Here is a 144,179-nt window from a genome sequence, read left to right on the forward strand (position 1 = left end):
TACCTCATCCCAGTCTCCTTGTCTGAGTTTGCTCTTGGGTTCACCTGTTCCGCTCCACGTGACACCTGGATACATGGAAAATTAGGTGAATACGGAGGGTATGGGGTAACAAAAGATGAACAGTAGTGGGGCTAATAACTCTAGAGATGGGGAACGGGCCGATGAACCGGGGAAAACTTTTTACGGGACTCCACCCAGAGGGGCAGGTCCTGGGTGGAGAGCCATACCCTCTGCCCAAGCCAGTAGGGCGGAGCAGGGGTCCGGTGGCGATCCGCTTGTCGCCTATACCTGGGAGTGGTCTTCAACAGAGCAGTCCGGGCCCTTTTCCAGGTATGGCGACAGCGGCGTATTAACATCTGGGCAGAGGGATTGCTGACCTCCTCCTCTTGCTCGGGGAAGAGCGGAGGCTGGTATCCCAGGGCACACTCGAAGTGCGCAAGACCCGTGGCAGAGCAAGGAAGGGTGTTGCGAGCATACTCAACCCATACCAGTTGCTGATTCCAGGTGGTAGGGTTGGCGGAGACTAGTCAGCAAAGGGTTGTCTCCAAGTCCTGGTTGACTCTCTCCGACTGGCCGTTGGACTGGGGGTGGAATCAGGAGGACAGACTAGCCGACGACCCAATGAGCATGCAGCATGCCTTCCAGAACTGGGACGAGAACTGAGGACCCCGGTCAGAGACCATGTCCACCAGGAGTCCGTGGATCCGGAAGACGTGCTGCACCATAAGCTGGGCAGTCTCCTTGGTCGAGGGTAGTTTGCGGAGAGGAATGGAGTGGGTGGCTTTGGAAAATCGGTCAACCACAGTCAGGATGGCAGTGTTGTCCTCAGATGGGGGAAGACCTGTGACGAAATCGAGGGATATATGGGACCAGGGACGATGAGGGACAGGCAATGGTTGGAGAAGACCAGCCGGAGCTTGCCAAGGAGTCTTGTTCTGGGCGCAGGCTGTGCAGGCAGCGACAAAAGTGGCGACATCCGGAACCATGGTAGGCCACCAGAAGCGTTGTCGCATGAAGGCCAAGGTGCGACGAGAGCCTGGGTGACAGGCTAGCCTGGAGGAATGGGCCCAGTCTAGGACTGCGGAGCGGACAGTGTCAGTGGTTATCTGCCCCCCCCCCCCCCCCCCCCCCGGGGTTCAGCTGGGACCGCTGCACCTCCTGGACCGGTTTCCCTATACCCCAGCTGAGTGCCGTCGCCAGCTGGGGTATAGGGAATAGATTATTTCAGACAGATGTCCAAATACAAACTCTTGCAGGTATAATAAATACATAGAAAGAACTAAGAATAACTCCAAGAAATTATTCTGTAATGAACTGAACTAGGCTATGTCTTCATAGTAATTTGGCCATTCAGGCAGAGCTCTGAGGCTGTCAATGTCTTTGAGTACCCTGAGGAAAGTCCTGCTCTCTTGCTGTGCCTCTCACGTTCTGTAAGGCTTTTATGCCCTGTGGCAGCTCACAAGACAATGTGTGTTTTTGATACAGTATCAGTCAAAAGTTTGGTCACACCTAGTCATACAAAGGTTTTTATTTTTTATTTTATTATTTTATACATTGTAGAATAAAATTGAAGACATCACTGTGAAGCATGGAAGAGGAGGGGTGATGGTGTGGAATTCAAGGCACTCTTAACCAGCATGGCTACCACAGCATTCTGCAGTGATACGCCATCCCATCTGGTTTGCGCTTAGTGGGACTATCATTTATTTTTCCACAGGAAAATGACCCAACACACCTCCAGGCTGTGTAAGGGCTATTTGACCAAGAAGGAGAGTGATGGAGTGCTGCATAAGATGACCTGGACTCCACAATCACTCAACCTCAACCCAATTGAGATGGTTTTGGATGAGTTGGATCACAGAGTGAAGGAAAAGCAGCCAACAAGTCCTCAGCATATGTGGTAAAAGACTGTTGGAAAAACATTCCAGGTGAAGCTGGTCGAGAGAATGCCAAGAGTGTGCAAAGCTGTCATCAAGGCAAGGGGTGGCTACTTTGAAGAGTCTCAAATATAAAATATATTTTGATTTGTTGAACACTTTTTTGGTTACTACATGAATCCATCTGTGTTATTTCGTAGTTTTGATGTCTTCACTATTGTTCTACAATGTAGAAAAGAGTAAAAATAAAGCAAAACTCTTGAATGAGTAGGTGTGTCCAAACTTTTGACTGGTACTGTATATATCAACTGCAGGCTGTTATTAATAGTGGAGGCTGGTGACTTGAACATTACCAATTTATTTACCCTGACCAGATGGACAGGGTGCATAGTCTGTATGCAGCTGCTATTATTAGCAGTCTACAGTTGATCAGACTGAAAGATCATCTCATTTTTATCCATACAGCATGTCAGAGCTCTAATGTTTGGGTGTAGCCTAGGCTGCTGCAACATTTATGTAATGAGTTTTTGCTTGTGTCTGTGATTATGCGTTTTCACCTTTACTAAATAAATACCGGAGGAAAGTGGAAAGCCTACTTGAGAGCGCGCAAAAAAATATGCTGCATCAACCTCTCTTTTTATCTCACTTTTAATGGATGATGCGATGGAAGCGACCAAATCCTTCTGATTGATTTCAACAGTGAAGGCTCCTCAGAAGAGGAAGGGGAGGACCATCCTACTCAGCGAATTTCAGAAACATTAAAATGTTAGCCTTTTAGATAAAACTATTCTAAATATGTTTACATGTCACCAAATACCTGATTATAACACACTTTTTTGCAATGAAGGTCTACAGTTGTCTCAACAACACACTCTAGGCTATCACCATGGTGTAGCTGGAGGACAGCTATATCCCGTCCTCCTCTGGCTACATTGACTTCAATACAAAACATAAGAGGCTCATAAGCCTTAACCCCTTTCATAGACCTACATGTTAATTATGACCACTTTCGGAGGACGTCCTCCAGCCAGTCAAAGCTTTTGCAATATGAACTGGAATGTTGTCCATCCAATCATAGGTTTATGATCAGAGAACGAACATAGTGTGGTGTATTGGGGTTGTGCCCCAGAGCATTATGGGGGTTCTATGCGTTGAGAAGCTTGGTGAGTTGGTGACATATTGGATTGAGATTGAGAGTGAAGAGTGATATTTGAGCATTTTTAAGATATCATTCAATTGAAATTAGCAGCGAGTGCTAACGTTAGCTACAAGAGTGCCATTTTCTCAGACAGAATGGCTAGCTAATGCTAACAACAATGTAGTGGATTTTTTGTTAAAGAACCCCTTTCATTGTCAACATCAGATTCAAGCTTCTTAGAAAAAGCTGCATTGATCATGTAATAGACAAATGTCTTCATAACACAACGAGAAGGTAACTTAGAAGAAACAGGGTTACAACCAGCTTATCGGCAAGAGTTGGCTTTCACTTTGAGGCACGGTGAGAGGGAAAGTTCAGCTAACAAGGGCAACTACAAAGAGCTTGCAGAGGTAATTGCACATTAAGATGCTTTACTTGCTAAGCATATGAAAGTTTCTACTGTCTTCTCTGGGATGTCGAAATCACTTCAGAATGATTTGATCACTTTCATTTCATCATCCATTAAAAGTTAAATTGAAAAGAGAGGTTGATGCAGCGGATCTTTTCGATCACACACTCAAGTGGGCTTTCAACTTTCCTCCGGTATTTATTTAGTAAAGGTGATAATACATAATCACTCCAGACAGACACAAGCAAAAACTCATTACATAAATGTTGCAGCAGCCTAGGCTACAACCAAACATTAGAGATCTGACATGCTTTATGGGATGAAAATTAGATGATTTTTCAGTTTGATCAACTGTAGGTTATTGCTTATTTTTGGTATTTTTTTATTTAACCTGGCAAGTTTTTTTATTTAACCTAGGAACAGTGGGTTAACTGCCTTGTTCAGGGATAGAATTATTATTTTTTTACCTTGTCAGCTCAGGGATTTGATCTAGCAACCTTTCGGTTACTTGCCCAACACTCTAACCACTAGGGTACCTGCCGCCTATGAGCCCTGTCCATCTGGTCAGGGTAAACATACTGGTAGTGTTATGTATTTATAGTATTTGTTTGTCAGGAGAAAATGTGCATGTGATCAAATTTGATGTAATTTCAAACTTGGGCTGGCTAGGCAGCCTATACCTTTTCATTTCAAAATGATTAACTGGTATTAATCAATCAACATAATAGTGATGACATAGACTGTGAGTTACTTTTTTATTAGGCCTACAGTTGCATAGGCCTGCATGATGAAAACATGCATAAAGCAAGCTCAGCCGTGTGAGTTCTATTGTCTATCAGTTGTTGTCTGGGTAGAGGAAACCCCCGTTAGTCTAATCTAAATTTAATTAATATGAACAAGTATGAGGTTGCTGTAGTTTGACAGGGTTTTCATCCTTCCCAGGGTCAGGAGTTTTTTCCAGGAGTTTTTTAAAACCATGTGACCTGATTGGAAAAAATGACCTCACCTCTCTGCGACATATAGTGCTACCAGTCTGCTCAAAGTTGTTAGTTATCGTCAGGTATGTGGATGATCAGGGCTTTATTCAGGAACGTTTCTTGGGCTACTTTGATGTGTCAAGTAAGCGAGATGCGCAGTCTGTCTTTGACTTTGTGAATTCTGATATGTCTGAGTTTAACTTCATGGAGAAACTTGTTGCCCATACCTTTGATGGCGCTCCTGTAATGGAAAATATCTGTTATTTGTATTTACAGCTAAGTCCCCTCCTGTTCCTTGATTAAGAGGTGATGACCACTCCACTCCACTACCATTGTCAGCTCTCTCCTGACATGAACTGAAGCCACGTCTCATGTGCCCGCTCATCCACTGGCACATTGAATGCTTCCTCTCCAAGCACTGTGAGTAAACCTGTCAATGTTCTCTCATTACTGTATGTAGAGTCAATCAAACACACAAACAAAACCACATTATTACAGATCAATGATTTTACTCCTTGCTTGGACTAAATAATTCTTAGCTCTTTTGTCTAACCCTGTAGTGTATCGTGTTATTGTTTTTTGTCTTCCCAGTCAAATCCTGTCCTTCCCTCAGTGGAAGAGTTGACCTCTTCAACACCACCCATCCATGATGAGCCTGTCCTGCAGTGAAGCCTATAAACACCTCAACCCCTGTCCTGCACTGAAGTCAAGCCTCTGAACTCCTCAACTCATGCCTCATACCCTCATTCAATCACTGCTGTGATCACTTCACAACACTGTGTAAGTAGCCCCCTCAATCCCATTCACCATAATATTGCACTATGAATGTCTTTATTAAATGCTTTAGGTTAAAATAATTTGTCTTTAATGATTTTTTAAACATGCTTTGTCATTTCCGTGTGGTCCGCACCTATACCATGGGTCTCCCATCCTCATACATTTTTCAAGTCACCAGTCCCCACTTGATTTTGCCATCCCAGAGAAGACAGTAGAAACTTCCATATGCTTAGCAAGTAAAGCACTGTAACGTGGAATTACCACTGCAAGCTCCTTGCAGTTGCCCTTGTTAGCTGAACTTTGCCTCTCATCATGCCTATAAGTAAAAGCCAACTCTTGCTGATAAGCTGTTTGTGACTGTAATGTCTGCTTCCAACTCACACTCTCAAACACGTAGATCCCGTGAATGCAGCTCACTTTCCAGCCCACTTTCCAGCTCACACTCTCAAACACATAGATCCCCTGAACGCAGCTCACTCTCCAGATCCCAATCACCTGAATTCTGATCACCTGTATGTCATTATCACACACTAAGTAGTTCAGTCCTTTGCACCCCATCATTGTGAGGTATTGTTTGTTTTGTGACACAATTCTATTCGGAGCTCTGTTTTTCCCCATAATTTACTCCTCCCGTGTATGATAGTTTTTGCCTGCCTCAGTAACGACGCCTTTTGCCTATTCCCTGCCTGTACTTTAGCCTATCGGATTTCCTATTGCCAGGATCTCCCGGACAACGTTACTAGTCGTTTCCCTGCCTGTACTGTTGCCTTTTTGGACCCCGTGTATGACCTTCTGCCTGCCCCTGGACCCAGCTACCTGCCTCCTCCTGTGGTCCTTTACAAATAAACACCTGCTGCGCCCTGCGCTTGAAACCAGCTCTCTGTCTCCCATCGTGTTCATTACAGTGACCCTGTTTCTTCTTAGTTACCTTCTCGTTGTGTTACACAGTTTGAATGTGCAGATGTTAGTCTATTACATGATCAATGCGTCTTTTCCCAAGAAGCTTGACTCCGATATGGGCAATGACAGGGGTTCTTCAACAAAAAATCCACTACATTGTTGTTAGCAGCCCTAGCTAAAGGCTAGAGCTGCCGCTTTCAAAGAGCGGGACTCTAACCCGGAAGCTTATAAGAAATCCCGCTATGCCCTCCGACATACCATCAAACAGGCAAAGCATCAATACAGGACTACGATCAAATCATACTACACCAGCTCTGACGCTCGTCGGATGTGGCGCTTGCAAACCATTACAGACTACAAAGCGAAGCACAGCCGAGAGCTGCCCAGTAACAAGAGCCTACCAGACGAGCTTCTATGCTCACTTCAAGGCAAATAACACTGAAACATGCATGAGAGCAACAGCTTTGTGATCACGTTCTCCGCAGCCAATGTGGGTAAGACCTTTAAACAGGTCAACATTCACAAGTCCGCAGGGCTAGACGGATTACCAGTACGTGTACTGAGAGCATGCGCTGATCAACTGGCAAGTGTATTTACTGACATTTTCAACCTCTCCCTGTCCGAGTCTGTAATACCAACATGTTTCAAGCAGACCACCATAGTGTCTGTGCCCAAGAACACTAAGGTAACCTGCCTAAATGACTACCGACCCGTAGCACTCACGTCTGTAACCATGAACTGCTTCGAAAGGCTGGTCATGGCTCACATCAACACCATTATCCCAGAAACCCTAGACCCACTCCAATTTGCATACCGCCCCAACAAATCCACAGATGATGCAATCTCTATTGCACTCCCCACTGCCCGTTCCCACCTGGACAAAAGGAACACCTATGTGAGAATGCTATTCATTGACTACAGCTCAGCGTTCAACACCATAGTGCCCACAAAGCTCATCACTAAGCTAAGGAACCTGGGACTAAACACCTCCCTCTGCAACTGGATCCTTGATTTCCTGACGGGCCGTCCCCAGGTGGTAAGGGTAGGTAACAACACATCTGTCATGCTGATCCTCAACACAGGGGCCCCTCAGGGGTGTGTGCTCAGTCCCCTCCTGTACTCCCTGTTCATTCATGACTACACGGCCAAGTACGACTCCAACACCATCAATAAGTTTGCCGATGACACAACAGTGGTAGGCCTGATCATCAACAACGACGAGACCGCCTATAGGGAGGAGGTCAGAGACCTGGCCGTGTGGTGCCAGGACAACAACCTCTCCCTCAACATGATCAAGACAAAGGAAATGATTGTGGACTACAGGAAAAGGAGGACCCAACAGGCCCCCATTAACATCAACAGGGCTGTAGTGGAGTGGGTCAAGAGCTTCACGTTCCTTGGTGTCCACATCACCAACGAACTATCATGGTCCAATCACACCAAGATAGTTGTGAAGAGGGCACGACAACACATTTTCCCCTCAGGAGAATGAAAAGGTTTGGCATTGGTCCTCAGATCCTCAAAAAGTTATACAGCTTCACCATCGAGAGCATCCTGACCGGTTCCATCACCGCCTAGTATGGTAACTGCTCGGCATCTGACCGTAAGGCGCTACAGAGAGTAGTGCGTATGGCCCAGTACATCACTGGGGCCAAGCTTCCTGCCATCCAGGACCTATATACTAGGCGGTGTCAGAGGAAAGTCAAAAAAGTTGTCAAAGACTCCTGTCACCCAAGTCATAGACTGTTTTCTCTGCTACCGCACTGCACGCGGTACCAGAGTGCCAAGTCTAGGACCAAAAGGCTCCTTAACAGCTTCTACCACCAGCCATAAGTCTGTTGAAAAATGTATCAAATGGCCACCAGACTTTTTACATTGACACCCCCCCCCCCCAATTTGTTTTTACACTGCTGCTACTGTTACTGTCTGTTTACTATCTATGCATAGTCACTTCACCCTTACCTACATGTACAAATTACCTAGACTAACCTGTACCCCGCACATTGACTCGGTACCGATACTCCCTGTATATAGCCTCATTATTGTTATTGTTATTTTATTGTGTTACTTTTATAATTCTTTACTTCAGTTAATTTGGTAAATATTTTCTTAACTCTTTCTTGAGCTGCACTGTTGGCTAAGGGCTTGTAAGTAAGAATTTCACGGTAAGGTTGTATTCGGCGCATATGACAAATAAAGTTTGATTTGATTTTGAATGTCCACCAGAGCTGTTGCCAGAGAATTGAATGTTAATTTCTCTACCATAAGCCGCCTCCAAAGTCCTTTTAGAGAATTTGGCAGTACGTCCAAGCGGCCTCACAACTGCAGACCGTGTATGGTGTCGTGTGGGCGAGCGGTTTGCTGATGTCAAAGTTGTGAACAGAGTAACCCATGGTGGTGGTGGGGTTATGGTATATACAAACGTATGTGGACACCCCTTCAAATTTGTTGATTAGTCTTTTTCAGCCACACCCGTTGCTGACAGATGTATAAAATTGATCACACAACCACGCAATCTCCATAGACAAACAGTGGCAGTAGAATGGAAGAACTTACTGAAGAACTCAGTGACTTTCAATGTGGCACCGTCATAGGGTGCCACCTTTCCAACAAGTTAGTTCGTCAAATTTATGCCCTTCTAGAGCTGCCCCCGGTCAACTGTATGTGCTGTTACTGGGAAGTGGAAAAGTCTTGGGGCAACAATGGCTCAGTCACGAAGTGGTAGGCCACACAAGCTCACAGAACGGGACTGCCAAGTTCTGAAGCGTGCAGCGCATAAAAATCGTCTGTCCTCAGTTGCAAGACTCACTACCGAGTTCCAAACTGCCTCTGGAAGCAACATCAGTACAATAACTGTTCATCGGGAGCTTCATGAAATGAGTTTCCATCAACCTACGCTTGGCATTGCGCATTGTGATCTTAGGCGTGTGTGTGGTGTAGTTTTTCAGGGTCAACAGTTACCTGTGTGTATCAAGAATGTCCCAAAGGACATCCAACCAACTTGAAGCATTGGAGTCAACATGGGCCAGTATCCCAGTGGAACGCTTTCGACACCTTGCAGAATCCATGCTCTGACAAATTGAGGCTGTTCTGAGGGCAAAAGTTTGGAGAGGGAGGGGAGGTGCAACTCAATATTAGGATGGTGTTCTTAATGTTTTGTAGAGAGTGTATAAATATACACTACTGGTCAAAAGTTTTACAACACCTACTCATTCAAGGGTTTTTCTTTATTTTTACTGTTTTCTACATTGTAGAATAATAGTGAAGACATCAAAACACGTATGGAATCATGTAGTAACCAAAAAAATGTCAAACAAATCAAAATATATATTTTATTTGCGATTCTTCAAATAGCCACAATTTTCCTTGATGACAGCTTTGCACACTCTTGGCATTCTCTCAACCAGCTTCATGAGGTAGTCACCTGGAATGCATTTCAATTAACAGGTGTGCCTTCTTAAAAGGTAATTTGTGGAATTTCTTTCCTGGTTAATGTGTTTGAGCCAATCAGTTGTGTTGTGACATGGTAAGGAGGGTATACAGAAGAAAGCCCTATTTGGTAAAAGACCAAGTCCATATTATGGCAAGAACAGCTCAAATAAGCAAAGAGAAATGACAGTCCATCACCACTTTAAGACAAGAAGGTCAGTCAATACGGAACACTTCAAGAACTTTGAAAGTTTCTTCAAGTGCAGTCGCAAAAACCATCAAGCGCAATGATGAAACTGGCTCTCATGAGGACCGCCACAGGAAAGGAAGACCCAGAGTTACCTCTGCTGCAGAGGATAAGTTCATTAGACTTATCAGCCTCAGAAATTGTAGCCCAAATAAATGTTTCACGGAGTAAAAGACACTTCTCAACATCAACTGTTCAGAGGAGACTGTGTGAATCAAGCCTTCATGGTCAAATTGCTGCAAAGAAACCACCACTAAAAGACACCAATAACAAGAAGAAACAAAAGCAATGGACATTAGACCGGTGGAAATTTTTCCTTTGGTCTGGAGTCCAAATTGGAGATTTTTGGTTCCAACCTGTATTTGTGAGATGCGGTGTGGGTGAACAGATGATCTCCACATGTGTATTTCCCACCGTAAAGCATGTAGGAGTAGGTGTTATGGTGTGGGGGTGCTTTGCTGGTGACACTGTCTGTGATTTATTTAGAATTCAAGGCACACTTAACCAGCATGGCTACCATAGCCATCTGCAGCAATACACCATCCCATCTGGTTTGAGCTTAGTGGGACTATGATTTTTTTTCTCGAAAGGACAATGACCCAACACACCTCCAGGCTGTGTAAGGGCTATTTTACCAAGAAGGAGAGTGATGGAGTGCTGCATCAGATGACCTGGCCTCCACAATCCCCCGACCTCAACCCCAATTGAGATGATTTGGGATGAGTCGGGCCGCAGAGTGATGGAAAGCATTCCATATGTGTTGTTTCATAGTTTTGATGTCTTCACTATTATTCTACAATGTAGAAAATAGTAAAAATAAAGCAAAACTCTTGAATGAGTAGGTGTGTCCAAACTTTTGACTGGTACTGTATATATCAACTGCAGGCTGCTATTAATAGTGGAGGCTGGTGACTTGAACATTATGGGACTCCCAATCACGGCCGGAACAGCCTAGATTCGAACCAGGGACTGTAGTGACGCCTCTTGTACTGAGATGCAGTGACGTAGACCGCTGTGTCCATTTGTGTGTTAACTATTTAACTGTACTACAATGCTTAAAATGCCACAAAAATTGTAAATATCGGTTATCGATATCGGTATCAGGTTTTTTGGCAAAGAAAATATTGGATATTGGTATTGGCCAAAAATGTAATATCGGTGCATTACTAATATATATGCTTAGCTGTGAGTTGGACACAATTATAGTAAATTGTATAAACATTGAAGGAGTGTGATGTTATGAGCTCATCATCAACAAGTATATTTTATTATTACATTTGTTAAATTGCTAGTTAATTGTTAATTGCTTACACTCATGCATAAACTGAAACATGACCTTACAAAGCAGTAACATTTCACTACAAATATTATACAACAAACTAATATGTTTAGAATTCAATTAGAGTCAAAGTTATCTTGTTGACACAGCTCAGTGTAATAGTAATCAACAGTGGCTAAACTACTCTCAGGTTAAAATCTTATTGCTGAGTCCAACTTCAGGAAGTCCAGTAATATGATTGTATTTTGATTCCAGGAGGATTTCCTTATGAGTAGCATTGTACTTAAATTAGACCATGCATAATGACTGTGTCATCAGAAGGCCACATGCAAGCCCGGTTTGAGTCAGTGCCACTCCCTAACCTGAGCAGGAGTTTGTGAGCAGACATACAGACTGTACCTAGTCCTGGACCTGCCCTCCTCTGGAGATGTCCTGGTCCCATTCAGCCATCTGGTTTCAGTTCAGCCCCATCTGGATTTGTGTCTCCAGCTCAGAAATGTAAGGAATAGGTTTTGGATCCGTGCCCACATCCGTTCACACAGAAAAGTGTTTTAAATTACTCAACTCTAAATGTCTCTAAACCCCAAAGTGATTGTATTTTTTTTAGGCAATATCAGTGATGGTAAAATACTACTTGAAAAGATTAGCTTTAAATCAGAGAAGTGACTAAGAGCCATACTATAGTCTGACTTACATTTAGCATGTGTGGAGGTGAATTCAGAGCAATATGAATCCTTTCAGACCCCTATCCTGAGAAACAAGAAACACACAGACGGTTCAAATACATCATGTCACAGCTTTCAGAGGACCATTGAATGGGAGTAGACATGAAGAATGGCAGCTGTGAGTTGGAATATTATGTCTACACTATCAATATCAGTTGATTTCATGCAGATGCAACCATTGGTATTAAGTTGATATATGATTCCAATGTACAGTTACGCTTCATAGCATACTCTCAACACTGTCATTACTTAGTCAATGTCCACGTGTCTCACGTGTAGGTGTATATGTGTGTATGTGTGTGTGTGCATTAGTGTGTGTGTGTGTGTTTGTATGTTTGTTTGGATGTGTGCGTGCATGTGAGTGTGTGTTTGTTTTTGTTTGATTGTTTGTTTGTGTATGTAAGTATGAAAGCAAGAGAGAAAGAGAGAGCCAGAGAGAGAGCGAGAGAGAGACAGAGCAAGAGATCAAGAAAGAGAGAGGTGGCCTTGTTCCCAGCTTAATTAAATATGCTGTGTTAGAGCACAGCCTGTACTGTATTACCTGAGCCTATTTTAGGATATGACCCACAATGCCTCACATTTTTATGACTTGTATGACTAAACAAGAGTAGTCCTTATTCAAGATGCCTGTGGGCTTGTGCTCATGCTGTTATTTCATGTGGTATGTGATAAGGGCTATACACTATCACAGACAGTAAGCAGCCAGTTAATCCTGAATAAACATTGCCCCTTTTTCCAATTTGCATGCTAATGCAGTTCTTGATTTCATCTGATATGGGCTGTGCAGAGTTATAACTCAAAGGTTAAGAGACAACGAGAGTGTTAAGAGTAACTCATAATTAATAAAAAGGTGGAAAGAAATCTATTTTTTAAATGATTTGATGACACACACGCACTGACTTTGATACTGAAGAGTGGTTTAATATCATACTGTATATAAAATGCAGGTAAAATCTATTCATCACATTTGAGTTATAATTCAAATACAAAGCTTTCATAGTAGCAGTGGCAATTTTGGCATGTAAATCTTGGTGGGGCAAACTCAAAAAACAGTTTTACATGCATGCCAGAAAAGCCTCTACACAACACAATGCTAAACAATACATTCATTGCACTATAACAGTGGCAAACAGTGCACACAAACTGTTAGGGCCTACATAAAGCTGTCCCAACAGCAGAATCCCAACAGCAGTCCCAACACCTTACCACTGCTTCACCTGGCTATCAGCAGAGCCTTGTCTGGCATCAAAACAGTTAATTCAGCCTCATTTACTACTTTAAAAAAAACATAGCTGATATGGCTGACTTGCTTAAACAAATGTGGTTTCTACTGACAATTGAGATGTACAAACTATGCGGATAAGAGGCAATCCGTAATTTTGATTAAGACATTAGTGAGCGAGCTAGGATGGACATAGTCAATATAACTATTTGTTCAGCTCTTTTAAAATGTACAGTGACAGAATTCCGAACATGGGCCATTCTTACAGTATTCTCCCTGTACACCAAGTCAGAACCATAGAATAAATAAAGGGGGCATATCAGCAGACGAAGAAAGCGCTTACAATATTCGATGATGACATTTCTCTAAAACAGTCAATAGGCTACATGTGCACCACCGGGTCAGAACAGTAGGCTAAGTTATGAGGGGGAAAGGGACCGAATTATTAGGGTGAGGCACATGGGCTACCAACAGCTAACTACACAACATACACTCAGTATTACTTTCTAAGCTACAGTATACATATTTCCCTGTCATATTACATAATTTATGCAGCAGCATACATGACATTTGTGACTCACAACCTGGATTTGGTGTTATGTAGCAAAATTTGAAATTGTGTAGTGACATTTGTTTCTCAACTGTGATACTGAACATATGGCCCCTCTCCATGACCCAACATATAATTATCTTTCAATTATTCGTTTGGACATCTCACAAGAGGAATTCACCAGAATCTCCTAAGTAGCTCGAAGAACCAATCATACACCTCTGTCGGGGACAGACAGGTCGAGCGGCAAATGAGGGAGCCTCTCCCCTCAAATTAAATGAGCCACCCGCCTGCCCTCTGATCATTCTCGCTTCTCTTCCTCACAGAAGAGTTATACTTAGCTCTCCTCAGCACAAGCGAAGGTTATCAGCTCCCGTCATTTTGTGTTGCGCTTCAGATACAAATTTTCTTCTTCGTTTTCTTCCTTTGTCTCCTTTGTAGATAGCATCACACGGCTAGCTGCGGAGACTTAACTAGCTTAGCTGCAAGGCTTAGCTAAACCTTGCTATCATACTGACAGATTTTTCTACCTGGAATGGTAGAATTACTAGTTTCCTCTCTTGTTTAGCTCAACCCACTACTGGCGTTGACTAGACCTGCCATCCTAGTGTCACGGCTTACCGGTCGAGAGCCACGCTTTATTATTATAATATACAGTTGAAGTCGGAAGTTTACATACACCTTAGCCAAATACATTTAAACTAAGTTTTTCACAATTCCTGACATTTAATCCTAGTAAAGATTCACTGTTTTAGGTCAGTTCGGATCACCACTTTATTTTAAGAATGTGAAATGTCAAAATAATACCAGAGAGAATGATTTATTTCAGCTTTTATTTATTTCATCACATTCCCAGTGGGTCAGAAGTTTACATACACTCAATTAGTATTTGGTAGCATTGCCTTTAAATTGATTAATTTGGGTCAAACGTTTCGGGTAACCTTCCACAAGCTTCCCACAATAAGTTGGGTGAATATTGGCCCATTCCTCCTGACAGAGCTGGTGTAACTGAGTCTGGTTTCTAAACCTTGCTCGCACACACTTTTTCAGTTCTGCCCACAAATTTTCCATAGGATTGAGGTCAGGGCTTTGTGATGGCCACTCCAATACCTGGACTTTGTTGTCCTTAAGCCATTTTGACACAACCTTGGAAGTATGCTTGGGGTCATTGTCCATTTGGAAGACCCATTTGCGTCCAAGCTTTAACTTCCTGACTGATGTCTTGAGATGTTGCTTCAATATATCCACATCATTTTCCTGCCTCATGATGCCATCTATTTTGTGAAGTGCACCAGTCCCTCCTGCCCCAAAGCACCCCCACAACATGATGCTGCCATGATGCTGCTTCACGGTTGGGATGGTGTTCTTCGGCTTGCAAACCTCCCCCTTTTTCCTCCAAACATAACAATGGTCATTATGGCCAAACAGTTCTATTTTTGTTTCATCAGACCAGAGGACATTTCTCCAAAAAGTACAATCTTTGTCCCCATGTTCAGTTGCAAACCGTAGTCTGGCTTTTTTATGGCGGTTTTGGAGCAGTGACTTCTTCCTTGCTGAGCGGCCTTTCAGGTTATGTCTGTAAACAATTGTTGGAAAAATGACTTGTGTCATGCACAAAGTAGATGTCCTAACCGACTTGCCAAAACTATAGTTTGTTTACATGAAATTTGTGGAGTGGTTGAAAAACAAGTTTTAAGGACTCCAACCTAAGTGTATGTAAACTTCTGACTTAAACAGTATATATTTTTTACCCTTATTTTTCCAGATAAGTTGACTGAGAACACATTCTCATTTACAGCAACGACCTGGGGAATAGTTACAGGGGAGAGGATGGGGGATGAATGAGCCAATTGGAAACTGGGGATGATTAGGTGGCCATGATGGTATGATGGTCCGATTGACAATTTAGACAGGACACCGGGGTTAACACTCCTACTCTTTACAGTAAGTGCCATGGGATCTTTAGTGACCACAGAGAGTCAGGACACCCATTTAGCATCCCGTCCGAAAGACGGCACCTTACACAGGGCACCTTACACAGGGCAATATCCCAATGCCCTGGGGCATTGGGATATTTTTTTTTAGACCATTGGAAAGAGTGCCTCTTACTGGCCCTCCAACACCACTTCCAGCAGCATCTGTTCTCCCATCCATGGACCGACCAGGACCAACACTTCTTAGCTTCAGAGGCAAGCCAGAAGTGGGATGCAGGGTGGTATGCTGCTGGCTAAAAGACCAACAATGCGACAGGTTCCTTTGGCTAACTTTGTGCCAACTAGCTAGGTTACTAGCCCAAGTGACGAATGCTAGCTACATTCACATTGTTAAAGGATTTGTTTCTCCGGCTAGCACTGTGCTAACTAGTTAGGCTACTAGCCCAAGTAGCCAACGCTAGTTATGTTTCACTTTGCTTTCGGATTGCTGTTTTTTGAAGCTATGGAACTTGTTAGCACGGCCCAGGGGGCACCAAGCAAGGCCCCTGTTCCAGCACAGCCAATGCCTATGCGGTGCGACCATTTCAGTCAAGGTCACGCACTCCCTGTGTTGTCAGCCTGGGTGTTGAACACAACGGAGCAGAGTTCGACGATCCCCGGTTATGCATCCATTGCAGATTTTTTGCTGCTAACACTCTCCCAATGGAGAGTGCGCAGAGCAGCCCAACATGGTTCGTCTCCCACTCTTAACTCGAGTGAGGAGACTGCCTCATGGGCCCATGTCTTGGAATGCTACCCCGAGGACCTTCAACCACTTTTCCAGGGCTTGGCTCCTGAGGAGTGGGAAGGGGACCACCTCATTGATGAGGACGATGGCGAGGGTATGACCAACCTCCTCCAGGCAGCAGAGGAGAAAAAGGACGAGGAGGCGCAAGCCGCTCTTTTCCGATAATATGTGTGAGACTTTTCACCACATTCCCCAACTGGCTAGAGTGTGAGGAATTTCAGTAAGCTCGAGAATCGTCAGAGGGCAGGTGGGTGGTGTCACACCAGCCTTCGCTTTGGCTCCCCCTCCTGTCCAGCTCAGCCTTCTAGCTGCTGCCGAACCTAGTGCTGGAAAATGCCCTTGACTCATCAACCCCGGACTTGTTTCGCCATCATTGCACACACCTGGTTCCAATTCCCAATCTATCACTGTATACAGTATATACTCCCTCTGCCATTTGTCTTTATCGGTCATTGTAAATGTTACTTGTTTTTACTGAGAGGAATCTCTCCTACTATTTCCTGATTACTTTATATTTTGCACTTTGGGTTCGCCCTGTGCCTTTTTTGTTTATGAAGATATATTTTGAGCACAAAAGCGTTTGGGTTTCGTCCCGCTTTGATCTAAAGTGCTTAAATAATTCAGTAGTTCTGAACCTGAACATGCCTCCTGCCTACTCCTCTCTACACCAGTGACAGAATGACTGACCCAACTAAACAGGAAGCACCAGGACATCCTGACCGCTCCGCTGTAGGAGCAAAACTCCACCACCGCGACTCGTGCCTGGTGCGCCTCGGGACTGCCATGGACTCGGTGCTCCGGGCCATACGCCAACTGCAGGCTACACCACCACCTTCCCAGCTCCCCGCGGTCATTCCAGCCACCCCACCACCATCTACATCACCCGGTCCGATCAGCAACGTCCACCTGCCCCTCCCGGAACGGTTTGACGGCACCTCAGCTCATTGTAAGGGGTTTCTCCTGCAGTGTGACCTCCACCTGGCCTGTCATGCCGGGATGGCCTCCAAGAGGGACAAGGTGGCCTTGGTGATCTCAGTGAAGACAGGCCGGGCTCTGGAGTGGGCTCACGCCATCTGGGAGAGGGACGGACCAGAAGTGCAGTCCTATGAGCACTTCACCCAACTCTTCCGTGCCGTCTTCGACCACCCTACAGAGGGCCGAGAGGGAGGTGAGCGGCTCACATCTGACACAGAAAAGCATGATCATTGCAATCCTCACAGGATTCTGCAGTTACACTTGAACAATATATTAAAGTTTCTGAGCTGACATTGACAACTGACATTTTCTTCTTTTCGCGACTGATGGCTGGTATTGTTCATGACATTGACATTCAAAGTCTGTCACAGTTCTTAACATGCCATTATCCTCATCAAATATCTTGAGTAAAATGTCCTAAGTAATTAGATTATTTACAAAAATATGACTAAAGAAGGCTTAAATTCCAAAAGAATCTCTAAATGAAATCACTCTCAGCTCATGACCAGTGAGGACTGCTGTTGTTTATATATTTTTTGATGCGGGCATGCTTCTCAATTGCCTAGCGGCATTTGCCACATCTCTGCATAATCCTTAATCAAGGATCTGCATAACACTCCATCAAAAAGCCTTCAACATTGGTCAAAGAATATTGACATGGTAATTGAACTTGAGCATGCCTTTTGATTGGAACACAAGCCAGATGTTGAGATGTTTACTGGGATGTTGCTCTGTGGGCACCACTGTACACAACCCTCTTCTCATTGTAGCAGGATTTTTCCATACTCTTCTGTTCATTAATCCTTCAGAAAAAAAGCTGAGTCCATGTAATGCAACAACATGGCACTGGGAGCTATTCCTTGCTGCAGATTGTAATCACGATTTTCGCATTGTTCGTTGATTGTTATGGAAGCTGACTTGAATGAAACCGATGGAACTCTGATTTTTGGTGATGCTGGCACGTGTAATGTGATGACACATTACAGCACATCGTTCGTATCAGTCAGGTCACATGCAGGTGATTCATAATGGTTTCATTTCTTGTTTCTGCTAGATTGCGTCCCTCACATCCAAATGGTTTTCAACTTCAGCTTTATTTAAGGGAAATAAAGATTGACTTGACTGAATTTGAAGAATAACCTCAACCTGTCCTTATTATGGTGAGTTTAAAGGAGATGCAACATGACTTTAATTTGATTTACTAAAGCCACAGCCTACCGGTTTCAGTGCAGACAGCCTAACCACACAACCACCGAGATGAATAATGGAGAGCGCTGGGGATTTGTAATGAAGCCATTGTACATCTAAACTCGAACACTGATCCATGTCTCACATACTGTAGCTTCAACCGCTCTGCTGTTCTGTGAGAGTGAATACAGATGGGATTGATGCCCAGCAGTGGAAAAAGGGGAATAAACGGGTTTAATGAAACCATCCTGGTGCAGTGAAAAGCCAGTCCAAGCCATCAGTGAGAATGCCCCCGGGGTAGGAAGATGGGCTTGTGTGCGTGCTGGGGGATGGACGCATGCCTGCAGCCAGGAGCACACCTCCCTCTCCCCCTCCCTCTCCACACTACACCTCCTGGGAGCAGGCAGGAAACTGATATGCCAGGTTACAGGTTAAAGCCTAAGGTAAGCACTATATCAGGGAATTTAGATGTACTTTGTTGAGAATGGTTGCTATTATAGCCCGTCTTTCACAGATGGATTTACAGTAAGTACCCTTGTACAGTCTTTGAGAGTAGCAGCAGTATTCTGTAACTGTAATCAGTTGTTACCAGCAAAAGTATTGTAATCAGATTACAGATACTTTTGAAAAACTAGATGATTACTTCTTGGATTACTTTTTAATTCAGAAAGGATGTTTGTGAAAAAAAGCCATTCAATTCAGCATTGAAAAAAAGTGTTTGATGGATCCTTTTTGTCTTCTTCTAATGCCTCTTAAGGGGAAAGTAATCCAAAAGTAACTGAAAGTAATCAGATTACTTTACTGAGTTTGGGTCATCCAAAAATTACGTTACTGATTACAATTTCGGACAGGTAACTAGTAACCCTATCTGATTACATTTAGAAAGTAACCTACTCAACCCTGTCTATAGGCTTACACAATATATTCTGTGAATGAGCTGAACCAGTTAATAAAGAATATTCAGAGCTGTAGCTATAGAAGTTATCAACTGATGTTCAGTTATCGTCCAGGCCAATGTTTAAAAGGAAATGTCAGACAGTGTATCTTAAAAGGGAATAAGTTAAACGGACAGTTCAAAATAGCTGTCTCTCAGCTGTTCAGAGTTGTGTGATGTGAGAAACGTGGAGAGCGTTTTTCACTTCAAAGCTATTACCCCCAGTCTGTCAGTCTGTGTTGGCAGTTTTAACATTACCTCTGGTAACACTAAAGTGGGTTCCGCTTTGGTGAAATTTAGGAGCAAAATCTTTCAGATGGGGTGGATGGCAAGAGAACCTTCCCTGAATGTCCAGGAAAAGGGAGGGATGGAGGAGCCCAAAACCAGCTCATAATTTACTGGAACCAGAGCTGGGTCCAGCTTTGATCAATTCAATTGGATTGTTTGACTCATCTTTACAGAATTGCAGAATTTGAATTAGACCAGGTTGCACTATCAGACCGTTGTTTGTCTATGTGAGTGTACATGTCACCTATAGGGGCTTTCCAAGCATGTTCAACCAATGGGCCATGGCCTAACTCTTGAGTACTGTGCTATCGTAACTATATTTATGAGCCCAATAAAACAAATTACCCCCTGCAGAATATACTTTAATATGCAGCAGTAGAATGCTCCATGACTCATTATCAGACGTCATTTCGGGTGATTCAACTTCCAGCAATCGATCCGGTATAGTGAAAGAGAATCTTACCAGTGATGTTAGATCATTGAAAACCCCCAGTGCAATTACAACTGACGTCTTTTGATTTTTTTTGTCTGACCTCTTTTGAAGTCTATTGAATGAGGGTCAACTTCCTTGTTCTCTGTTCTCTCCTCATAGACACTTTTTGTATTCTTTAAAAATAATGGGCTTTTAAAGACAACACAATCAATGGAAAGCATTATTCACTGTCCATATACGCACCAAGGACAACCTTCATGATGAGGTTATCTTGTCTAAAGCATCTTATTGACAATGGTACCCATTCATAACCTGCTCTTGTCATACATAAACAGACGTCTTTATCTTTGTCTGCACTCACCACAACCCCCATTACCCATTGTCAGCGTTCTGATATCTGTGGTAAAATACAGCTTTGTGTGACTTGGTTTCAACTTGAAACCTTATCCATGGTTCTCTACATAAAAAGTTTAGATGCATACATGCCCTAATTGTGAAGTGAAAATGTGGTCTTGCTCATGTTCTCAACCCATTGCACACCAAGCATTTTAAACATGCTAATTCATCCACGTATAATTACAAAATCTACCAGTTTGTCACTCCAATGGAGTTTTATGCACCTTTAGCCTAAATTAAGGAGGACATAGACTAAATCTTATTTTTTAGGTCTAGTGACTCTGAACGTTCTTGTCATCCAGATTCCCCTTCATATTCACAAAGCCCCTCAGTTATGTGGTCAGATTGTATTCTAAGCCAAAGGCTCACCAAAAGCCTTGCCAGACTTTGTGCCTGTTTCAAACCCAAAAAGAAGAGATGGTTTCTATAATGACGCCTTTTTGTTGATCTATCCAGTGTTTATACCAGACAATGTATTTGCAGTCATGGTTCCTCACTAGTGCCCCTTTACAGTCAGGGTACAATATACTAGAAATGTTCCCTTTCTCATTAATTCGTCTGTGAAAACGGTTGCCGTCCGTGCAGCTGCAGGCAGTATTGGGAGGTTTCCTTAGTGTTTATTTAGTGATGTCTACACTAGTGACAGAAAAGCCATTTACAACTTCCAATTATAGCCTGCTGCAGCTCCGGACCAGACAATCAGGGAGAATTGGCCATGCATTTTCCACAGATCCATCATGCCCTGAACAAAACGGCACGGGTCCCTCTCAGGTGGAAACACCGGCTGACTGGGGCCCCTCTCTTTTGTCTTGCTCTTTTCATACCGGATATTAGATGTGATTTAGTACACAAAGGGATGATTAGACAAATGAATTAAAAGAGGACACCAAAGGGGAGAGAACGCTTTGAGACTCACAAGCTCCGTTTAAAAAAAATAATGTTCCTTCTATCTCTCATCTCAGCTCTACAGTTACACTAGGATGAGTTTGATATGTGTTGGGGGAACTGATGGTGTTTTCCAGTGGATGACAATGATCCATCATTTCTATTCATCATCAATAGATGAGATGACAACTATTTGTTGTCATCAACGATGATGGAACAAACATGTCATTGACTTCTGACACATCATTGACTTATGGAAGTTCCTACAGGTGGAGTGATATGAGCTTTGATGTACTGTGAGGCCAGGCATGTTAGGGAACCAGCATGCCGTCTCAGTGACTGGTCACATATAGAATGTGAAACTAATGACTCAAAGACAGATCCTCTTGAACTTTGAACTTGCAATGGAAACTAATCTGCTCCAGGGGCCTTTCGGATAAAACTCCCAATCCACATCAAAATAATCTTCATTCAGTTGATGAGAAAGGTGGAGGAGTAAGTCCAACGGTATTTTGGTGTGGCTGGTGTGTGTAGGTCAAAGCCAAATAAATGAGTTCTGTCTTTACGACTCCTTTTGTAGCACTTTGGTCTTGTGGGTTTCAGTAAGTATGCAATATAAACCACATGGAACGCTCAGTGACTGAGGCTAAAAAGGAAAACAAGAGGGATCGTTATAATCCTTCATGTGAGAATTCTTGGCAGTTCCATGTCAAATTCCCAAAGCCGTTTTAGATTTCTGCCTCCCTGTGAGAAAGGCTTTTCAAAGTACTGGGGCTATAATTCATTAATTGTCAGCTGTAAAGTTCAGGTGCGCGTGGTTTTGTACTGGCCTCCTAACATCTTTGATCATGGATCTGAGAGCACTTTGACTGTTGACCGCAGCTTTAAATAGACCCATAGACACACAGAGTGAGCCCACACTTTTTCCCCTCTCCCTGTTTGATGGGAGTCGTGCTCCCACAGATTGTGCCCCTTAAGGGTGTTGGGTGTGGTGGCATGATGAGTTGACCTCCACAATGAAATGGATGATCTTCCCTGTTAAATTGACAGGGTAAAATGGATTGTTCCTAATGGGCCAGATTCAGACTTAGGAAATGTACGTATACGTGATCTTGTATATTATTTAGGGGTAGGAAAGTATTTATGAATAATAAAATAAAGAGGTTTGGAGAGCCTTTACGCACAAAATATATTGGCGAATCAAAAATACAGTGGTTTGATTCATCTTGAAACTTGCCATATTCAATCCATGAAATATTGGAAGGTGAGAAATGTACAGTGGGGGTTGAACAGTAGTCCTATAAATCTACCCTAATAATCCTCACTAATCATGTGTCACGGTTGTTGTAAGAGACGGACCAAGGCACAGCGTTTGTTGAGTTCCACATATTTATTTAAAGTGAAACTTCTTCAACCAAAACAATAAACAAGCAACACGACGTGACCACATGGTGAAAACAAGCACCAACACAAACAATATCTCACCAACACAAGTGGGAGAAATGGCTACCTAAATATGATCCCTAATTAGAGGCAACAATTACCCGCTGCCTCTAATTGGGAACCATACAAAAACACCAACATAGAAAATATAAACTAGAACACCCCCTAGTCACGCCCTGACCTACTACACCATAGAGAAACAAGGGCTCTCTATGGTCAGGGCGTGACATCATGGAACTGTGATGACAACGGTCCAGTTGTCCCGAACTGTGCCCCAGGCTCCAGGTTTAAACGGCTACGTATGGTCTGTATTCCATAATGATTCAAATATGCTGCATGTCCCAAACTATTGCACAACTTGTAATACGTTAGCCTAACATGATCCACTATTGCTAGCGATCCATTCGCACGAATGTGACAGAGGAAAGAAAGGTAATGATGAAACGGAACAATGCAAAATGTAAGGAGAACGAACACTAAAGTGACAGTTACAAATGTATGTGGGTATAACTGACGGTGGCTACTGATAGTAGCTGATATTTAACAATGTACAAATTGTAAAAAAAATACAGTGAAAAGTCTGGGCATGTAATTAAAACATTCTAGAAATCATAAATCAACTTGGTAGGTTTGGCCTATACTGTCATATGTGCATGGCTACAGAAGCCTATAGCTTGGGTCTCCAAATTTCCTCCCTGCAAGTTACAAGGCCAGCATTTCATAAACTTCACTGTGGAAAAGTTGATATGTTTATATGCTTCAGTTTAAGGCCATATGATTGGTTTCACATTTGTCTCCAGTGATCGTGAGGTAAAATAGATCTACAGTGCATACGGAAAGTATTCAGACCCCTTGACTTTTTCCACATTTTGTTACATTACAGCCTTATTCTAAAATGGATTAAATAAATAAAAAATCCTCATTAATATACACACAATACCCCATAATGACCAAGTGAAAACAGGTTTTTAGAAATGTTTGCAAATTTATAAAATAATAAAACAGAAATTCCTTATTTACATAAGTATTCAGACCCTTTGCTATGGGACTCGAAATTGAGCTACGATGCATCCTGTTTCCATTGATCATCCTTGATGTTTCCACAACTTGATTGGAGCCCACCATTCGGAAAGGCACACATCTGTCTATGTAAGGTCCCACAGTTGACAGGGCATGTCAGAGCAAAAACCAAGCCATGAGGTCGAAGGAATTGTCCATAGAGCTCCGAGACAGGGTTGTGTTGAGGCACAGATCTGGGGAAGGGTACCAAATAATGCAGCTTTGAAGGTCCCCAAGAACATAGTGGCCTCCATCATTCCTAAATGGAAAAAGTTTGGAACTACCAAGACTCTTCCTAGAGTTGGCAGCCCGGCCAAATTGAGCAATCAGGGGAGAAGGGCCTTGGTCAGGCAGGTGACCAAGAACCCGATGGTCACGCTGACAGAGCTCCAGAGTTCCTCTGTGGAGATGGGAGAACCTTACAGAAGGACAACCATCTCTGCAGCACTCCACCAATCAGGCCTTTATAGTAGAGTATCCAGACGGAAGCCACTCCTCAGTAAAATGTACATCAAGACCCGCTTGGAGTTTGCCAAAAGGCACCTAAAGACTCTCAGACCATGAGAAACAAGATTCTCTGGTCTGATGAAACCAAGATTGAAGTCTTTGGCCTGAATTCCAAGTGTCACGTTTGGAAGAAACCTGGCACCATCCCTACTTTGAGGCATACTGGTGGCAGCATCATGCTGCGGAGCGGTTTTTCAGCAGAAGGGACTGGGACACTAGTCAGGATTGAGGGAAAGATGAACAGAGAAAAGTACAGAGAAATCCTTGATGAAAACCTGCTCCAGAGCGCTCAGGGCCTCAGACTGGGGCTATGGTTCACCTTCCAACAGGACAATGACTCTAAGCACACAGCCAAGACAACGCAGGAGTGACTTTGTAACAAGTCTCTGAATGTCCTTGAGTAGCCCAACCAGAGCCTGGACTTGAACCCGATCGAACATCTCTGGAGAGACCTGAAAATAACAGTGACGCTCCCCATCCAACCTGACCGAGCTTGAGAGGATCTGCAGAGAAGAATGGGAGAAACACCCCAAATACAGGTGTGCCAAGCTTGTAGCGTCATACCCAAGAAGACTTCAGTCTGTAATCGCTGCCAAAGGTGCTTCAACAAAGTACTGAGTAAAGGGTCTGAGTACTTATGTAAACGTGACATTTCATTTTTATTTTCTTTGCAAACATTTCTAAAAACCTGTTTTTGCTTTGTCATTATGGTGTATTGTGTGTAGTTTGAGTGAAAACAATGATTTAATCAATTTTAGAATGTGAAAAGTCAAGGGGTCTGAATACTTTCCAAATGCACTGTACAACAATTTTCATTTATATTGAAAATCCCCTTATCCAAACGGCTTACTCACACTCATTTACCTAGCTCTTATCAATTTGTAAATTACAGTACTTGGAGAATGGTGTTATTTCTATACGGGGAAAAAATGAAATTACATGTTGATCCACTTGCACGTAAAGTCGGTGGAATTAAGTCAAGGTCTGAATACAGCATATCTGTAGACACACCTTCATTTATTTGATCTCCACCTCAAACAAATACCGGGTGAATACCATGCAATTCTCATGCTTAAGTTCTACGCGTAGAGAGAGAAGTGTACAGGAATTACCACCTAAGAGCATCTCTTAACCCGGTGGATTCATCAAGATTGGATGGCCAGATATCCACAACCTGCAGCATTATCTGGTACCCTGTTTCTATGTCATCCATGCCCCTAATACAACCTCACACGTCCTTTGGTTCAAAATTGACAGCAACATTCACTTGTTTGAGTTACCTTAGAGTCTGGCTCACGAAATTGGCTTCCTTCCTTCCGTCCACATAAAGTAGCCTCATAATGGAGTTAATCTCTCTGAAATCAGCTTGTGACAGTGTTTCAAGAAGCAGACATTCACGTGGCATTCCCGTCCTGGTATTTGTTAGCGAGCTTGTTTGCATTCCTGTTCTTGATACCAGATGACCCAGCAAACACTTGCATGAAAATCAGCACCAAAGTATGGCTTTCTGGACTGTAGGGAATGTATAAATAGTGTCCTCATTGGACCCCTGTGGAGGCTGGACAGAGGGGTGTTTGCAGTCTCCAGAAGTGGTGGGTTTCTTCTCACTCACCTCTAGCTATGCATGCTGCTACTTCTGTCAACTCTCATGTCACTTTGAGCCCACTTCTCATGGATTCATTCACTGTTGATATCTCCAGTCAAGAATTAGGGTTAGCGATTAGGGTTAGGGTGGGTTGAGCTGGCGTGTGGACATTAAGTTACAGTAGGGTTAGGATTATGGCTAGTTTCATGGTTGAGCCGGGGTGTGGACAAGAAGCTAGGGTTAGGGTTATCGCTATTTTCAGGGTTCAATAATCCTAGATTAGCGGTGGACCACATCGGGATTACGAAATTCAATGGAGAGCCGCATTGATTTTTTTGGGACCGATCTGTTTGTCAAAATCAATTTGCGGGCCAGAAAAAGGGCAGTTATTTGAAAATATATATGTCCATTATCATTTCTACATGCTTTCTATCTAGTTTTACTCTAACCTCCCGCAGCCGGATTGAATGGGCTCGGGGGGCTGAATCAAATTCTTTGCTCCAATGAATATTAGTCAGAGCTTGCAGATTCTATGGTGTTAAAGGTACAATGCAGCTGTTTTTTTTTTACCTCAATATCAAATCCTTTCTGGGTAACAATTAAGTAACTTACTGTGATTCTTTTAAATTAAAATGGTCAAAAATAAACAAAAATAGCTTTTTAGCAAAGAGCAATTTCTCAACTGAGTGGGGAGGGAAAACTAGCTGTTTTTGGCAGAGAGGTTTGGAACGTTGTTATTGGTCTATTAACTAATTTACCACCTGGTGATGTCACCAGGCAGGCCAAAACTCCATCCCACTTGTCACGCCCTGACCAGGTGAACTCTTCTATTTTGGTCAGGGTGTGGCATTTCTATAGTTTATTTTCTATGTTTTTGGTATAGCCTTGCTTTGGGGCGTATTTCTATGTTGGGTTCTGTCGATTCCCAATCAGAGACAGCTGTCGCTAGTTGCCTCTGATTGGGGAATCATATTTAAGTTCTTTTTCCCCCCACGATGTTTGTGGGTTGTTGTCTCTTTGATTTTGAGCAGCTAACGTATCGGTACTTTCTTTGTTTTGTACGTGTTTATTTCGGTGTAAAAGAATAAACATGTGTTCGCTCCCAGCTGCGTTTTGGTCCGCTTCCTCGTTACCAGGCGACGATCGTTACAGAACAACCCACCAAACCAGGACCAAGCAGCAGAGGAACGAAGAGGAAGGATGGACATGGGCCGAGTTAAGGAGGAGCATTTCCAGGGCGATGGAAGAGTTTAGGGAGACCGAGAGGCATCCCCAAGAATTTTTTAGGGGGGGGCACAAGGGCTGTTTGACGGGGCAGGAGCTGCCCGCCAGTCAACAGTCGTCGGAGCTGCCCGCCAGTCAACAGTCGTCGGAGCTGCCCGCCAGTCAACAGTCGTCGGAGCTGCCCGCCAGTCAACAGTCGTCGGAGCTGCCCGTCAGTCAACAGTCGTCGGAGCTGCCCGCCAGTCAACAGTCGCCGGAGTGGCCAGACTGCGCTGAACTGCCGGAGTGGCCAGACTGCGCTGAACTGCCGGAGTGGCCAGACTGCGCTGAACTGCCGGAGTGGCCAGACTGCCCAGACTGTCCCGAGCTGCCAGACGTCCCCAGTCCAGTCCGGCCCGTCCCTGCTCCCCGCACCAGGTTAGTGGTGCGTGTCCACAGTCCTGTCCGGCCCATCCCTGCTCCCCGCACCAAGCCAGTGGTGCGTGTCCCCAGTCCAGTCCGGCCCGTCCCTGCTCCCCGCACCAGGTTAGTGGTGCGTGTCCCTAGTCCTGTCCGGCCCATTCCTGCTCCCCGCACCAAGCCAGTGGTGCGTGTCCCCAGTCCAGTCCGGCCCGTCCCTGCTCCCCGCACCAGGTTAGTGGTGCGTGTCCCCAGTCCTGTCCGGCCCATCCCGGCTCCCCGCACCAAGCCAGTGGTGCGTGTCCCCAGTCTAGTCCGGCCCGTCCCTGCTCCCCGCACCAGGTTGGTGGTGCGTGTCCCCGGTCCTGTCCGGCCCGTCCCTGTTCCCCGCACCAGGCCCACGGCGCGTGTCCACAGTCCGGCACGGCCTGTGTCCGGTCCACCGGTGACCAGTCCTGTTCCGGTCGGCGGCTCCGCTCCGGAGCCTGAGCATGCCGCTCCACCGTGGTCCAGTCCGGGCCAGAGGGGTAGGGCTAGGGTGGAGGCAGGGAGAGAAACACGCCCGGGGCCAGAGCCTCCACCGAGGGTGAGGCGCCCACCCGGGTCCCCCCCTAATAGACTTTAGGTTGGTGCGCCGGGAGTACGCACCGTTGGAGGGGGGGTACTGTCACGCCCTGACCAGGTGAACTCTTCTATTTTGGTCAGGGTGTGGCATTTCTATAGTTTATTTTCTATGTTTTTGGTATAGCCTTGCTTTGGGGCGTATTTCTATGTTGGGTTCTGTCGATTCCCAAACAGAGACAGCTGTCGCTAGTTGCCTCTGATTGGGGAATCATATTTAAGTTCTTTTTCCCCCCACGATGTTTGTGGGTTGTTGTCTCTTTGATTTTGAGCAGCTAACGTATCGGTACTTTCTTTGTTTTGTAAGTGTTTATTTCAGTGTAAAAGAATAAACATGTGTTCGCTCCCAGCTGCGTTTTGGTCCGCTTCCTCGTTACCTGACGCCGAACGTTACACCACTAAAACAGGCTGAAATTTCAGGCATTTGTTTCAAACAGCGCTTACACTAAAATGGTATCATAATTTTCACAATTTCACAGTATTATTCCAAGTTCATACTCTGCAAAATACATGCTCTTTTCCAGCTATGATCCCTTTATTGATGTCACTTGTTAAATCCACTTCAAACAGTGTGGATGAAGGGGAGGAGACAGGTTAAAGAAGGATTTTTATGCCATGAGAAATGGAGACATGGATTGTGTATGTGTGCCATTTCAGAGGGTGAATGGGCAAGACAAAAGATTTATGTGCCTTTGAACGGGGTATGGTAATAGGTGCAAGGTGCACCGGTTTGAGTGTGTCAAGAACTGTAACACTGCTTGGTTTTTCATTCACGTAGTTTCCCGTGTGTATCAAGAATGGTCCACCACCCAAATGACATCCAGCCAACTTGACAACGGTGGGAAGCATTGGAGTCAACATGGGCCAGCATCCTTGAGGAACGCTTTTGACACCTTGTAGAGTCCAAGCCCAGACGAATTGAATCTGTTCAGAGGGCAAAATGGGGTGCAAACTCAATATTAAGGTGTTCCTAATGTTTTGTACACTGTGTACATATAAAACACAGGAAAATCACGTTTTTGACTGAACTGGGCCTGTAAGTAAAGCCAAGCCTATGTCAGAGAAAAGCGGAAAATAGCCTGGCGTATAGAACTAACTATGCAAAAAAGCTTGTTCTTGGTAAAAATACAAAAGAAAAGATTAAAGCCACTTAATTAGTTAGGAAATGTAATTTTACATTGAACTTAATGTCCTTTTAATTTGGGGTTTTACTTTAGATTTCTCAGTGAAATGTGAATTCTTTCAGAGGGCAGATTATATTGTGGCGCAGCGGTAGAGAATGGGAGTTTATAGCTGTATGTCTTTCATCACTAGCCCAAACAGTCAGATGAATGGTAGAGCTATTTGAGCTTGGCCTTCACTTTAGTGGTGGCCTCTGTGATGGCAGCTTTCATAAAGAAAAGGATCGAGAACATTTGGACTGGTCTGTTGATCCCATGAGAAGGCCACAGTCTTTCTGAAAGTGTGAATAACACTCTTAAACCCTGTTGTCTCTGTCAAAGTTTCATAAAATGAAGCAATGAAAAGAGTCAAGTTTGGAACAGAAAAAAATGAAAGCACCAATTAAGGATAGTTATCTTTTTTGCACTTGAAACAATGCATTCATTTACTTAATTTGTATTCATGAACTTTTTAAACATGCTTTATGAAACGTCACTTATTTTATTACATTTTTTACATAAGAAAAACTGGAATAGCTTAATTACATAATCTTTGCATTTAATACATTTAGCTACTGCATTATACTGGTTTGCTGCTGCTGGCACTAGCAGTGATAAAGGACTTGGAGGAGACACAATAGCTTGAAGGAAGCTTTAATTTAAAATGGCACAAATTTAAAACAGTGGTTTTATGTGGAAAAGGAGAGGTGTGCTTGCAGAAACAGACCCCTGCACTGGCTGGGACTTTATTTGGGCAAATATTTTCCATTAAGAAAATCACGAGCTTGTAAACACCTCTGTTCTGGAAAGCTTGTTGTGTCTGGGATGATAACCAGTCTGTTTGGAGAGAAATATCACTCATTTTATTTTAACTGCCATACTTCTCCCATTGTGTCCCCTAAGGTTCTGAATGCTTCTACCCCAAAGTCATAAGACTGCTGAACAGTTATTCAAATGGCTACCCTGATTATTTGCATTGACCTGCTTTTTTTTGCACTGACATTCTTGCACTGGCTCTTTGCACACTCACTGGACTCTACCCACACATACTACACTAACACTCCAACACACACACAAAACACACACATGCATATTAACACCACTTACACTAAGAGCAAAGGTAACTGAACTAAATGACTATCGCCCCATAGCACTCACTTCTGTCATCATGAAGTGCTTTGAGATACTTTAAGGATCATATCACCTCTACCTTACCTGACACCCTAGACCCACTTCAATTTGCTTACTGCCCCAATAGATCCACAGATGATGCAATCGCCATCGCACTGCTCACTGCCCTATCCCACCTGGACAAGAGGAATACCTATGTAAGAATGCTGTTAATTGACTCTAGATCAGCCTTCAACACCATAGTATCCTCCAAGCTCATCATTAAGCTCGGGGCCCTGGGTCTGAACCCCGCCCTGTGCAACTGGGTCCTGGACTTCCTTTCAGGGTGCCCCCAGGTGGTGAAGGTAGGATACAACACTTTCACTTCGCTGATCCTCAACGCACCCTTGTGATCCACACAAGGGTGCGTGCTCAGCCTTCTCCTATACTCATTGTTCACCCACGACTGCATGGCCACACAGGCCTCCAACTCAATCATCAAGTTTGCAGACGACACAACAGCTGTAGGCCTGATTACCAACAATGATGAGACACCTTCTCTCTGTAAGCCGAGGGCCCTGACAGAGTGGTGCCAGGAAAATAACCTCTCCCTCAACGTCAACAAAATGAACTAGCTGATCATGGACTTCAGGAAACAGTGAAGGGAACACGCCCCGGTACACATCGACGGGACCCCAGTGGAGAAAGTGAAAAGCCTCAAGTTCCTCGGCATACACATCACTGACAATCTGCAATGGTCCACCCACACAGACAGTGTGGTGAAGAAGGTGCAACAGCACCTCTTCAACCTCAGGAGGCTGAAGAAATTTGGCTTGGCCCCTAAGACCCTCACAAACTTTTACAGATGCACAATTGAGAGCATCCTGTCGTCTGTATCACCGTCTGGTACTGCACTGATCAGGGTCAGGGGCAGGCGGAGTGTTCAGGCAGGCGGGCTCAGTCAGGCCAGGCAAGGGTCAAAACATTTACATTTTATATTTAAGTCATTTAGCAGACGCTCTTATCCAGAGCGACTTACAAATTGGTGCATTCACCTTATGATATCCAGTGGAACAACCACCAGAAGGGTGAGAAAAAGAGAGAATGGGAAAAGCAGGAGCTGAGAACAAAAACGCTGGTTGACTTGACAAACAAGACGAACTGGCAACAGACAAACAGAGAACACAGGTATAAATACACAGGGGATAATTGGGAAGATGGGTGACACCTGGAGAGGGGTGGAGACAATCACAAAGACAGGTGAAACAGATCAGGGTGAGACAGTCACGGCCTGTTGACCCCGCTATCATCTAGAAGGTGAGGTCAGTACAGGTACATCAAAGCTGGGACCGAGAGACTGAAAAACAGCTTCTATCTCAATGTCATCAGACTGTTAAATAGCCATCACTAGCCGGCTTCCACCCGGTTACTCAACCATGCACCTTAGAGGCTGCTGCCCTATGTAAATAGACATGGAATCACTTGCCACTTTAATAATGGAACACTAGTCACTTTAATAATGTTTACATACTACTTTACTCATTTCATATGTGTATATACTGTATTCTATTCCACTGTATGCCACTCTATGCCACTCTGACATTGCTCGTCCTAATATTATTTATTTCTTAATTCCATTCTTTTACTTTTAGATTTGTGTGTATTATTGTGACTTGTTAGATACAATATTACTGCACTGTTGGAGCTAGGAACACAAGCATTTCGCTACACCTACAATAACATCTGATAAATCAATCAAATGTATTTATAAAGCCCTTATTACATCAGCTGATGTCACAAAGTGCTGTACAGAAACCCAGCCTAAAACCCCAAACAGCAAGCGATGCAGGTGTAGAAGCACAGTGGCTAGGAAAAACTCCCTAGAAAGTCCGAAACTTAGGAAGAAACCTAGAGAGGAACCAGGCTTTGAGGGGTGGCCAGTCCTCTTCTGGCTGTGCCGGGTGGAGATTATAACAGTACATGGCCAAGATGTTCAAACGTTCATAGATGACCAGCAGGGTCAAATAATAATAATCACAGTGGTTGTAAAGCACCTCAGGAGTAAATGTCAGTTGGCTTTTCATTCACAGTATCTCTACCGCTCTTCCATTCTCTAGAGATTTGAAAAGATTTGTCTGGGACAAGGTAGCATGTCTGGTGAACAGGTCAGGGTTCCATAGCCACAGGCAGAACAGTTGAAACTGGACCAGTTGGACTGGGGACAGCAAGGAGTCATCAGGCCAGGTAGTCCTGAGACATGGTCCTAGGGCTCAGGTCCTCCGCGAGAGAGAGAGAATTAGAGAGAACATACTTAAATTCACACAGGACTGTTATTTTTTTTAAATTTTATATTATTTTATTTCACACACTTTCACACTCTTCACACATGCTGCTGCTAGTCTGTTTATTATCTATCCTGATTGCCTAGTCACTTTTACCCATACCCTATGTACATATTACCTCAATTACCTCAACTACCTAGTACCCCTGCACATTGACAGAGTACCAGAACTCCTTGTATATAGCCTCGATATTGTTATTTTATTGTATTACTATTTCCTTTTTCCACTTATTTCCTTTTTACCTCTGCATTGTTGGGAAAGGGCTCGTAAGTGAGCATTTCACGGTAAAGTCTGCACCTGTTCGTATTCAGAGCATGTAACAAATTACATTTGATTTTGATTTGTATTTGCTCAAGAACAACTCTCAAGCACCTACCTGTAAAAACATACTACCCCTAGCCACAACCTTACCTCCAACCCCCCATTCTGTTGTATTGTTACTCCTATTGGAAAACTATACACTTGCCCTGGCTGTTCTAAGGTTGTAATTGGGGTTTGTAGTACGCTGGTGAGAACTTGGCTAGATTTGGTCTTCAGGTGCATATGGGGCCCTTGTCTGGTAAGGATGACTCGATACAATGTCACTTGTCAGCTCTGCACTTTTATAGTGGATGTTTACTAACTTTAAAGTGCCTCCTGTGAGCACCCATTCAGCTGCCATTGTGCCAATGAGTTGAGTCACACACTTTGACATACGGCTGGTTGCATTTTCCAACATTAGCTGTCCTTTAACTATTTTCTGTGTTACTTTAATTTCTTCTCCCTTTCAAACTGAATTTAAAAAGCCTTGACTGGGGGTTTTCCTTTATTTGCAGACCACTATGCTAAATGTGATGTGTTTTAATCAAAATACCTTGGGTGAAGTTGTTACATTTTAGATTTTCTTGACTCTCTGCTATAATGTTTACTGTATTTCAAAACTATGTTCTGATTTCTGTTTGGCGAGAAAGGTTGTCAAGTGTTTAGGTCTTTAATTTAAAACAAATCACAATGTGTTGTACTAACTCTGTAATACTTTCGTATTACAGAGTTTAAACAGAACATTATTTCTTCAGTTTACGGTATTCATTTCCTGTACCATGTTCCCTTTACAGGGTGTGAAAGTCTGGAATTCATTTTCTGTTCCCAATCAGAATGGTCCAATCCAAAGGTTATATAACTTCACCTTACTGGAAAGCAACGTTTTGTTATGTGTAAAATTGTTACATTTTTATCTTTCAGCGAATGTCCTTGATTGTAAATATTAAGACCATAGTAATTTCATTATCTGTCTCATAAACACATCTTAGGTTTGAGAAAGCTGGATTTTATTTTGTACGACATTACTTAGGATGAATAAGTTATTTTTCTCCTGTGAACATAAATACTTGAACTGAATAACACATTTGAATTCTTTAATAGTGGCATATTTTTTTTATTAAAAAGGTCACATTTGCCTGGTTAACCTCAGTGCCTCACCCCTGATTGTAATAAGCAATGTGTGGCAATATCAAGAGTTTTGAATGTTAGCCTTCAACTCTGAACATGAACTTTACGTGTCTGAATGCATTAGGACTGGGAGCTTACTCTGTTATGTTTTCTGTCTCATGACTATGTGTAGCCTACCAGGCCTCCTTGCTTCTCCTTTTGTGAATCATTTACAGTAGAAACTGTTTTGGGTACAGTCACTATTTAAATGGCTGTGCTAATAGCAAGAAACTACTCCTATGAACACCTGCCCTCTGGAGCACTCAGTCATCAACGCTAATCATCCACAGCTTGCACAGGAAGCTGCTGAACTTCCTGTTCACTTGATTTCATTTCCCCGCCTGTTGCTGTTGCCTCATTGTTTTCCCTTGTGTTTCTTCCTGCATAAGCTTATTTTCTGTTCACACGCATATTTATTCTGTCTTATGAGGCTGCTCAGCGCTCCTGACTGGGAATATTGATTGTGCAGCACAGTTTAAATGGCCAACCCTCTAATCTGTATTAAATTGCCTTTCCCTTTCACACTTCACTTAATGGGTTCCCATGTGTTTGGAAAGCAGCTCAATCCTCACCTGCTCATATTTGGATCCATCAGAGGCTATTAGCACCCCAAAGGCTGTCTCTGTCTCCACTCTACCCAGGACATGCAGCTGCTTTCTGCACTCCACTTGACGATAACATTAGATTTAGCCCCTGTTTACTTAGTGCTGAAAACTGGACTATTATATCTAGAACAGTCAGGGCCCCTGGTGGTTCAGGGACAGTCTATAGATAGCATAGGGGGTTTAGGATTCCCTTAAGTAGATCATGGGGCAGTGGAGTGGTGTGAACATGTGACAGTGGTGATGTTGTGGAGATGCAGTATAGGAGCCGTATGTTGCAACTGCTGGCTTATCAAGTACTGTATACAGGTAGAAGAAGTTCAATCATTGTGAAGTTTCTCTGCGTAAAGATACTCACAGTAATGAATGATGAGTTGGGTTTGTTTGGAAGGAAATTAAACTGGGAGAAAAGTAATTACACATGCACTTTGACACAATGTCTCAGTAAAAGGTTTGGAGTGAGTAACCAATGTGTCAGAGGCTCAGAGAACAATAGCCTGGCTATCATCTGGCAAGCGTTCTGTATAGGAGAGCACATGTTCTGTATGATGACAACTGTTCTTACACACATTAGAGGCTCTAGGGTTGAAACAGGAAAGGATCGTGGCTTACTGTACTTTATCTTGGCCAAACAGGGCTTCCGACAAAACTATGATGAGTAATTTGTAAATGGGAAAGATGCCAATCCTTCCCTGTGGTTCCTTTCATCACTTGTGACTCAACATCTCTCATGTTGCATTATGGTGGATGTGGTGGAAGGCTACATGGATGGGTGACTTCCTACGAGTCATGAGTGAGGATGTTTGGCAAGTGTAAGTGCGTTTAACAATACCCGCTCTCATTCAAATCTGCCAAACGAGTCATTGTTAGATTTTTGCAGCCACTCTACCACTGTGCAAAGCCTCACATAATTTACTCATTATACACTGCTCAAAAAAATAAAGGGAACACTTAAACAACACATCCTAGATCTGAATGAAAGAAATAATCTTATTAAATACTTTTTTCTTTACATAGTTGAATGTGCTGACAAGAAAATCACACAAAAATAATCAATGGAAATCCAATTTATCAACCCATGGAGGTCTGGATTTGGAGTCACACTCAAAATGAAAGTGGAAAACCACACTACAGGCTGATCCAACTTTGATGTAATGTCCTTAAAACAAGTCAAAATGAGGCTCAGTAGTGTGTGTGGCCTCCACGTGCCTGTATGACCTCCCTACAACGCCTGGGCATGCTCCTGATGAGGTGGCGGATGGTCTCCTGAGGGATCTCCTTCCGTCCTGGACTAAAGCATCCGCCAACTCCTGGACAGTGTGTTGTGCAACGTGGCGTTGGTGGATGGAGCGAGACATGATGTCCCAGATGTGCTCAATTGGATTCAGGTCTGGGGAACGGGCGGGCCAGTCCATAGCATCAATGCCTTCCTCTTGCAGGAACTGCTGACACACTCCAGCCACATGAGGTCTAGCATTGTCTTGCATTAGGAGGAACCCAGGGCCAACCGCACCAGCATATGGTCTCACAAGGGGTCTGAGGATCTTATCTCGGTACCTAATGGCAGTCAGGCTACCTCTGGCGAGCACATGGAGAGCTGTGCGGCCCCCCAAAGAAATGCCACCCCACACCATGACTGACCCACCGCCAAACCGGTCATGCTGGAGGATGTTGCAGGCAGCAGAACGTTCTCCACGGCGTCTTCAGACTCTGTCACGTCTGTCACATGTGCTCAGTGTGAACCTGCTTTCATCTGTGAAGAGCACAGGGCGCCAGTGGCGAATTTGCCAATCTTGGTGTTCTCTGGCAAATGCCAAACGTCCTGCACGGTGTTGGGCTGTAAGCACAACCTCCACCTGTGGACGTTGGGCCCTCATACCACCCTCATGGAGTCTGTTTCTGACCGTTTGAGCAGACACATGCACATTTGTGGCCTGCTGGAGGTCATTTTGCAGGGCTCTGGCAGTGCTCCTCCTGCTCCTCCTTGCACAAAGGCGGAGGTAGCGGTCCTGCTGCTGGGTTGTTGCCCTCCTACGGCCTCCTCCACGTCTCCTGACGTACTGGCCTGTCTCCTGGTAGCGCCTCCATGCTCTGGACACTACGCTGACAGACACAGCAAACCTTATTGCCACAGCTCGCATTGATGTGCCATCCTGGATGAGCTGCACTACCTGAGCCACTTGTGCGGGTTGTAGACACCGTCTCATGCTACCACTAGAGTGAAAGCACCGCCAGCATTCAAAAGTGACCAAAACATCAGCCAGGAAGCATAGGAACTGAGAAGTGGTCTGTGGTCCCCACCTGCTGAACCACTCCTTTATTGGGGGTGTCTTGCTTATTGCTTATAATTTCCACCTGTTGTCTATTCCATTTGCACAACAGCATGTGAAATTTATTGTCAATCAGTGTTGCTTCCTAAGTGGACAGTTTGATTTCACAGAAGTGTGATTGACTTAGAGTTACATTGTGTTGTTTAAGTGTTCCCTTTATTTTTTTGAGCAGTGTATATTGTTTGTAGTACTTTCCTATCTGCTTTCTCTCACACTTGGACTCAATTCGAGAATGTTGGTTCAACTCTAAGATAAATTGGATTAATCCATGAGCTAAGTATAGTAGACAACACAAACAGCAGCCTGAGATGTTTCCATTGTCTGTAGATTTTCTAATGGAGTTCAGGGGAACTTGAGCACACACAATGGTATCAATCTCTCTTTGTATTTGAAGGCCATGGAACTTCACTAAACTTCTGATATTTCTGAATGCTTCTTATATTTCTGATAGTAAAGGGTTTTTGATAGAGGGCTAGGTCAACTACAATAAGAACATGCATTTATTTAAAACAGACCTGAAGATGTCCTCAACAATGTATTCTCCTTTTTGGCAATCCTTACTTCCACTTTCTAAGTAATACCCTCCATCAAATATGACTAGACACTATTGTAACCCAAATTAACAATATTATTTGCGTTAGCCAAATAATTAAAAGCTACTTTTGGCATGTCTAGCAAGGGTAAAAATATATTTTTAGTTTCAATGAATTGAGGTAGTGTACAGTGTTTTCTCTGTGGGGCAGTTCAGATCTACCTGATTCTAAGGTTGCTATTAGCAGCACTAATAAAGGCCATATTGTGGGAAAACTGGTTGCTAATGTGACCCGGCTGTGCCTTACTGACAGACGTTTCCACCAGCGGTGAAGGACCGAGGGGCAGCTCCACTTTTCTTTCTGAAGGAAAAATGGCATCAGCTCCCACAGTGCTGTAGACTCTATACCTGCACTATTTTTAATAGCCTCACTATCTTGATGTCAAAGACAACTACATTCACTGGCTCCCAGAATGAACACGAGGCCTTGGATTTTTATTGACTCTGCAGCATGTGACTCAGCAAATATGCATTCAAATGTGCATTAGTCTTCTGGCATAATGCACAAAGTCCATGTGTTGTGTGTCCACCTCTACTTTTACAGTAGTTCTCTGCACCCATTGAGTTTTTCCATGCCGCCTTTGATGGTTCCTGTCAGTGTAGGTGTGATATTTCCAAAACATCTCAGAAGTTGCAGGTATTAGCCTAATAAGATTTCCAGGTTGAAATCTAGATTCATGTGGGTTTCAGCTGTATACTTTCATTCTTTCACTAATCCCAATGGGCACATCAAACAGAGAAGACTCTGAGGCGCTACAGTGGCCACTCTAATTCGTGCTGCATCTAGTTAGACAATTTCCACCTTAATTACATTTCAACCCTCTAATTAACATCCAGCTCTTTAGCTTAAAGCCCGAGACACAACAGGAGTGCCTACCTTGGAACATGCCGGCCTCCAACCCACTCTAATGAAACAATCTTGTCTGCCGTGAGACCGTCTACTTCAAACTGCTGCCGAGCTACTGCGTGACGGGCAATTTCTACTGGGCCTGCTTGGTGCCAGAGCAGCAGGTAAGGGGTGGGAAAAGAGCAGACTGGGCAGTGTGTGCACACAGCCGTAGCATCCTGCCCAGTAGGATAAAAAGGCCTTGCCCCTCACCCTTAAAAGCATAAAAGCAACTCTCCCTCCAACCACTTTGCTAATGATTCCTGTTTTATCCCTTTGTCCATCAAAATCTAAAGAATCTTATTTGAACCATATTTCAGCAGCACAGAATCTAGTGAGAGACATATTATTTTATTCATAATGAGAACAAAAATAGCTGTCAAATCCATTTGTGTCCCAGTGATTTTGAATGGCACCCTCTATGCTACATAGAAATGAGGCATGAGTCTCTTATCTAAGAGGGCATTTAGAATTGGGTTTGAACTGTCTGACCTTAACTGTCCTTCATTTGAAAGAAGCACAATTACAAGAAAATCACAACGCAGTATAAACAAAAGTATCAGGAAGCTAAAACCCAAGGGAATTTCAAAATCTTAGTAGTTATGTGGGGTGGAGCAGGTGAACTCAACTGCAGACTCAGACAAGGAGACCGGGATTAGTTAATCAAGGTATTTATTGAAAAGCAGGGGGAGATGGGGTGCAGGCCAGGGGGAGCTCATGCGGGTAGCAGGGAACCAGGAACTGAGGCTACGGCCAGGGCAAGGGGAGTAGGGGCAGGGTAAGCAGGTCCGGAGTAGAACTCAAGGCTGGGAAGCCGGAATGACGAGACGAGGGACTGGATACAGGGACCAGAGTCAGAGCGGACAGAACTGTGCAGAGAGAAACGCAGCATCAGGCTAGGGAAAACAGGCACCACAGGATAACAAGCTCTGAGCAGGAACAAATGGCTTGCAATGCAGACTGACTGAGCAGAGGCTACAATCTGGCAGTGTGGAAGTGGCAGGGCTGAATATTTGTAGAGGTCTTGATTATTGAACAGGTTGCAGCTGGTGGGGATCTGCTCTGACGCCAACAAACATCTCCACTCACACAATCAGATACACCCACACACAGAGGGAGAGGGAGAGAGCACTGGGGGAGTGGTGGCAGGTTAGGGAGAAGTAGAGGGCGTGGCAGGGGCAGGCGTAACACTTAGTTTCCAATACTAATATAACGCACTCCCTTTCTCTGAAAGCAATGGTTTTCATGCTGCAGTACCGGGGGACATTCATTTACTGTACTGTAATTCCAAATGAATAGTTGTGTCTTCAGTAAGCATGTTTAACACCTTGTTAAATATTCTGGAAGGTAACATATTGCTACTCTTAAATCTCTTCTATGAAAGGATAGCTGCCTAATACCACCACAAACACTTGTGTCCCATGATCCACTGCTTAGGGAGTTCATAGTGTAGCTGAGGATCTCATTAGAGCTAGCATCTCAGGAGGACAATGCACTTTAGTGTAATATCAACAAAAGAGCATCTGCCTTTCACACTGCTACATACTCGACAACCTAGTTACAGTATGTGCAGGCCATGTGCTATAAATGGATCCATTTGTCATGGTTGTTTGAAAGAGCGGACCAAGATGCAGCGTTTTCGTAGTTCCACATGTTTTATTTAAATCAGTGAAACCGAATGCAACAATTAAACACTTTAAGTAAATACAAAACAACAAACCGTGATGCTGGAGGAACATAACCCTCAAAGAACAATCACCCACAAACACCTGTGGAACAAACCTAACTTAAATAGGACCTCCAATTAGAGACAACGACAACCTGCTGCCTCTAATTGGAGGTCATGCCAAATAACACCAACATAAAAATACAAACCCTAGAACCAAAACATAGACATACAAAAACCAGACAAACACCCCCTGTCACGCCCTGACCTAATCTACCATAGAAAATAACACTCACTATGGTCAGGATGTGACAGTACCCCCCCCAAAGGTGCGGACTCTGACCGCGCCTAAAAAAAAACAATACAAAGGGAGGGTAGGGTGGGTGACAACTGTCTATGGTGGCGGCTTTGGTTCCGGGCGTGGTAACCCCACTGCCCGCTGATCCCCCCCGCTTCTGTATGACTGGGGTAACCATACCATGGGTCCTCGTCGAATGCTTCGGACCACCAACCGCCGCTGATGACTCCAGGCTGCAGATCGCCACTGATGATTCCGGGCTGCAGACCGCCGCTGATGACTCCGGGCTGCGGACTGCCGCTGATGACTCCGGGCTGCAGACCGCCGCTGATGACTCCGGGCTGCAGACCGCCGCTGATGACTCGAGGCTGCAGGCTGCCGCTGGTGGCGCCGGTCTGGGGAGCGTCGCTGGAGGCTCCGGACTGGGAGGCGTCGCTGGAGGCTCCGGACTGAGGAGCGTCGCTGGAGGATCCGGGCTGAGGAGCGTCTCTGTAGGTTCCGGACTGGGGACCTTCGCTGCAGGCTCCGTGCCATGGATCATCACTACTGGTTCCGCGCCATGGATAATCACTGGAGGCTTTGTGCCATGGATCATCACTGGAGGCTCCGGGCCATGGGTTACCACTGGAGGCTTCGTGCCATGGATCATCCCTACAAGCTCCGGGCCATGGATCATCACTAGAGGCTTCGTGCCTTGGATCATCCCTACGGGCTCCGGGCCATGGATCATCACTGGAGGCTTCGTGCCATGGATTAACACTGCAGGCTCCGGCCCATGGATCATCACTGGAGGCTTCATGCCATGGATTATCGCTGGAGACGTCGGACCATTGACCATCATTAGAGGCTTCCTTCGGGGTGCTGGAACTGGTTTCACCGGACTGGGGAGACGTACTTCGGACCGCGTGCTCACAGCAGGCACCGGCCTTACCGGGCTATGGTGGCGCACTGGAGGTCTGCTACGTGGGGCTGGCATAGGAGGCGCCAGGCTAGTCACACACACCTTCAGGCTAGTGCGGGGAGCAGGAACAGGACGTGCTGGGCTCTGGTGATGCACTGTAGGTCCGCTACGTGGGACTGGTATAGGAGGCGCCAGGCTAGTACCACATACCTTCGGGCCAGTGCGGGGAGCAGGGACAGGGCGTACTGGGCTATGGTGGCGCACTGGAGGTAGAGTGCGCGGAGCAGGCACAGGGTACACTGGGTCTTGGAGGCGCACTGGAGGTCTGTAGCGCACGGCCTGCACAACCCGCCCTGGCTGGATACTCAACTCCGCTCGATCACTGCGGGGTGCGGGCACAGTTCGCACCGGCCTTTGTATGCGCCCTGACGACACAGTGCGTGTCACCGCAAAATACGGTGTCTGCTCCATCACTTGCTCCTCATAGTAAGCCCGGGAAGTTGTCTCAGGACTCCATCCTGACCCTGCCCAACTCCCCTTGTGCCCCCCCCAATTTTTTTGGGGGGGCTGCCTCTCAGTCTTGCGTTTAGGTGCATTTAGAGCCTCCTCTCGTCGCTGCTCTGCTCTTACTGCCTCCACTTCTTCCCATGGACGGCGATTCCATCCCTTCTGGATCTCCTCCCATGTTCAGGGTCCCTTGCCGTCCAATATCTGCTCCCATGTCCATTCCTCCTGCTGCTCCTTCTTACGCTGCTTGGTCCTTCTTTGGTGGGTGATTCTGTCACGGTTGTTTGAAAGAGCGGACCAAGATGCAGCGTTTTCGTAGTTCCACATGTTTTATTTAAATCAGTGAAACCGAATGCAACAATTAACACTAAGTAAATACAAAACAACAAACCGTGATGCTGGAGGAACATAAACCTCAAAGAACAATCACCCACAAACACCTGTGGAACAAATCTAACTTAAATAGGACCTCCAATTAGAGACAACGACAACCTGCTGCCTCTAATTGGAGGTCATGCCAAATAACACCAACATAGAAATACAAACCCTAGAACCAAAACATAGACATACAAAAACCAGACAAACACCACCTGTCACACCCTGAACTAATCTACCATAGAAAATAACACTCACTATGGTCAGGACGTGACACCATTTGAAATGGCTTTACTGGAATTCCAGAACAGATTGTTCTGTCGTTACTGCTGTTTTCACTCCAGTCGTTTTGTTAATCCCACAAATCTTGACAAATCATTTTCCATTGGAGTAAATGAGATAAATTGTCGGAAACAGATTTCTCCCACATAGTGGATGAATGGAATTTGGGAGAGCTAGTTGAGTGTTGGATTTATGACAGTAAAAAAAAAGAAAAGAAAGTTGCACACAGGTCACAGTACACTGCCGTGTTACAAGAATCTGTTCAGAGTAATTACATTTTATAGATCTTCTTTGCTTGAAGACTGGGGTTGGAAAGTGAAGATTCTGGCCCCTGCTGTGTGTGTGTATACGTGTGCGTGTGTGAGAGAGTTGGAGAGCGAGAGAAACAGGGAGAGGGAGGTGCAAATACCAAGCATGTTAACTTGTCTACTCACATTAGGCCATTTTAAATTAGTGTGTAGGGTCTGGCCAGACACACTGTCTTAATATTACTGGACAATGGAGGATCATTTTAGAGAATTATTTTGGGAAAATGGTCTCATTAAAATGAGAACAATAAACATGAAAGTATGGGCTGCAGAATATCAGGCGAGAGTGGTGTGGTGTGGGATACACTGTGTGGAGGGCAAGAGTAAACTGCTGGAAGCCATAAATTAGGACACTTTATTTAGTGAGTGAGTCTCTTTAAGAAGTAAATGAGAGTTCTCTTTCTGTTCATCATAATTTATTTAATTAAATAAAACTGGTTTGTGGACATCATTGTGGGAACTCTTTCTGCTTCAGGTTTTTTGAATTAAGATCCCCATTAGCCAACAATGGCCACAGCTAGTCTTTCTCGGGTCCGGCACATAAATAAAAGATACAGTGCCTTCAGAAAGTAATCATAACCCTTGTCTTGAGTTATTCCATATTTTGTAGTGTTACAGCATGAATTCAAAAAAGAGTAAATATGTGTTTTTCTCACCCATCTACACACAATACCTCATAATGATGATGTAAAAACATATTTAAATACAGAAATATGTAATTTACATAAGTATTCACACCCCTGAGTCAATACACGTGAGAATCACCTTTGGCAGCGATAAAAGCTGTGAGTCAACTTAGTGTTTGTACATTTCTGACCCACTGGAATTGTGATACAGTGAATTCTAAGTGAAATAATCTGTCTGTAAACAATTGTTGGGAAAATTACTTGTGTCATGCATAAAGTAGATGTCCTTACCAACTTGCCAAACTATAGTTTGTTAACAAGTAATTTGTGGAGTGGTTGAAAAACGAGTTTTAATAACTCCAACCTAAGTGTATGTAAACTTCCGACTTCAACTGTATGTGTGGGGTACAGAGATGAGGTAATTAAAAAAACACACTATTATTGCACAGAAAGTGAGTCCATGCAACTTATTAGGTGAGTATTTACTCCTGAATTGAACACAACAAAGGGGTTGAATACTTATTGACTGAAGACATTTCAGCTTTTCATTGATTTGTAAAAATGTCTAAACATAATTCTACTTTGAAATTATGGGGTATTGTGTGTAGGCCAGTAACACATCTACACACTACCCCATAATGAAGAAGCAAAAACAGGTTTTAACAATTTTCTGCAAATGTATTAAAAATAAAAAACTGAAATTCCACATTTACATAAGTAATCAGAACCTTTACTCAGTACTTTGTTGAAGCACCTTTGGCAGCGATTACAGCCTTGAGTATGACGCTACAAGCTTGGCACAACTGTATTTGGGGAGTTTCTCCCATTCTTCTCTGCAGATCCTCTCAAGCTCTGTCAGGTTGAATGGGGAGCGTCGCTGCACAGCTATTTTCACGTTTCTCCAGAGATGTTCGATCGGGTTCTCCTAAAGCCACTCCTGTGTTGTCTTGGCTGTGTGCTTAGAGTCGTTGTCCTGTTGGAAGGTGAACCTTTGCCACAGTCTGAGGTCCTGAGCGCTCTGGAGCAGGCTTTCATCAAGGATCTCTCTGTACTTTGCTTCGTTTGTCTTTCCCTCAAAGCGTACCAAAAAATGTCTGGAACATTGAAGGTCCCCAAGAACACAGTGGCCTCCATCATTCTTAAATGGAAGAAGTTTGGAACCACCAAGTCTCCTCCTAGAGCTGGCCGCCAGGCCAAACTGAGCAATCGGGGGAGAAGGGCTTTGGTCAGGGAGGTGCCCAAGAACCCGATGTTCACTCTGACAGAACTTCAGAGTACCTCTGTGGAGATGGTAGAATCTTGCCGAAGGACAAACATCTTTGCAGTACTCCACTAATCAGGCCTTTATTGTAGAGAGCGCCCAGACGGGAAGCACCACAAAGAACTCTAAGACCATGAGAAACAAGATTCTCTGCTCTGATGAAACCAAGATTGAACTCTTTGGCCTGAAACAATGTAATCTATTTTAGAATAAAGCTGTAATGTAAAAAAAATGAGCAAAAAGTCAAGGGGTCTGAATACTTTCCGAATGCACTGTGTATAGATATATATAATGCATATCAGGTCCGGGTGGCAAAGCCCCAGGTCAATTTCGGACGGGTCCAACTTTTTGGACCCTGAAGACCTTTAGTCATGATAACAGATAAAAACTCCATCTGAGGTAGAAGGGTCGGCAAGACAGGGGAACAATAGGTCAAGATTTCCTAGAGTCTGCATACCATCTGTTGTATATGAAGAGACATTCCCCTCCCCTTTTGGATTTCCCTGAATCCGATGTCCTGTCTGCTCGGTGAATGGAGAATCCATCTAGCTGGATAGCCATGGGAGGTATCTTGTCCAAAAGCCATGTTTCAGAAAAATAGAGAAGATTGCAATTACAAAAGTCCAATTGATAGCAAATCCGAGATAAGAGCTCATCCATCTTATTGTCAAGTGACTGTAAATTGGCCAATAGAATGGAGGGAAGTGGGGGTTGGTTTTCCCTTCGCTGTAGTCTCAACACTCTTTTGCTTCTTTTTCACCAGTGTTTCGTATTGGGTAGCCCGAAGATTGGATCGGAGGTACATAAAGAGCCCAGGGCGGATGAGTCGAAGTTCAAGCCGAAATTGAGGTTACTGCCGATCTGATGTTCAAAAGTTTTTCTTGGTCATAAAATAGGATAGCGTATACATTTTGTGCGAAGAAAATGAAGATAAACTTGCATAAGTTGGGTTGGAGCTCTGAAGACGGCAGCCATGGAGTACGGCGCTGTCTTGGCATAACTTCAGTGCTGAAGTAGTATTTCAGTTGGATTTCTCATATTCTCTCCTGCAAGATCATTTCTGTAACAGTTTTGTAATATGCTTATAACATCACCGTGGTAAGTCACAATATATGGTTTCCAAATATAGGGACTTGTAAATTGGCTGGCATAATATTAGAGTTTGATTTTTCATTTGGTTGTGTTTGGCCTGAGTGAAGGACATGTTTTGGCAGAATAGCAACTTAGAGTTCTCTGTAAATATGTTTCCATGACCTTAGGATTTGTCCAGGGAGCCTCTGAAGGAAGAGCATATTTTTTTTACACTGGCACTACATACTTCAAATACACTTTAAAACGTTTTAGGGATAGGGGGCAGTATTCAGACGTTTGGATGACTGAGGTGCCCAAAGTAAACTGTCTGTTACTCAGGCCCAGAAGCTAGGATATGCATATAATAAGTAGTATTGGATAGAAAACACTCTAAAGTTTCTAAAACTGTTAAAATAATGTCAGTGAGTATAACAGAACTGATAGAGCAGGCAAAAACCAGAGGAGAATCCATCAGGATTTTTTTTTTGAGGTCACCACTCATTGAAATGGCTGTCTATGGGAAGGAATACCTCCCAGATTGCAGTTCCGAGGGTTTCCAGTAGATGTCAACAGTCTTTAGAAAGAGTTTCAGTCTTGTTTTTTGAAAAATTAGCTAGAATTTGTAGTTTTTCTAGTTGGCTCCCATTTTGGCTGTAGTATTGTGGCTCGCGTGGATGAGGGCGCGCACTTCGGTATTTGTCTCTGGTAATGAACATACTATTCTCCGTCTTAAATTTGATCATTTATTTACATATTAGGGTACCTGAGGATTGATTAGAAACGTTGTTTGACTTGTTTGGACGAAGTTTATTGGTAACTTTTGGGATTCCTTTCTATGCATTTTGAACGAGGGAATTACTGAATCAAGCGCACCAACTAAACTGACTTTTGTGGGATATAAAGAAGGACTTTATCGAACAAAACTACAATTATTTATGTAGCTGGGACCTTTGCGATTTCAAACAGAGGAAGATCTTCAAAGGTAAGGGATTTATTTTATCGCTATTTCTGACTTTCTGACACCTCTGCTTGTTTGGAAAATGTTTGTAAATGCTTTTGTACGCGGGGCGCTGTCCTCAGATAATTGCATGGTATGCTTTTGCCGTAAAGCCTTTTTGAAATCTGACAAAGCGGCTGGATTAACAAGAAGTTAAGCTTTCAAACGATGCAAGACACTTGTATTTTCATGAATATTTAATATTACGAATTTTGTATTTTGAATTTCACGCTCTGCAATTTCGCCAGATGTTGTCGAGGTGGGGTGCTAGCGGCACGCCTAGCCCAAAGAGGGTAATTACCTAGGTGGGTTTACAAAGCCTGGCTTGGTCTAACCAACGTACCAAGCTATTGTCACACTATACCCATTAATATGTTCTTTGAATGCGAGTGTCCTTTTAGAGTTGGAGAAAAGTGCATCAACATATTTGCTCCCCTCCTCAGGGTCTTCAGGGCTACAGTGTATCTGCAGTGCACTTCTCTAGCATCCCCTTGTCCTGTCGGAGAAGGTTTCTGACAGTTTTTTGCACAAATTCTTTGGTTGTGCAAACCCACAGTTTCATCAGCTTTCCTGGTGGCTGGTCTCAGACGATCCCACAGGTGAAGAAGCCGGATGTGGAGGTCCTGGGCTGGCGTGGTTACATGGTTGTGCGGTTGTGAGGCTGGTTGAGCATACTGCCAAATTCTCTGGAGACAGCTTATGGTAGAGAAATGTACATTCACATCTTTGGCACAGCTTTGGTGGACAATCCTGTAGTCAGCATGCCAATTGCACACTTCCTCAACATGAGACATCTGTGGCATTGTGTTGTGTGACAAATCTAAATATTTTAGAGTGGCCTTTTATTGTCCCCAGGTGATCATGCTGTTTAATCAGCTTCTTGAATTGCCACACCTGTCAGGTGGATGGATTATCTTGGCAAAGGAGAAATGCTCACTAACAGGGATGTAAATAAATTTGTGCACAGAATTTAAGAGAAATAACGTTTTTGTGCATAAGAAACATTCCTGGGGTCATTTATTTCAGCTCATGAAAAATTGGACCAGCACTTTAAATGTTGCGTTTATATTTTTGTCCAGTACTTTCTGATCAGTGATATAAGCATATGCTCTATATGCACAGGGATGTATTTTTGTTTAGTTTATTTTTTTATAGCTAAGTCTTGTATAAATGGGCCACAGCTCTAAACAGATGTCACTCAACCTGAAGCACAGCCACAACATGACTTGGTTTGGAACAGGCAGGTGTTTAAACACAGCCTAATGTTGATAGATATCTCTGGTTCTTGAGTATTTGCAAATTCATTACCCCTACAGATGATTGATATTTATCTTCGATTACATACTGTGTAATCTACCCAGTTTCTACCCTATCTCACAGTCATGCTGTCCATATCAAGCTATGCATCTTTTAGTGTCTCTGTGTGTACAATACTTGTAGGCGTGTGGGGGCGTGTGAGAGATAGAGAGAGAATGAGAGAGACAGAGAGATATTGGAGAGATGAACATTCCCTCTCAATGCTGGAGAGCCCCCGGGAGCTTCCTGTAAGTTTGTTAAAAACCCGGATGAGAAGCTTTTGATAACATAATTGTGTGGGCGCGAGCAGGGAAGGTGACATTAGGTGCAACCTTTAGTGGAAGAGGAAGTCAATCAGTGGAGCAGGAGGGAGGTGGACAGGCAGCAGTAAAACGAGTGATGGGACAGAGGAGGAAGTTCAGTGGGATTGCACATGGGAATCTCTGGCTATAGGTCAGACAGAGCACTATGCAGGTAGTCACAGGTGTTATGACTAGAGAGTCATGTGACTGTGTGTGTGGGGGGGGTAGTGTTTGTGTGTGTTATACTGTGTGTGTTGCTGGCGGGGGGGGGGGGTTGACGAGCTTCATTAGCCATGATTTTTTTTTATGACAGGAAATTAGCTTTAAAACTGCACAATTTTCTCCCAACCTCATGGTAAAATGTATGGAATGTCAGGAAATTAGCTCAGGGATTCTTGAAAGTTGTGATAATCCTTGTCCGGCAGAGAAATTTCATTTTTATAGTATAACATTTTTATTTGGTTGCATTATTTGACTTTAAGGAACATATTGGTACAAAAAAGGGCAATAATGGATATTAACTGAAAAATTCTCATATGTACTTTCTTGCAATAGCCCTCTGTGATTTTAAATAATATTTATCTCAAAACTGTGATTTCTAAAAGATGTGTCCGGAGATTTGGTCAACACCGTAAGATTTCTCTAAAATCCTAAATTAATATTAAGACAAATATTTGTGGGAAAAACAGGTGAGATTGTCCTGTCTTTAAAGATTACCTGAACTATAAAACAGCAAAAACAAATCCCATCCTCATGGCAAAATTTGTAAAATAGCATGAGATTAGCTATAAATCTGATTTTGTGCATGAGATTAGCTATAAATCTGATTTTGTGCATGAGATTAGCTATAAATCTGATTTCGCAAATAAAAACGATTTGTGAAACTGTGCTAGGCTACGTGTGTGTGTGTGTGTGTGTGTGTGTGTGTGTGTGTGTGTGTGTGTGTGTGTTCATGACTGTAAGTGTGTGTGAGAATATTGGCACTGTCTTTGTTCCACACCTGGCCAGTGAGTCACTAGTGGTGTCAGTGTGAGCCACTATGCTCGTCACTCTGGTCGTGGCTCTCTTAACCTTACAGACAAAAGGCCCTGACGTGCTCAGGCTCCTACTTAGCCTGTGAGGGGAGTCGCCTTGAATGCCATGTATTCTTCTCCCTTCCCAGGGTGGCTCATTTTATAACAACTGGAAAAAAACCTATTGGGAAACCTTTCATCAACCCCGAAGGTGAATTGTGAAAACATTTTGGTTTTCTTGCATGTAATTAAACAGATTATGAAAGTGTTCAGGTTTTGTTAAGGGAAGTGCAATATAGTGTTCACTGTCTTTAACAGCAGTTTTTACTAATTGTATATTATCGTATGGAGGAAAGACTACTGTTAAAGGGATTTGTAGCAACAATACAGCAGCCCTAGGTTGACTTCCACGGCCATAGGTAAAACGTTTAAAATGTGGTTTCACCATTTACGTTTTTTATCATCGTGATCACAAATGTTTTATAGCATGTATGACATCACAGTCAATACAATGGACTCACCTTCAATGAACAACGTATGAAAGAATAAAGGGTGTGTGTATGTTTTTGTGTGTTTGTGTCTCACGTCCCCCGAAACCAGCCACTGTTGTAAGATCCTCTGAACCCTCTCCCACATGGCAGACAGGCCCAACAGGTCCAGTCACACAATGAACACATCCTTAGTGATTGCCAGTGTTTACTGGCGGGTTGTCAGGGACTCCTCTGCTCTGAGGTAATAAGGAAGGGGATCATTTGCTTTGGCTGCAGAAGAGGGCTCTGTAATCAGATCACAGTGACATATGAGTGCAGTGTTTGTACTTTTTGCCACCCAGCACTCTCCCTCTCTTCTTATTCTCTACTCTCCTATCCCTCCCTCCTTCATCTGCCTCCCTGTCATGTTTTACACTCAGTTTCTCAGATTGTAAAAGAGGTCTGCATGAGTAAGAACAGGAACTCTTTCCTTCTGTTTTGCTTGTTTAGTGAATAGAAATGGTTCGAATACAGCCTCTAAAACCATGGCTTTTTGAGACAGATAGCTGAAATCAATTTCATCACAATGACAATCTCTTGTTTTTGTATGTCCTCCCTATTCAGTATATGGGAGAAGAGAGTGGGTAAGATAGATCGGTCAGGTTTGTGGAATTGGATTTCCATGGCAGATTGCCACACATCACCAGTCTTATCTGATGGTGCAAGTCTGTTATTGTAATGAAACGCCAATGGAGGCGAGCCAGGAAAGGTGAAGATGATACAGCACACAGGCCATTCATGGCACAATCAAGCTCTTTATTTCTCTGTGTTTTCCATGCTCTATCACTCCAGGAAGTGATAGCTAGGGCATGTAGGGGGTGTATGTGGGCAGGAGGAACGATGGTCTGTAGGAGTGAAGAAATCTCTCTGATAACTGATGGAGCTTCAATCCACTGCATTGTGCATTGTGCTCTGAAATAACTCTCTGATGGAGATAGAACACCTTTATATAGAGGACTGAAAATGGCTGTGCTAAAAAGGTCAGTGCCCTACTTGGACCTACATTGATGACTACAGACATTTTAAGAATAAGCCTGTTCCTGAACACTTGTTTCCATTCCTTGCTAATTTGAATTTAGCTAGGCATGTCTCTAATAGAATTTGATGTTATCCTTTTTTCATCCCATTATTCTAATACCTCTCTAAAATAAGATGAAAACAAAAAAAACAGTAAATGTCTTAGGAGCACACATGCCTCACCGGGACCATGTGGCAGACAATGGAAGGTGTGGACTGTCCATTTCCTCAGTTGCCTATTATGTAAAATGTAAATTGCCAGTAGTCACCCTCTCCTCTGTTGCCAATATATATCTCTCTCTCTCTCTCTCTCTCGCTCTCTCTCTCTCTCTCTCTCGCTCACTCGCTCTTCTCATGGTTCCACCTGTCACCAGAGGGCGACAGCGACTGTTGTCTTAACTATCCTGTGACGATCTGAAGGATCAGGTTACAGTGGGTTCACTCTAGAGCGTGCTCTCTCGTAGAGGGGGAGAGCGGGAAGACTGCTGTTTTATGCTGGCCATAAAATACGCTGCCTCTATGATCTGTAGTGTTCGAGATTGGAATGTAAACTGTGGAACACAGACAGACCCTTGGACATCAAAAGTTTGAATGATTAAACAATATTTCTATTTTTGAGAATGTGGGAGTGGTCCGTGGACACTTAAGGGACAGTCATGACGAAGTTGTTTCATTTGGTGACCTCATGAAAGACAGGAGACCCACATTACTGTATCTCTGTTTGTGTACACTTTTCAATGATCAGATTTACATCTAGATGTTGGATAAAATTAATGAGTAAATATGAAATTATTTGTGAAAAGATGTAATGTGATGTTAGCCTTCTAAATGAGAGTAAGGATTTTCATATAAAGTTTAACTAGTCAGTGGCCACACCCCCGTGAGCCAGACAGTACATCAGGCATCATGGAACCGCCCTTTTCTACTCCAGAGTATAAAATCACCCGTGACCAAATTTATATTTCATGCCAAAGAGACCCGTGGTAAGCCGGATGTCTCGAATGGTTAAGAAGACCAGAAAATATGGAGCTGACGCTACATGTTGAAATGGTTAAGGACTACAACTCTATAGGCCCAGGAGACCAGACAATGTGTTGTGTTGGCAACACAGCTGGAAATGGTTTAACTCTGAGCCTATCGATCACTACAGAATATGAGAAAATCCTAGACATAGAATTACTAGCCTGCAGCTGGAAATTACGTAAGTCTAGTACGAGAATACCGACAACCGTAGAAGCATCTATTCTATGCAATTGCCATCTGTACGCCTGACGTATCCATACAACAGACACTATCCAGAGCCACGGACAAAGCTACAACCACGAAAGACATTGTGACTTCTGGGGAGTTAACCAGAGACTCTCTGATGAACTGACTCTCCAGCAGACGGGCCGGCGATTCCAACAGAGAAGGCAACAACGACATACGAGCGTAAAGATATGCATTGCAATTATTTTCGAATGAGCGGCCGTTCATGTGCAAAGGATTAGCATTTCAATGAATATAATTATAAACTGTGTGTAGTGAATCCATTTTGTCTCTCCCGCTCTTTATCTGTCCCCACACCTTTCCATTGTCTACCAAGACGTCATACCGGTTTAACACACTAGGGACTTATCAATGAATTGTGTTAGTAACCAATAACTATAGTGTTTATGTATTTCTGTTTTTTGTTTAGTTAGTTAGTAAATAAATAATTAAGCCAATTTGTATATCGCTGATTCATTATGGAGGCTAGGTTTCTTGCAGATATCCAAGGGTTTGTGACATTCAGTAATGAGAACTGATGAGGTAATAATAATACATTAATACAAGACTGTACTCTATAAGATATGAAAATATCTGAAGAGTCGATTCGGGAAATAGAGACTCTAAACATTTTCCCATGGTGACCCAACTTCCTAGTTAATTAAGTTTATATGATTAGTTTAATCACATAATAATACACTGGGGCCCCACGAGGGTGCGTTCTCAGCCCTCTCCTGTACTCCCTGTTCACCCATGACTGCGTGGCCATGCACGCTTCCAACTCAATCATCAAGTTTGCAGATGACACTGCAGTGGTAGGCCTGATTACCAACAACGACGAGACGGCCTACAGGGAGGAGGTGAGGGCCCTCGGACTGTGGTGTCAGGAAAATAACCTCTCACTCAACATCAACAAAACAAAGGAGATGATCGTGGACTACAGGCACCAGCAGAGGGAGCCCCCCCCATCCACGACGGGACCCCAGTGGAGAAGGTGGAAAGTTTTAAGTTCCTCGGCGTACACATCAAGGACAAACAGAAATGGTCCACCCACACAGACAGCGTGGTGAAGAAGGTGCAACAGCGCCTCTTCAACCTCAGGAGGCTGAAGAAATTTGGCTTGACATCTAAAACACTCACAAACTTTTACAGATGCACAATCGAGAGCATTCTGTCGGGCTGTATCACCGCCTGGTACGGCAATTGCACCGCCCTCAACCACAAGGCTCTCCAGAGGGTAATGCGGTCTGCACAACGCAAACTACCTGCCCTCCAGGACACCTAGAGCACCCGATGTCACGGGATGGCTAAAAAGATCATCATGGACAACAACCACCCGAGCCACTGCCTGTTCACCCCGCTATCATCCGGAAAGCGAGGTCAGTACAGGTGCATCAAAGCTGAGACCGAGAGACTGAAAAACAGCTTCTATCTCAAGGCCATCAGACTGTTAAACAGCCATCACGAACATAGAGAGGCTGCTGCCAACATACATACTCAAACTCTGGCCACTTAAATAAATTGACTTAATAAAGGTATCACTAGTCACCTTAAATAACGGCACTTTAATAATGTTTGCATATCCTACATTACTCATCTCATATGTATATACTGTATTCTATACCGTCTACTGCATCTTGCCTATGCCACACGGCGTCGCTCATCCATATATTGATATGTACATATTCTATTCATCCCTTTACATTTGTGTGTATTTGTGTGGATAAGGTAGTTGTTGTGAATTTGTTAGATTACTTGTTAGATATTACTGCATAGTCGGAACTAGAAGCACAAGCATTTCGCTACACTCGCATTAACATCTGCTAACCATGTGTATGTGACAAATAAAATTTGATTTGAATTACACATAAAATAACAGTCTTCACATTTAATGATAGTCACAGACACCATCCTAGAGACATTAACGACACTCAGGTGTTTCCAATTTACTCATTATGATTTCCCTGTTAAAAGAGGTGTGTTTCGGGCCTCCCGAGTGGTGCAGTGGTCTAAGGCACTGCATTGCAGTACTAACTGTGCCTCTAGAGATCCTGGTTCGAGTGTAGCCTCTGTCGCTGACGGCCGCGACCAGGAGACCCATGGGGCGGCACACAATTGGCCCAGCCTCGTCCGGGTTAGGGATGTCCTTGTCCCATCGCACTCTAGCGACTCCTGTTACGGGCCTGCACGCTGACACAGTCGCCAGGTGTTTGATGTCTCCTCCGACACATTTATTTGGCTGGCTTCTGGGTTAAGCGGGCATTGTGTCAAGAAGCAGTGCGGCTTGGCTAGGTTGTGTTTGATAAGACATGGAAGTTGCAGCGATGGGACAAGACTGTAACTACTAATTGGATACCACGAAATTGGGGAGAAAAAGGAGTAAAAACAAGAAGCTTGAATTGTTTACCGTGTGCGGTCGTTTCCTGAGTGAGTTTGCGAGACTTAGTGTTTGTTGTTTTTCCAAGTGTACTGTTATCCTGCAGCTAATGTATCTCAGTAAAGTATTACGTTTATCCTTAACCACTGATTCTTCATCTGGTCTTTTTTCTGCACCTGGGTCCAACCTCACCACGTCACAGCTCTCTCTCTCTCTGTCTGTGAGCCATGCTGTACGAGTCAGTGCCCAACTCTGGTGACTCTGGGCACTGCAGCTTTTTGTGGGACACCTGCTCTTTGCTGACAGTGGAGGTTGTATTGCAACGGGTTTATATTAGTCATCATGATGAACTGCAGGGATCTTCAATTACTTCTTCAGCAAAAACTCCCAAACAGGACATGTAGGACAGGTCACATAAAATAGGAATAAAATACAGAAGTAGGTTTACAACTAATTCAATAACAAACATACAACTGCAAACATACAACAGAAAAACCCCTAACTATACTGTCCGTGACATATGAAATCAGTACTCAGATTACGGTTAAGTATCACCCTGGTTGTATGTATTAACTGTCAGCTCATGATAAGCTAACTTTCAAAACTTTCCTCAGTCTGCCCTGGGGATCAGTGCGAGTTTTCTGACTATGACCAAATGCCATACAGGATTTGGGGTTGTGGTATGAGCACAGTCAGTCTGGACTAGTCATCCAATATATTTTACATTCAATTTTAGATTGAATAAAGAGATTAGTGGTTGCATTTAATGGAAACGAACACTGATGGTTTAAATTAAGGTTTGAACTGAAAGAGTGGCATCATTTATAAAGAGCATGTCAATTACACCGGGACTCGTTTAGTCAGACATCAAACCTTGTCATGCACAAACCTCTCATAATTACAAGTCATTTCATTAATTTATTAAACACACTGTAGGTATAAAAGTGTCTCTAAAATGTGTTAGATTGCAGATGTGTTTGATGAGTTGTGTATTGTGTGTTTTGAGGTTGTGCTCCATTTGTGCTCTTCTGCATGGCCCTGTTGTCCAGAGGCAGGGAGACGTCCCGTGTGCGGTCCCTCACAGTCTTTAGGAAGCTCATGATGCCCGAGCCGCCAGTGCCCGTCTCCTCCAGAGCCGTGGGCGCCCTGCTGACAGTCTCCTCCTGGGAACTGTTGCCCTGGCTTCGCAGCTGGCGGGCACGGGCAGCGGGCACGGTGATGAAGCGGCTGACCACGTTGATGTGGTAGCTGCGGAGGGCCATTAGCTTGGTCACACATAGCTGAAAAGCTGCGGTCAAAAGCTCACTGGCCTCCTGCTGGACAAAGCCTCGCAGGGAGGGCTGCAGAGATATGTCCTGGATCAGATGCTTGTGGGAAGAGGGCATGTAGTTTCTCATACGGGTCAGAAAGGCTCCTGTACAAGTAGAAAGCATATTCACCCTCAGTGGAAATAACATCTTCAGGAGACCTTTGTGTTAAAAAATGCCATGCCAATATAATGTAGACCTGCAGCCACATACAGTATGTATAACACAACTCCACCGTCATAACTCTTTATGATTTTAAGTGAACACTTCCTTATTGCCAAAGAAAACATCTGTTAAGATGTACTTATTAACACAGCCATTTGTATCTCTGCAAAACATTTATTAATTATTGTGTGGTAATATTGACTCCTCTGGACCTGTCTAATTTTCCTTTCTTACCACAATTTTCCTCATGTTTGACTCCTAGCAGCTCATCAAAGCAGTGCAGCAGACTGCTCTGGGCAGCACTCCCACCAGAATACTCCATAGGCTCTGCCTGGATGCCTTCATACACCAAACCAGCTGGCATGGAGGAGTTATCTTTCCACCTGATCCACACACATACATTATGAATACAGTCATATTTTACGTGTCATTAACTTCTGTCAGACAACTAAGACAATTCACTTCTACCAGACTCATTTTGTATCATTTAGGCCTACTAGGGGTGTTCAGTACTTACCCAGACAGATAGATCCTTATAATGCCATAGAAGACTTCTGGCTTGACATACGCTGGAACAACATAAGATACATCTATATGCTGAGAATGCAGGTGAACTGGACTGAATATCAACACAGTAAAACATCTGTTTCAGTTGTAGTACCATGCATCAATTTGAGTGCATCTGTCATGCCCTCCATCGCCTGGCTGATTTCCTCTAGTGCACTTGTCACGGTCTCAGCATCACCACACTGGACACCATTAATAACCAGAGGAATACTCTGAAACACACCCACATTAACAATGTCACTCAGAATTGGGCATCTCATTTTACAGCACTGTGTGTTTCAGAAGAGGCCTTCACCTTGATGGCTGGCACTGCAGCCAGCTCCACTAGTAGAGTGACCATGAAGAACCCCCTCACACTGTCCCCACCAGGCAGAGTGACAAGCAGCTCCAAGTTCCTGGGAGAGCGATGAAAACAACAACTATCACCATGGCCACAATGACAGCTGATAGAAGAAGTTAACATTCCTGCAAACATTTCAGGAGATTGTTAGATTGCAATAGTATGATTTCAAATGTCAGCGAGAGCCAACGAGCAAAGACTATTGGAATGTGTGGAATTTACAAATACAGCTGGTTGGAATCAATTATTCAAGGCAATACTTACTCCATGTCAAATGGTCTGGTACGGGAGATGAGGTGGTGACATGAAAAAGAAACACATTTCCCTTAAATATCACTGAGACAAAAATATAACAGTATAACAGAAGAGCAGATAATAATAATTTGAGGGGTGCTTATCTTTGTCCTATTTCACACAGGTAATGTGTTTTTTGCATATCCCACTCTCCCTGAGAAACCCACAGAGAGTCTAGGGTCTGCTATTCAACAGCGAACCTGTAGCAATTAGGGTTAAGTGCCTTGCTCAAGGGCATAGCGACAGATTTTTCACCTTCTCAGTTTGGGGATTCAAACCAGCAACCTTTCGGTTACTTGCTCTCTAACCGCGAGGCTACCTGCCGCCCCGGAGAATCTTGATTATTCAAAACTTACCCATGTGGATCCCTCTTCTTCCAGTTAGCCAGTACTGCGTCTGCATGGGTAAGGATGGGAGGAAGGCCTAGACGCTGAGACACCTTCCAGTATGGAATGGCCAGGTTGCGGGGGAGCATCTATTGGGAGATAAGAGTTCATATCAGAGGGACATGCAATTATTTTCATGATACTCTCGGTGCATTGCATGATGCCTGGGGTTGTTTACAGATAGTCAATGTACATATAGTAAGTCCCGAAAATGTTTGCATCCAGTAACTATTTGTTGATGTTCCATATCTCAAACCTGAAGGTGCCAAAGTCGCTTGATAATTTCAACTTTGATTTACAGTTGGACGACATTACAGTTTTTATCAATCGCGTTCAAGCATTCTTTGGAACAATGTTTTCGATTTTCAAAATAGAGTTGACAAGTCACAGGCCTTTTATAAAACAGTAAATGCATTTTCAAAATGTAGTTGCACTCTAAAAACATAAATACATTCCTCAAAACTATATACTGTCAAAATTGCAAATTTATACTTCTCTTGAATCCATGCAGACAAAACAGAAAGTTATCTCAAAAAAAATCCCAGTAGATCAATACATTTTCTTTGCAGTCATTAAATCATAATGATCCAAATTGGAAATATACAGTTGAAGTCGGAAGTTTACATACACTTAGGTTGGAGTCATCAAATGTCACGGTCGTGATAATGGACGGAGCAAGGCGCAGCGTGTGTTGAGTTCCACATCTTTATTTGCAGTGAAAACTAACAAAAAACAATAAACATACAACGAACGTGAACTACGTGGTGCTGAATGCACTCACACAAAACAATATCCCACAAAAGCAAAAACGATAATTGGGAACCATACACAATCCCAAACATAGAAATAAATCGACTAGAACACCCCCTAGTCACGCCCTGACCTACAACACCATAGAGAACCAAGGGCTCTCTATGGTCAGGGCATAACAGTACCCCCCCAAAGGTGCGGACTCCGGCCGCAAAACCTGAAACCAAATGGGGAGGGTGGGGGGTGACTAGTGTCGGTGGCGGCTCCGGTGCGGTTCGTAGCCCACTCCCAGACCCCGGATCCGGCTATGGCGCCGGGCTGAACGCCGTGCCTGAACTGGGAATCGGCGCAGAGGAAGGCTCCGGCCTTGGAACGGTACGGGATGCCGTGCCTGGACACCGGCGCAGAGGAGGGCTCCGGCCATGGAGCGGGACTGGACGCCGTGCCTGGACTGGGCACCGGCACAGAGGAAGGCTCCTGCCATGGAGCGGGACTGGGCACCGGTACAGAGGTAGGCTCCTGCCATGGAGCGGAACTGGACGCCATGCCTGGACTGGGCACCGGCGCAGAGGAAGGCTCCGGCCTTGGAGCGGGACTGGATGCCGTGCCTGGACTGGGCACCGGCGCAGGTTGCACCGGACTGGTGACACGCTCTTCAGGGCGAGTGCGGGGAGCAGGCACAGGACGTACCGGGCTGGGGAGGTGCACTGGAGGCCTGGTGCATGGAGCCGGCACTGGTTGCCCCGGACTGGTGACACGCTCGTCAGGGCGAGTGCGGGGAGCAGGCACAGCATAACAAGTCATTTTTCCAACAATTGTTTACAGACAGATTATTTCACTTATAATTCACTCTACCACAATTCCAGTGGCTCAGAAATTTACATACACTAAGTTGACTGTGCCTTTAAACAGCTTGGAAAATTCCAGAAAATTATGTCATGGCTTTAGAAGCTTCTGAGTCAACTGGAGGTGTACCTGTGGATGTATTTCAAGGCCTACCTTCAAACTCAGTGCCAAGACCTCAGAAAAAAAATTGTAGACCTCCACAAGTCTGGTTCATCCTTGGGAGGAATTTCCAAATGCCTGAAGGTACCACGTTAATCTGTACAAACAATAGTACGCAAGAATAAACACCATGGGACTACGCAGACGTCATACCGCTTAGGAAGGAGACACGTCTCCTAGAGATGAACCTACTTTGGTGCGAGAAGTGCAAATCAATCCCAGAACAACAGCAAAGGACCTTGTGAAGATGCTGGAGGAAACAGGTACAAAGGTATCTATATCCACAGGACAACGAGACCTATATCGACATAACCTGAAAGGCCACTCAACAAGGAAGAAGCCACTGCTCCAAAACTGCCATAAAAAAGGTCAGACTACGGTTTGCAACTGCACATGGCGACAAAGATTGTACTTTTGACAAATCTCCTCTGGTCTGATGAAACAAAAATAGAACTGTTTGGCCATAATGACCATAATTTTGTTTGGAGGAAAAAGGGGGAAGCTTGAGAGCCGAAGAACACCATCCCAACCTTGAAGCACGGGGGTGGCAGCATCATGTTGTGGGGGTGCTTTGCTGTAGGAGAGACGGATGCACTTCACAAAATAGATGGCTTCATGAGGAAGGAAAATTGTGGATATATTGAAGCAACATCAAGACATCAGTCAGGAAGTTAAAGCTTGGTCGCAAATGGGTCTTCCAAATGGACAACGACCCCAAGCATACTTCCAAAGTTGTGACAAAATGGCTTCAGAACAACTAAGTCAAGGTTTTGGAGTGGGCATCACAAAGCCCTGACCTCAATCCCACAGAACATTTGTAGGCAGAACTGAAAAAGTGTGTGCGAGCAAAGAGGCCTACAACCCTGACTCAGTTGCACCAGCTCTGTCAGGAGGAACAGGCCAAAATTCACCCAATTTATTGTGGAAGCTTGTGGAAGGCTACCCGAAATGTTTGACCCAAGTTAAACAATTTAAAGGCAATGCTACCAAATACTAATTGAGTGTATGTCAACTTCTGACCCACTGGGAATGTGATGAAAGAAATAAAAGCTGAAAGAAATAATTCTCTACTATTTTTCTGACATTTCACATTCTTAAAATAAAGTGGTGATCCTTACTGACCTAAGATATGGAATTGTTAGTAGGATTAAATGTCAGGAATTGTGAATAACTGAGTTTAAATGTATTTGGCTAAGGTGTATGTACACTTCTGACTTCAACTGTAACTATTAAAAGGTGCAGAATTATTGGTAATGACTCTCCTCTTATGCACATTTCACCAAACACTTTCATACATATTGTCACGCGGAGCAGAACAGGTGAACCCAAGAGCAGACTCAGATGAGGAGACTGGGATGAGGTAACCAAGGTATTTATTGAAACACGGGGGGAAGATTGAATGCAGGCCAGGGGAAGCTTGGACGGGTTGCTGGAAACCAGGTGCGGAGGCTGAAGCTGGAGCGAGAGGTGTGGGGACAGGGTAAGCAGGTCCGGAGGGGAATCCAAAGGAGTGTAGAGTGGGGAATCGAGGACTGAGTAGCAGGACAGATGAGAAGTCGGACTGGAGACAGGGACCAGAGTGGGCAGAACTGTAGCGGAGAGGAAAACAGCGTCAGGCAAAGGAAAACAGGCACAATCGGAACAAACAGCTAGAAACATGGACTGACTGGGCAGAGATTACGATCTGGTAGTGTGGAAGTGGCAGGACTGAGTATTTGTAGAGGTCTTGATTATGGAACAGGTTGCAGCTGGTGGGGATCTGCTCTGACTCCAGCACACCTGTCTCTGCCCACACAATCACACACACACAGAGATAGAGGGAGAGAGCACTGGGGGAGTGGTGGCAGGTCAAGGAGACACCGGATGAGCACTAGAGGGAGTGGCAGGAGCAGATGTGACACACGTTAAATCAAATAGGATTCCTGATCAAGAAGAAAATGGAAAACAAGCACGTTGTGTGCAGGATTTATTCAAATAAAATTGTATTTGTTACATGCGCCGAATACAATGTAGATCATGCAATATTTACTAACGAGCCCTTTCCCAACAATGATTTAAAATGTATGAAAAACTTGCAAAATAAAAAAAGGAAATAGTAACACAATAAAATTTAAATTATGAGAATATATAGACGGATTACCGGTACAGAGACAATGTGCAAGGGTAGAAGGTAGTTGAGGTAATATGTACATGACAAGGGTAGGTGACAACACATCTGCCACGTTGATCCTCAACACGGGGGCCCCTCAGGGGTGCGTGCTCAGTCACCTCCTGTACTACCTGTTCACTCATGACTGCAAGGCCAAGCACGACTCCAACACCATCATTAAGTTTGCCGATGACAGTGTAGGCCTGATCACCGACAATGACGAGACAGCCTATAGGGAGGAGGTCAGAGACCTGGCCGTGTGGTGCCAGGACAACAACCTTTCCCTCAACGTGATCAAGACAAAGGAGATGATTGTGGACTACAGGAAAAGAAGTACCGAGCACACCCCCATTCTCATCTACGGGGCTGTAGTGGAGCAGGTTGAGAGTCCACATCACCAACAAACTAACATGGTCCAAGCACACCAAGACAGTCGTGAAGAGGGCACAACAAAAGCTATTCCCCCTCAGGAGACTGAAAAGATTTGGTATGGGTCCTCAGATCCTCAAAAGGTTCTACAACTGCACCATCGAGAGCGTCCTGACGGGTTGCATCACTGCCTGGTATGGCAACTGCTCAGCCTCCTACCGCAAGGCACTACAGAGGGTAGTGCGTATGGCCCAGTACATCACTGGGGTCAAGCATCTTGCCAACCAGGACCTCTATACCAGGCGGTGTCATAGGAAGGCCCTAAAAATTGTCAGACTCCAGCCATCCTAGTCATAGACTCTTCTCTCTGCTACCGCACGGCGAGAGGTACCGGAGCACCAAGTCTAAGTCCAAGAGGCTTCTAAACAGCTTCTACCCCCAAGCCATAAGACTCCTGAACATCTAATCAAATGGCTACCCATACTATTTGTACTGCCCCCCCCCCTTTACGCTGCTGCTACTCTGTTATTATCTATGCATAGTCACGTTAATAACTCTACCTACATGTACATATTACCTCAATTACCTCAACTAACTGGTGTCCCGCACATTGACTCTGTACCGGTACCCCCTCCTATATAGCCTCACTATTGTTATTTTACTGCTGCTCTTTACTTATTTGTTACTTTTATTTCTTATTTTTTAGGTATTTTTCTTAAAACAGCATTGTTGGTTAAGAGCTTGTAAGTAAGCATTTCACTGTAAGGTCTACACCTGTTGTATCCAGCGCATGTGACAAATACATTTGATGTACAGTGCCTTCAGAAAGTATTCATACCCCTTGACTTATTCTACATTGTGTTACAGCTTGAATTAAAAAAATATATATCTTACCTATCTACACACAATACCCTATACTGATAGTGTTTTTAGAAACAGGTTTTTAGACATTTTTGCAAATGTATTGAAAATTAAATACAGATATGCAATTTGCATAAGTATGTAAATGCATGGCAGGGAGCTCGGTCCCAGTGATGTACTGGGCCATACGCATTACCCTCTGTAGTACTTTATAGTCAGATGCCAAGCAGTTGCCAAACCAAGCAGGGAAGCAGCCAGTCAAGATGCTCTCAATGCTGCAACTGTAGAACTTTTTGAGGATCTGAGGGCCCATGCAAAATCTTTTCAGCCTCCTGAGGGGGAAGAGACTGTGTTGGTGTGTTTGGACCATGAGAGTTCCTTAGTGTTGTGGACACCAAGGAACTTGACACTCTCGACCTGCTGTACTACAGCCCCGTCGATATGAATGGGGGTGTGCTCGGCCCTCCATTTCCTTTTGTCCACGATCATCTGCTATGTCTTGCTGACTTTGAGGGAGATATTGTTGTCCTGCCAGCACATTTCCAGGTCTCGAACCTCCTCCCTATAGGCTGTCTCTTCGTCGTCTGTGATCAGACTTACCACCGTCGTGTCGTCGGCAAACTTAATGATGGTGTTGGAGTCGTGCGCGGCCACACAGTTGTGGGTGAATAGGGAGTAGAGGAGAAGACTAAGCACGCACCCGTGAGGGGCCCCCGTGTTGAGGGTCAGCATGGCAGATATGTTCTTGCCTAACCTCACCACCTGGGGGGCGGCTCGTCAGGAAGTCAATTTGTGGGTTCGATTACAGCTCAAAATGGCCACAAACAACATGGCCAGAAACAAAGATCCACGGTAGTGTACATACCGTAGAATGATAAATCATGCAACTATTATTCTCAAGCTAACCAAAAGCATTTAGCTACCAACGCCTGTTCTCGCCATTTTCAGTTGAATTCATCTAATTTTCTTTCATGGCAACTCATAAGCAGGCCATGTCCTATTTGTTTCATAGTCAATATAATCATATTTCATGACCGTGTAATGGTTAGCTTTTTTTACAGAAGGATAAAAGAAAACAATATATCTGTCAGGGAATACCCTTCTGATATGTCAGATAAAGAGTTAGACCAGAACGTCAGGGCCATTAAAGCAAGGATGCCCCATGCAGGCTTTAGAATGGTCAAAGGAAGTCTCCAAGCAATGGGCCATCGTGTACAATGGTGAATAGTTAGGGAGTCTTTGCAGCATGTAGATGGTGCAGGTATCATTGCCTAAATGATCTAGCTTCATTGCATTGCTCGGCAAAAATACTTTCACGCTGGTATAAATGATTCGGGAGACAGATGCAGGAATGCGTAATTTTTTTTTAATAACTTCTTTCGGCTCATTGATTCCATAGACCACTTACCAAAAGGTCTTATTCTTCGTCGTTTATCAAAAAACAAGCCTGAAACCATGTCTAAAGACTGTTGACATCTAGTGGAAGCCATAGGAACTGCAATCTGGGCGCTAAACCCCTATATAGTCAATAGGCTTTCAATGGAAAACCACTCATATCAAAAAATCCCATTTCCTGGATGGATTTTCCTCTGGTTTTCACCTGCCATTTCAGTTCTGTTATACTCACAGACATTATTTTAACAGTTTTAGAAACTTGAGTGTTTTCTATCCAATGCTTCCAATTATATACATATCCTAGCTTCTGGGCCTGAGTAACAGGCAGTTTACTTTGGGCACGTCAGTCATCCGAAATTCCGAATACTGCCCCCTAGCCCAAAAAGGTTAAGGCAAAATTACGGCGTGCTGTGTAAAGGCACGGGGACGAAGACCAAACAATCACGTAACAAAAACACAGGGTTGAAACTCAAACGAAGAGCGAGGAGCACCTCGAATAAATAACACAAGCGCACAATGATACCGCACGGGACGAGACCCGTAATCATCTGCGCAATACACGTGGCACGAAAGCCAAAACACAGCAGAGGTACTCACACGATCAACGGACATTGGAACAATAATCGACAGCCCAATGGAAACCAAAGGGTACACTTATACAATTACTAATCAGTGGGAATAGGGGACAGCTGTGTAATGAAAGTTCCGGAGAGATCCATGACAGTACCCCCCCCCCCTCCTTGATGCGCTGCACCAGCAGTGCAACGACACCAGCCTTGAGGACGATCACAGAACGCAGTGCGGGTCGATAAGGACCCAATGCAGCTGCCGAAGTTGCGTCGTCATTGGACGGGCCACTTGCCGCTGCAAAAGTTGCGATGGTGTCGGACAGACCAGTAGCAGTGACGTCGGATGGACCAGTTGTGGCGGAGTCAGACGGGCGAGTTGTGGCTGCTGAAGTGGCGTCGCCGGACGGACCCATTGTGGCGACGTCGGACGGCTCAGTTGCAGCTGCCAAAGTTACGGTGGCGCCAGACGGACCAGTCGCAGCGTCGTCGGACGGGCCATTCCCGCTGTCTCCCTTAATGGTCGATTATTCTGTCACGTTGGTATGAAGGGATCGGGAGACAGGCACAGTGATGCGTAATAGTTTTAATTTCTTTACCCAAATTACCGCGTGCCGTGTAAAGGCATGGGGACGAAGACCAAACAAACATGTAACAAAAACACAGGATTGAAACCCAAACAAAAGAGTGAGGAGTACCTTGAATAATTAACACAAGTGCACAATGATACCACACGAGACAAGACCGGTAATCATTTGCGCAATATATGTGGCGCGAAGCCAAAACAACACAGCACAGCTACTCACACGACCAATGGCCATTGGAACAATAACTGACAGCTCAACGTAAACCAAAGGGTACACTTATACAAGTACTAATAGGTGGTAATAAGGGACAGGTGTGCGTAATGAAAGTTCCGGAGGGATCCGTGACAAATTCTCTGTTCCTGCTCCCTTGTCTCTCGTCCACATTGATACAAATCATAAATTGATAAGGTACTAAGATGTACACTGCTCAAAAAAATAAAGGGAACACTTAAACAACACAATGTAACTCCAAGTCAATCACACTTCTGTGAAATCAAACTGTCCACTTAGGAAGCAACACTGATTGACAATCAATTTCACATGCTGTTGTGCAAATGGAATAGACAACAGGTGGAAATTATAGGCAGTTAGCAAGACACCCCCAATAAAGGAGTGGTTCTGCAGGTGGTGACCACAGACCACTTCTCAGTTCTTATGCTTCCTGGCTGATGTTTTGGTCACTTTGAATGCTGGCGGTGCTTTCACTCTAGTGGTAGCATGAGACGGAGTCTACAACCCACACAAGTGGCTCAGGTAGTGCAGCTCATCCAGGATGGCACATCAATGCGAGCTGTGGCAAGAAGGTTTGCTGTGTCTGTCAGCGTAGTGTCCAGAGCATGGAGGCGCTACCAGGAGACAGGCCAGTACATCAGGAGACGTGGAGGAGGCCGTAGGAGGGCAACAACCCAGCAGCAGGACCGCTACCTCCGCCTTTGTGCAAGGAGGAGCAGGAGGAGCACTGCCAGAGCCCTGCAAAATGACCTCCAGCAGGCCACAAATGTGCATGTGTCTGCTCAAACGGTCAGAAACAGACTCCATGAGGGTGGTATGAGGGCCCGACGTCCATAGGTGGGGGTTGGGCTTACAGCCCAACACCGTGCAGGACGTTTGGCATTTACCATAGAACACCAAGATTGGCAAATTCGCCACTGGCGCCCTGTGATCTTCACAGATGAAAGCAGGTTCACACTGAGCACATGTGACAGACGTGACAGAGTCTGGAGATGCCGTGGAGAACGTTCTGCTGCCTGCAACATCCTCCAGCATGACCGGTTTGGTGGTGGGTCAGTCATGGTGTGGGGTGGCATTTCTTTGGAGGGCCGCACAGCCCTCCATGTGCTCGCCAGAGGTAGCCTGACTGCCATTAGGTACCGAGATGAGATCCTCAGACCCCTTGTGAGACCATATGCTGGTGCGGTTGGCCCTGGGTTCCTCCTAATGCAAGACAATGCTAGACCTCATGTGGCTGGAGTGTGTCAGCAGTTCCTGCAAGAGGAAGGCATTGATGCTATGGACTGGCCCGCCCGTTCCCCAGACCTGAATCCAATTGAGCACATCTGGGACATCATGTCTCGCTCCATCCACCAACGCCACGTTGCACAACACACTGTCCAGGAGTTGGCGGGTGCTTTAGTCCAGGACGGAAGGAGATCCCTCAGGAGACCATCCGCCACCTCATCAGGAGCATGCCCAGGCGTTGTAAGGAGGTCATACAGGCACGTGGAGGCCACACACACTACTGAGCCTCATTTTGACTTGTTTTAAGGACATTACATCAAAGTTGGATCAGCCTGTAGTGTGGTTTTCCACTTTAATGTTGAGTGTGACTCCAAATCCAGACCTCCATGGGTTGATAAATTGGATTTCCATTGATTATTTTTGTGTGATTTTGTTGTCAGCACATTCAACTATGTAAAGAAAAAAGTATTTAAGATTATTTCATTCATTCAGATCTAGAATGTGTTATTTTAGTGTTCCCTTTATTTTTTTGAGCAGTGTATAATGTCTCCATCAAATCTAAGAAGTTATTTTAACTTTTTTATTCTTACTTATTCGTAGACAAATGTTCAATGATGTATGAAATTGGAGTTGTTCTTCATCAACTGGTAATATATAAATAAAGAAGCAGGTTAATAGTTTAAACATTTCCCTTTTAATTCCAATGCTTTTTTTCAATATACAACATTGTCATCTTTGTCGGTATAGATGGATTTTCAAGGAAGGTAAGTATATTTTTTTGTATGCATATTGCATATTTCCCATCACCTAATGAACAACCACAATACCAGTCTGGTGTTAAGCTTTCTGTGCTGTATTGACTTATCCTGAAAATGACATCTGCTGCTTCAGATTGAACGGTCATATCTCAGTTATTGTTTTCATATCTACACAAAATAAGCTATTGTCTTTACTTTCAGAGTGGGAGCTGATCAACGGGTGGAAAATGTAGATATTGCCAGATGTATGTTCACTGTCCGAGGAACAGGCCATGGAAGCTTTATTGCTGGAAAAAGTGTCCATAACCAGAGGTAATTAAACTGTTCTGTGTTATTTTTCTTTCTTCATCTCTACCTGTCTTGTTGTACATGAAACCTGTCTCACATGCATTAATTAAAAAACCCTTAGGATGTCAGCTGAACATTTTCAGATTTTCACAACATAAACACTCAGCCATTTTCACTTGATTATCAAGCCCCTGTTGCTGCCAAGTCATGATTTCCCTGGGGGTTAGCCTTGCAATAACCAAGTGGTGAGACACATAACCCTCTATATTTAAGTGTTTCAGGTACACTCAGATAGGTGTCTGCATCACATACAGTCAGTAACCACTCACAGTGGCACACACAACTTGCATTTCTTTAACCTCGGACCCACCTCAGTGTTCACTATTCATGGAGCAAGAACACAGGACCACAGAGATTAGGTTCCTGCCCTCCACAAAACCTTTTCTTTCTCTCTGTTCGCGTGGAGAGATGTTATAGAGAGATGTTTGGAGTGCTGTGACATGTCAGTACTACAACTTGCTGCACAATTTGGAGGAAGCCTTGACCTGTCAAATTCTATCCACTGTGTGGGATATGTGTTCTTACCTCATCTGCAGACAGGTCTGCAGCATTTCACAGAGAGTTGGAATAATCACCCTTTAAGTACAGAGGCGAACCTGACACATCACCAGCTGTTGCCTTAGCACTACACAACTGATTCAAATGATCAAGTCATCATCAAGCTTCAAGTGGTATTTATGTAGTCAGTTGTGATCTGGTAATGTAAAAGTCTAATAATGACATTATCTATTGTTTGTCCTCATGTGTCTGTTTTTCAGCATAAAGTACTCTGTAGCCAGTTAGTGTGGACACCAGGTGAGACTACACACACAGATTCCTGTTGAACACTGTCTCTTTAACCACCTTATTTTCTCAATAACGGTCTCTCTCCTTCACTTCATCCCTCTCCCCAGTCTCCCTAAATCCTCTAGGTTATATCAGTTGTGTTGGTGAACTCCGCTCTCATCTGAACTGGCTGACACAGTGGGCACAGCATGATCATAGGTGAGAGGTCACTTGGTCGAGTCAACAAGAAGTATTATTAAAGAGATGCTTTACATTGAAATACAGATAGAGATGTAGTAGTCCCACAGTTAATGATCCAAGGTCAGTTTTGCATTTCACCTCCTAATGATTATGATGACTGACAGTGTTAGAATAAAAAAAAAAAAGCTTAATTATGATCTCTCTCTATCCATCTGTCTCTCATCTGCAAGTATGTTTTGATGTGAGAGAAGAAGCCAGTCCCGTCATCGCCAACTCACCCGCTCTTAAGATAACCTTCGGGCCGACTGGGAGCCCAAGGCTGGTTAGGAGACACATCTAGAGACACTATGTAATTGTGATGAACTGAGAGAATATTAGGGTAGCACTGTAATTCATTAATCATATGCTGTCTTCCCTGCTCCTCTGTTTTACCTCTTTTCTTTTCTGTCTTCTACACCTCTCTCCCCACCTCCTCTTTCTTCCTCTTTTTTTATAATGCACACCATGTGTGCATTGCAGTACAGATTGAACTTGTAGTTATAATATAATATTACAATTATAATATTTATAATGCATGTATTGTATTTATAACACCTGGATAATGAACTTTCAATAAAGAGTTTCACATTCTCCACTGGTTGAAATTAAGTATCTCATTGAAATATTACACCTATCCTGTGTCCTCAGATTAATGCAAATGAAGGGAGTTAGATATGCATAGGAAGTGTAGTTTGCTGTTTTTTCTGTATATATGAATTACAACTCAGCCTTTACTTAAATCATGTTTCAAGTCTATTGCATAGTTACAATGTGTAATCATTGACGTCCCAGGAGCGGTAAAAACTGTTGAAGTGTATAATTGTAATACATACTGTACACGCAGACAAAGCATCATTGAAAGAATGGAGTTTGATACACCTGGTATTGGATATGACTGAAAAAGAATGTCTCACATAGATTCATACCTGAACTGCACCTTTATTTGCCAAGGAAGAGTACATGATCAGTGAATATATTCAATGTACAGGCTACAATGTGGGGATCTCATGGTGATAATAACTACAGTACATGTAAACTCAGCAAAAAAAGAAACGTCCTCTCACTGTCAACTGCGTTTATTTTCAGCAAACTTAACATGTGTAAATATTTGTATGAACATGTCAAGATTCAACAACTGAGACATAAACTGAACAAGTCCCACAGACATGTGACTAACAGAAACAGAATAATGTGTCCCTGAACAAAGGGGGGGTCAAAAGTAACAAGCAGTATCTGGTGTGGCCACCAGCTGCATTACGTACTGCAGTGCATCTACTCCTCGTGGACTGCACCAGATTTGCCAGTTCTTGCTGTAAGATGTTACCCCACTCTTCCACCAAGGCACCTGCAAGTTCTCTGACATTTTGGGGGGGAATGGCCCTAGCCCTCACCCTCCGATCCAACAGGTCCCAGACGTGCTCAATGGGATTGAGATCCGGGCTTTTCGCTGGCCATGGCAGAACACTGACATTCCTGTCTTGCAGGAAATCACGCACAGAACGAGCAGTATGGCTGGTGGCATTGTCATGCTGGAGGGTCATGTCAGGATGAGCCTGCAGGAAGGATACCACGTGAGGGAGGAGGATGTCTTCCCTGTAACACACAGCATTGAGATTGCCTGCAATGACAACAAGCTCAGTCCGATGATGCTGTGATACACCGCCCAAGACCATAACGGACCCTCCACCTCCAAATCGATCCCACTCCAGAGTACAGGCCTTGGTGTAACACTCATTCCTTCAACGATAAACGCGAATACGACCATCACCCCTGATGCAACAAAACCGCGACTCATCAGTGAAAAGCATTTTTTGCCAGTCCTGTCTGGTCCAGTGACGGTGGGTTTGTGCCAATAGGCGACGTTGTTGCCGGTGATGTCTGGTGAGGACCTGCCTTACAACAGGCCTACAAGCCCTCAGTCCAGCCTCTCTACACCTATTGTGGAGAGTCTGAGCACTGATGGAGGGATTGTGCGTTCCTGGTGGAACTCAGGCAGTTGTTGTTGCCATCCTGTACCTGTCCTGCGCGTGTGATGTTCAGATGTACAGATCCTGTGCAGGTGTTGTTACACGTGGTCTGCCACTGCGAGGACGATCAGCTGTCCGTCCTGTCTCCCTGCAGCGCTGTCTTAGGCGTCTCACAGTACGGACATTGCAATTTATTTCCCTGGCCACATCTGCAGTCCTCATGCCTCCTTGAAGCATGCCTAAGGCACGTTCACACAGATGACCATCTTTCTGGGCATCTTTCTTTAGTGTTTTTCCAGAGTCAGTAGAAAGGCCTCTTTAGTGTCCTAAGTTTTCATAACTGTGACCTCAATTGCCTACCATCTGAAAGCTGTTAGTGTCTTAACGACCGTTCAACAGGTGCATGCATGTTCATTAATTGTTTACTGTTCATTGAAAAAGCATGGGAAACAGTGTTTAAACCCCATACAATGATTTTACGAATTATCTTTGAAAGACGGGGTCCTGAAAAAGGGACGTTTCTTTTTTTGCTGAGTTTATACACAGTTGAAGTCAGAAGTTTACATAAACTTGTTTTAATGACTCCTACCTAAGTGTTTCAACCACTCCACAAATTGCTATAGTTTTGGCAGGTCGATTAGGACATCTACATTATGCATGACACAATAAACTTTTCCAACAATTGTTTACAGACAGATTATTTCACTTATAATTCACTGTATCACAATTACAGTGGGTCAGAAATGTACATACACTATGTTGACTGTGCCTTTAAACAGCTTGGAAAACTCCAGAAAATCATGTCATGGCTTTAGTAGCTTCTGATAGGCTAATTGACATCATTTGAGTCAATTGGAGGTGTACCTGGGGATGTATTTCAAGGCCTACCTTCAAACCAATTGACTCAAATGATGTCAATTAGCCTATCAGAAGCTTCTAAAGCCATGACATTATTTTCTGAAATTTTCCAAGCTGTTTAAAGGCACAGTCAACTTAGTGTATGTAAACTTCTGACCCACTGGAATTGTGATACAGTGAAATTAACTGTCTGTAAACAATTGTTGGAAAAATTACTTGTCATGCACAAAGTAGATGTCCTAACCAACTTGCAAAAACTATAGTTTGTTAACAAGAAATATGTGGAGTGGTTGAAAAACAAGTTTTAATGACTCCAACCTAAGTGTATGTAAACTTCTGACTTCAACTCTACATAATAAGAAGGGTTGGTGAAAAACCTTGACTGTGTCATTCTCCCCCTCCTGCCACACGTAGCCCATGGTCATCACACTCAGGGCCAAATGGGCCAGACGCAGCTCTCTGTGGCTCTCCAGGAACCGGGTGTTCAGCAGGGCCATCTGAGTGAGTAAATGGAAGAATGGAGCTGACACTATATCACTTACAAATGTGAGTAATGTTGAATACTCTGCTTGACACATTACCCATTTCACTTTTTTGTATGTAAATGCTTCAGGCTATGTAATTTAATTTATTAAATGAATTATCTTTATGATCAAATTGGATTTATATTTTGTCATCTCTGCGCAGGTGAATTCAGTTAAGGTGAATTAAGTTACTTTTTTTATGTGGAACTGTCACCAAAAACTGTTGAATATATAAATCTATTTCATTTCCACTGTATAATGTGTTCCAAACCAAGTTTGTGGAATTCAACCATTCCCCTCTATTTGACCCGTTTACTGATCAGCTGAGTTTTACAGCATAGACTTACCTTGAGAATGTGGGAGCGCAGCGTGTGAGAGTAGATTAGCTCTGTAACATGCTGGGCAATGTCCATCCAGGGCTGGTAGTATGGCGGCAACTCTGTCTTTAGGGTATTGAGTCATATTGAAAGTGTCAATGTATTGTCCCTCAATGAATCATTTTGTTGGATGCTCTGTCTCGTATCAGGATAGGTTATGCAGAGTAGACCACAAGCAACTGTGGAAAGTGTCAAACAAGCTTCTGAAATTACAGTTATAAAATCTATTCCACGTATTTTATGTATTCCAAATGATGCCCTGGACATATCAGTAGTTAGAAAAGCAATCTTGCTGTTTCCTCATTGCATCAATGCTTTGCTTTATCAAGGATAAAGTTCACTAACAGGGCAAACACAAAGGATGCCAATTGAAGTTGTTGTGGAAACTAGATCCAAAGATTAAGCAGAGACTAATTTTATGGTATAAAAGTGAATATGTGAATGCATACGAGCAGCGGCAAGGTAGATCCGTCTCTGATCGCAGTCAGGGAAGGAGCTCCAAGAGTCAATGATTACATTTCCCTTATATAGTGGGAGGTGATAATACAATCATATTGCTACACAACAGTTATTTTACAGAAACAACAGTTCCAGAACACAATGGCCTTAACAGGAGTCTATGAAATGCATAACATCAAAGTCCAGCACAGAACAATAACATAACCCTTGAGAAGTGGCAACAGCTCATCACAATTCTGCCACAACAAAGTATAGCCTGTATCAACCTTGCCTGGATTGGAATGCTCTCATCTGCACTCCAAATTCAAAAACACCAAGTCTTAACCACAGCTTGATTTGGGGGTCTCAGGGAAACTAATGCCACTGTCTGAGGCCGAGAAAGTTACAACCTGCTTACAACATTTACAAATATATCAATACTACTTACTTTCCACTTACTTTGATTTAACAAACAACAACTAATGACTATAAGCAACAGTTGTAATGGGAAACAACAAATGCCAACTAATGACTGACACTAATTACAAATGCAATGGGTATCCCATAAGATAAGGAGGCTGTACCTACCAGGGGTGCAGGGAGGATGAAGCCAAACACCTCAGAGACATGGTAGGGGTCCAGAGAGAAAGGCTTCTGTGAGTCTGTGATAGTAGTGGCCATGGGGGCTGAAAGAGGATCCCTAATATGTGCAGTGATTGTCAGGCAGTTTAAATGATCTGGTAAGTATGCAAAGTGAGTCCAGCCAGACCTCAAACTGTCTGGACCCCAGCACAGAGTTCACTTGTAAATCCTGTCAACAAAGATCTGCTTACACAACTTTTCTTTTTACCTTTAGCCACACTATTGCACAATGGTCTCATCACATCATGAGTTAGTAGTTATAGGGTTGAGTTTGACTTGACCTAGTTTGACTTGCACTGTTATCAGTCTATAAACATGTTTATGCGAGAAACGTGTTACAGTAAATTAATTACACATTGTTATTTTGATAACAAAAGAGCAGCTTATATAGCAGTGAAGAAAATAGTAACGCAGCAGCCTCATCTAGTGGAATAGATAACACATTACAATGGTTAGAATCACATGATTTCAGGTGATTTAGATGACCAAATCTCTGTACTTATTCACTTAAACCTGTTGAGGATAGGGGGCAGTATTTTCACGGCCGGATGAAAAACGTACCGTAAATTCCGGACTATAAGCCGCAACTTTTTTCCCAGGCTTTGAACCTCGCGGCTTAAACAACGGCTAATATATGGATTTTTCCCGCTTTACATTTTTTTTTTCTCCAAAAAAACACATTCTGTGACGTGCTCAGTTTTTTGGCGGCATGAAGCTTTCATTAGACCAATGAAATTGCCGAACGGGTTAAGGTCAAACAACTTTTTTGTTTACTGTTTAGATTAAATCGAGCGCTCTCAAACTTCCCATCATTCTGATTACGGTAGTCATTTTGTCACCCTCATCATGGCAAAGACACGAAGAAATGCATATGATGCAGCTTTCAAGTTGAAGTCGATTGATCTGGCTGTTGGAAAAGGAAATAGAGCTGCTGCACGGGAGCTTGGTCTTAATGAGTCGATGATAAGACGTTGGAAACAGCAGCGTGAGGAATTGACTCAGTGCAAAAAGACAACTAAAGCTTACTGCAAATGTTTTATTTTTTGTTACAAGCCGTGTTTCGTTTAAAGCCTATTTATTTTTGTTACAAGCCGTATTTCGTTAAAGCCTATTTATTTTTGTTACAAGCCGTGTTTCGTTAAAGCCTGTGTAAAGTTTATTTGTTTCAATGTACCAGCAGGCACCTGCGGCTTATAGACATGTGCGGCTTATTTGTGTTCAAAATAATATTTTTTTTTATATTCAGGTGTGCTTAATAGTCCGGAAATTACGGTACCCACATTAAACTGCCTACTACTCGGGCCCAGAAACTAGAATATGCATTTTATTAGTAGATTTGGATAGGAAACAATCTGAAATTTCTAAAACTGTTTGAATGATGTCTGTGAGTATAACAGAACTCATATGGCAGGCAAAAAACTGAGAAGAATCCAACCAGGAAGTGGGAAATCTGAGAATTGTAGTTCTTCTTTTGAATCCCTATCGAAACTACAGTGTCTGTGGGGTCACATTGCACTTCATAAGGCTTCCATTGGCTGTCAACAGCCTTTAGAATTTGTTTCCCTCCTCCTGTTACTGGGCAGAGAATAGTAGCTCAGTCAATGAGTGGACTGCCTATAGACAAAGTGCTTGGTTATGCGCGAGCCCGCGAGCTCGCCGTTCCTTCTTTTTCTTCTGGAATGAATACACTATTGTCCGGTTGGAATATTATCGCATTTTTACGTTAAAAATACCCTAAAGATTGATTGTAAACAACATTTGACATGTTTCTACGAAGGGTAATGGAACATTTTGACATTTCGTGTCTCGATTTATGCTCGCGCATTATGCCTTTGGATAGTGATCTAGTGAACGCACGAACAAAACGGAGGTATTTGGACATAAATATGGAGTATTTCGAACAAAAATAACATTTCTTGTGGAAGTAGGAGTCTTTGGAGTGCATTCCACCGAAGATCAGCAAAGGTAAGGAATGATTTATAACACTAATTCAGAGTTTTGTTGATGCCAGAACTTGGCGGGTAGCTGTATAGCTTGCATTGATGGTTGAGCTATGTACTCAGAATATTGAACAATGTGCTTTCTCCGTAAAGTTATTTTGAAATCTGACACAGCGGTTGCACCAAGGAGTAGTGTATCTATAATTCTTTAAATAATTGTAATATATTTTGTCAACGTTTATGAGTATTTTTGTAAATTGATGTGCTCATTCACCGTAAGTTTTGGTGGGAAAACATTTTCTGAACATCACGCGCCAATGTAAAATGGGGTTTTTGGATATAAATATGAACTTGATCGAACAAAACATACATGTATTGTGTAACATGATGTCCTAGGAGTGTCATCTGATGAAGATCGTCAAAGGTTAGTGCTTCATTTTAGCAGTATTTTGGGTTTCTGTGACATCTCCTTGCTTGGAAAATGGCTGTGTGGTTATTGTTTGTCTATGTACTGTCCTAACAATCTAATGTTTTGCTTTCGCTGTAAAGCCTTTTAGAAATTGGACAATGTGGTTACATTAAGGAGAAGTGTATCTTTAAAATGGTGTAAAATAGTCGTATGTTTGAGAAATTGAAATTATTAGATTTTTGATGTTTTGTATTTCGCGCCCTGATGTTCCATTGGATGTTGGCTAGCGGAACGTCTGTCCTCAACAGGTTTTAAGCAATGTCAATTAACATATGCAATACCATTGTTTTAAGCAATGTTATGTTTAGGGTTATAGTAGCCAAAAACACACAGTAACACCAATGTGTTCATGAAAGTCAATAACTAATTAGTCATTCCCAAGGGGGTTTACTGTTAACAATAGCAACGCTTATTTATAGATGAGTGTGCACAGATTTGGGTGTGATGCAGCCTCTGGCACATTATTATTATTTAAAAACCTTGTGTCAATGCAACTAATGAATGTATAGAAAATACATTACTACCTGCCATTACAGAATTACACAATTTTGGATAATTGTAACGGCCGTCGTTCAAATGAGACCAAGGTGCAGCGGAGGATGTGTTCATCATGAAAAGGATTTAATGATCAACGAACACTATACAAAAGAAACCAAAAAAACGACTAGCAACAGTTCTGTCAGGAACACACTAAACAGAAAACAATCACCCACAAAAACCCAAAGGAAAACCAGGCTCCTTATGTGTGACTCCCAATCAGCAACAACGAACTACAGCTGTGCCTGATTGGGAGCCACACACAGCCCAAAACAAAGAAATACAAAAACATAGAAAAATGAACATAGAACGCCCACCCAATGTAACACCCTGGCCTAACCAAAATAAAGAACAAAAACCTCTCTCTATGGCCAGGGCGTTACAGTACACCCCCCCCCCCTCCCCCCAAGGTGCGGACTCCGGCCGCAAAACCTGACTCTGAAGGGGAGGGTCCAGGTGGGCCTTCTTACGGCGGCGGCTCAGGTGCGGGACGTGGCCTCCGCTCCACCCTTGGCATCGCCCACTTAGGTGGCGCCCCTGGCCGCGCCGGAGGACTGGTGGGCGTCCCTGGCTGCACCCGGCTGGCGGGAGTCCCTGGCTGCACCCGGCTGGCGGGCGACCCTGGTGGCTCCGGGCTGGCGGGCGGCTCCGGCGGCGCCGGGCTGGCGGGCGGCCCTGGCGGCTCCGGGCTGGCGGGCGGCTCTGGCGGCTCTGGGCTGGCGGGCGGCTCTGGCGGCTCTGGCCCAGGATTCACCAGGCTGGGGAGACATGAAGGAGGCCTGGCCCTGGGCGCAGGCACAGGACTCACCAGGCTGGGGAGACATGAAGGAGGCCTGGCCCTGGGTGCAGGCACAGGACTCACCAGGCTGGCAGGCGGCTCTGGCGGCTCCGGACTGGCGGGCGGCTCCGGACTGGCGGGCGGCTCCGGACTGGCTGGCGGCTCTGGTGGCTCCGGACTGGCGGGCGGCTCTGGCGGCTCTGGCCCTGGACTCACCAGGCTGGGGAGACCCACTGGAGGCCTGGTCCGTGGAGGAGGCACAAGACTGACCAGGATGGGGAGACCCACTGGAGGCCTGGTCCGTGGAGGAGGCACAGGCTTAACCAGGATGGGGAGACCCACTGGAGGCCTGGTCCGTGGAGGAGGCACAGGACTGACCAAGATGGGGAGACCCACTGGTGGCCTGGTCCCAGGAGGAGGCACAGGATAAACCGGGCTGTGGGGGAGCACTGGAGTTCTGGTACGTAGGCTCTTTACCCACACTATAGGCTGAATGCCCACTTTGGCCCGACACGGGCGGAGCGCAGGCATTGGGCAAATTGGACCCTCCCAGCGCCCTGGAGACACAGTGCGCAGAGCCGGTGCAGGATAACCTGGACCGAAAAGGCGCACCGGAGACCAGACGCGCTGAGCTGGCACAATCCGTCCTGGCTCGATGCCTGCACTCGCATGGCACTTCGGGGGGCTGGCCTATAGCGCACCGGGCTATGAACGCGCACTGGAGACACCGTGCGCTTAACTGCATAACACGGTGCCTGACCAGTACTGCGCTGCCTCCAGTAAGCACGGGGAGTTGGCTCAGGTCTACCGCCTGACTCTGCCAATCTCCCTGTGTGCCCCCCCCAAAACCTTTTTGGGGCTGCCTCCCGTGTAAGTCGCTCTCCCTCGGCAGGTTTTTGCAGTGGTCAAATAATTGATCCCATGTCCTGTCAATCCTTGACTCCAACACCTCCATCGACCAGGATGCAATGACCTCCCAAGCACGCTGCTTCATCCCCTCATTGTGCTGCTCCTTCCTCCGCAACTTGGTCCGTCTTTGGTGGGTGATTCTGTAACGGCCGTCGTTCAAATGAGACCAAGGTGCAGCGGAGGATGTGTTCATCATGAAAGGATTTAATGATCAACGAACACTATACAAAAGAAACCAAAAAAACGACTAGCAACAGTTCTGTCAGGAACACACTAAACAGAAAACCCACAAAAACCCAAAAGAAAACCAGGCTCCTTATGTGTGACTCCCAATCAGCAACAACGAACTACAGCTGTGCCTGATTGGGAGCCACACATGGCCCAAAACAAAGAAATACAAAAACATAGAAAAATGAACATAGAACGCCCACCCAATGTAACACCCTGGCCTAACCAAAATAAAGAACAAAAACCCCTCTCTATGGCCAGGGCGTTACAATAATCAAGTAGGCCTACTCTGGCTTTTCTTTCCACACAAGGACATTTAATTATAAAATACTGCACTGGGCAAGTTCATAGAAACTTTGAACTCTAAAGGTCAAATGATCCTCCTGTCCTCTGAACAAAGTTAAAATATACCAAAACATGTGATTTGTGTGTGTGTGTGTGTGTACAATCCAGCACAAAGTGTAGCGAAGAAGGCAGTCTCAGGACCAGCCTAACAGAAAACAAAGTTTTCAATACACTTTACATCAAGGAGGCCAGTGAGTGACTGTCTGCATTCATGTCAGTATATCAACTGACCAACAGCTGTCTACAGGTATGCTTAGGCTATGTCTACATTTCTTACTTAATTTAGAATATACCGATGAGAAAACTCTCAGATCCCAATAAGTGCATTTACACATAATACTTACATGTGAGCTGGATGTGACTCTTCTGTCTACATTGGGTCCTCTGTATTTTATTGCTATTCATATTAACTTAAATTAATATATGTGCTTTCAGTGCATCCACACTGTGCAGGTTTTTTCTTTTTTTTCAAATTTTATTCCACACTGGGTAGAAATATGTTCACAATGTGGCCCTGGCCACCTCTAGACTGCACATCACCTCACTGACTCAAACTCTCAGGTACTTTCAAAAAATCTCTTACTGTCTCTCTTGCAGTCTGTCTGCCTTTTAGAGGGATTTCCTAACCCCAGCGTACTGCTTTATACCAAAAGTGATGATAGGGCATTTGGTTGAAAAACTAATTAGAAGTTTATTGTAAATATTGTTTCTGCCATCCTTTATAATTTCAGCTGATGATCCTTGGAACACACACACCAGGCAGAGCCACAGCCAGTATGAGGGGTGGAAGTCCTGCCAGCTGCTGCCTGTATTTTTTACGAGTCACTAGAATGTGAAGCTTCACCGAAAGAATAGGCAAGCCCAGGTTGTAGAATCTTGTGTGCATGACTTTCTACAGTGACAGCGTCTTTAGCCAACCTTCATGAAACATTCTATCTCCATAGCAGAGGTCCACTTTCAATCTGTTGCATTCATTTAATATCATTTATGTAGGCAAACTTGCCTTTCAAGCCCTCAACTTGTCATTCGTTGACAAGACTAAGTCTTGTTCAATGTATGAGTTTTAGTACCTCTTAGTCTGAATTACGTGGTCATATGAGTGAAAAGTGTATTTTGTTGTATGCTTAATGTCTGGCCTAAAGACACATATTTTATATTATTTGTATTGCCTGGCAGGTTGGCATTCCTTTTATAAGAGGACAGCCAACCTGAGCCTCTCCCTGACACCTATTGCATCCTAGAATGAGTAGCCAGATCCTAGAATGAGTAACCCGACTTTCTGTAGTCTTCACCCCAACCATCTAGCCACTGACCCGGCGAGCCAGCATTGTCAGACGCAGATGAGAAGCAGATGTGATTGACGACAACATACCCTTCACCAGGAGCAACACCAGACGAACTGGGAGCTCGACTGGACCTGTTAAGTCCTCGGCATTGGTGAGTCTGTGCAAACTGTGTGTGTGGTGGTGGAGGGCTGAGATACCAGCTGTGAGAGAAGTACCAGCTATGAGAGTCTTGGGTGGTGGTAGAGTTACTGACCTGTGTTTGTGTGTGTGTGTGTGTTAATCCTGTGACTAGGGCTGTTGCTGTGACATTATTACTGCCACACTGGCAAGTCATGAGTCATGACTGCAGTAAAATTCTACGTGACCAATGAATCACAGTAATCTCATTTTATGCACTCTCAACGTATTTTAGTAGTACCCAACTCTAATTCTCATCAGGCCGCTAATGACCTGGTACTCGAGGCTCTATTGTCCCTCCATCAGGTCCTAATGGCCTGGTACTCGGGGCTCTATTGTCCCTCTAACCACTCTGATATCAATGCAAATGCATAGTTTATTACTGGCCACCCATTCCAAAACTGACTGCAACCCCTTGTTAAGGGTTTCAGTGACTTCATTTGCTGTGGTTGCGGAATCATCAGCATAAATTACCTGCCAGTGGCAGAGGGCCTAGAGAGCTGCCCTGTGGTACACCACACCCTACATGTTTGACTTTAGAGAGGCTTCCATTAAAGAAAACCCTCTCAGTTCTATTACACTGAACACAAATATATGCAACAATTTCAAAGATTTTACTGAGTTACAGTTTAAAGAAATCTGTCAATTGAAATAAATTCATTAGGCCATAATCTATGGATTTCACATGACTGTGAATACAGATATGCATTTGTTGGTCACATATACTTAAAAAAAGGTAGGGGCGTGGATCAGAAAATCAGTCCGTATCTGGTGTGACCACCATTTGCCTCATGGAGTGCGACACATCTCTTTCGCTTAGAGTTGATCAGGCTGTTGACTGTGGAATGTTGTCCCACTCCTCTTCAATGGCTGTGTGAAGTTGCTGGATATTGGCAGGAACTGGAACACAATGTCGTACACGCCGATCCAGAGCATCCCAAACATGCTCAATGGGTGACATGTCTGGTGAGTATGCAGGCCATGGAAGAACTGGGACATTTTCAGCTTTCAGGAATTGTGTACAGATCCTTGCGACATGGGGCCATGCATTATCATGTTGAAACATGATGTTATGTCGTCAGATGAATGGCACGACAATGGGCCTCAGGATCTTTTCACGGTATCTCTGTGCATTCAAATTGCCATCGATAAAATGCAATTGTGTTCATTGTCCGTAGCTTATGCCTGCCCATACCATAACCCCACTGCCATCATTGGGCACTCTGTTCACAACATTGACATCAGCAAACCGCTTGCCTGGTAGGGTTGAAACTGGGATTCATCCATGAAGAGCACACTTCTCCAGCATCAGTGGCCATTGAAGGTGAGCATTTGCCACTGAAGTTGATTACGACCCCAAACTGCAGTCAGATATTGCATAAATTCTTTGGTTGTGCAAACCCACAGTTTCATCAGCTGTCCGGTTGGCTGGTCTCAGACGATCCCGCAGGTGAAGAGGCTGAATGTGGAGGTCTGTCCTGGGCTGGTGGGGTTACATGTGGTCTGTGGTTGTGAGGCCAGTTGGAAGAACTGCCAAATTCTCAAAAATGACGGAGGCGGCTTATGGTAGAGAAATTAACATTACATTCTCTGGCAATCGCTCTGGTGGACATTCCTGCAGTTAGCATGCCAATTGCACCCTGCCTCAAAACTTGAGACATCTGTGGCATAATGTTGTGTGACAAAACTGCATATTTTAGTGCCGATTTATTGTCCCCAGCACAATGTGCACCTGTGTAATGATCATGCTGTTTAATCACATTCTTGATATGCAAGAGCTGTCAGGTGGATGGATTATCTTGGCAAAGGAGATATACTCACTAACAGGGATGTAAACAAATGTGTACATCATTTGAGAGAAATTGTAACGGTCGTCGTATGGAGTAGACCAAGGCGCAGCGGGCTGAGTGCTCTAAATAACAAAACAAGAAAACGAACGAACGACAAACAGTCTTGCAGGCTACACACAGCAATGCAAAAACAACTTCCCACAAAGGACAGGTGAAAACAGGGCTACCTAAGTATGACTCCCAATCAGCAACAACGATGTACAGCTGTTCCTGATTGAGAGCCATACCAGGCCAACACAAAGAAATACACAACATGGACAGAGCCTAGAAATACAAAACATAGAACATAAACAAACACCCCTCTACATAAACACATATCCCAACAAACCCCGAACCAGATAAAACAAACACCCCCCCTGCCACGTCCTGATCAAACTACAATAACAAATAACCCCTTTACTGGTCAGGACGTGACAGAAATATGTTTTGTCTGTGTATGGAAAATATCTGGGATCTTTTATTTCAGCTCATGAAACATGGAACCAACACTTTACATTTTGGGTTTATATTTTTGTTCAGTGTAGATAGATCTGTTTCACCTGTCTTGTGCTTGTCTCCACCCCCCACCAGGTGTCTATTATTTTTTCCCTATTATCCCCTGTGTATTTATACCTGCGTTTTCTGTTTGTCTTTTGCCAGTTCATCTTGTTTTGTCAGATCTTACCAGCGTGTTTTCCATTTCTCTTTAGTTTTCTAGTCTTCCTGGTTCTGACCTTTCTGCCTGTCCTGACACTGCCTGCCGTTCTTTCCCTGATTGACTCTACCTTGGATTACGATCCTCTGCCTGCCCCTTTGTTATAATACATATTCTAAGAATCGAACTATCCGCCTCCTGTGTTTGCATCTGGGTCATATCCCGAGTCGTAATAGTACGAACTGGCCATGACTGAACCAGGTCCATGACTGAACCAGGTCCGCAACGCTGTCCCCCTCCAAGGAGCCACATTGGAAGACACAAGGAGTTACTTCATAACCTTGTGGAGGGACTCCATACCTTGGCAGAATGCCATGACCATGCCTTCAATGCATTGTTGGAACAAATCAAACTACGCTGTAGATTTTCACAAGTTGGCCACCGAGAGTGCCTGGAACCCAGAGTCCATGTTCGACACCTTACTTCACGGATTATCGGAGGTAATTAAAGATGAACTCACAGCCCGGGAGCTGCCCATGGACCTTGACTCCCTCATAGCCTTGACCATAAGGATCGATGGGCGGTTACGGGAATGCAGCAGGGAGAGGAGGTCTGTTTCTGGCCACACGTGCTCGTCCACGGGTTCCCCCTTGCCTCTGAAGAATCCCGGAAGTCCCAGATGCTTGCATTTCTGAGAGAATCCGATGTCACCTGAGTTCACTGTCGACTAGCCTCCTCCGGAGCCCATGCAACTGGACAGGGCCAGATTGTCACCTGAGGAACGTTTACGCAGACTGAGCTCCGAAAGTTGTCTGTGTTGTGGTACTTCAGAACATTACATATCCACCTGTCCATTAAAAGACCAGGCTCATCAGTATGCTGGTGGGCCATACAGGGAGTCTCCCATCTCCCATTACTCGTACTCCTCCCCATGCTAACCTGCTGTGGGGTGACCGGACTAAATATCTCCAGGTGCTCATTGGCCAACGGGAGCTTTATGGACGGGAGCTTTATGGACTTGACCCTGGTGTCGGAGCTGGGCATCTCCACACAACCCCTCTCCATTCCCATGGACGCCAGAGCATTGGATGGACTCTCTATTGGCAGGGTCACTCCCAGTAGAGTTCCCATCAACCTGCGAGTGTCAGGTAACCACAGTGAGTCCATGCAGTTTCTGCTCATTGAGTTTCCTCATGTACACATGGTTTTGGGATTGTAATGGCTCCAGAGGCAAAACCCCCTGATCAACTGGGCTATGGGTTCTATTCTGGGTTGGAGCCTGTTCTGTCACGCGCATTGTCTCAAGGCAGCGCAGCCTGCCCATGGACGTCCTCCTGCGGGCTTGGGAAAAGCCTCAGATCTCTCAGCCATTCCCGCGGAGTACCAGGACCTTCGGGAGGTTTTCAACAAGGTCCGCGCCACATCTCTTCCTTGGGTGGCAGCGTAGCCTATTGGTTAGAGCGTTGAACTAGTAACTGAAAGGTTGCAATATCGAATCCCCGAGCTGACAAGGTACAAATCTGTTGTTCTGTCCCTGAACAAGGCGGTTAACCCACTGTTCCTAGGCTGTCATTATAAATAAGAATTTGTTCTTAACTGACTTGCTTAGTTAAATAAAGGTAAAATTAAAAATCAACTCTACAACTACGCCATTGACCTCCTCCCGGGGGACTACACCGCCTTGGGGGCGGCTTTATTCCCTGTCTGGTCTGGAGACCAAGACCATGGAAGGGTACATTGAGGACTCTCTGGCTGCAGGGTTAATTTGTCCTTCTGCCTCCCCTCCTCATGGAGTTCATCTATACCAGCTGACACAAGTAGGTATCCTATATTAGGTAGGCCAACTACTACTTGGATAGATAGGTGGAGGTTGCAAGCATAGAGGTAGATGTCTATAGTATCTAACTCTATGGTTGCAAGTCATTACTTTGCACTGATTCTCCTCATGGGCAGTACCAATATGAGTTTGACCTAAAAGTCATGTTACTGCGTGAGTTGCATTCCGATTCTTCACCCTTCTCCCAAAGTGTGCACACTTTCTTTCATGGATTTAGCAATGCTAGAAACTCCCTCCTGCTAATGCTTACACACCTATTCTATGCTTTTAAATCCACGATGAACAGTGTGCAAGTGCACACTTCAGGAGAAGGGTGGAGAAGTGGGACGTAGCTATTGTGTGCTCTCTCAACCATTTCTAAGTCTACCGCATTATTCCAATTGAAGTAATACTTTCTACAGCATGGTAGGGTTCAGACGGCCCCCTCCTGCCTTCCAGTGGTTCAGCTGACTAACGTCATTGCTGTCTGCAGGCAACCCCAGCAGCTGCTCCAGCAGACGGCCCCCTCCTGCCTTCCAGTGGTTCAGCTGACTAACGTCATTGCTGTCTGCAGGCAACCCCAGCAGCTGCTCCAGCAGACGGCCCCCTCCTGCCTTCCAGATGCTACTGACCAAGCTACCCTCCATCAGCCAGGTGAGGATGCTCTCCCATGGGAAGCTAGGGCTGAAAAATTACTTGGTGCCCTTAACCATCTTCTTCCAATGATCTGCACTTGTTAACCCCCCTTTGTGGATTGAAGGCAATGGATTGCTACCACCATGGTTGGGGGGATTTCTGCCATATTCCTTACACTACCAGTTCACTCCTTTTCAAGCCCATGAGGAGGATTATATGAATGCATACTTCGGTTTAGGGGTAGTGGGTCGGCTTGGTCCTGATTCTTTACCCTTCCTCCCAAAGTGTGCACTAGTTCAGTGGTCCTCATTCTTGGCGCTGAAGGACAGCAGTGTGTAAATTGTCATCCCTACCTGTGCTATAACAAACACCCAATTGAACTACAATAAGACCATACTTGTGTAGATTTAGTGAATTAATGGTTGGTTGTGACAACATGCATTAAACCCAAGCATACAGTTATTGTGAACAATAAAAAAACTAATCGAATTGTGACTTGTGCACTTATCGTTAGTTGTACATTGATCATCAGTGTTATGTTTCCACTCATGTTAAGCTTTTTGCATAATTTGTGCTCCTTTTTCACAGGTGGTTCTGGCTGACGACCTGTCTCCATAGCTAAGAAAAGCCGATGAGGAATATCACTTCGTCCCCAATAATACTACTAAAATGTCTAACTGTACCGATGAGAAAGAGGAGGGCAGACTTATCCATTGTCACCTAACTGTGTTCAGTCAAGTTTACAGTGCCAATTTGTTACCAGGCACTAGTCACATGTTTAACAAGGTATTCTGTGAATAGAATTACAATACAGAAATGTTCTTGTTCTTTAGTGAAATTATACCAACGTTATGTTGTAAACCATTTTCAAGGAAAACGAGTTATCAAGGAAATTGTTAACCTGTTTCTTGAACACCATTGATTCTAAGAACAATAAGTGTTACCTGTAAGACAATTTTTGTATCACAGGTCTCCAAGTGTACAGTAGGTGTATATCCTTAATAAAATAATTTGTGATAGAATTGTGCAGACTGATTGCCATGGCATGGACATGACAAATCAGTTAATAAATTCAACAGCTTTATGCTGTTGAATTTATTATGACAAATCAGTTAATAAATTAATTGTCATCAATTTATTATGACAAATCAGTTAATAATCAGAAGCTTTATGCTTCTGATTATCAAGTCGACATTAGCAACAAAAAAACTCTATACCAGGCCTGGGCAATTATTTTCCATAGAGGGCCAAATTAGAATATATTTTTGCCATTGCAAACCGGAATCATATTACAGGCTTATACATCATGTGTATGACTGTGTTGGCAGATATATATATATATATATATACAGTTGAAGTCGGAAGTTTAAATACAGTTATTAAAACTCGTTTTTCAACCACTCCACAATTTTTTTGTTAACAAACTACAGTTTTGGCAAGTCGGTTAGAACATTTACTTTGTACATGACACAAGTATTTTTTTCCAACAATTGTTTACAGACAGATTATTTCACTTATAATTCACTGTATCACAATTCCAGTGGGTCAGAAGTTTAAATACACTAAGTTGACTGTGACTTTAAACAGCTTGAAAAATTCAAGAAAATCATGCATGGCTTTAGAAGCTTCTGATCAAATCAAATCAAATCAAATGTATTTATATAGCCCTTCGTACATCAGCTGAAATCTCAAAGTGCTGTACAGAAACCCAGCCTAAAACCCCAAACAGCAAGCAATGCATGTGAAAGAAGCACGGTGGCTGGGAAAAACTCCCTAGGAAAAACTCCTGAGAAAGGCCAAAAACCTAGGAAGAAACCTAGAGAGGAACCAGGCTATGAGGGGTGGCCAGTCCTCTTCTGGCTGTGCCGGGTGGATATTATAACAGAACATGGTAAAGATGTTAAAATGTTTGTAAATGACCAGCATGGTCAAATAATAATAATCATAGTAATTGTTGAGGGTGCAACAAGCACGTCCGGTGAACAGGTCAGGGTTCCGTAGCCGCAGGCAGAACAGTTGAAACTGGAGCAGCAGCATGGCCAGGTGGACTGGGGACAGCAAGGAGTCATCATGCCAGGTAGTCCTGAGGCATGGTCCTAGGGCTCAGGTCCTCCGAGAGAAAGAAAGAAAGAGAGAAAGAGAATTAGAGAGAGCATATTTACATTCACACAGGACACCGGATAAGACAAGAATACTCCAGATGTAACAGACTAACCCTAGCCCCCCGACACATAAACTACTGCAGCATAAATACTGGAGGCTGAGACAGGAGGGATCAGAAGACACTGTGGCCCCATCCGATGATACCCCCGGACAGGGCCAAACAGGCAGGATATAACCCCACCCACTTTGCCAAAGCACAGCCCCCACACCACTAGAGGGATATCTACAACCACCAACTTACCGTCCGAAGACAAGGCCGAGTATAGCCCACAAAGATGTCCGCCACGGCACAACCCAAAGGGGGGGCGCCAACCCAGACAGGAAGACCACGTCAGTGGCTCAACCTACTCAAGTGACGCACCCCTCCCATGGACGGCATGGAAGAACACCAGTAAGTCAGTGACTCAGCCCCTGTAAAAGGGTTAGAGGCAGAGAATCCCAGTGGGAAGAGGGGAACCGACAAGGCAGAGACAGCAAGGGCGGTTCGTTGCTCCAGCCTTTCCGTTCACCTTCACACTCCTGGGCCAGACTATACTTAATCATAGGATCTACTGAAGAGATAAGTCTTCAGTAAAGACTTAAAGGTTGAGACTGAGTCTGCGTCTCTCACATGGGTAGGCAGACCATTCCATAAAAATGGAGCTCTATAGGAGAAAGCCCTACCTCCAGCCGTTTGCTTAGAAATTCTAGGGACAATTAGGAGGCCTGCGTCTTGTGACCGTAGCGTACGTGTAGGTATGTACGGCAGGACCAAATCGGAAAGATAGGTAGGAGCAAGCCCATGTAATGCTTTGTAGGTTAGCAGTAAAACCTTGAAAGGCTAATTGACATAATTTGAGTCAATTGGAGGTGTACCTATGGATGTATTTCAAGGCCTACCTTCAAACTCAGTGCCTCTTTGCTTGACATCATGGGAAAATCAAAAGAAATCAGCCAAGACCTCAGAAAAACTATTGTAGACCACCACAAGTCTGGTTCATCCTTGGGAGCAATTTCCAAATGCCTGAAGGTACCATGTTCATCTGTACAAACATAATACGCAAGTATAAACACCATTGGACCACGCAGCTGTCATACCGCTCAGGAAGGTGACGTGTTCTGTCTCCTAGAAATGAACGTACTTTGGTGCGAAAAGGGCAAATCAACCTTGTGAAGATGCTGGAGGAAACAGGTACAAAAGTATCTATATCAACAGTAAAACGGGTCCTATATCGACATAACCTGATAGGCCGCTCCTCAAGTAAGAAGCCACCGCCATGAAAAAACAGACTACGGTTTGCAACTGCACATGAGGACAAAGATTGTACTTTTTGGATGAATGTCCTCTGGTCTGATGAAACAAAAATAGAACTGTTTGGCCATAATGACCATCGTTATGTTTGGAGGAAAAAGGGGGAGGCTTGCAAGCTGAAGAACACCATCCCAACCGTGAAGCACAGGGGTGGCAACATCATGTTGTGTGGGTGCTTTGCTGCAGGAGGGACTGGTGCACTTCACAAAATAGATGGCACGATGAGGATGGAAAATTATGAAGATATATTGAAGCAACATCTCAAGACATCAGTCAGGAAGTTAAAGCTTGGTCGCAAATGGGTCTTCCAAATGGACAATGACCCAATGCATACTTCCAAAGTTGTGGCAAAATGGCTTAAGGACAACACAATCATGGTATTGGAGTGGCCATCACAAAGCCCCGACCTCAATCCTGTAGAAAATTTGTGGGCAGAACTAAAAAAGTGTGTGCGAGCAAGGAGGCCTACAAACCTGACTCAGTTACACCAGCTCTGACAGGAGGAATGGGCCAAAATCCACCCAACTTATTGTGGAAGCTTTTGGAAGGCTACCCGAAACGTTTGACCCAAGTTAAACAATTTATAGGCAATGCTACCAAATACTAATTGAGTGTATGTAAATTTCTGACCCACTGGGAATGTGATGAAAGAAATAAAAGCTGAAATAAATCATTCTCTCTACTATTATTCTGACATTTCACATTCTTAAAATAAAGTGGTGATCCTAACTGACCTAAGACAGGGGTTTTTACTAGAATTAAATGTCAGGAATTGTGAGAAACTGAGTTTAAATGCATTTGGCTAAGGTGTATGTAAACTTCCGACTTCAACTGTATATATATGCTGTAAATCACATCCAGACATCCTACTTGTTTTACTTTTTTAATTTGCACAGAAATAAACCAAATCCATGTTCTCCTTTTGGTAGGTATTTTCATTATTAAACATGCAATGAACTACACGGAGGGAAAAGTACACTGTGCATTCAACACCACGTACAGAACTCTTGTTAAAGGGTATGAACAAAAACACAAGAAAGATAGAGAGCTCAACATTACATTTAAACTACTCAATCAATGTGAGGACTGAAGTCTCTGATGGGCATTGACTAGAGCAGTGAAGTCAAGTATAGTTTCTGATGTCGCTATGCGCAGGATTGCTGAGAGGTGAGAGTCAGTAAGAGATGATCTGTGCCTTGACTTGTTATATTTCACCACTGAAAATGTCTGTTCCCCAAACAGTACAAATATCTTCTGAGCATGACTCCTAATCTTTGGAAATTTTTTTCATCGAGAGATGCATAGAACCTTGTCAGTGACATTGTTTTGAATAGTTCTCCAATCACTGCAGCAGACTGAAGATCGATAAGCTCAAGTTGCAGGTCAGTGGGAGCGTTATCCACATTGAAGGTGAAAGGAGATGAAACCAACAACATGTCATTTTCCAACACTTAGAAGTCCTCAAAACGAAGAGAAAACTCACCGTTCAAAGCACGCACCAGCGATGTCTACTTCTCCCACTGGTCGTCTGATAGGGAACAGATTAGTAGTGCCGGAAGGTGGGTGAGATTGTTGGCTTCTACTTGGTGGGTCAGGAGGAGTAATTTTCCCTTGAAGGCTTTGACAAGGCTGTACATCTGACGTGCAAAAAGGCCCATCCCTTGTAGTTTGGAATCCAGTTCAATCATAAGGACCATGATGTCCACGGTGAAGGCAAAATCAGCCAACTATTCTTTATCTTGCAGTTGAGGGAAATCCACATATTTTCCTTTCATTTGCAAAAACTCAGCAATCTCCGACTTCAGGTCCCACACCCTTTTAAGCACCTTCCCCAAATCCAGCCATCTCACGTTTGTGTGGTAGGGGAGATCTGCATGACCCGTCTCTGTCTCTTCCAACAGTGAGACAAACTGCCTGTGGTTTAAAGATTTTGCTCTTATGAAGTGTACCACTTTAGTGACTGTATCCACAACATGGCTCATTTTCAGAACACATTTACAGAGCACCTCCTGATGAATAATGCAATGCAGGAAAATCATTTTCTGATCTGGGTTCAGCTACTTGATCTTGTATCTTTTTCAAATGGCCAATGTTTTTTCCTGTTAAGTTTGGGCACCCATCAGTGGTCACACTGGATAACTTTTAAAAACTCAGACCCAGCTTTCCCACAAATGTATTAACCTCTTCCTATAAATCTTTCCCTGTGGTTGTGCTCTTCATTGACTGCACTGAAGCAAGCTCCTCTGTCATTTCAAAGTCTGGGGTTATACCTCATAAGAATATCAACAACTGCGATGTGTCACATGCATCACTGCTCTCATCCAGGGCCAAGGAGAAATAGGTGAAATCCTTTACCTTGTTGTTCCATTTTCTCTGCAATGTCCTCAACACGCCGTGTCACAGTTCGTCTTGACAGGGAAACATTTTCAAACAGCTCTTTCTTGTCAGGGCAAAGTATTGCTGCAGAGTCAACTAAACATTCTTTAATGAATTTGCCCTCAGCGAATGGCTTGCTATGATTAGCAATTTTGTGGGACAGTACATAGCTAGCTCTCGCAATTCCGTTGTTTGCTGAATGCAGTTTCTGAAAAGTCCTTGCTGCTTTTGCAACTGAGAAAGTAACTCTTTCGATGTACTTGCCCTCTGCTCAGAAGACGTATTCCTATATTTCTCTGCATGCTTTGTCTGGAAGTGTCGGGACAAGTTGTAGTCTTTTAAAACCTCTTACATCTAGATGTTCCGCTAGCGGAACGCCTCGCCAATATCCAATGATAGGGCGTGGCGCGAATTACAAACTCCTCAAAAATCCAAAAACTTCCATTTTTCAAACATATGACTATTTTACACCATTTTAAAGACAAGACTCTCCTTTATCTAACCACATTGTCCGATTTCAAAGGCTTTACAACGAAAGCAAAACATTAGATTATGACAGGAGAGTACCCAGCCAGAAATAATCACACACCCATTTTTCAAGCTAGCATATAATGTCACAAAAACCAAAACCACAGCTAAATGCAGCACTAACCTTTGATGATCTTCATCAGATGACACTCCTAGGACATTATGTTATACAATACATGCATGTTTTGTTCAATCAAGTTCATATTTATATCAAAAAACAGCTTTTTACATTAGCATGTGACGTTCAGAACTAGCATACCCACCAAAACTTCCGGTGAATTTACTAAATTACTCACAATAAACGTTCACAAAAACATAACAATTATTTTAAGAATTATAGATACAGAACTCCTTTATGCAATCGCGGTGTCCGATTTTAAAATAGCTTTTCGGTGAAAGCACATTTTGCAATATTCTGAGTAGATAGCCCGGCCATCACAGGCTAGCTATTTTGTCACCCACCAAGTTTGGCACTCACCAAACTCAGATTTACTATAAGAAAAATTGGATTACCTTTGCTGTTCTTCATCAGAATGCACTCCCAGGACTTCTACTTCAACAACAAATGTTGTTTTGGTTCCAAATAATCCATAGTTAAATCCAAATAGCTGTGTTTGTTCTTGCGTTCAAGACACTATCCGAAGGGTGACGCGCCGGCGCGTATTGTGACAAAAAATGTCAAAATATTCCATTACCGTACTTCGAAGCATGTCAAACGCTGTTTAAAATAAATTTTTATGCGTTTATTCTCGTAAAATAGCGATAATATTCCGACCGGGAGACGTTGTTTTCGTTCAAACACTGAAAATGTAAAATGGACTCTTCACGTGCACGTGCGCACCCGTGTCATTGTTCTCAGATCGACCACTTTCCAAATGCGCTACTGTTTTTCGCCCAGGGACTGCAGAGTCATCATTCCCCGTTCTGGCGCCTTCTGAGAGCCTATAGGAGCCTTAGAAAATGTCACGTTACAGCAGAGATCCTCTATTTTCCATAAAGAGGCTATAGAAGGCCAAGAAATGGTCAGAGTGCACTTCCTGTATGGAATCTTCTCAGGTTTTGGCCTGCCATATGAGTTATGTTATACTCACAGACACCATTCAAACAGTTTTAGAAACTTTAGGGTGTTTTCTATCCAAATCAAACAATTATATGCATATTCTAGTTTCTGGGCAGGAGTAATAACCAGATTAAATCGGTTATGTTTTTTATCCGGCCGTGAAAATACTGCCCCCTATCCTAAACAGGTTAAGACAGCGATGCTCTCTTTGCACACTTAGCACACAGCTTTCCCTGATACCTCAATAAAGAAATATATCGATGTCCACTCTTACTGGAACACTCTACATTCATTGTCTACTTTCCTTTTCTTTGAAAACTTAGAAAAACTATTTTTTTGTGCAATTTCTAGCTAGCTACTATTTCTAACTGTGATGTGTTTGTGTCAGCCTATCAGTCACGTGTGTGTCCTCCTGCAGTTGTTATTTATACGTGCCTTCAAAATAAATGTCCCACAAGAGGTGGGAGTTAAATCATTACACAAAGACGAGTATTCATTGGGCTTTTAATTTCAATAACAAATATGTTTTCAAAACTTTACTATCGCAAATTCTTTATGTGACCTGAGCATGATTCCGCGGGTCGTATTGAATCAGGTCGCGGGCCGCTTACGGCCCCCGGGCCGGCCTTTGCCCAGGCCTGCTCTATACAATAATGTCCATGTCTTGCAGCTTTAACAGTATTGAGTGTGGTGCCAGGACAACAACTTCTCCCTCAACGTCAGCAAGACAAAGGGGCTGATCGTGGACTACAGGAAACAGAGGGCCAAGCACCTCCCCATTCACATCAATGGGGCTGTAGTGAAGTGGGTCAAGAGCTTCAAGTTCCTCAGTGTCACTAAGGATCTATCATGGTCTACACACACCAACACAGTCATGAAGAGAACACGACAACACCTCTTCACCCTCATGATTTTGCAAAAATTTGGCATGGGCCTGTCATGTAACCCATTAAAAAGGGTGCTTAGAACCAAAAATAGATTTTCGTTTTGTATGATACCCATCAAGGACGAGACTAGAGAGGCCACCTCTGCACATGCCCCCCAGGAGGTATCCCATCCACCAGAACCAGTGAGTTCGGATCCGTCTGATTCTCTGCTCTGAGTTGGAGGGGGACCAGCTTGAGGTAGGCTATACCTTCCAAAAATGTTGAAAAGTACATATCTCCCATTTATAACACTGCACTAATCCATCAAATTTTCGGTGTGTTTGCTTGTTTACGTCTCTGTCTCCTATCCTGTCCCCTTTAACTCTGCTCCTGTTCTCCAGGAGCTAGGGGTTCTGCCCAACACCCAGATGTGGATCCACATGATGTCCTTCACTACCAACCACCCTCCAACTTTTCATTACATCATCTACAGCTACTGTTATTGTCATGTCATTATCCGCTAAGAAAGTTTTCTTGCTCTATCATACCGGGCACATTATATATGAGATCCACAGATTAAGGAAAAACACTAGCACTGCAAACACTCAGAACAAAGAGCAGCAGTGACTGGACTTTGCAGTCTCCCTCTTCAAGTCCCCCTTCTGAGACTGGCTGCCTGTTGAGAACAAGTGACAGGCAGAACCTCACATTCACCTCCTCTATATTCCAAACACCAGAATTCAGTAATTTAGTCTAGGATTGCCATGTGAGTGCACAAAAAGAATCTGTGAAAATAAATGAATGACACAATTTTACCAAAAAACTATCAAAGTTCATGTATTCAAATCTTAAATATTGCCAGGTTGGTTTTCACAGCTGTTTCACAAGGTGTTCATTATTGTAAGGTATCCTTTGATTGTATTTATTTGCTCCACGTTATTCATTGTTGTATCCTAGGACCTACAATAGATACATATATATATTCAACCACAAGGGTGTACTAATGAGATAGAAAAGAAAATAATCATAACAGGACTGCTGAAATGATATTATTTCAGTGTAGATAAGGGAAGGGCAGGTTAAAATAAAAACATGACAGCCAGACAAGCCAGTGTATGTATCAAACTTATTTGCATATGAATGGGTTGGAAATTAGCTGACTTCGTGATCTGTAAGGTAAGTAACTTTAATGTGTCAAGCAGATATTTGCCATTTCCAAAACGTAGCAATGCTTAAGACATGGATTTCATGTTGTAATGTTAACAAGGTACCCAAAAGTAGTTCAAATTAATGTTTCATTTTATTACCTAAACAAAAATTGTTAAAACAGCGAAATTGGAACGGAAACCAGCAAGGTTTGCGTAGCAATGATGAAAAGAACGTCATTTTCGCTGTTATGATCTCCAAAATTCTAATCATTAGGTCATCACATTGTTGATATAGCAACGGACGCTAAAAGTTCACCGAATTCCATTGTGACGTGGAGGGGGACAATATTTCCTCAAAACGTTCTACAGCTGCACCACTGAGAGCATCTTGACTGGCTGCATCACCACTTGGTATGGCAAATGCTTGGCATCCAACCACAAGGCGCTACATAGGGTAGTGCGTACGGCCTAGTACATCCCTGGGGCTAAGCTCCCTGCCATCCAGGACCTCTATATACCAGGCGGCGTCAGAGGAATGCCCTAAAAATGGTCAAAGACTCCAGCCACCCAAGTCATAGACTGTTCTCTCTGCTACCGCATGTTAAGCATTACCGATGCTCCAAGTTGGGAACCAACAAGACCCTAAACAGCTTCTAAACCCAAGCCATAAGACTGCTAAATAGTTAGTTAAATAGTTAACCAAATAGCTACCTGAACTATCTGCATTTACCCTTTGTGCACTAACTCTTTTGACTCATCACATACAATACGCAGTTGCTACTGTTTATTATCTATCCTGTTGCCTAGTCACTAGTTATATGTACATATTTACCTCAATTACCTTGTACCCCTGCACAATGACTCGGTACTGAAGCCAAGTTATCCTTACTCATTGTGTATATATTATTACGTGTTATTACTTTTCTAGGCAGCGAAAGCAGCGAAAGCAAAGGTCAGAGTAACATAACCAAAGCTAGAAAAAATAATTGATTAAGAGGGAAGCACTTTTGAAAAGGTTTCATTTAAAAAAAATTGTGCATTCATTTACGTTTCATACCGAGGTCAATTTTGTTTTATATTGGATATTCTGTAGATATTCTTTCGCCAATAGCTATTAAACCAAGCATGCCATAACTATGAAGATGGTGTGTTCTGAATCAGAGGTGGATGGAGGAAAATCCACACTTAAAAAAATTATATATATAGTAAGATTTTGGATTTCATTCTTCAATAGCTCTTACACAAACGTGCCATGACTATGAATATGATATATTTTGAATCGGGGAGCATGGACAAAAATCCTTTATTCTTTTTCCTTTCAATTTTCAATAGCTCTTACACAAAGCGTGCCATGACTAGTATAAATACCGCTTAAAATTGTATGATATTGCAATAATAATAATAATACAACGTTTTTGTCCATCCTCCCCTGATTCAGAATATATCGTTTTCATCTTCATGGCACGATTTGTCTAAGAGCTATTGAAGATTGAAATCCGAAATCGTATTATTTAAATCAAAAATCTAATTTTGATTTAACCTTTATTTAACTAGGCAAGTCAGTTAAGAACAAATTCTTATTTACAATGACGGTCTACCCCGGCCAAACCCGGACGATGCTGGGCCAATTGTGCGCAGCCCTATGGGACTGCAGTGACGCCTCTTGCACGAGATGCAGTGCCTCAGACCGATTTTTCTCTATCTGATTCAGAATATACCATCTTCATAGTCATGGCACGCTTGGTTCAATAGCTATTGACGAGAGAAACCCGAATATAAAACACATTTTAACTCGGTACAATACTTTTGTTTTTGCATTTCAAAATTATTTCCTTGCGATATTATTCATTTAGCTCTCAATGGTTTGGGGTTATTCATGTTTTGCTTTCAATATCATTATTTTTGTTTGCAATACTAAGAATGTTGTTAAAATGTTTGCTTAATATTAAAGGCACAAAAGTCATTCCATACAGTGAGCTCTGTGTTTGGTTGATCCCTGAGTCCAGGTTGCAGCGAGTGATCATAAAATCGAATTCAAATTCCAGGACCAGAACTGTATTGACTCACAGTGCCACACCATGGCAGTCATAGCAACTTGTGACTGGTAAGTCCAGTCATCACATTATGTTTGAAATAGTCTACAGTTTTATGAGGTAGTTATACTAGTTGATTGCTTATTTTAGACATGATCTTTGAAGTTTGGGCATAACCTTAATCATTATATGTCACATAGGCCGATAGTAGCCTAGCCTAGCCTAGTCTTTACAGTAGAATGTGAACCAAAAGTTACAGCAGCTAAATCGGCTAGCCTACGTTTGGAATGGGATTTTCTGGAGATTTGGGGTGGACCACCGTTTTGTAATGAATGGGTTTTTTGTTTGTGCGCGTGCCTCTATAAAAAGCTACGTAGGTGACTGGAGGTAGTTATTTGACGCTGCGTGGCGGAGGCTGGAGCTGCTGTTGACGGTACATACAGACTCAAAGCCCACCAGTGTCCTCGGTCACACAGTGATGATACGTTTATTATTTTTACCAAGTGGATTTTTCTAGTGTCTTGAGCATCTGGTCGCCTATATTTAATCCACTACATTTAACATTGCTGCGAAGATGAAGTTCAAACCAGGCTACGGTCAGGTGCAAGCCGCATCCCATGGAGCCCTCTTCTCGGTCTCAAACATCGGTCAATCCGATGCACCACTTCCTTATGTTGCGGTAAGGATAGGCCAATGGGTTAGTATAGGCTATAATTATCGATACTTTGGCATGCACCTCAATAACACAAAATGGCCCAATAAGGAATCACTGGGTGTTACATAACGTAATGCAGTGGATCCGAATGACCAGTGACTCGGCTTGGTGGAAAACGCTTTCGTAGCAACCTGGGTGAATGTTATTAGCTAAATCCTTCTTAAATTGAACGTATGATGAGTTCTTGGAGCGGCTATATCCTATTGTAAAGACGCTATCATATGATCTATATGGCTATGTTATCCAATGAACGAAATCCTCTGAAATAATGTGGATTTTGGGCTATGATCTTTCAAACTTAGGCTACTAGTTATGACAGTCTAGTTTGCATCTAATGCTGCTTAACTAAATGGTCATAGGCTCATTAGAATCTATACTAAATCCATAGTATAACTAAATAACTACGGCATTCTTCCTTGCAGACAAGATAGGCTAGTGCTAGACTTGCATATTTTATGCCACAGCCTGACGGACAGTTGGGTGGCCCCGGCATTAGACAACGAGAGGTCTGAACTGCAGCTAAAGTGCCTCGGTCAGGTCTTGCTGATTGATGACGGGACTATTGGTATTTGCTAAAAGTAGTCTGCTTCAGACCGTGGCTAACATGCCAAACGAGAGAGAACGTCATTGGACTAAGGAATTTATTCTGCCAAAACAGTAGCATGATCATCAGTGATCCGGTAAACTGGTAATCCACCCCTGACTTCAGTGTGCGCCGACGTCCAAGATCCCCGCCTTCTCCCATTCTGTAACTTAATATTGAAGCTATTTCATATGAATTGGCGTGCATTTTGAGAGAGCCACTGTGAGACAATCCAATAATAGCCCTATATTGGAACTCAACCCACAGAGACCAAAAATACCTACACAGCAGTATACACTCGAATTTCGTCGAAACTCAAATGTCATCAGTTTCGCGTGCTCATTGTGAAAAACAGTTGCATTGTTGCAACTCATCGTTCCGGAGGTTGACTGGGCGTGCCTTTTTATAAATGAATATCACGAGGCAGATAGGAAGGACAACTGGTACGTTTTAATAATTGGCTTTCATTCACATGTGAAATTTCCCACGGTATAGTGGCTGGCTTGTTATGCTATGCTATTTTGTTGCCTCATGGTGCAGTCTGGCTGAGTCTGGACACATTGTTTACATTTTTGCGCGTGGCTGTCAGTCTACCAGGGTTCCCCAATCGGTAGCCTGCGGACCAAATTCGGCTTTCTGACCATAAAAAACAATGTATAGCCTACTAAATATATATATTTAACAATTATTCCAACACATTAATAGATAGGCATATGTGATCGTACCCCAATGTAAATCAAAGTTAGAAAGTATTCTGTTTTTGTCAAATACTGTATGCTATCTATTTGGGATTCTTGCGGTTTATTTGCGGTGTAGTCTACAAATTCTAACGATGTTCCGGCCCCCGAACATCCGCTCAAGGGAAAATCGGCCCACGGCTGAATGTAATTTGGGACTCCTGGTAAAGCTTATTCAGTTGCCATACCCCCGTTAGAGTATAACGGGGTTACGATAGGTCTATGTTCTGTCAATCTATTGCCCATTGCATGGGTGGTAGCAGGGTATGGAAGCAAGTCTGGTTCCCTTGGAAACTGAATAACGAGATCAGCAACCACCATTTTTGAGACGTGAGGTGAGGAAAAGTAGCCTGCCTATGTTTACCAATTCTCTCAATTTTATTTAGTCAGTGAGGTGAGGAAAAGTAGCCTGCCTATGTTTACCAATTCTCTCAATTTTATTTAGTCAGCGAGGTGAGGAAAAGTAGCCTGCCTATGTTTACCAATTCTCTCTATTTTATTTAGTCAGTGAGGTGAGGAAAAGTATCCTGCCTATGTTTACCAATTCTCTCTATTTTATTTAGTCAGTGAGGTGAGGAAAAGTAGCCTGCCTATGTTTACCAATTCTCTCTATTTTATTTAGTCAGTGAGGTGAGGAAAAGTAGCCTGCCTATGTTTACCAATTCTCTCTATTTTATTTAGTCAGCGAGGTGAGGAAAAGTAGCCTGCCTATGTTTACCAATTCTCTCAATTTTATTTAGTCAACGAGGTGAGGAAAAGTAGCCTGCCTATGTTTACCAATTCTCTCTATTTTATTTAGTCAACGAGGTGAGGAAAAGTAGCCTGCCTATGTTTACCAATTCTCTCAATTTTATTTAGTCAGTGAGGTGAGGAAAAGTAGCCTGCCTATGTTTACCAATTCTCTCTATTTTATTTAGTCAGCGAGGTGAGGAAAAGTAGCCTGCCTATGTTTACCAATTCTCTCTATTTTATTTAGTCAGTGCAGCCTTATTTGTAAATGGAGGATGTCTGTCTGTCAACTTACGTTCTACACCACCATTTTATTGGATCCTACACTGACCTATGGTTAGATAGAGCTTCTTAGCAAGCCTAGAAAACTTAGACACTGCAAGGGAGGAATGCTTATATATGACTGATGGTGTAAATTAATCAAAAGACAGATGTTGGTGTGAGTATTTTTGTTTAAAAAAACACTGTTATTCTGCATTGCCAGGCCTATTGGTAAGACCATGGCTGAATTTACTGAATGACATGCTTTGGTTTCAAGCGTTTTGTACAGGACTGTGATTTCAGCTGGATCCTTACATAATGGCACTCCCTGTGGTCTGTTTTATTTGATCAAAGATGTATCTTATGGGGTAACAATGTGAATCATATACAATTTTGTTATGTTGAAAGTAGGTTATGTTGGAGGGAGATTGTGATGCTATTACACCTTGTCCAGGTAAATGTAATGTCCATGTACATGTTCCATGTATAGCGTGTTGCCTTACAGGACTGTCTTCGTCAATTGTTTGTTATTTTGTTAAGTGTTCACGTTTCCTTCTAAAATAAAAGAAGACGAGTATACACATTCCCGCTGCGTTTTGGTCCACTCCATACGACGAACGTTACAGAACTACCCACCAACAACGGACCAAGCAGCGGAGGAAGGAGCAGCAGAGGTATCTGGAGTCGTGGACATGGGAGGAAATTTTGGACGGGGCAGGACCATGGCACCAGGCTGGGGAATACCGACGCCCTAAGGCGGAGCTGGAGGCAGCCAAGGCGGAGCGGCGCCGTTACGAGGCATTATACGCGCTGATTGGCACGTGCGAGAGGCAGCCCCCCAAATTATTTTAGGGGGGGCACACGGGGAGTGTGGCTAGGGTCAGGCAATAGACCTGAGCCAAGTCCCCGTGCTTATTATGGGGAGCGTTTGGCGGGGAGAAGAGCGCTGGTCTATGCGGAAGTGCGCACGATCTCGCCCATACGCATGCACAGTCTGGTGCGAGCGATACCAGCCCCCCGTAAGTGCCGTGCTAGAGTGGGCATCCAGCCTGGGAGAAGTGCGCCGGCACAATACATCTGGCCACCAGTGCGTCTCCTGGGTTCAGGCTACCCTGCGTCTGCTCTACGCACGGCAGCCATCAGTACTCTGCACAGCCCAGTTCGCCCTGTGCCAGCACTCCGCCCGTGCAGGGCTACTGTTACAACCGAGCCAGGACGGGTTGTGCGCTCCAGACCTCCAGTGCTTATTCATGGCCCAGTGTATCCAGTTCCTGCTCCTCACACTAGCCTTGAGGAGCGTGTCCCTAGTCTGGCGCCTCCAAAGCCAGCACCAGGCCTCCAGTGCGTCAGCCCAGTCCAGTATGTCCTGCTCCTGCTCCTCGCACTAGCCCTGTGGTGCGCGTCTCTAGTCTGGTGTCTCCAAAGCCAGCCCCACGCACCAGGCCTTTAGTGCGCAGTCCCCTTCTAGAGCTTCTGGCGACAGTGTCCCGTCTAGAGCTTCAGGCGACGGCCCACAGTCCGGAACCGGCACAGCCAGAGTCGCCCTCCAGTCCGGAGCTCCCAGAGTCTCTTCCAGCCGAGGTCTCCAGCGACGCGCCTTAGCCCAGAGACTTCTGTAGGGGTATACAGGCATGAGCTTTCAAGGGGGGTGGGCAGGCTAGTTTATGGACCTAAGCCTGAGCCACCTCCGTAGTAGGAGGATTGAAGAGGGGGGGGTGTAGCACAAGAACCGTTGGTGATAGTAGCCACCCTCCCTTCCCTCCCTTTAGTTTGGGATTATTTTTGTTTTGGGGTTTATTTTTGTGTTTTATGTTTTGTGGTGCATCTGGGGTCTGCACCTTTTTTGGGGGGGGGGGGGGGGGGGTACTGTCACGTCCTGACCAGTAAAAGGGGTTGTTTGTTATTGTTGTTTGGTCAGGGCGTGGCAAGGGGTGTTTGTTTAGTGTGTTTCAGGGTTTTTTGGGCAATGTTCTATGTTAGTATATTTCTATGTTCAGGGTTTTTGGTTTGGCCTTCAATTAGAAGCAGCTGTTCTTCGTTGCTTTTAATTGGAGGCCATATTTAAGTAAGGTGTTTTTTTTGTCACTGTGGTTGTGGGTAGTTGTTCCATGTATAGCGTGTTGCTTTACAGGACTGTCTTCGTCAATTGTTTGTTATTTTGTTAAGTGTTCACGTTTCCTTCTAAAATAAAAGATGAGTATACACATTCCCGCTGCATTTTGGTCCACTCAATACGACGAACGTTACAACAAGAATTCATTGATGGGGGTCAGAGGGGTTGTGATGAAGTGTAGTGTTTTGAACAAGCTCCTCAGTACATCTGATATTTCATCTCCAGTCGATTGATTGTTTTTGCATTATCGAGAGGTTAACCTCTAAGTAAGCATTTCAATGCACTGTGTACTACATGTGTATCATGTGTATATAACTAATAAACAAACTTGAACTTCATCCTTTGGCATTTTACCTAACTCTGCTTTTCTCTGCCCTGACAGGCCCCAGTTGATGGATTCTGACATGGACTATGAGAGGCCAAACGTTGAGACTATCAAGTGTGTGGTGGTAGGGGACAACGCTGTTGGGAAGACCCGCCTTATCTGTGCCCGAGCCTGTAATGCAACACTGACTCAGTACCAATTGCTTGCTACGCATGTACCCACTGTCTGGGCCATAGACCAGTACAGAGTTTGCCAGGAAGTGAGTAGTGGAGTAACCTTTTTTGATTGTTATTTAATGAAAATCTTTATGACATGTCTATGTTTTAGATAAAAAAGACAAATAGATAAGGAACTTGCTGAGAAAAGGTGCAGCTGCATAGAGTCTGAATTTAAGTGTTTCATCCACCAGCCAACTTGACAGTGAAGGAAAATAATACTGAAATCCTCTATTTTAAGTGCTACAGTTGTGTAAAACCTTGTTGCACTTTGATTAACCTGCAACACACAATGTTTACTTTGGGCTTAGTGCATTAGACTGGTGATCAGGTGTTAGTTTCACACCCTGCTGTTGGTAATGTACATGGATGTCATGGGTGTGTCTCTCCGGTCAGGTTCTGGAGCGATCTAGGGATGTGGTGGATGAGGTCAGCGTGTCGTTGCGACTCTGGGACACGTTCGGGGACCATCACAAGGACCGACGATTTGCATATGGAAGGTGAGATCAGCTGACCTCCTTGTTCACTCATACGAATCCTGGAACTGGTGCAGTGTAAACCTAGTGGACATTTAATTTCTGTCCCTCCCGTAACCCCACTCATCACTGCAGGTCGGATGTGGTGGTTCTATGTTTCTCCATCGCCAACCCAAACTCCCTGTACCATGTGAAGACCATGTGGTACCCTGAGATCAAGCACTTCTGCCCCCGGGCTCCAGTCATCTTGGTGGGTTGCCAGCTGGACCTGCGCTATGCTGACCTGGAGGCAGTCAACAGGGCACGACGGCCACTAGCAAGGTGCCCTACAACTACTAAGTCCAGTGCTTTCAATCTCAAGTAGTGCTTTTCAACTCAAGCATCTCAATTTAAATTTGATAGCTTGTGATTTATATATTGATTGTGTCACCATTAGAAATGTAGGTTCCACATTTTACTAAGATTTGTAAACAATATACACTGTTATTTACCCTCAGGTTGATGCTGCTCTGAATCTTGTTAATGTTTGGCCTTTTTATGGTCATATTCTTTCAGACCGATTAAATCCAATGAGATTTTGCCTCCAGAGAAGGGCCATGAGGTGGCCAAAGAGCTGGGAGTGCCATACTACGAGACCAGTGTTGTGGCTCAGTTTGGAGTAAAGGACGTATTTGATAACGCCATCCGAGCCGCCCTAATCTCACGGCGCCACCTGCAGTTCTGGAAGTCTCACCTGCGCAATGTGCAGCGGCCCCTCCTCCAGGCCCCCTTCCTGCCTCCCAAACCCCCCCCTCCCATCATCACTGTACCACCTCCCCCCACCACCACCGAGGAGAATCCTGGCCGTCTTCTAGAGGACCCCCTGTGTTCCGATGTCATCCTGGTCCTACAGGAGAAGCAGAGAATCTTCGCTCACAAGATCTACTTGGCCACGTCCTCCTCCAAGTTCTATGACCTCTTCATCCTGGATGCCCGACCTGAGGAGTCTGAGCGGCCCACGCGCGCCACCGCTCTGTCTGGCCGCGAGATGCTGATGCGTGCTGCAAGCTTCGATGTGTGTGAGAGCACTGACGAGGGCGACAGGGCCAACCTGCGGGCCTGCACCAGTGATGGAACCCTGAGAGACTCTGAGGGAGGCCGGAGGGGCAGACTGCTGTCTACCTTGAGCAGAGCTTTTGTCAGCATCCAGGAGGAGCTGGTGGATGATCCAGTGACCTACAACCCCAGGCCTATGACCGTGGTGTACATGGACCAGTCCATGCAGCTGGGGCCCTTCCGTGCTGTGCTGCGATACCTGTACACAGGCCAGCTGGACGAGCATGAGAAGGAGCTGATGCACATTGCACACATTGCTGAGCTGCTGGAGGTCTTTGACCTGCGCATGATGGTGGCCAATATTCTTAACAACGAGGCCTTCATGAACCAGGAAATCACCAAAGCCTTCCATGTACGACGAACCAACAGAGTCAAAGAGTGCCTGGCCAAAGGCACCTTCTCTGGTGAGAGCACATCATGTAATTCTGAGAGCTTTTGTACACTCTGTGCTAAGTGTTTCCGCTCTGGGATACAGAGGTCTGGAGATGGGAAAGAACATGCTGTTCAAAAACAGTATCAACCTTTGACAGGACTTAATAAATAATAGAGGAAGCAGAAGAAGGTAATGGCAGTATGATTTCTCTTTGTGTTCCAGATGTAGCGTTCAAGCTGGATGATGGAACGATCATGGCCCATAAGCCCCTGCTCATCTCCAGCTGTGACTGGATGGCAGCTATGTTTGGGGGGCCCTTTGTGGAGAGCTGCACCAAAGAGGTAAGACAATCCTTTTCACCCTCTCACTGGAGCTACAGTGTGTTCCACTGTTTTCTTTTCTTAAACCTTGGTCTTGATCATGTGCACAATAACAAGACCTACTGCAAGTCCCCTAAATAACCAGATAAACAAACATCACAATAAAATTCACTAGTGACTAGGGAAGGAACCTGATGTTGATCTGTGTCTGTTGCTGTCTCAGGTGCTGTTTCCCAACACAACTCGCAGCTGTATGAGGGCTGTGCTGGAGTACCTCTACACTGGGCGTTTCTGTTCCCGCACTGACCTGGATGCCATGGAGCTCATTGTTCTCGCCAACCGTCTTTGCCTCCCACACCTGGTTGCACTTACAGGTCTCTAGTTGTTTTTGCGTACACCCTCTTAAACAAAGCCACATCTGTTGGCAAGACCTGCGCTCACATTGTAGACACACAGAGTATAACATGCACTTACTCTCTCTTCTCTTCAAATAGTGTATATTAGGCTAGTATGTGTGTTCAGAGAGCTGTCTGTTCCTAATATTTCTGTTACTTGGCATAAGTCTGTTGTGAGATAGATTTGGCAATATAATTCTGTTGATCTAGGTGATCTCCTGCGTGTTATGCCTCTGTTACAGAACTCTACACAGTGACAGTATTGATGGAGGCTGCTATGATGGGGGCTGATATTGATGGAGATGTGCTGGTGTACCTGGAGATGGCTCAGGTAAGATGGAACCCTTGTTCATATTGCAATTCTATAGGTGTATGTATACTTAATACTGTTTTTCTCCAATATCACAAGATTTTCTAATGCTAATTTGTTTAACAAGTGTTGCACTTTTAAATGTAAGCTGTTATCACGTGCGGAATAAGGTCTTCTATAGTGTCTTGTCTCTCTGGCAGTTCCACTGTGCCCAACAGCTAAGTGGCTGGTGCCTTCACCACATCTGCACCAACTATAATAGTGTGTGTCGCAAGTTTCCTCGAGACATGAAGGCCAAATCTACAAGTAACGTAAATACTAGCTAAAGATATGTGCATGAAACTACAACTTTCATTTAAATCTCCCATTGACATCAATGCAGGATGTTTTGAGAAGTTATCATTATCTTAATCATTTGTGTCTGCATATCTGTCTGCATTTAATCTTGCTAACGTTGTTGAGCCATGCCTCTTTCAGACAACCAGGACTACTTTGAGAAGCACCGCTGGCCACCAGTGTGGTTCCTGAAGGAGGACGACCACTATCAAAGAGCACGGAAGGAGCGGGACAAGGAGGACTTCCTGTACCAGAGGAGGCAGTGTAAACGCAAGTGGCTCTTCTGGAACCTTCCCTCTTCTCCCTCTGCCAACTCTTCCTCTTCTGGTTCCAATGCTGTCATCTGATTGGCTCTCAGGGTACAGACAAGGCCCACTGTGGGGATGACTTGGGAAAGTGGAGCATCAGCACTGTTGGCCAGACACTAGGCCCCCTCATTAAGGCCCTCCCGCCCTCCTTCATTTCTCTTTTTGCATCTGCAGCCAAGCTACACTCTCCCGGGTTTGCAGGGTCAGCTAAATCAAATAATGAACAAAATGAGCCTCTTTTGCTTTTTGTGTTAGCATATCCTGTCACATTGCAGTGCAGAGACCATGAAGCTAAAACCTTAAAGCTCAGTGACTTCAACCTTATGAACAAGGCAAGGTAAATGCTGGTGCAGGTGACTGCTCAATATGGTGTTGATATTCCTGCATACACCACCAGGAGGAGAACGGAGGAAGTTATGAGAGGGATTTGCATCAGGTTACAGAACTGTAATCCTAAACTCATGATAAACATTGACTGACTTGAATTGACAACCAAGTGCTTATCAGCTGCAACAGACAAATAGCAAAGACCAATGACCAGCAAACCAACACAGAAATCAAGTCTCAGTGATACAACACTTTGCCCTTAAGTGTTTGTACAATCTACCAAACCAGGATGTGTACAGTACAATTATAACCACTCCTCAACCAGAAATATCAACAAAATGCATTACGTCTACATTACGATTAATCTATTAATGTCATGTAGGGCATCGTCTTAGACCATCTTCCTATTGGAAACCACTATCTGTACAGAATTATGTTTTAAATAGTGGAGGTTTGACTCCTTTACAGTTATTACATATTTTAATGTTTGTATACAACTTGCACAGCTGACGTTGATATGAGTGTGTACACGACCACAGTGTTCTTGTGATGCAGGGGTTAAAGTGCTCTGTCACTACGACGGGTTTCCATCATATGGATGACACATGAGGTTTGATAAATGTATAGTACCAGTCAAAAGTTTGGACACCTACTCATTCCTGGGTTTTTCTTTATTTTTACTATGTTCTACATTGTAGAATAATAGTGAAGGCATCAACTATGAAATAACACATATGGAATAATGTAGTAACCAAAAAAGTGTTAAACAAATCCAAATATATTTTATATTTGTCACGTGTGCACCCTCTCCGGCCTCTAGGTCCCCAGGCTGCTCGTTATGATGCACACCTGTCACCAGCATTACGCGCATAATGACATTCACCTGGACTCCATCACGTCCTTGATTACCTACTCTATATATGTCATTCCCTTTGGTTTCTTCCTCAGTCGTTATTGTTCCTGTTTCATGTCGGTGCACTGTTCGTGTTTAGTGTTTCTTGTTTTGTTCATTTATTTATTAAATGTAGTCGCACCCTGAACTTGCTTCCTGACTCTCAGCGTACATCGTTACAGAATGACGACTCAACAAAGAGAAGCATCAGGGAGTGTTTATTTTGTTTGTTTTGGTATTGGAGGTGATGTCGGGTCCGGGTGTCCGAACCGGCGCTACATGGGAGGCCTCAGCCGGTTTGTCAGTTTCCCTTGCCTCAGCTGGCCTGACGGGTTTCCATGCCTCAGCTGGCTCGACGGGCTCCCATGCCTCAGCTGGCTCGACGGGCTCCCATGCCTCAGCTGGCTCGACAGGCTCCCATGCCTCAGCTGGCTCGACAGGCTCCCATGCCTCAGCGGGCTCGACAGGCTCCCATGCCTCAGCGGGCTCGACAGGCTCCCAGGCCTTGACCGAGGCAACCGGGGAGGTCTCAGCCGGCTCATCAGGCTCTCACACCTCAGCCGGTTTGTCAGGTTTCTACGCCTCAGCGGAGGCGACCGGTCCGCTCCAGATCCCCGGGATCGTCCCTTTGGTTGGTGTCCTGCGGCTGAAGACGAAAGCACCGGAGAGGGGGTACTGTGACGTATGCTCTCTCTCCGGCACTCTAGGTCGTCATGCTCCCGCGCCTCACCCGGATCGACAGGTTCCCGGGCCTTAGCAGAGGTGACCGATCCGCTCCTGATCCCCGGGATTGTCATCTTGGGTGGCGTCCTGCGGCTGGAGCTGCGGATCGGGGAGGGGCTACTGTACCGTGTGCTCCCTCTCCGGCCTCTAGGTCACCAGGCTGCTCGTTATGGCGCACACCTGTCACCTGCATTATGCGCATAATGACACTCACCTGGACTCCATCACCTCCTTGATTACCTGCCCTATATATATGTCACTCCCTTTGGTTACTTCCCCAGTCGTCATTGTTCCTGTTTCATGTCGGTGCGCTGTTCGTGTTTCTTGTTTTGTTCATTTATTTATTAAATTTATTCACTCCCTGAACTTTCTTCCTGACTCTCAGCGTACAACGCTACAATATTTGACATTCTTCAAAGTAGCCGCCCATTGCTTTGACAGCTTTGCACACTCTTGGAATTCTCTCAACCAGCTTCACCTCGAATGCTTTTCCAACAGTCTTGAAGGAGTTCCCACATATGCTGAGCACTTGTTGGCTGCTTTTCCTTCAGTCTGCGGTCCAACTCATCCTAAACCATCTCAATTGGACTGAGGTCGGGTGATTGTGAAGACCAGGTCATCTGATGCTGCGTTCCATCACCCTCCTGCTTGGCCAAATAGCCCTTACACAGCCTGGAGGCGTGTTGTGTCCTTGTCCTGTTGAAAAACAAATGATAGTCCCACTAAGCGCAAACCAGATGGGATTGTGTATAGCTGCAGAATGCTGTGGTAGCCATGCAAGTTAAGTGTGCCTTGAATTCTAAATAAATCACTGACAGTGTCACCAGCAAAGCACCCCCATACCACCACACCTCCTCCTCCATGCTTCATGGTGAAAACCACACATGCACAGATCATCCATTCACCTACTCTGCGTCTCACAAAGACGCGGCAGTTGGAACCAAGAATCTCAAATTTGGACTCATCACACCAAAGGACAGATTTCCACCAATCTAATGTCCGTTGCTTGTGTTTTTTGGCCCAAGCAAGTCTCTTCTTCTTGTTGGTTTCTTTGCAGCAATTCGACCATGAAGGCCTGATTCACACAGTCTCCTCTGAACAGTTGATGTTAAGATGTGTCTCTCACTTGAACTCTGAAGCATTTATTTGGGCTGTAATTTCTGAGGCTGGTAACTCGTGAACTTATCCTCTGCAGCAGAGGTAACTCTGGGTATTCCTTTCCTGTGGCGGTCCTCATGAGGGCCAGTTTCATCATAGCGCTTAATGGGGTTTTGTGACTGCACTTGAAGAAACTTTAAAAGTTATTGAATTTTTCTACATTAACTGGCCTTCATCTCTTTAAGTAATGATGGACTGTCGTTTCTCATTGCTTATTTGAGCTGTTCTTGCCATCATTTGTTAAAAGACCATCTAATGTATACTAACTCTACCTTGTCACAAAACAACTGATTGGCTAAAATGCATTAAGAAGGGAAAAAAATCCATAAATTAACTTTTAACAAGGCACACCTGTTAACTGAAATGCATTCCAGGTGACTACCTCATGAAGCTGGGTGAGAGAATGCCAAGAGTGTGCAAAGCTGTCATCAAGGCAAAGGGTGGCTCCTTTGAAGAATGTCAAATATAAAATATATTTTGATTTGTTTAGCACTTTGTTGTTTACTACATGATTCCATATGTGTTATTTCCATAGTTTGTCTAAACTATTATTCTACAACGTAAAAAATAGTAAAAATAAAGAAAAACCTGGAATGTGTAGGTGTTTCCAAACCTTTGACTGGTACTGTGTGTGTGTAAATATCTCAGCAAAAAAAAAGAAACGTCAACTGCGTTTATTTTCAGCAAACTTAATATGTGTATGAACATAAGATTCAACAACTGAGACATATAAACTGAACAAGTTCCACAGACATGTGACTAACAGAAATTGAATAATGTGTCCCTGAACAAAGGGGGGGTCAAAATCAAAAGTAACAGTCAGTTTCTCATGTGGCCACCAGCTGCATTAAGTACTCCTCCTCCTCATGGACTGCACCAGATTTGCCAGTTCTTGCTGTGAGATGTTACCCCACTCTTCCACCAAGGCACCTGCAAGTTCCCGGACATTTCTGGGGGGGGATGGCCCTAGCCCTCACCCTCCGATCCAACAGGTCCCAGACGTGCTCAATGGGATTATGATCCGGGCTCTTTGCTGGCAATGGCAGAACACTGACATTCCTGTCTTGCAGGAAATCACGCACAGAATGAGCAGTATGGCTGGTGGCACTGTCATGCTGGAGGGTCATGTCAGGATGAGCCTGCAGGAAGGGTACCACATGAGGGAGGAGGATGTCTTCCCTCTAACGCACAGCGTTGAGATTGCCTGCATTGACAACAAGCTCAGTTTGATGGATGCTGTGACACACCGCCCAACACCATGACGGACCTTCCACCTCCAAATCGATCCCGCTCCAGAGTACAGGCCTTAGTGTAACGCTCATTCCTTCAATGATAAACGTGAATCCGAATATCACCCCTGGTGAGACAAAACCGCGACTCATCAGTGAAGAGCACTTTTTGCCAGTTCTGTCTGGTCCAGCGACGGTGGGTTTGTGCCCATAGGCGACGTTGTTGCCGGTGATGTACCGATCCTGTGCAGGTGTTGTTACACGTGGTCTGCCACTGCGAGTACGATCAGCTGTCCGTCCTGTCTCCCTGTAGCGCTGTCTTAAGCGTCTCACAGTAAGGACATTGCAATTTATTTCCCTGGCCACATCTGCAGTCCTCATGCCTCCTTGCAGCATGCCTAAGGCACGTTCACGCAGATGAGCAGGGACTCTGAGGATCTTTCTTTTGGTGTTTTCAGAGTCAGTAGAAAGGCCTCTTTAGTGTCCTAAGTTTTCATAACTGTGACCTTAATTGCCTACCGTCTGTAAGCTGTTAGTGTCTTAACGACCGTTCCACAGGTGCATGTTCATTAATTCTTTATGGTTCATTGAAGAAGCATGGGAAACAGTGTTTAAACCCTGTACAATGAAGATCTGTGAAGGTATTTGGAATTTTTCCAATTATCTTTGAAAGCCAGGGTCCTGAAAAAGGGGCGTTTATTTTTTTGCTGAGTTTATGTATGTGTGTATATACAGTTGAAGTCGGAAGTTTACATACACCTTAGCCAAATACATTTAAACTCAGTTTTTCACAATTCCTGACATTTAATCCTAGTAAAAATCCCCTGTCTTAGGTCAGTTAGGATCACCACTTTATTTTAAGAATGTGAAATGTCAGAGTAATAGTAGAGAATTGATTTATTTCAGCTTTTATTTCTTTCATCACATTCCCAGTGGGTCAGAAGTTTACATACACTCAATTAGTATTTGGTAGCATTGCTTTTAAATTGTTTAACTTGGGTCAAACATTTTGGGTAGCCTTCCACAAGCTTCCCACAATAAATTGGGTGAATTTTGGCCGATTCCTCCTGGTGTAGCACAAAGCCCAGACCTCAATCCCATAGAAAATGTGTGGGTAGAACTGAAAAGTGTGTGTAAGCAAGGAGGCCTACAAACCTGACTCAGTTATACCAGCTCTGTCAGGAGGAATGGGCCAAAATTCACCAAACTTATTGTGGGAAGCTTGTGGAAGGTACCCAAAACGTTTGACCCAAGTTAAACAATTTAAAGGCAATGCTACCAAATACTAATTGAGTGTATGTAAACTTCTGACCCGCTGGGAATGTGATGAAATAAAACCTGAAATAAATATTCTCTCTACTATTATTCTGACATTCCACATTCTTAAAATAAAGTGGTGATTCTAACTGACCTAAAAAGGGAATTTTTACTGGGATTAAATGTCAGGAATTGTGAATAACCGAGTTTAAATGTATTTGGCTAAGGTGTATGTAAACTTCTGACTTCAACTGTATATATGTATAGGGCAGGGGGGAATTCATATTTTGTGTAGGGGAGAAAAAAAACACTCCAGGCCACACTTGAATGTCTAAAACTAGATAGAAAGCATGTAGAAATTATAATGGACATTTTAGAAAATATTTAACTGCCCTTTTTCTGGCCCACAAATAGATTTTGACAAACAAATTGGTCATTAAAAAAACGGTGCAGTCCTCTGTTGAATTTCGAAATCCCAATGTAGCCCTTGGGCCAAAAAGTTTTCCAGCCAATCTGACATCAACTTAAGTTTCAGTCATGGGATTTTTTGTTGTTGCTTTAACCCAAGTGTGATGTGCTCTTGTGACGTGTGGCTACTTGCCAGAAAAGGGCTTTCTTTTACACAGCCACATTCAACATCTTTTGACAAGACACAAGAGAACCTCATTCACAGAGTATCGTTCAGCATTTACTTTTGGAAACGCCATCAAACACAAACGAAGCTCACCACTAGCTATTTGTTGCAACAATGGAATGGCTTTGCACTACCAAGTTTTCTGCATCCTGATGAGAAGAGCACCGAGGCCACTACAGTACTGTACACAGGTGTCTGACATATGCTGCAAACAATCTAAATATGATTGGAGAGCTCATAGGATGAGAATAATAGCAGCACTAAAAGACAAGTTTGATAGGAAGATGAGTTGAAATTCTTAGAGCAGGGGTGTCAAATATACAGCCCGCGAGGGAGTCCAATCCAACCCAGGGCAAAATGAGTTTGACACACCTGCCTTAATGTACACTGAAGAGATATGTGAAGATATCTGAAGTGTATGTTTATCTCCCTGTTGTCATTTCACCGAAGACGACCCACAGTATTGTTTTGATTTATAAGCATGGTGCTCATTGAATATTGAGTATTTACAGCAGGTGTATATATATTACAAAAAAAAACTTTACATGAAGTTGTCTCCATTACATAACAGTGCCCTTGAATTACTATAGAATGATGGTGGTAACTGACTGGAAATAATATGTATGTATAACAAAACTTTACTTGTTTCATACACATACTTATGAATGCTGCTAATTTATTATCAAAGAAATTAAAAATCCATGTTGTTTTGTGCTATTTGGGCAACTTAATGTAGTGTGATAGTCTACTAGATTTCTGTTTGTTTTATGGATAGTTATTTGTAATTTTCACTTTTCTCCAAATGCTTGTGCTGACCTCTGGTTACATGTATGGTATGCAGGCAAACTGCTTTGAGTCAAAAGAAGTGGCACTACAGCTTGGGAATGAAAATATAACCTGGAGCACCCTCCCAGCTAATATACAGTAGGCTACTGAGAAGCATTTCGTTGTGAAATAATACAATAAAATAATTATAGATACTAGACATTGCTTTTTGTAGGATATTGTAGGATAATTGTAGGATATTGTTCTCCTCCATGCATTTCAAAATTATAATCCCTTATGACACCCTCAAAATGAGCTTTCCAGTCATTTAAATGCCATGACTCCACTTACAAAGCTAACATTATATCTCAAAATGTTGCTTAAATGTTCATTTAATGCAATTTGACTGCATGTACATGGCTGATCTGTATAATCTGTAATTTAAGGTATAGATAATGGAAGTATAGGTAGGAGCACAAGCCAAATAGCTTTACATTTTTAGATAAAGTTCATATGTGATTTTTTTGCTATAATCTAATTGAAAAAGGCAGTTTTGACATATGTATCTAGTGAAAGGATAAGTCACTTGGCATACCATCCCGACTCATAACCATTTGAATCATCCTGTATTGTACTGTACATCAGAGTACGTAGGCTTGATTGTGGTCAATGTTCTGTTTTGTCAAATAGTGAAATTATTCATTGTGTTGTAATTGTTGGACTGAAAAATGGTTTGTGTTGAAATAGTTGAACGTCCTCTATTTTTTTTGACTGGTAAATGTTGCATCAATTAACCACTGTCTCACTTTGAAATATTGTGTAAATCGTATGTTTTATAGAATGTACCCTTAGATCATTTGATGTTTTGATTTGGGCCTAATTCTTTCCATTAGTTTAATCCATTCCACTTGACAATTGACATTTACATGCTGTGGTTGAAATGCATTTGATGCACTGCATCCAAGAAGACACCTCATGCCTTAATGTATAGTGTGTGTGAGACATCGACTGTAGATAGTGTTACTGTGGTCTCTAGTTTGTGTGTACTAAAGATGTCAACGTACCATGGTACTGAAGGCTTTGTGTATATGTAATTGTACATATCTGAGTATGGAATCAATGTGTGTACACTTGAGAGAATCGTGAGCTCTGCTTTTGTTAGTTTAGTTAGTGTTTAGGTTTATTATTTTCATGCTCTGAATGGAATGTTTAGTAGTAAACCATTTTTTACCATTCTAAGATCACACCAATAGATTAACACAATGACAAGCCCACTAGAAAACATACTCATCGGTTGGAAAATTCAGCACACCCCCATCAAATGAATGCAGAGAATACCAATTCTAATTTGTTTTCTGATCATGAACTCCACTGTGGAGAAATACCAGTATTATCATTTCAATGGATGGTATTGACTTGGTGTGGGCATTAAAAGTTGGATTATAAATCAAAAGCATAGATAATGGCCAATTCTTTTTTAGACTGCCTGTTATAATATGGCCGAGAAAATAAAACAAGCTTTTAGCTGTACATATTTCAGCATAGATAATAGCTGATTTTGTGCATTATGCAGGACATAGTGTTGTTAAAACCATAAATGCACACTTCATTATGTAGACTGATAGCCTTCTTCAATTTTCACTGAATTACATTATGGGGGTATGACATGTAGACCTACACAGCTCATATGCGTAGATGAGTAGACAACATCAGGTGTTAAAAATTGAAAATATATTATGACTAGATTAAAAGAAAAGTTATAACTCCGAACTTTTGAAACTCTTTACCATAGGTGCTATATTACTGCTGCAGAGAAGCACAAACCAAAGGGAGCTTGTAGCAGCACCAGGACAAGAATCTGCTGCACAATCAATTGCATAGATATAAAGAAGCCTTCTATTGAAATGTTTTCTCAGTGTTAATAGCCTGGTCTGACATTTTCCCTCGTCAACAGGTATTTATTTTTGGTGTTCTGGAGAGTTACAGATGTTTGTATTGTTTGTTAAGAGCTGTACATCTGGAGTTCTGTAGCATGTGTTCTTGAAATGTGTAAATAGTGTTATAATAAATCTAAAGTAGCAGCCTGCACATGGATGTCCCCGTTTATGACTTTGTATATTGAAACTTGTCCAATAGCCAAGCAGGACGTGAGTGAACGATCTCAACTGACACATCTCCAGTCATCTGTTGTTGCTGACAGGCTATGATGCTGCATGTGGTCCAAAGTGTTCGAACTCTCTGTGGCTGCTGGGCTTTCTGAGGTGCATCAGGTTGCAGGGATCAGGCCAGACTCTGACAATGAGCCCATTGGATGCTTCTTTGTGCAAGTAAGCACTGTATCTTCTTGGGATGATCTAATCTGAAAATGCCATGCCCTTTACCAATGCAGACATTCTATGATCCTGCATTACTCAGGGATGAGATTGGAAGATGACTGCCTTGTGTAAGTAAACAACTGTCCTTTTCTTCATTGGGGGGTTAGAAGTGACTGATCGTCCCTGGGGATCGTCAACTCAGAGAGAAGATCAGCAAAGAACAGGGTTCTCCATAGATAAAATACAACTGCCTAGCCAGCGCTGAGAAAGGTGAGAGGAATCTATAATGCATCGGATTCCAAAATATCATTTGAATTAACTTCTTTATTTTAACACTAGAGCGCACTAAAGCACATAGAAATAGATCAAGTCAAATTGTTATAATAATTATTCAGGCCTCAGTCAGTGAATGCAGTGATGATGAGCAATTTTGTTGTCTTCGGTGTGTACAATAAACATATTCATCAAACTCTTTAATTAATGATACAACATTAGGCTTGTCACTATTTTTCACTCTGGTTTGTCTCTGAGGCCTTTCTTTACGTTCTTCTCCTTTGTCAGTGTTGTTATAACCAATGTTGACCAGAGGGTGGTGCAAGCACCCTATATTTGACACAAATGTTTCTTAGCCTAAATGCTGAAGATGCATTGTGATTTGAAATCATCTTTTCTATAGATTTGATGTGTTATATACAGACTTAAATTACTGATGATTAAATGTTGATTATTTTTTAAATTAAGTTATCTAAATCGTAGAGCTAATAATGAAATAATGTTTTCAGTTATCTATTGTTTCTGCTCACTACAGTACAATAGGCAAATAAATTGATCACTGTATTATTTGTTTTCTGTGATAGATACAGATTATTCAGTTATTCAATCATAGAACATTTTTATTTTACTGGAATAAAATCAGTGGAATATACAGTATGATTCACTAAATCACTAAGATCTGGTATAATATGCTTTAAAATAGTAGAGACCGGTGTATGTAACAGCATTCATTAATTTATTACTGTATTATCAGTATGGATTTCACTCAGAGTTGCAAAATGCGCATAGAAAATCTGCAGATTTTCAAAGTACAATGTGGAAATAATATTTTTTAAATTTAATATACTGGCAAACTATGGAATAATCGTACTGTCATTTATCATGTCACAAAAGGTGACACCACCAGCACATCCCTTGATAAGCATTAGCCTACTCATATTTTAAATGCATTCGGCATTAGCACCAAAGATAAAGACGTGATGTGATAGGGAACAAAATACAGTTTATCAATCGCTCTTAATGTCACAGTAAAAAGAAACAATGGTTTGAACAGGTGTGAAGACCTGCAAGGTGTACCGATGAGCAATGCATTACTTTTGTAATGGACCCAATGGCATGTGTGGTTCAGTTTGAGAGATGGAGTTCAAAATCTAGAGCCCCTTGTGAAACTAAAGATGAAACAAAATCAACTCTGACAAAATCTCATATCTTTAAATCAAAAACTAAAATTGAAAGCCACCTCGATTTAGGAGGTAGTTTATAAATTCCAGAGCTAAGCAGTCTAGCTTGAACATGATCTATTGCCCTTATGTCGGCCAAACTCCAATTGATGTATGGTCGTATTATCTATAATGCTGTCTTACATGATTCCCTTTTGGTAGAAGACAGCAAAACAGATTACATGTTATATCAAATCAATACAAACTTTATTTACTGGGCTTTGAAATGTAATTCCCTTTTTCCCTGACACTTTTAAAAACACATACAGTACTACCTGAGGCTTGAGCAGGAGGGTTCATGGAGGTTGTGTACTACTGTACTGCACACGTGTTTATTCTGCGGTAGGTAGGTAGGTAGGTCTACAGCCAGTCTGCTTGCTGTCACTGTAGTGCTGCCAGCAGTGCCGTTAGGGACCGTTACAGCAGCCAGTGGCTGAGGAACAGAACAGAGCTCCAGAGCAGCGGTCAGTCACTGTCAGGCCCGCCCACTGTGACACCCTCTTCATTACCCCGATGCTAGCCTGCTGAGTAATTGTAATGGAGCAGAATGGGAAGAAGCCCAGCCAACCATGCCTCTAAATAGGCTTTTATTACCAGAAACAAAAGCAAAGGCGCACAGAAACAACATATTTCCTTGTCCTGGGCTATAAAGTAATGATTCACCAAATAACTTGAACTTAGTTTCCCATTCGGAAAGGCTGTCTATATGTTTTTGCAATGCATTTTGAAATGACTAATTGAGCCGTAAATCACCATAAGCATCTATTATGTGGATGTGAAGTAGTAATGATATAACATGATGAGGTGAAATGCTTGTTGATAGCACTAGGAGTTTGTTTCAGTTGGCTGTAGATTTAAAAACCTAAGTGCTGTGACACATTTCTTTATATTTAACTTTTTTGAAGTCATAAAGTCTTAATGACTTTAGGGTGGCAGGTAGCCTCATGATTAGAGCGTTGGACTAGTAACTAAAAGGTTGCAAGACCGGATCCCCGAGCTGACTAGGTAAAATTCTGTTGTTATGGCCCTGAGCAGTTAACCCACTGTTCCTAGGTCATCATTGAAAATGAGAATTTGTTCTTAACTGACTTGCCTAGTTAAATAAAGGTAAAAAATAAATTAAAAATGAGGGTCAAGAGCGGACTATAGCCAAACTCCTTAGGAGTGATTGAAGTTATGTTTATCACTTAATGATAAAATATATTAGAATCACAGAATCCCCTTGGGAATGGTATACTTCAATCTATTCCACAGAATGCTAGTCTTTATAACACCATGGGCCATTAAACACACACAACAAGTGTTTTGCTGTTATGTGGATGACATTCACCATCTATTGCTATAATGGTACAAGTTACAATGGAAAACATTTGTTGGCTCACCACCGTCAATCCATTAGACCTGGTTAAGACTTGATGTAGCCTCTTGTGCAGCTACACTACTTGATCTTGTGAGCTTTGCATTAAGGTATCCGTTGTGTATCAACTTACAGTAACTGTAAGATTGTAAATACATTTCTTCAGCTTTTCTTAAGCAAATCTTCCCACTGGAGTTCTCTTCACTTCTTTGGTATTCTAAAATGTCAGTTGTGGAGTTTGTTTTTTGAGGAGGGCCCAGAGCCACAGGGCACAGTCTTAGGCATGGGGGATTTTAGTTTTTGTGGAGACTTTCTTGCATCTGGTGGAGGGTATGAGGGCTTAAACCATTACTACGATTAGAACTGCCTCACTATGATCTCTTGAGCTTGCTTACTGCTGCTAATATCTTTTTCTCTCTCTTTCTCTGTCTCACTCTGTGTGAATGATTTGTTACGCTTGGCTAAACCATGTGGGGGCGTTAAGAGAGGATTTAAATGTGACGATCCCCCTCCTCTTTTCTTGGTGAATCTCAGTGTTCTTTTCTGCAAGCCTCTGATGACGACAGGGCAGCATTAAGCCTGGCAGTGCCCACGACAGGCTGCCGTCTCAGTGCTAGCTGCCCACTCTCAACAGCCTTGGCATGGTGGAGAACGCGAGGGTGGGGTTCCTCTCCAACAGACCCTGTCATTCCCAGGAAAGCCTACACGTCCACCCATGCAGGATTCCTGAAAGATCTTCCTGTTGGGGATGTGAGAGCGCAGAGACAGGGATTTTAATTTCTGTAGGCGATTGTCCTCATTCAGTGGAAGAGTCAGGGATGTATATTTAGACGTCTAAAGACACTTTGCATACTATTAGTTATCATTACATGAGACCCAAGGTCTGCAAATGAAACGTGATGTCTGTCTAGTTGTAAATCCAGTGTCATCAGGTGGGTGTAGTTGGCTGGTAGGATTACACCAGCTCATTTAGCCAAGATTCAGGGTGTTTATTTCCCTAGCTAATGTTCCAGTTTGTCATAACAACAACCTTGTTAAGCTGACCCGTGACCCAATTTATTCAGTCATCGTCCATTCTTACGCAACATGTATGATTCATGCGAGGCTCTGAAGAGTAAAGAATTACAACCTCTCTTACCAGAAGCGCAGGATTGATTATGCATAATCAGTTGAATGTTGAGAGGCAATAAGCCACATAATCCGAGTTTCCACAAAGATGAATGATTTACATGTTGTGTCAAATGTAAATTCTGTACAGCCCCCCCCATACTACAAAGCCCAGATAGGTTAACACAGGCTGCCATGCTATGAAGTTTGTCCTTGGTGAGTGGGCCACTGTGTTGGGTTGAGGTGAGGTGTGCGCTGTGGTGAAACTCCAACCTGCTCATTTACCCCTCTTGACCTCTCTGTATTCTTCTCTCTCTCCACTCCTCTCTTTATCTCTCTCTTCTCCTCTCTCTTTCTCTATCACTCACACACTCACCCACTCAATCATTATGACTTGTCCTGTTGATACATTACTGCCAGTATCCTCTCTATTCTTTCTTTCTTTTTCTTTCTCCTTCCCTCTCTTTTGCATAGTGATAGGAGCTCGTGTAGTAAAACAGTATTACACAGTGGATTTGAGTAAAATATAATTTCAATTACCATGGAGTTGTGTTTTATCACCATGCGGGGATAAGAGAAGATCAGGGGAATACCCATGTGGTGTGAATGGCTAAGGCCAGGTTAGTGTGCAAGCAGCAGTATAAGAGGGGAAAGTCATGTGAAAGTGATACTTGATACACAACATGTTGTAAATCCTGGACTAAATGGAATATTTTCCAAATCTTGGCTGCTATCATAACCCTGGTCATGCCTTTTCATAATGATCAGTTTTGCTTAATTTTGGTGGGAAAACAGAAATAATCAAGAGCAAAGACAACTGAAGGAGGAGGATGAAAAGACAGTCAGTGCTCAACCTGTGGTCTCTGTCAATATTATTCAAATGGAAGTACCATCTTTCCGTTTCAGTCAGTTCATATACATTGACTCTCAGATCTGTTTGAACAGAGATTCATAATCGGCACAGGAAAGTGCATTTGCTGCTGTGGATGCTAGGATAAACATACAAGATTAAATATCTATTTATATGAGGGCACAGAAACCATCTAGCGTTGTAGCTAGACCACAGCAGCAACCTCAGCCACCTTTAGTAAATAGCACTAAGGATTCTGTAAGGATTCTGTCACCTTCAGTCTGGCGTTAGGCTCATGAAATGTGCCCAAAAATGTCATATAAGTTCAAGATGTTTTTAGTTAGTTGTCTGTGGCCTCACTGAGCAGTGCTGTGAAATCCAACAGTGACATTTCAAATCATGCTTGTTTTATTCAGACTCTTTCATGCTAGTGCCTCCTTTTGTCTTATACTGTACCTTTCTCCAAGGCGTCTCTTCTCTATTCAGACAGAACTATTGGATTTAAACTTTCCCTTTGAGTGTGTCACTCACATTTCTGAGTGATGACAGAGTTAAAGAATATAAAGTTAACAGCCTACGAGGAAGCTTTGGCTCTGTGGAATTTTTCCAAAATTGTAATGTGCTTCTCATCCGTAGTCCAGCTTTAGGTTTAGTTACAGTTCTGTCCCAATCCTCTGATTCACCTTCTTTAAGAACATCCTCATCTCCCCTGGTGATGTTATTGTCTCAACTCCGTTTTGTGGGTTCTTTATTTGGAGTATCTTTTTGCTACAATTGACCAGTGTTTGCTAGTATAGACTTCATCCGAAATGTAGAATAAAGTTATTATTTATGTTAAAATAGTTTTTAACAGCAATTTTGAACCCAATTCATTTTGGAAACAAGTGGAAGTTTTGAAAGCAGGACTAACTCGTTCTCTTTCAGAGACGTTAGTTTATGAAATGATAACCCCAGTGCTTACATGAAAGGTGGATGAAATGTACTTGAGTGAAATGAGGGCAAAAAACTCTCCACTCAACTTGTTATGCACCTGCCTCAAATTGGGTTGTAATTTCTGTATTGTGTTCATGTACTGCACTGTACGGAAAGTTAAGAGTTTGTAGAGCGGGAAGATTTGTCTAATTGAAATAAGAACATCTCTTTCCCTTGTCCAATTAAGGAGGTAGCTTTGATAGGCCAATATTTATCTGTTTATTGTCTATCTGTTCCGAGAGTGGTGACCAAGACATGATTATGTTAAATTAATCCATCTCTTATTTAAAAGAAAACTCTGATTGATCTGAGCTGGCTTTGTTCCTCTCCAGAGAATGCAGTTGGTGATACGACTTAGCAGCCATCACCTTCTTGTCATTCCTCTGATCCTGTGGTTTGGAAGAGGTGGAAATGGTATGCAAATTATTGGTTAATCCCTTTACATTATTTTTGTTCCATTTCTCCCTTTCATTTTCACACTCAACAATTTTGAGCGCAGTTTCTATGTTTAACAGAATAGCATACTGACAGGCAGACACCTTCTCAGTTCCACAATTCATCTGATAGAAAAGGATTGACAATAAATCCTGCGTTGGGAACATACCTGATCACCTGATTGAATTTGATATATCTCAGTAATAAATGGAAAACATGATTTTGATTTTGATAAGCCAAAATCATTGCCAGGGAAACCAATCAACCAATGAAAACACATGTGCAAATCCAATGTTTATTGAAATAGTTGTAGTGAATTTACCAGATTTCAAAACTATAGAAATATGGCACATACTCTGACAGGATAATACTTTTATCTAAAGCATCATTAAAAGTTTAAGCTACTAAGTGTGACAGGATAATACTTTTATCTAAAGTATCATTAAAAGTTTAAGCTACTAAGGGATATCATTTCCATATTCCTTTCACCATACCTACTTAGATATCTCTCGTACTTTTACCAATAGATTATGAACCCTTTGAAAATACCAACATTTCATGGTCAAAATTAAGACCATATATTGGCACAGGCAGGATAAGACAAGACAACCAAATCAAATTAAAGAGTAGCATAACGGAGATATGAGATTGTGACCTGTGTTTTGTTGTCCTAAGGGTTGGTGTTAAAATAATAAGAAAGAAGTGGGATGGTCTTATATCCAAGAAGCTTAAAATGCAAAATCTCGAATAAGCCTTATTTTCCTCAGCCAATGGCGTGAGATTTTGGAGGGTTTGTGTTGATCGTCTGAACTGACGCACACACCTCCCCTCCCTAAATAAAAACACCAGAGCGGTTTATGTGGCTTTAAAAAAACATGTATCTAGACATTTATCCAGTTTAATCTTCTTAACATATTAAAGTGATTTGCATTACCCTGAAGTGGCTAAAGCTGTATCGAGATCATCCCCTTTAATGCACTGAGACCTGGAAGATATTGTGGACATTGTGGACTCTTCAATAAAACAGAGGTGGGCAAGAGTCAACTTTCTCAGCCGTGGAGATTTGGCTCTATTGATAACTGTTGCACTCTCAGTCGGTGTCGTTCTGCACGTGTCTCTGCCAGAACTGCCCACACTGTAAGGTGGAGGGTTGAAGCTCTCAGCTTTTGAGCTGCACTGAAAGAGCTTTCTCATAAAGTAGGTGTTGGTGAGATGCTTTGAGGTTTTTTGTTCGGTAAATGTTATGAGAAGTTATATCAATAGTTAGAAAACTGAGGCATAACCACAGTGCAGGCATGATTTCTCTGTATGCCAGTGCACATCTGTCAATAGGTTTTGGCACTTCTCAAGTGGAGGATGTTCTTAACCTTTTCTCCAGGCAGGGTAATAGCTCTGGGCCGGAATCGGTAGTGACAGCTACAATGTGGTCTTTTCAATCTCGGCTCCACTGTCTGGACACTTGGGAAGCCTTGGTCACAACAAAGTAACTGATCCAAAACTGAGCCCTTATGTGCTGCGATGTGCTATGTCCAGGCTTTGCTGCCAGGCATTTCCTCACCAGCTAGTGACTATCCCACGTTGCATTCCCCATTTATTGTCATAATTTCATCTGATAGTGTTAGCATCAAAGTCACTTCACAGTGTAATAGATGTTGAGATCTTCATAGTAAATTAGGGAATTTTTTATTCTCATGCTCTAATCAAAAAGCTCTGATGTCACTGTCAGTGAAAAAAAATGTGTTTCTCGAAAGCTGTTAAAAGGAAATTATCGTTCTTAATTGCATCAATTTACTCTTTATTTTCTAGGGTGCATTGGGTTTATTGGCTATATCAAATTAAGCTGATGATACTGTCAGAGTGAATCTGAAAAATACTTGTTCTAACCTTAGTTAATTAATGCATGTCCCGAGTAGAATGCAGTGATCACATCATGAGAACTGTCATTCTTCATTTCAGGGTGTTTTTCACATATAGTCCTCTTTAAAAGAACCCATCTCAGTCCTCTTTAAAAGAACCCATCTCAGTCCTCTTTAAAGTGAACTCTCGGGTGGAAAAAAAAGCAAAATACCTTGGTTCTCTTTGTATTCACACTGCCCTTGCCTATGAATGAGGACTCAACTCTTTTGCCAGTTCACTTCACCTATTTTGTGGCCCGAGTCCGCTTTGCATTCACATTGTTATGTTTAGAAAGGAACCAAGACCTTTTTCCAATATTCGCCGAATGCACGCTGGGTTTTTACAAAGTGCAGGACCAGCCATTCTATCAGAACATATTATGAGACAGCTAGATATACCTACTTACTTTTGGAAGCAATAGATTGCATTTAGTTAAAGATGAGACATAATAATTATAATCAGAAGTGAATATTAACATGTAAATATTATTGGTAACATAATACATATCAGAAGAATAACTGCAGAACAAATAATGCTGTAATTGAAAATTGTACACCCAATATAGGCTACTGCCCCTTTAAGAGCAAGCATTGATTTTGTACCCTATGCTGTGACCAAATAATATTTGTTGTCTTCTCACACTATTCAAACCCCACAATCGAATAAACAGTTTATGAAGCTCTCTTAGCCTAAATATCACATATTGCAAACAAATAACCTGAACATCGTGTCAGTACAAAACTCCACACGTATTTTGTAATGTCTGTGCATCCTTGACAATTGCTAATCAATATCCAAAAACAGCACAAATATTTTAATGGCAGGGGAGACGGTGTTGCAGTAATATAGTGTGTGGTGCTGGAATAATGACAAGTGAACCTGGGGAGCTTTGTGTTCACATTGCCCTAAAAAAGGGAACCGGACTAAGGAATTCAAGTGAACTGAACTCAGACCACCTCTCGAGATGGTCTCAGTTCGGTTCTCTTCGGGGACTCTTTTGAGAGTCTGAGTTCCTTTGGAGAGTTCACACTACACAAAAAAATAAGTGAACTGCACTGAGTTCCCAAGAATTGGCTAAAAGGGACCAAGTGGGAAAACACCCTCATTATTTTCTTTAACTGCTTTTGTATGTTGTGGACATGTTCTGTCAAATATTTCCTCAAATTGCTTTCCTGTTTATAATGTAGCTATTCCTCCACAACTCTTGTCAGCCAGCTCTTTGCTGTGTTAAAATGTTGGCCTCTTACTCTAGTACTGTACTTCGTCTAGGACACTGAGAGATGGTAGAAGAGCAGCTGTTTGTAGCGATCCATACAGGATCTTCATCTCAGTCAACATGGCTGAGTTACTCACTTCACACAAACCACCAGTGGTTGCCTCTTTTCATATTGTATAGAATTGGGGAAATTATTGAAACTTGAAGACAGTTTTTCTTCTTTTCCTCAGTCAACCATGAATACCTAGTTTGAAAATGATAGTTTTTTTCTGGCTTTGTTTTTATTTCTTTATTCAAATCCTATTGAGTGGTGCTTTAGGTTCTTCCTTGAGTAAAAAGTTGATATTGAAGAGGAAGAAAGGACTTGTGCTGGAATGTGGATTTCTCCCTCCCGTGAAATCCTAATTGTGCCTTGGAGGGCTGGTAGTATGTAGGGTATCTCTGCTCAGCTCAACAGGATTTGTGTCTGTGTATGTTGGAGTGTCTTTCATGGATGTGGATATAACCCTAAGTGGTTGATTCCTCGTATTTGCCACTAGGCTGATCCTGTGCATCTGTGCAGCTTTGTGCTGAACACATTGGACCTTATTTTTTGGGTTGCTACTGTTTAAAAAAGGACAGATTTTTGTCATGTACGGAGTAGAGACTGAGAGCTGGGCATCATTTCAGTTCAGTACAATACATTATCAGGTAGTCGACGCTTGGTTGTGGAACAACCACATAAGACAGCTAAGCTCTTGTCAGTATGGTTAATGGCCAGAGTGGACCATTAGATAGCAACAGAGCAGACATCAGGTCAAGACTCAGGCCACTGGTTGACCCCAGAATTATTGCTTTGCTGTCACGACTTCCGCCGAAGTCGGTCCCTCTCCTTGCTCGGGCGGTGTTCGGCGGTTGACGTCACCGGCCTTCTAGCCATCGCCGATCCACTTTTCATTTTCCATTTGTTTTGTCTTTGTCTTACACACCTGGTTTCAATCCCCCAATTACCTGTTCATTATTTAACCCTTTGTTCGCCCATGTTTGTTTGTGAGTGATTGTTTCTATGTAGGTAGATCTGTTATTGTGGGCTCTGTTTTTGTATTGCATTTATTATATGTTGAGTAAAATACGTTTATTTACTCTTATCTGCTGTCCTGCGCCTGACTCCTATACACCAGCTACACATAGACCTCCTGACAGAATCACTCACCCAAAAGAATGGAGTCAGCAGGAGCAGACGCCCTCCCTTCAGAGATAGAGGAGCGCATCCAGCAGCATGTGACCATATTGCAACATCTGGGCACCGCCATGGATCGCGTGCTGCAGAAGATGGATCGTTGGAAGAGAGGAGGAGGTCATCCAGCGCCTCCACCAGCCCCACTACAGCAGGTCCCACTGTCCACCCCTCCTTCACCCGGTTCCAGTGGGATTCGGCTCGCGCTCCCGAGGGGGACGGCTGCCAGATGCCAGGGGTTCCTACTCCAGCTTGAGCTCTACCTGGCGACCATCCACCCGGCTCCTTGGAGACGTGAGAGCGTGTCAACTCTCATCTCCTGCCTCTCAGGCAAAGCCCTGGAGTGGGCCAACGCCATATGGAGTGAGGGAGATGCAGCGCACAGGACTTTGCATTGGACTTCCGGACTCTAGCTGCCAGCGCGGGATGGAACGACAGAGCCCTGATCGTTCACTACCGGTGCAGTCTACGCGAGGACGTCCGTCGGGAGTTGGCCTGCCGAGACACCACCCTCACAGTGGACCAGCTGGTGGACAGGTCCATCCGACTGGACAACCTGCTAACTGCCCGCGGACGTCCGGATCGGGGCTGTCAGTTCCATCCCCCAGCACCTCCGCTCCAACGCTCATGGAGCTGGGAGGTGCTGCACTTAGGGCGACCGGAGGAGGGGCCATTACCTGCACCATCTGTGGCTGCAGAGGGCACACTGCTGGTCGGTGCTGGGGGGGGTTCTTCAGGGAGTCGAGGCAGCAGGCAGGGCACTATCGTGTCACCCCAGGTGAGTCGGCACCAGAATCACCCAGAGCCCCCTGTTGCTCACATGTATGTGTTTATTTCATTTCCTGAGTTTTCCCCACATTCCCGGCATAAAGCGCTCGTAGATTCAGGTGCAGCAAGGAATTTTATTGACCGTTCATTTGCCCTTAGTTTAGGGATCCCCCTTGTTCCTGTAGATATGCCCTTCCCTGTGCCCGCTCTAGATAGTCGACCATTAGGGTCAGGGCTGATTAGGGAGGCCTTCGCTCCACTAGACATGGTTACGCAGGAGGGTCATAAGGAGAGAATCAGTCTCTTCCTTATTGATTCTCCTGCGTTTCTCCTCCTCCTCCTCCTGCTGGGCATACCTTGGTTGGCCTGTCACAACCCCACTATTTCGTGGCAACAGAGGGCTCTCAAGGGGTAGTCACGAGAGTGCTCAGGGAGGTGTGTGGGGGTTTCCATCGGTGCGACTACGGTGGAAAGTCCAGATCAGGTCTGCACCGTGCACATCCCTCAGAATATGCCGATTTGGCTCTCGCTTTCTGTAAGAGGAGGGCGACTAAATTACCACCTCATCGACGGGGGGATTGTGCGATAAATCTCCTGGTAGACGCAGTACTTCCCAGGAGTCACGTGTGTCCTCTGTCACAGGAGGAGACGGTGGCTATGGAAACATATGTCTCCGAATCCCTGGGGCAGGGATACATTCGGCCCTCCACTTCACCTGCCTCCTTGAGTTTCTTTTTTGTGAAGTCGAAGGATGGGGGTCTGCGCCCGTGTATTGACTATCGAGGTATCAATCCGATCACTGTGAGGTACAGCTACCCGCTGCCTCTCATCGCCAGTGCAATTGAGTCAATACACGGGGTGCGCTTCTTCACAAAATTGGTTCTCAAGAGCGCTTACAACCTAGTGCGTATCCGAGAGGGGGACGAGTGGAAGACTGCATTTAGTACCACCTCAGGGCACTATGAGTACCTCGTCATGCCGTACGGGTTGATGAATGCTCCATCAGTCTTCCAGGCCTTTCTTGATGAGATTTTCCGGGACCTGCATGGGCAGGGTGTAGTGGTGTATATTGACAACATTCTGATATACTCCGCTACACGCGCCGAGCATGTGTCCCTGGTGTGCAGGGTGCTTGGTCGACTGTTGGAGCATGACCTGTACGTCAATGCTGAGAAATGTCTGTTCTTCCAACAGTCCGTCTCCTTCCTAGGGTATCGCATTTCCATGTCAGGGGTGGAGATGGAGAATGACCGCATTTCAGCCGTGCGTAATTGGCTGACTCCCACCACGGTAAAGGAAGTGCAACAGTTTCTAGGGTTTGCTAACTACTACCGGAGGTTTATCCGGGGTTTTGGTCAGGTAGCATCTCCCATTACCTCACTGCTGAAGGGGGGACCGGTGCGGCTGCAGTGGTCGGCTGAGGCGGACAGGGCTTTTGGTCACCTGAAGGCTCTGTTTACCTCGGCTCCCGTGCTGGCTCATCCGGATCCCTCTTTGGTGTTCATAGTGGAGGTGGACGCGTCTGAGGCTGGGATAGGAGCCGTGCTCTCTCAGCACTCGGGCACGCCACCAAAGCTCCGCAACTGTGCTTTCTTTTCTAAGAAGCTCAGCCCGGCGGAGCAAAACTATGACGTGGGGGACCGGGAGCTGTTGGCTGTTGTCAAGGCTCTGAAGGTGTGGAGACATTGGCTTGAGGGGGCTAAACACCCTTTTCTCATCTGGACTGACCACCGCAATCTGGAGTACATCCGGGCGGCGAGGAGACTGAACCCTCGCCAGGCAAGGTGGGCCATATTCTTTACCCGTTTTGTTTTCACTCTGTCCTACAGACCAGGTTCCCAGAACGCTAAGGCAGATGCACTGTCCCGGATGTATGACACAGAGGAGCGGTCCATGGATCACACTCCCATACTTCCGGCCTCTTGCCTGGTGGCACCGGTGGTGTGGGAGTTAGACGCGGACATAGAGCGGGCGTTACGCACAGAGCCCACTCCCCCCCAGTGTCCAGCTGGGCGCCTGTACGTTCCGTCTGCTGTCCGCGTCTGCTGTCTGCTGGGCTTTACTCATCTCCTATGTAAATTCAGCACACAAAGAAATCTCCTCTCACTGTCAACTGCATGTATTTTCAGCAAACTGAAGATGTGTAAATATTTGTATGAACATAAGATTCAACAACTGAGACAAACTGAACAAGTTCCACAGATATGTGACTAACAGAATTTGAATAATGTGTCCCTGAACAAAGGGGGGGGTCAAAATCTGCAGCTGCATTAAGTACTTCAGTGCATCTCCTCCTCATGGACTGCACCAGATTTGCCAGTTATTGCTGTGAGATGTTACCCCACTCTTCCACCAGGCACCTGCAAGTTCCCAGACATTTCTGGGGGAAATGGCCCTCACCCTCCGGTCCAACAGGTCCCAGACGTGGTCAATTGGATTGAGATCCGTGCTCCTCGCTGGTCATGGCAGAACACTGACATTCCTGTCTTGCAGGAAATCACGCACAGAATGAGCAGTATGGCTGGTGGCACTGTCATGCTGGAGGGTCATGTCAGGATGAGCCTGCAGGAAGGGTACCACATGAGGGAGGAGAATGTCTTCCCTGTAATGCACAGCTTTTAAATTGCCTGCAAGGACAACAAGCTCAGTCCGATGATGCTGTGACACACTGCCCCAGACCATGACAGACCCTCCACCTCCAAATCGATCCCGCTCCAGAGTACAGGCCTCGGTGTAACGCTCATTCCTTCGACGATAAACGCGAATCCAACCATCACCCCTGGTGAGACAAAACCGAGCACTTTTTTCCAGTCCTGTCTGGTCCAGCGACGGTGAGTTTGTGCCAATAGGCAACATTGTTGCCGGTGATGTCTGGTTAGGACCTGCCTTACAACAGGCCTACAAGCCCTCAGTCCAGCCTCTCTCAGCCTATTGCGGACAGTCTGAGCACTGATGGAGGGATTGTGCATTCCTGGTGTAACTCGGGCATTTGTTGTTGCCATCCTATACCTGTCCCGCAGGTGTGATGTTCGGGTGTACCAATCCTATGCAGGTGTTACACGTGGTCTGCCATTTCAATTTATTGCCCTGGCCACATCTGCAGTTCTCATACCTCCTTGCAGCATGCCTAAGGCACATTCACACAGATGAGCAGGGACCCTGGGCATCTTTCTTTTGATGTTTTTCAGAGTCAGTAGAAAGGCCCCTTCAGTGTCCTAGGTTTTCATAACTGTGATCTTAATTGCCTACCGTCTGTAAGCTGTTAGTGTCTTAACGACCATTCCATAGGTGCATGTTCATTAATTGTTTATGGTTCATTGAACAAGCATGGGAAACAGTGTTTAAACCCTTTACAATGAAGATCTGTGAAGTTATTTGGATTTTTACTAATTATATTTGAAAGAAAGGGTCCTGAACTTTATTATATTCTACTGTATTTTAGTCAATGCCACGCCGAGATTACTTGTTCTAATATTTATATATTTCTTAATTCCTTTCTTTTACTTTTAGATGTTTGTATTGTTGTGAAGTGTTAGAGCACTGTTGGAGCTCGGAACACAAGCATTTCGCTACACCCACAATAACATCTGCAAAAAATGTGTATGTGACCTATAAAATTTGATTTGAACATTGTTTTCTCGTTTTTTCCCCCCATCAAAATGTGTTTTTTGCCTTCTGGAACAACTTTCATGTGCCTTAACAAATCAAATCAAATTTGATTGGTCACACATTTAGCAGATGTTATTGCTGGTGTAGCAAAATGCTTCTCAAACTTGTACGCCATATATGAATACAATTCTTAAATTACAAGCCTAGTTGGTTTAGCCATGATTGGGTGAGATAATGGATGTGCTGGACATGCCGAGAGAAGTTTGGATTGGTCTGCCATGTAGCATTCTTCTGCCTATACAATGAGCTGCTCAGTATGTGTAGATAATCCTTGTTACCACGACTTTTTGTAAAAATATAACGTTAGCCATGGAGAACGGAAAAATGTTGATGCTGCTCTCAATAACATTGCTGCCGTGAATTTAGCAGGCAATATGGACAAAGATCAGTGGGAGAAAGTTGTGAAGGACTACTTTCTGTACAAAGTCAGTGTGAACCAGTGACTTGACACAATGCAGGCCAAACAAGCTGTACAAGCAAAAAAACTTTGATAAAAGGGTTCCAGCCTGTCATGAAGCGTCCATCCATGTATGCGGGTAAAAGTCTAGCTACATTTTCTGATATTATACGTGTCACGTCCTGACCAGTAAAGCGGTTATTTGTTTTTGTAGTTTGGTCAGGACGTGGCAGGGGGTGTTTGTTTTATGTGTTTCGGGGTTTGTGGTTAATGTTCTATGTTAGTATATTTCTATGTTCATTCTAGTCTTTCTATTTCTATGTGTAGTTTATTTGGGTTGACATTCAATTGGAAGCAGCTGCTCCTCGTTGCTTCTAATTGAAGGTCCTATTTAAGAGGGGTGATTTTTCTATGGGATTAATGGGTAGTTGTTCCTTGTGTAGTGTGTTCCTTACAGGACTGTTTCTCGTCGTTGTTTTTTTTTGTATTTAGTGTTTTATTACGTTTTCTTCTAATTTAATAAAGAAGATGAGCATTCACGTTCCGCTGCACCTTGGTCCATTCCTTATGACGCCCGTGACAATACGTTTCTAAATTTGTCAGTCTTTTTCATTGCAAGTTAAAGCATACTGCTTGCTAGCTAACATTGAACCTAGTTGGTTAGCTTTAGCTACCTACTTATATAAATGTGATATTTTTGTTGTTGGTTAAGGGCTTGTAAGTAAGCATTTCACTATAAGGTGTTGTATTCGGCACATGTGACAAATAAAATGTTATTATTTCAGTTAATTAATTTTTTGAAAAAAGTCCCCAAAACTGTTTTTGCTTTGTCATTATGGGGAATTGTGTGTAAATTGATGAGGGAAAAAAATAATTGAATCTATTTTAGAATAAGGCTGTAACGTAACAAAATGTGGGAAAAGTCAAGGGGTCTGAATGCTTTCCGAATGCACTGTGTATATAATGTTCTATTGGCTTCAAGAATTTTGTATAATAATTCAAATAAAACAATTCTAGGTTTTGAATCAGGCGTCGTTTTGCGTATAGTTCATAAACCATCTGCCATGGAATTGGTACATTGCAAATCTCTTCCCAACAATTTTGCAATCTATATAGCACAGCTGTCAATTATTTTGGTCATTATCACAATTTTCTTTAACCAATTCTAGTCTTTAATGCAGGGTTGACAGACAAGTTCATTACTTTTCCCCCATTCCGCTTGCGGTAGTGCTGCAATTTGTTGGTTGTATTTTTTTTTAATGTTACTTAGAGTGATGCACGGGTGCGTCAATAGACTCTTAAGGATTAATGTGGATGCTACCATGATTATGGATAATCCTGAATGAATTGTGAATAATGATAAGTGAGAAAGTTAGAGGGTCAAAGATCATACCCCCAAGACATGCTACCCTCCCTTGCTTTTGGTAATGGTGAGAGGTGTGCATGTCTTAGGGGTATGATCTTTGACCCTCTGTGTAAGCGTAGGTAAGAATCCAAATTGTGATATTTTTTTTCCATTGTGTGTGTGTGTGTGTGTGTGTGCATCCATGTCTGAGTACAGCTAGCTCCTAGAGCAGAAACATCAAGATAACACAATACAATTCTGCTTTTAGAGCAGTAAAGTGTAGGCCTAGTTGGGTTTACCCGAGCTGCTCCTTAAGCAGCAACATGAAGATAACACATTAGCCTAGAGTTCTGTTCTAAGAACAGCAATGTTGATAGTTTACCTAAGCTGCTTCTAGCACAGCAACAGAATAGCACTGTACAGTTCTGCTCTTAGGGCAATCCAGTCTAGATCTACTTCAGCAGCAGTGCTGATAGTTTACCTGAGCAGCAACATCAAGATAACACAGTACAGTTCTGCTCTTAGAGCACCAGAAGTCCCAGTTGACTCAAACTGGTCTTAGAGCAGCACTATTTACTGTGGTTGACACAGGTGTTTTACAAGAGCAGCAGCTGTCCCTGTTCATTCATGCTGCTAGTAGAACAGCAACATAAATAATTTAGCTGGCTAGCTAATTAGCCTGCAGGTTTAAATGGTTTACTAGCAAGCTAGCTTGGTAACATAAGGTTAAACCAGTTGACCTAGCTCGCTAGCTAGCTTGGTAAATAAGGCTAAACTAGCTAACATTAGGTAGAAAAAAAACATTTTAGTAACTAACTTTAGCTTGCATCACATTTAGTATCTAATCAATTATTTAGACTAGCTAGAAAACAGGACATGAATTTGCTAAATTAAGAACTTGGTAGCTAAATATAACTTACCTTCTTGCTGCTCATTCCTGCAGAACTTTGTCCTCCTCTTCTTCACGTCACCCTCCTCTGGTCACCCTGGCATCGGTCGGACGGTGCGTTGCCTTAGTGGGAAGTACTGGTGGTCCACCCTTGGCCAAGGACGTGAGGGTTTATGTTTCCTCCTGCTCGGTGTGCGCCCAGTGCAAGGCTCCCAGGCACCTGCCCAGAGGGAAGTTACAACCTCTACCCGTTCCACAACGGCCGTGGTCACACCTATCGGTGGACTTCCTGACAGATCTTCCTCCATCACAGGGCAACACCATGATCCTGGTAGTTGTGGATCGGTTTTCTAAGTCCTGCCGTCTCCTCCCTTTGCCTGGTCTCCCTACGGCCCTACAGACTGAGGAGGCCCTGTTTACTCACGTCTTCCGGTACTACGGGGTGCCTGAGGATATAGTGTCTGATCGGGGTCCCCAGTTCACATCGAGGGTCTGGAGGGCGTTCATGGAACGTCTGGGGGTCTCGGTCAGCCTCACCTCAGGTTTTCACCCCGAGAGTAACGGACAGGTGGAGAGAGTAAATCAGGATGTGGGTAGGTTTCTGCGGTCATATTGCCAGGACCGGCCGGGGGAGTGGGCGGCGTTCATCCCCTGGGCAGAGATGGCGCAAAACTCACTCCGCCACTCCTCCACTAACCTTTCCAGTGCGTACTGGGGTATCAGCCGGTTCTGGCACCTTGGCATCAGAGCCAGATTGAAGTTCCTGCGGTGGACAAATGGTTTAAGCGCTCGGAGGAGACCTGGGACGCCGCCCATGTGCACCTGCAACGGGCCGTGAGTTGGCAGAAGGCGAGCGCCGACCGCCACCGCAGTGAGGCCCCGGTGTTCGCACTGGGGTCCGGGTCTGGCTCTCGACCCGAAACCTGCCACTCCTCCTGCCCTGCCGTAAGCTGGGTCCACGGTTTGTGGGGCCATTTAAAGTCCTGAGGAGACTGAACGAGGTAAGCTACAGGTTACAGTTTCCCCCAGATTATCGCATTAATCCCTCGTTCCATGTGTCTCTCCTCAGGCTGGTGGTGGCTGGTCCACTCCAGGAAGCTGAGGTGCGTGAGGTTCCTCCGGCCCCTCTGGACATCGAGGGGGCCCCGGCGTATGCTGTTCGAGCCATCCTGGAATCGAGGCGTCGGGCAAGGGGCCTTCAGTACCTCGTGGAGTGAGAGGGGTACAGTCCAGAGGAGATATGCTGGGTGCCGGTGGAGGACGTCCTGGACCATTTGTTGCTACGGGATTTCCACCGTCTCCATCCGGATCGCCCTGCGCCTCGTCCTCCGGGTCATCCCCGAGGTCAGTGTCGGCGCACTGCTGGAGCCACGCGTCAAGGGGGGTTACTGTCACGACTTCCGCCGAAGTCGGTCCCTCTCCTTGTTCGGGCGGCGTTTGGCGGTCGACTTCACCGGCCTTCTAGCCATCGCCGATCCACTTTTCATTTTCCATTTGTTTTGTATTTGTCTTACACACCTGGTTTCAATCCCCCAATTACCTGTTCATTATTTAACCCTCTGTCCCCCATGTTTGTTTGTGAGTGATTGCTTCTATGTAGGTAGGTCCGTTATTGTGGGCTCTGTTTTTGTATTGCATTTATTATATGTTGAGTAAAATATGTTTATTTACTCTTATCTGCTGTCCTGTGCCTGAGTCCTATAAACCAGCTACACATAGACCTCCTGACATTTGCATTTATCTATGTAAATCCAGGATAAGATGACTTCTGCCTGCAGCTACCGACTCCCCAGGGTCAAGAATGCCTGGGTCCGTCAGAGGTAGACAGGTTATGGATGACAGTCAAACAAGGATGTAAAGGACACATCTGCTAAGATTATGTGCTTTGGTGGTTAATTGTGTTCTGAATGGGGTTCAGACCTTCAGATCAGTGTCAGTTCGATAATCTATCTGTTATGCCTGACCTCACATATCGCTCTGTTTTCATGCACTTATCTTAGAATTTTGTAAAAGATGCTTTATTCAAATGAATGGTGGAGGTTAAAGGAGATTCAGCTTGTGGAGTGTTCAGTAGGATGATATATGACCCCCGTGGGGAGAGGCCAGAATGAAGCTGTGTGTGGAGCTGCTTTGTTTGTTGTGTCTTTATCAGTGTGTCAGGCAGGCGGAGAGGGAAAGCATTCTCTGTATGAATGGACCCTTGAACCATAAACCTGCATCTCGTCTGATAACACTTTCAGTATTGTGAAATCTGTGTCATTCTGCCCTGTGTCTTCCTCTCAACAGGGCTTTATATATATATTTGTTTAATTTTTTTTATTTTACCAGGCAAGTCAGTTAAGAACAAATTCTTACTTACGATGACGGCCTACCCCGGCCAAACCCTAACCTGGACGACACTGGGCGCCACCCAATCACAGCCAGTTGTGATACAGCCTGGAATCGAACCAGGGTCTGTAGTGACACCTCTAGCACTGAGATGCAGTGCCTTAGACCGCTACGCCACTCGGAAGCCCTGATATATCAACACTTACTAAATGAATGTCATGCCACGGGGAGGATCATTTTGAGCCTGTCCTCCGAACTAAGGCTTTTCGTTCTTCTCTCAATAGTTTTATTGCAGTTTCTTTTTGAGGTTGAGATTGAAGGGGTTAAAAAAATAAGAGAGATAACCTCTAAGTCTTTTCGTGTTTTATCCATTTACTGTTGTGTTCATTTATTACAGTGTTTACATTTTGTTTTTACTCAGCCATGACTTCAGTCATGCACTGACATCTTAGCTCTCTACCTCCTGTTAGGTGAGATGAGTGCTCCTTGAACTATTCAGCGCCTTTCTGATCACATGGCCCTGATTGTCAGACTGGTGGGCTGGTGATACAGTATATGAACACAGACTGTGCTTGTCTGGTTTGAATACGTCAAGCTTCCAAGCCCTGGTCACTCCTCTCTCCCAGTCTCCCAACACCCAGCATCGCCCACTGAAACCAGAGACTCCCAGAGACATACTGAAAAATCCGTCCCTGTGAACTGGCAGGCTGGACCTAGTTCAGGCCACACACACAGGCACAGACTGCACTGCCCTTCCTCTGATAGACACTAAGCTCCGTCACCCTACAGTACACTCTAAGACAGTATGTAGATGTCTTCTGGTGGCTGTCCATGAATGGTGTCAATGGCATCTTCCTACACAGACATGAGTAAACAGAGGGCACAAGCAAATGTGGGGAATAATTGACACTTTCCCACTGTATAGTGCATCAGAAGCATTCATGAATCATGATATAGAGAACATGGAAGGCTTCCAGGCTGGTGAAGCACACAGTGCCTGTGAACAGCTCTGACACCTCTGATAGGCAAACAGAAGGGGGTTTTGGGAAAGAAAAATCTTGGGGTAATTTTCCAGACTATTTACTTAGTTATAGACACAGTATGTACTAATTACTCATGACTCACTTTTTTCCTGTCTGAAGCAGCAAGACTGTGTTAATTATTGTCATTATTATAAGGGGCTACGACATACAGGTGGGGCGGGGGCTGAGTTCTGACATTAATTGTCCAGAGATCACGTTGAGATCACACTGTTTTGTTTCAGCAGTGTAAATGTAAAAGATGTGGTAGTGTTCCACACTGCCCCCCCCCCCCCCCCCCCATTATCACAAACGGAAAAAAGGTTGCCATAGGAACCATATACCTGCCTGGAGTCAAACTAAAAACCCATTTCCAATATATGTTTATATTTAGAATATCCCTCTCAGAGGGAAGGATATCAGACAGCTCTCAGAGACCTTATTTAATTGTCTTCAGGCAGTTATAGCTTTGAAATATAATCTTTCCCGATATTGTGACTTTTGGAGGACTAGCTGTTTTGAGTGCACTTGTACCAAGTGTATTTCTTTGCTGCAAAAATCCTGGCACTGTGTACATAGAGATTTTATTCATCGCTGGATTAAAATGATATGGTGTCTTAAATAGATACGCTTCTTTTTTTCTCTATTTCAGTTATGCATTTCTCCAAATGTTTTTTGCATGATGTATAGGCCTACATGTATTAATGTTGTATCTACATTTTCCTCCTCAAAATTATTGTCTACTGAGACTTTTAGCGGCACTCACATTCCCCGTTAGTGTGCTCCTCCACAATCCAACCAAATGGCAGCGCAACACTATAACCTTTCGTATAAAGTAAGTATGATAAAAAGAGTAATTATGGATTTCAGTCCTGTGTTGTTATTTACCTCGTTCTGTATGTTGAGCTCCTTGTACTGCAGAGCTACATGTCAAAAAGATTTATCTTTGCTCCATTTACCATATGTTTTTTCTTTGTATGAGGTGTTGAATATGCTGGTGCCTGTTACATACAAGTACCTGTTAATGCCACTTACTGTGCATGAGCATGTGCATTTGCAAAAATGCATTCATGGTGGTGAGTAGGTGTGTGTGTAGAGCTACCAGAAGAAAGTGTTGAAAGCCCCAGCTAGCAAGATCGCATCCAGGGTGACTAACAAGCTTAGAATGAGCTTGACTGTTTTCGCAAGCATTGGTATGGTGAAAAGAGTCAGGAATCATACTCTAGGCTTCTACTAATTCCATACCCCCCCCCCCCCCAAGCCTCAGACAGACTGAACTATACTACACCTGGTTAGCTGATGCTACAGTATGGTGTTGGGAACCAGATAAATACACTTCCACCAGGAAAAACAAGAGGAGCGGTTGATTTTAGGACATGGGGATTTGAACATTTTCAGAGATAGCTGTTCTTATTTGTTTTGTTTAGGGTTTGGTATTTTTTATAAAAAATGTTTACAGTGGTTAAGGGTGAGTGGATATTTCCTATATAATAGCTTCAGGTGTTATATAGGAATTATATAAATCTAGGAGTTATAAAAATCTCTGAAATATCAGTTGTTTAGTATTGGTAAATCTGTAAACTGTAATTGACATGGTTCCCATGTTTTTATTTTTTTATTTCACCTTTATTTAACCAGGTAGGCTAGTTGAGAACAAGTTCTCATTTGCAACTGCGACCTGGTCAAGATAAAGCAAAGCAGTTCGACACATACAACAACAGAGTTACACATGGAATAAACAAAACATACAATCAATAATACAGTAGAATAAAGGAGTGGGAAAGTTATGATGATCATATGTTGACCCTGTGATCATTCATGTCCCTATGAATTATGGTGACATGATGATGCACCAAATCAACAAAAGAGACTGGAGCTCAGTGTAGTGTATAACTAGATCGCTGTCTGCGGAGCATGTTAAAGTCTGGTTGTGGTTAGGTGAGTGGAATGAAAAGAAAGGCGTTAATGTGATTAAATATTCATGTAAACTGGTGTTTCACATTCCTCTGTGATATAACTCTTGAACTGGTGCCTCTTCATACTTAGTGCTCTCGAGTTGTTGACTTTGGATGTTGTGTGTGTCCTAGTTGATGCATCATAGTGCCAGATCTGCTTTTCCTTTGGCCATGTGGCTCCTGGAGCTGTGGTTCCACGAGCCACTCCACCCTCTTCTTCTGTGTAGGAGGCAGGCTGAGTTAAAAATAGGCACGTTTGGAGGTAGTGGGCAGTCCTTCTCAGAGTGGGAAACAAGCGGAGCATTAGATTTCATTGGTACAAACTCTCTGGCAACTTGCTCAATTTGGATCGAAATGATCATGAAACAGTTGATCAGTTACCAATAAAAGATACAAATATTTACTTGCTATACTGTAATTAGCGTATTACCCTTTAGGCCCTCTGCATTTAGATGTTCTAGCATTATTCGGGCAGTTAGCTGATGTGGAGCTCTGAATTGCAGGGAAGCTGAGTCTGCTAATTGCACCAGCAGAGAGTTAAGCACACTGCCCAATGATAACAATGGCCAGCAAATTACAGCATATGTCACTTCTTGTTTTCACCAAATGGTTCTAATGGTATTTATATGCATTTTGTACGTGTGTAGAGCAAGTCTCACTCACTCATCCTCCACTCATTTCCTTTAGCCGTCCAATAGACCGCTACTTTGGTGATGGAGGTCGGATCCAACTCCAGCAGAGTTAATCATTGACTCACTTGAGCATTGTATCTATCAGTGGCAATTTTTGCATGTAAATCTTGGTGGGGCAAACTCAAAGAGAAATGTATGCATGCCACCAAAGCCACTACACAACACAACACTAAACAATACATTAATTGCACTATAACGGTGACAAACGGTGCCCACAAACTGTTAGGGCTTACATAAAGCTGTCCCAACAGCAGAGTCCCAACACCGTAACCATCACTACACCTGGCTATCAGCGGAGCCTTGTTTGGCAGTGAAACAGTTCATTCAGCCTCATTTACTACCTTTTAAAAAAACATAACTGATATGGCTGATTTGCTTAAACAAATGTGGTTTCTACTGACTATTGGGATGTACAAACTATGGAATAAGGGGACGATTAAGACATTGATGAGCGAGCTAAGACGGACGTAGTCAATTTAACTATTTGTTCAGAACTTTTGAAATGTACAGCGACAGAATTCAGAGCATGGGTCGTTCTTACAGTATTCTCCCTCTACACCAAGTCAGAACTGTAGGATAACTTTAGGGGGCATATTTATTTCATTTATTTCACCAGGTAGGCAAGTTGAGAACAAGTTCTCATTTACAATTGCGACCTTGCCAAGATAAAGCAAAGCAGTTCGACAACATACAAAAACACAGAGTTACACATGGAGTAAAACAACATACAATCAATGATACAGTAGACAAAAATAAGACTATATACAATGTGAGCAAATGATGTGAGATAAGGGATAAGGGAGGTAAAGGGAGGTAAAGGCAAAAAAAGGCCATGGTGGCAAAGTAAATAAAGTATAGCAAGTAAAACACTGGAATAGTAGAATTATAATTTGAAGAAAGTTCAAAGTTAAAATATAAATAATATGGTGCAAAGGAGCAAAATAATAAATGAAATAAATAAATACAGTAGGTGTCACGGTTGTCGTCGGTGAAGGAGGACCAAAACGCAGCAGGGGGAACAGTTCACCGGATTGTTGTTTATCTTTAGCGGATGAACAGGAATTGTCGACTTTAAACTACTTTTTTCTCTCAAAAATGAACATACAAAAATAACAAAGAAACGAACGAACGAACAACTACAAACAGTCTGGCCAAGCTAAGCTTAACACAGAACAATCACCCACAAATACCAAACACAAACACACCCTACTATATGGGACTCTCAATCAAAGGCAGATAGACAACACCTGCCTTCAACTGAGAGTCCCAACCCCAATTAACCAAACATAGACATACACTTACTAGACTCCACATAGAAATACTTAAACATAAACCAAAACCCAGAATTACTAAATCAACCACCCTTTTAACAAAAACACACCACCCTGAACCACATAAAACAAATACCCTCTGCCACGCCTTGACCAAACTACAAAAACAATTAACCTTATACTGGCCAGGACGTGACAGTAGGGGAAGAGGTAGTTGTTTGGGCTAAATTATAGATGGGCTATGTACAGGTGCAGTGATCTGGGAGCTGCTCTGATAACTGGTGCTTAAAGCTAGTGAGGGAGATAAGTGTTTCCAGTTTCAGAGATTTTTGTAGTTCGTTCCAGTCATTGGCAGCAGAGAACTGGAAGGAGAGACGACCAAAGGAGGAGTTGGCTTTAGGGGTGACCAGAGAGATATACCTGCTGGAGCGCGTGCTACAGGTGGGTGCTGCTATGGTGACCAGTGAGCGGAGATAAGGGGGGACTTTACCTAGAAGGGTCTTGTAGATGACCTGGAGCCAATGTGTTTGGCGACAATTATGAAGCGAAGGCCAGCCAACGAGAGCGTACAGGTCGCAGTGGTGGGTAGTATATGGGGCTTTGGTGACAAAACGGAGGGCACTGTGATAGACTGCATCCAGCTTGTTGAGTAGGGTATTGGAGGCTATTTTGTAAATGACATCGCCGAAGTCGAGGATTGGTAGAATGGTCAGTTTTACGAGGGTATGTTTGGCAGCATGAGTGAAGGATGCTTTGTTGCGAAATAGGAAGCCAATTCTAGATTTAACTTTGGATTGGAGATGATTGATGTGAGTCTGGAAGGAGAGTTTACAGTCTAACCAGACACCTAGGTATTTGTAGTTGTCCACAAATTCTAAGTCAGAACCGTCCAGAGAAGTGATGCTGGGCAGGCGGGCAGGTGCAGGCAGCGATCGGTTGAAGAGCATGCATTTAGTTTTACTTGTATTTAGGAGCAGTTGGAGACCACGGAAGGAGAGTTGTATGGCATTGAAGCTCGTCTGGAGGGTTGTTAACACAGTGTCCAAAGAAGGGCCAGAAGTATACAGAATGGTGTCGTCTGCGTAGAGGTGGATCAGAGATTCACCAGCAGCAAGAGCGATATAGAGGACAATGAAAGCTCTTACAATATTCAATAATGACATGTGTCTAAAACAGGCAATAGGCTACATGTGCACCACCAAGTCAGAACAGTTGGCTAAGTTATGAGGAGAAAAGGGACCCAATTATTAGGGTGAGGCACATGGGCTATTAACAGCTTACTACATAACATGCACTAAGTATTACTTTCTTAGCTACAGTATACATATCTCCCTGGCATATTACATCAGTTATGCAGCAGCATACTAGACATTTTTGGACACACCTTGTTGTGCTGTACTCACTTGAACAGGATTTTGTCATCAAAGTCTGGCATTCTCTGGATTTATGGTGCTTTCAAGACAACTGGGAACTCTGAAAAAAACAAGGTCAAATCATGATGTCAGTGACTTCAGGTCGGAGCTCTAAAAAGAGACCTGAGTTCCCAACTTGCAATTCTGAGTTGGATGACCGTTCAAAACGTATTTTCCCAGATGGAGCTAATTTCTTTCAGAGTTCCCAGTTGTCTTGAACTCACTGAAGTCTAAGATTTCCCAGTTCCGAGTTTCCACTTGTTTTGAACGTAGCAGAAGTCATGCTGGATTGACAGCATGGCCAATGTTGAATGTTTATCCTTTTAAGCTTAGAAGAGAGACCCTAAAACCCAGACTTGGATCAAACACCCACTCCACTGAATAGCAGGCTAGTTATTGCTTTGCAATGCTTGCAGTTAGCCACTGATTCCTTCCAAACCACTCATTGTTGAATTTGCGATTTCCAACTTGTTGTGTAATGTTTAAGTCCAATGGCCGATGAGCACCACCAGTAGATTGTAGCCTTGATTCATGATGATAACTGCTAGCTTACTAGCTAAGTCCAATCAAAGCTACGATAGATATAATGTGATTTGACATAATTGTATCTGTGGCCAATGACCTTGAGCCTTCTTGGATGGCCACTTCTATCGTAACTCTATGGCAGCACCCAAGGGGCTTGAATTTTTGAGCTCTTCCCATATATTTTGCGGTGAAGTACAGTAGTGTCCCCATGAGTGACAGAACACTGAGCCAATCACAGCGCACCTAGAAAACATTACCAACTCCTACGCTCTGCATTTTCCGCTGCATGCCTCACCACCAGAAAGCGCTGAGCTATGCTGAAACACTTGCATTTTGGAGCTGCCTTACTCAAGAAAGCAAAAAAAAGACCAAGTTTGTATGAGGCTCAATGTTTTTTGTGGGTTTTTTTTCATTGTTTGCAAACTGATATGTGACACGTATTAATGCCAAAATAACATGCAAACAGGCAACAAATGTTTTTATTTTTAATTTTTATTTCGCTACTGCTCTCTATGCTCTCTTTTCTGCCTGAGCTTTTCCTTTTCTCTGAGATGTTTTTTGGCCAAACAGTGTGACAAGTTGTGTGCAAGGTGAATCATTAATTTGTCCAAGTCTTGTGATATGTCATCCTCCTGCACTCTGATCCATATAGCACAATCATCAAGAGGATGATTAAGGGTCGATGTCTCATGTCATGCTAAATATAAAGCGGCTTATTAGTCATTCAAAAGAACCAGTTCAAGAAACCATTTAAAGAAGAATTTAGAGTTTCAGTTGGAGAAGAGATGGGTTTTCATGGGAAGGACTGTTAGAATATTTCTCTGAGTGGTTTCCTGCACCCAATTCATCTTGTCCAGATTACTGTGCCTCCCTTTGTGACTGGCAGAAAGGGGGGTTGTGCACTGGCAGTTGTGAAGGGGAAGAACGAGGTTACGAAGCCTCTGCGCATGTGAGGGGGAGCTGTTATTAATGACAATAAGGCCCCCCTCACCCCTAAGGTTGGTGACCTCTAGGTGAGTTCCAGCCAGAAACTGCACACCACCATGTCCTTTCAACATGGCCACTGTCCCGCTTTTATCTCCATCTCATCTATGGGCCCCCTGCTCCCACCACTCCCTGGACAGAATTCAATTACTGCTGGAGTCCTGACCTCTGACCTGTCTCCCCCAGGATGAACCTCATCCTCTGACCCTGATAGAACAAGTGGCCTAGACCACAGTTAACCTTCCCCATGGCTCCCTCCCTCCCACCTCCCCTGTTCCGTCTCTCTCTCTCTCTCTCTCCACCAATCTCCAGACCTGTTAGGCTTCCCTTCCTACTGCCTAATGGGTTGAAGTGTGACAGCTGGAATGATTGCTGTGTGCCTCTCATCTGTTTGTCCAGGTGTGTATGGCTTAATAAGTATATGTTGGATGTCTTTGGTTGAGTACAATTTGATCTGTTTTGCAGTTGTTGCTTAGTCTTAATTAGATGTTTTAGGATTGCAGTATTATTTCATGTATCTGAAGGAGTATCTATCGCATTAACATTAAAACCCCTATTTTTCCAGGGCTTTTCAAGGGGGAGAATTTTCTGTATTTACAGATCGATCCACCAACCTTGTTCTAAGCTGCAGTCGATGCTTGTTAAGCCATCACCGTCTCTTAATCACAACACAGATACCTGTTAATTACCAAAAGAGTTCAAGTGTTTTTGCTATTTAAAGAGGGATTTGAGATCGATGCGTTGCTTTGCTCTGGGTCGAGCGCTGAGCACAGTTGACCGTTTAATGAAACATTGTGGGTTCTGCCAGCCTCTGCTGAAGGAGAGGAAGAACTCAGAGGATAAAGCAATGGGGA

The 144,179-nt window shown here is 43.7% G+C and overlaps 2 protein-coding genes across 8 annotated transcripts; one reads left to right on the plus strand and one right to left on the minus strand.

Moving 5' to 3' along the window:
* Nucleotides 1-55,191: 55,191 nt before the first annotated feature.
* On the minus strand, nt 55,192-74,008 carry ido1 (indoleamine 2,3-dioxygenase 1). Of its 3 annotated transcripts, none has more exons than XM_029762829.1 (10): nt 73,815-74,008; nt 72,759-72,854; nt 72,265-72,384; nt 57,782-57,900; nt 57,396-57,410; nt 57,087-57,186; nt 56,886-57,003; nt 56,742-56,793; nt 56,459-56,607; nt 55,192-56,166 (listed from the first exon to the last, which is right to left on the minus strand). In XM_029762829.1, exons 1-10 carry the CDS (start codon nt 73,905-73,907, stop codon nt 55,703-55,705), a joined length of 1,326 nt encoding a protein of 441 aa, XP_029618689.1. In that variant the 5' UTR covers nt 73,908-74,008; the 3' UTR covers nt 55,192-55,702. The 3 variants fall into 3 exon arrangements, with proteins under 3 accessions (XP_029618689.1, XP_029618690.1, XP_029618691.1); XM_029762830.1 differs by having other exon boundaries at nt 72,759-72,850; nt 73,815-73,903; XM_029762831.1 differs by lacking the exons at nt 72,265-72,384; nt 72,759-72,854.
* A 22,962-nt stretch (nt 74,009-96,970) lies between these two features.
* rhobtb2a (Rho related BTB domain containing 2a) lies at nt 96,971-107,188 on the plus strand. 5 transcript variants are annotated; one of them, XM_029762833.1, is made up of 10 exons: nt 96,971-97,009; nt 102,459-102,660; nt 103,013-103,116; nt 103,228-103,413; nt 103,648-104,591; nt 104,783-104,901; nt 105,104-105,254; nt 105,518-105,606; nt 105,786-105,891; nt 106,063-106,268. In XM_029762833.1, the coding sequence occupies exons 1-10, from the start codon at nt 96,984-96,986 to the stop codon at nt 106,266-106,268; spliced, it is 2,133 nt and encodes a 710-aa protein (XP_029618693.1). In that variant the 5' UTR covers nt 96,971-96,983. The 5 variants fall into 5 exon arrangements, with proteins under 5 accessions (XP_029618693.1, XP_029618692.1, XP_029618696.1 ...); XM_029762832.1 differs by lacking the exon at nt 96,971-97,009 and adding an exon at nt 97,200-97,617 and having other exon boundaries at nt 106,063-107,188; XM_029762836.1 differs by lacking the exon at nt 96,971-97,009 and adding an exon at nt 97,200-97,617 and having other exon boundaries at nt 105,786-105,896; nt 106,063-106,220.
* Nucleotides 107,189-144,179: the final 36,991 nt, after the last annotated feature.

This window comes from Salmo trutta, chromosome 9, assembly GCF_901001165.1.
Source record: "Salmo trutta chromosome 9, fSalTru1.1, whole genome shotgun sequence".
NCBI lineage: Eukaryota > Metazoa > Chordata > Actinopteri > Salmoniformes > Salmonidae > Salmo > Salmo trutta.

What these genes read in the sequence shown, in the direction of transcription:
- ido1 (XM_029762829.1), bottom strand. Translation starts at nt 73,907, where the DNA reads ATGGCCACTACTATCACAGACTCACAGAAGCCTTTCTCTCTGGACCCC. An exon ending in TGCACTCAAATTGATGCATG is followed by an intron (nt 56,794 to 56,885) that starts GTACTACAACTG and finishes ATGTTGTTCCAG; the next exon opens with CGTATGTCAAGCCAGAAGTC. An exon ending in ATAAGGATCTATCTGTCTGG is followed by an intron (nt 56,608 to 56,741) that starts GTAAGTACTGAA and finishes TGTGTGGATCAG; the next exon opens with GTGGAAAGATAACTCCTCCA.
- rhobtb2a (XM_029762832.1), top strand. Translation starts at nt 97,556, where the DNA reads ATGGAGCCCTCTTCTCGGTCTCAAACATCGGTCAATCCGATGCACCAC. An exon ending in CACCACTTCCTTATGTTGCG is followed by an intron (nt 97,618 to 102,458) that starts GTAAGGATAGGC and finishes CTGCCCTGACAG; the next exon opens with GCCCCAGTTGATGGATTCTG. An exon ending in TGGAGAGCTGCACCAAAGAG is followed by an intron (nt 104,902 to 105,103) that starts GTAAGACAATCC and finishes TTGCTGTCTCAG; the next exon opens with GTGCTGTTTCCCAACACAAC.